A 121,896-nucleotide genomic window follows, 5' to 3' on the forward strand; every position below is an offset into this window, starting at 1 on the left:
CAGAGGCAGATGCTGCTGTTCCTACTTCCCAGCAGATGATCACAACTAAGCAGGCTGCAAAAGGGAAGGAAAAAAAGGACTTAGTTTTTTGTTGTTTGTTTGTTTTTGCCCCTTGAGGGTGAGGGGAGATACAAATCCAAACGATAGTTCTAAAGAAAAAAGAGGATGTGTGTATTTTTCACTCAGTTTCTCCCCTCCGTAACATTTTAAAGGTTGCTGAGAAGCAGTCCCTATAGATCAAAGCAGAGGACATGGCAAGACTGGCATTGCTGCTTGTGCTCTACCTGTTCTCCAGGTTAACAAAAGATTTCAGAATTCAACCCCTTTCAGAAGCACCAAAATCACTAGCCAGGCAAACTATAGATACTCCCATGCAAAGGAGGCTGTTCATTTCTATTTATAAATACTTACATGGCACTTATATATTTCTGTCATCTCAGTGCACAAGTCTCTAATCGTATTATAACATTTACACAAAATACAGGACAAAAATATTACATTTACAAAACCCTAAGCATTAAGAATAGAAGAGACTGGTTAAGGTAATTAACCTAAATATTCTATTACAGCTGACCACTTTGTGCTCTACTTGCTAGAAACCTTCTCATCTCTTTCAAAAGAGCTAACATCCAAAATTATAAAATGCCAGAGTATTGATAATGATATTTGATAGGGATTTGTTAAATCCCTCAGTTATTGTGATGTAAACAGAAACACTAATGATACATAATGCTAATAAATGTGTTGGTTTACAATGTTTTCAAAGTATCCAATGTATTTTGATCTATATCTACCTAAAGTTTCAAGCAGTAAAATCTTCTGAAAGAAAGTGTTATCTGTTCTAAAATATGTTTTAGAAAGTTACTTTTAGCCTCTTTGAATTCCCAGGCCACTGAATAAATTTGAACCTTATGAACCTTTACCCTGAGAGCAGGCAGTGTAATTTTGGTTATGCTCAACAGCTGCTTTCCTGCTTAACTACAAGAATGAAATCCCACTTTAATTGAAAATATGAATGCAACCTTAGCTGTTCAATATGATGTCACCAAAAATACCTACAGTATGTGTAAGAATTGCACACACAAACACAATTTAATAACAGTACATATAGGTGTGCCTATGTTTGACTTAGAAAACAAGGTCAAGTGAAAAAATACTATTCCTTGACATAAAGGAGCCTTCTTGGCTCACTTTCATTGAAATCACACAGTTGGTTCTAACTTCTTAAACTACTGTCTGTAATTCTGACCTCTTGATGCTAAGCAGTTTAAAAACTATTTCTCTGAGCCACTGAACTGGCATAAGCAAAAGGTCTTTGGAGTGATGGCTCTGAGCGTTAAATGGAGATCATTTCATTTCAAACTTCAGTAGACTTGCAGGGCGGCAGCAGTTTTCCCTTGGAATTTGCCTTGCTTTTGTTGATTTTGTTTCAACGGTAATGTTATTTTAACATGGATTTGAGTGTTTAGTTTCATTACAATGATATCTATAGTACTGCACCACAAACGGCACAACATTCCTCGAATATTTTATAGAATGCATCAGCTCAATTTGGAACAAAAGCAGTTGTTTTGGATGCATCAATGCAGACTATCCACTGATCCAAGTTGTCTGCTTCTTAGTGCCATTCCTAAACAGAATTGGCTGGGCTTTTCAGTTGTTGTTTTCCTTCTATTAGATTTGGCATCAGACACAAACCTGAAAATTATACCCGTGGGCCAAATTTTGCCCGTTACACTATCATATTCATCTCCCAGCCAAGTGTGTATATATATTCTTATATTTATCCTTAAAATAATCAGCTCCTGCATTTACATAGTGTCTTTCAAACCAAAGGATCCCAAAACACAATAGAAACTTAATCTTATATACAAACTATATATAGGGGTGACTTCACCAACCACTAAATCAGATTGCATACAGTTACCACTACTCTGGGTGTTGTCAGGGTACTGGTGAATGCTAATTAGGGACACAAATATGTGCAGATTGTGTGCACACAACTCTATGCATGCAGTTTTGAAATTTTGTGCTGCACTGTTTTTAAAACTCCAATCTGGACATTCCATATATGCTAGATGGTCACAACCCTTACTCTGCGGTGCAGGGCGTGATGTCCCCCACACACGCTTTCTCTTTCCCCAGCTCAGATTGTGACTCTGGCTTTACTGGGCAGAGGAAGGGCTACTATGCAGACAAAACTCCCCACTGTAAGCAAGTGGGCTGGGTGGAGTCAAGAGGGCAAAGGAGGAATGGCAGTAGCCCTAGCTCCACCCTCTGTACACACTGGTCAGAGTAGTTGCATGGGCACACAGAAGGGAAAATAAATTGTTCCACAAAAAAGGGTGGAACAACTCACTCTTTCCCCAAAGCAAGGGGCAAGCAGAGGAGGAATGGTGAAATGGTGACTCTGAATCACAGTTAGTCTTCTGGTCTTTGGTGCTTTGTTAACTTCAGTTATCCATACCTGACTTAATTCTTCTTGAGTTAGCTGAGCTCAGTGTAAAGCAGCCACACTGTAGAACAACATTAGAGATGCACAGAGTGGTTGTGCTAGCAGCTGAGGAGCTGTGCAAACTGGAGCTGTAGCCTGTGCCCCCTGGTGAGCTAGCCAACTCAAGTTAAAAGCACACTCACAACTTGAATTTAAAGGGGTTTGTGTGTGGCCATGACTCAAGTTACAGACAATTCTCAAGTTATAACTTGAAGTTAACTGTGCAGTGAAAACAAAGAAAAACTAAGATGCAATGTACAATCAGGTGCCTTTTCTAGCCTACTGTAAAATAAAACAAAACTGTCCGATTGTGAAGGATAACAGATAAAGAGATCCTTCATCTCCTTCCGGTCCAGCATATTCCCCAAAACCTCCATCTCTATCACTTCCACCTCCCTCATATACTGTTGAGGAACAACTGAGTGTCTCAGCGGCAGCATAACCCATTTACTCCTTTCCATGAAAAGCCAACATCTGCTGACTGGATGAGGGGTTTCAGGGAAACACTGCTAGACTGTTACACAGTATGGTAACTTGGGCGGAGAGGGGAGAAGGGAGCAGAGAGGTTGTTTTGTTTTTTGAAGATGACAAATGCACTGCACTGCACTAAGTGGAGACAAGGTCTTGCAACAAACCAAAAGATTTAACATTTAAGTGCTATAACAAAGCATGTTTTCTGGCTGTTCCGTATTTCACTTAACTTCACAGCCATATGATTCTAAAAGTTTCAATGGGAGAAAAAAAATCCTTCAATCCTTTGGGAAAAGTCACAGTTTATCGCTAGAAAGCATGAAGCCACAAATCTGAAAATAGGCCAGAATTGACAACTGCCCACCACATTTTATTGAAGCCTCCTCCTGGGCCCCACCTCCCCTTAAACTCTTTCTTCCCATTCCCAGGCCAGACTTGAGCTTGGAAGTCACTCAATGAATTCCACAAGTACTACAGTTTGTACTTTCACAGACTGCTTAAAAGCTGAAGTATCAGATTTCACAGCACCATGAAGAGGCTGGAACAACTTCAAAGCACTTCTATTACTTTATTATTGAGAGACAATAGTCTCTCCATAGTTCAGGTTGAAAGAATCCTTCCACTTGCAGGCTGATTTAGACATACTCTGCCTTAACTTCGTCAGCATGAAACCAAGCCATCTGAAATTTCACAGGCAAGCACTTACGCCAAGGCAGAATTTATCTGGAAAGTTTGAAACAAAGTGTTTGGGAGATATCAAAGTTTTTAAAAAGATGTGATCTTTAGCATGTCATAACTCAAAAACGGCTTGGACTATGAAATCCAAGTTTGATTTAAGATGTTAGTCCTGGCAAGGAGTGGGTGCTTTTGACTAGTTTGGGGAGAGGTTATTATTTAGATATTAGAAGTGATTTCCCATTATATTATCAACTCCATATAGTTTTTTAACTCTGCCTTGTCACACATACCTAATGTCGAATTTATGAAACCTGATTTCATGAAGTCTGCATAACTTGCATTAACAGATTGTTTTTAAAAGATGTAATTTCCCTTCCTAGCTACCACTGACATCAGCCACCACTGAAATAGTCAATCATAATCTGTATCTCTATACTCAACATTGGCATTAGCAATCTATATATGTATGATAATATAAAGCAGTGTACTCTACTTCTCCTTGATTGCTTCACAAGTTCTACAGGCTACAATCTCAAGATTTGCTGCTGTGAACCTCATCTCCTTTAAGAGCAAGGGCAACATAAAAACCACTTTTCTAGGAATAGCAAACAGAAAGGAGTAATTGGCATCAAAACCAAATGTAAGTAAATTAAGATCTGCAAAACTAACTAAGCAAATATTGAACAGAGAAAGCACTAGGTCAGCTGTAATTTACAACTGAACTCTGTAACAGAGCTCTTACTACTTTAAATATAACTGAGGGATATAGGGCATTTCCCATGTTTTTATGCCCTACAGATATTGCAGGACAAGCTCAAAAATGGCAACATACAGACTAGTGAGAACAGAGCTATTGAAAGGATATTCAAAGTTTGTTAAAGTGTGACAGGAACGATAGCAAGAAAGGGGAAAAAAAGGCAGCACGTGTGCTCTGAAAAACAGAGCTGCAGGATAGATTCTGAGAAAGGATAAAATGAAACCCTGGGTGCATTCTTAAGGAGAATAGAGTATGGATTTGGGAGATCCTGGATGAAAGAGTTTAGGTGAAAGAAAGGAGGAAAAGGCTTCTCTGAGTGAAAGAAAATGATAAAATCTCTAACAAAGTTAGGCTATTTCTCTATTAGGGCCTAGTCTCCGCAGGAGTCATTCACATAGGGGAGAGAAGACTCAGTTCCAACTTCATTAGGGAATGGGGAGGGAGATATGATTCCTCTTGTCCCAACATTGAAGGTGAAATCCTAGCCCCACTGAAGTAAATGACAAAACTCCTATTGATTTCAGCAAGGCCAGAATATCACCCTGGGAATTTAAGTTCCTTATCCTGTGGATTCCGCCCCTTGCATCTATTCCACTGCCCGCTCAGTGACTCCTCTGGTCCCACCAGGAAGCCACTGTGAACAGTGTCAACCAATCACCACTTCTCTCAGATCCACTATCTAAAAGGGGGTGCCACCCAATGAAGAAATTGATTGTATTAATGTGCACTGGTTTCCTCTATGTAGGGGGACCAGGTGTCCCATTTTGGCTAGGACAGTCCCTTTAAGCCCTGGCCGTCCTGACTTTTTTGGTAAAACTGGGCATTTGTCCCATTTGCTGCATTGGAAAGAACAAATAGGACAAATGCAGTTTTGCTAAAAAAAAAAAAAAAAAAAAAAAAAAAAAAAAGTGGAGTGCGACCCCTAGAGGGCACAGAAGAACATGCGGGAGAGGGGGGTGGAGCAGAGACGAGCAGCAATGCCAGCCCTGTGCAGGAGGGAGGGCTTGGGAGAGCAGCTGGGGCTGGGTCAGCCCTGGACAGGTGGGAGATGGGGGTCTTGGGCCAGTCCTGTATGCAGGAGATAGAAGGGGGCCTTGGGACAGCCCCACATGGGTGGGCAGGAGACAGGGAGCCTCAGGCCGGTCCTGCACATGGGCAGGCTGCAGGGGGGCTCGGGCTGGCCCCCGGCAGTATCCTGTTTTCCCTTTGGGAAAATATGGTCACCCTACCTCTACAGGTTCGAGAGGGGGAGGATGTGAAGGAGTCCAGCCTGCTCTCCTGTCGCAACCCCTGCAAATTCCTGAAGTCAGAAACCCAGTAGTTAGCTACCAAGAGGTTTGTGTTAGGTCCTGGGGAAGTGGGGCAAGTGCCACAGTAGAGCAGTGACCTCCTCTCATGGGCACAGGCAATGGTCCATTCACAGATGGGTGCAGGGGACCCATAGTTCTTTAACTGCTGTTAAAGTTTGGGAAGGCTCACTCTCAAGGTTGATAGACCCCAAATTAGCTTACCTACCATCTTTCCTCCTCCCCCTAACAGCCTCTTCATGTAATATTCTGTGTATGTGGGTTTTCTTTCTAATACTTTAAATGCTTTAATGTTTCTTAAAAATAAAACCCAAATACAACACAATGCCAAAAGGAGCTCAAATCTCACTATATATGCTACAAAACTAGCATGTACAATGGAGGGAGAATCTTCTGCCAGGAAATAGATTTCGATCTGAAGTCTCTAAGGAGTTACTATAAATAGCAATGAGGAAAAAATATTTTATAAATTACAACAATTATCTTGAGATAATCCTTTAAAAATAGTCTAGAAATGGTGGGACTATGATAAATCATTGGTGAGTAACAGGGATTAGCAAACCCAGAGATGTGGAAATTCAGCTGTAGCCCATAACATTGACCCAAAGTTTGAATTTGCAAAACAAAGTCTGCTTTCTGTTGCTCCAGGAATGGGGTCTCTGAGTCTGTGTCTTCTTGAGCAGCCTCTTCTCCCTGGAGCCAGTCCTATCCTATCAGAGACAGAAGTCAAGGCTGAGGAAAATTTCCAGTGATCATGTTTGGTTTGGCAAACTTAAGTGTGGTTAGCATGGCAGGTTGGTATTTCAATACATACCATTTATTTAATCCTAGTACATTCCAAATTATTTTGATGAAGGACAAAATGTGTCACTGAGGGAAAAGCCAAAGCTGATATGTCACCCAGAGGAACACATAAAGTTAGGCACTGAAGGACTTGCTGTGCCAGAGTTTCAAAACTGGACTGCCAATCTGCTACAGATCCTAAAGGAGAAACAAGTAGAACCTAGAAAGAATGCAACAGTTCCAATAGGAAATATTATACAAGGCACAAAGAATAATAATTGGCCTAGAAGTGATCAGCACTAGGGAATAGAAGCTTAAATGATCATAACTCTCAAGGACAATTAACATTCAGACCTCCACCATTTCATAAAGTTACTGGCTCAGTCCAGACTATATACAAATCATTTTTAAAAAGATCTCTAGATAACTTAAAGGTGCCAGTTCTTACCAAGCAATAATTTGTACCTCCTGGATGGAGGGAAACCATCTGATTATCAGCACCATCTTTTAAAAGAAAAAAAGGCAGCATTATACTATGCAATCTATAAACAATAATAAGTTACAAAATGATTCACCATACTTCATTCAAACAGCACTATTTTTCAGAGGTTGGTTGAGTATGTAGACAGTGTTGTTATTATTTTAGTTATTTACTGAGCACCCAGAAGTGTGTTAAGTATCTCACAAGACCAGGAATGCATATAAATCACCAATTTCAAACCTGAGTACCTAAAGTTAGGCTGATTTACAGAGATGCTGGCCAACTACAGGTCCCAGTGAAGACAATGGGAACTGCACTGCTCAGCACCTTTGAAAATCAGGCCACTCACTTCTGAAAGTGGGAAATAAATAACCAAGGTACTCTGTATCCTACAGTAATTCACAACTCAAAAAAACCCCTAAATGGTTTCTGTTTGTGTTAACGTGCTCATGAAGTGATACTCGGTAGATAGTAAAAAGAACAGGAGTACTTGTAGCACTTTAGAGACTAACAAATTTATTTCAGCATGAGCTTTCGTGAGCTACAGCTCACTTCTTCGGATGCACAGAATGGAACACAGACAGGAGCTATTTATACATACAGAGAACATGAACATTTTGGAAAAATCTCAATTGATTAGACTCTTCCTGTTGGTATGCATACTTCCACCTTTTCATGTTCTCTGTATGTATAAATATCTCCTGTCTGTGTGTTCCATTCTATGCATCCGAAGAAGTGAGCTGTAGCTCACGAAAGCTCATGCTGAAATAAATTTGTTAGCCTCTAAGGTGCCACAAGACTCCTGTTCTTTTTGCGGATACAGACTAACATGGCTGCTACTCTGAAATCGGTAGATAGTGGCAATGCTCAAATGGGAAGAGAAAGGGACGTAATGTTATGTTTTCATTTTTTCAGCATGCATCATTGAGAAGTATGAGTATAAAATAGCTACATTTATTCCCTTCCAATCCAAATACTGGTTGCTAAAGAGCAAAAGATGCGTAGGCACACGCTGGATGAGAATTAGAGGAAGGGCAACATTTAAAAAAGTTAGATCCCACATGCAGAGCTCTATCAGAATTAGGGTGGCCAGATGTCCCGATAAAATCAGGATTGTCCTGATCTTAGAGGCTTTGTCCCCTGTCCTGATCAAAGAACTGTTGGGACATCATTTGTCCTGATTTTTCAAGGGGCTGAAGGAGCTCAAGTCTCAGTTGCATGGCGCTCATGCTCCTTCAGCCTTGCACTGCAAGGCTCGGACTCTTTCAAGAAGCCCTACTGTACAAGGTAGGCCTATGTGCACATTCCGTTTTTAATTTTTTTTAATCTTATATACACAACTATCCCTCCCCCTTCTATCCCGTGAAAAAAAAGAAGTGTCTTGATTTGACACACTTCCTATCTGGTCACCCTAATCGGAATTTATGGTTTTGCTTTATAGCACAGTAGTAAGTAATATGCTGTGTACAGTGTTACTGAACATGTTGGAGATGTACAAGACGTGGGGGCAAAGTGTCAGAGAAAGCAGTCAAAAGGGATTGTTGTGGGTGTGGCTGCCCTTTAGCGCCCCTTGCTGATCTAATGTGGTCTTCCAGGCACATGCTTGCTCTGTGTCCCTTCTCTCAGGGCATAGTTTCAAGTCCAAAAAGGTTTCAGCCAAAATTCCCCCACTGCAATTCTACCATTAAATCCCAAAATAAACTTGCAATAAAGGCTCTCCCTTTGCACTCGTGGGTTTCACAACCGTCCTCTTTGGGGATTATGGTCACTAGGATTTCTGCTTTCTTAGGAGAGTTCTTTCTCTCTCTCTCTCTCTCTCAGCACCTCCAAGCAGCTGAGCTCTGAAGACCTTTTATAAGGCCCGGGTGCTGATTGTTCAATTAACTACCTAGATGGCCTCCTTAAATTAGTTCATCAAGGGTAGCTTGGGCCTAGACACTCTTAAATGGGTCAGCAACCCTGTGACAGGGATGATTGGAGGTTAAAGTATGTTAACCAGTTTCACCCAGAACAGCTTTTGTGCAGTGAAACTATTTATATGAAGATTAGGCAGACTTCTATCTCTGTTAAATCAATGTAAATTTGGAATAAACTGCTGAAATTGATTTATTCTGGATTTACGCCAGATCAAGTGAGATCAAAATCTGCCTCCCTCCCCATAGAAAGCTGCCAAGTAGATAATCCCTTGGCACTGGTGTTTGAAATGAAGAAAAATGTGCAGATAAATCTGCCTACCTGTTAGTATCACATTTGAAGTATTTCTAGGAAAAATCCTTAATACTGTATTTCAAATACATTTACAACACAAAAGACTTGCACAGAAATTCTAAAGTAATAAATCAAGTGTTTACATTTAACTGTAGGCATTTATTTTTAATTTTTATCACATATTCATAATACCAAGCGTAACAAAAAGGATTATAATGAAGTTTTACACAGATGTGCATCAGGTTTCAGTAGCCTTGTAACAGAACATTTCCCCATGCAAACAGTCCCATGTCACAAAGTTCACTAGTATGGAAATATCTAACAGGCATATATGCTAATGTTCCTGAGATATCACCACAGCAGACAGAGTTCTTCAAGAAGGATTTGAACAAGGAACGCATTCCAGCAGACCAAGTAGGTTTTGGTATTCCAGTGCATGTATTACACTCACACCCCATTGAATTATACAAACATATCATCATCAAGACTTGGCCCTACTTACTTATTTGTTTTTACCTTTTCCTCCTACCATATCTCTCTTTGACTGTTAATTTTTCCTTTTTAAAGCTCTTGAAAACACCCAGTACATTTTGAGTGCTACCAGAAACAAATGAAATAAAAGTAATAGGTATGTATTTATGAGTGGTTAAACTACATCATGATTGGCTTAATCTTGTCTTTCAAAACGGTCAATTTCTTTATATAAATTGCACTGTACTAGAAAACTGAGCAGATGTGTCCCAGAAACAAATCAATTTATTTCCTAGAAGTTATAGCTTGTCATGTCTGTAGGCAGACTGTATTGCTACAGCTTTCTTTCTAGCTTTTTTCTCCGTCATCTTAGCAATGCAACTGATCAAAGTCAATTGACTGTTCACTGGGCATTGATTCGCTAATGCTTTTGGCACAACCCCCTCGAAATGTATTATTTGATGTGATAGATTACAGCAGCAAAGCTATAGACCACAGAGTCCCAAAATTATTTGAAAGATATTTGCACAATAGGTGCTAAGATGCCAAAATTTCAAATTGTATGCTGTTCACAACAAAGCTGTTTGGTACCTTGGTAGTTCACGTGGATCTATACTGGTGTTTATATGTAAAACCTTCATAGCTCTTTGTACAAGGCATGGTTCACTATGTGCATTAAGAGTGCTATATACTGACCACAGAAATGGTCACTGGGAGCAATTCAAAATGTTTTACAAGAATGCTTTGATGATATCAAGAGCAGCGCTACTGGCCAGTAGCAAAACTGTAATTATGTTAACTGGATCTGAGAGTAAGAATTGAGTTGCCAGAATTCCTCTCTAATCTTACTCCCAATCCAGAACCTTCCCCAAAGTACATAGGCCTTGATAAAGTTCAGTTTCAATGCAAATGAAAGCATGCAGCTGGAAATCCTTTTGTTTGTGTTGTTTTAAATTAAGGACACATCATTTCATTTACAAAGGTAGGATTATCTGTGCAGATGCAGAGTCATTTTGGGCTTTTGCAGCAGAAACTTTGCAGAAATGAAGAAATCATTGAGAACATTTACAAAAGTATAATTATATTTGAAAAGTCATGCAATCTTGTATCAGATTCATGGCTGGCTTCATTAGGACCTGATTCTGTTCCTTGAAAGCAATAGGAATGTTGTCATTTACTAGAATGGGCACAAGATCTGACCCTAAAGGTTGTCTAGATTGTATAGGCACAGCGTCTGACCACCTCAGAACAATGCATGTCCAAACCATGAAGAGTTGCTCCATTATTTGCAGCTTGTTCAGTCAGCAGTTCAGTTACTTAATCGGTTGAGTCATCATTACATCTGCCTACCATTTTTCAACTGCCTGAACTCTAAAATCTTTTCTCAAACCCTTCTTCTGGCCTTCAAACAGCCCCCAACCTCTTCCATCTCATAATCAGAAGCAAATTCCCTACAGACCAGGACCCACCAACTCAAGTGGCACCAGACCCTGGCAAAACAACAGATGCAAAACCTGCGGAAATATCTCCACTGCTACAATGACCAACACCCAGTACTCTTCTCGTACCACACCTTTCAAGATCCATTGGTCCTACACGTGCATATGACAACATGTGGTGTACCTCATCCAGCACACTAAAAGCTCCACTAGCAACTATGAGGGGGAAACCAGACAACCACTATTCTCTCAAATAAACTCAACTAGGAAAATGAGAAAAGACAAACACTCCATATCACCTGTGGGTGAACACTTTTCCTGAAGTGGTCATTCTATATCTGACCTACCAGTCCTGACCCTCAAATGAAACCTGCACAACGGTTTCAAAAGATGAGCCTGGCAGCTTAAATTCATAACTTTGCTAGATACTATAATCACAGACTGAACAGACACACTGGATTTATGGTTTATTACAACAATCTATATCCAACTAATAACCCTCTCCAGTTGCTTTCCCCTCTTCCTTTCCTCTCCATGATTGGAGGGGTGCTAATGGGCCATGTCAGCTTTAATGTGTGTTAACTACTTACGCTAAACGATATTTTCCATTTTGTATTTAGCTGTGACACTCCAAGACCTTGTCTCACTACTGCAGTAGCTCTCAACCTTTCCAGACTACTGTATCCTGTTCAGGAGTCTTATTTGTCTTATATATCCCCAAGTTACACCTCACTTACAAAATCAGACATAATAATACAAAAGTGTCACAGTACCTATTACTGAAAAATGGTGTACTTTCTCATTTTTTAAACACAATTATAAAAAAAATCAACTGGAATATAAATACTGCACTTACATTTTAGCGTATAGTATATGGAGCAGTATAAACAAGTTACTGTCTGCATGAAATATTAGTTTTTACTGACTTCACTAGCACTTTTTTTTAGCTTATTTTAAAACTAGGCAAATATCTAGATGAGTTGACGTACACCCTAGAAGACTTCTGTGTCCCCCAGTGGTACACGTAGCCCTGGTTGAGAACCACTGCACTACAGGTTACTTCAATATAACTTACGTTGCTCAGGAGTGTGACATATGCACACCCTTGAGCAACGTAAATTATACTGACCTGTGCACCAGTGTTGGCAGTGCTATGTCGGTGGGAGAGCTTCCCCATCGACAGTTACCGCCTCTCACAGAGGCAGGAGTTATTAAGCCTACAGGAGAGCTCTCCCCCATCAACTTAGAGTATCTTTACCACAAGCGCTGCAGCTGCATCGCTGTAAGTGCTGTAATGTAGATGTAGTCTGAGTATGTTTCCCATACCTGAAGAAGAGCTCTGTGTAAGCTCAAAAGCTTGTCTCTCTCACCAACAGATGTTGGTCCAATAAAAGATATTACCTCTCCCATGGTGTCTCTGACTCTAAAATGGCACACTGATTTCAGTTATGACTATTTTATTTACAACCTTAAGGGCCATTAGACTTCTAGCTCCTGCTCCTTTAGCCCACTGTGTTTCCAGATTTGCACACAACCCATCATTTAAGGCTCTCATCATTGCATCTGAAGTAGTCAGCCTCATGTTGAACATCCCCATTTAAAAAAAGACTAACCATCGTAAAGCTTTATGTTTCTGCTGTTAAAAGTATTTTCAAAATGTATCCACGGCCCCTCCCTTTAATTCCTTTTTTAAAATTAGACCCACTCATTAGTATTTTAAGAAGATGTGACAGATGCTACTGTATTTGGTTTCTTTCTGTTGTACGTTGTCCAGATTGCTTTGGTGGTGGCAGAGGTGTAAGAATAAATTATTGAAATTCTGATCATATGGAAATACTGAATTTTGCTGCACCAAAATCAGAGTCCATATTTTTAACTCTCCTGACCTTTCTTTTCTCTGCGGAAGATTGAAGTATTAATGGACGTTCAGATCTATTTCTCAAACCATGGCCTTAAATGTTTCCAACAATTTTGTTTTTGAGCATTTGCCAGTATAATAAAGATGAACAGAGCGATTTGACTTAGGAGACATAATGTAGCTGTGGAAGCTGGCTGTTCCTCCCTTTATTCCCATCATATCTATCAGATAGGTATAGTAAGAGTTACATTACGAAGTTATATTCAGTTGTATAGATAAAGGAAAGACAGAAACTTTCTCCTTAGATATAATGGGAAAGAAACCAAAGGGTGTAGTTTATCTACTGCATTAAGGCCACTGCTTGGGTAAATTTTGGCTTTGAGAAAGAGCTGTGAGGAAATAATGTAAGCCTTTCAACAGCTACCCAAAATGATAAAGGACAGATTAGAGGCTTTTAATTTAATGTTTTGATTGAGTCTCAATTCTTGTATCCTTCTTATTATAGCACAGCCATTGAAACACTTTTTTTTTAAAGTAGCATTATTTTATTAAAGTTATGCATAGTTTAACTCCCATATTTAGGAACTGATCATGGATTTAGAAAAAAAAATCAGCTATATAGTCACTGCGTTTTCCTAATAGAGCATTTCAGCACCCTAATCAATCACTCCAGATGGGGCTGTAATAACTGTAACCTTCTTGACAAGACCTCCTTAGCAATGTCTACCCAAAATCAGATGTGAATACAGTAAAGTCCACCTAATCAACTAATTATTACAATGTGAATAACCAGAGATTCTTCATTGACAATAAGATTTTTTAAATGATTATCCACATGAACAGGAAGAAACTTATTAAGTGGCTAAAAAGCCAAACAACGAATGCTGAAACATGCTGATCATGGCGCGTCTTAAAAGATTTAGTCTATTCAGCATCAGCTTATATTAATGTTAAGTGTGAGAAACATCTTGCTTAAATAACACTTAAGACAATGGATTAACACCACAGCTGTTATTGTGAGGTTATTTACTTTACAAGGATTTGTGACTATTTTACAGATTGATGGGGGGTTTATTAAGAAACAGTTACATGGCACTATAAGATAGCAAGGTGTTTAACAAAACAGAAACCAGAGAGTGTCCGTATGCCACAGAATTTACAACAAAGGGCTCAGTTCAGCTCTCACTGATGTCTGAGGGAAACTCCCTTTGCCTTCAGTCACGCAGCTTTTGTTGCAAAGGTCCTGATGCTACAAAGCCCCAAACAAGTTCCATTCTTGTTAAAGTCAATGAGAGAGTTTTGAGGTGCTCAGTGCTTCACAGAATGCGATCATAACATACAAGACAAAACACAGGATAAAACAGTTCTAGGAGGGGGAGATGTGGAATGATCACTGGTAAGGTGTCTAACAAAGTTCGCAGAAGAAGTGGGTTTGTAAAGAGGGGAGGGTGCTATATTAGTTTAAGTGGAACTCGCTTTAATTTTGGCTGCATACAAAGTCAAAACATGAAGACTAAGAACAGTGCCATCTTTTCAAGGAGGTTTTGAAGATTGAAAGTTTGAAGCTCTTTAGTTGACAGAGCACAGAGCTCACTTATTCCCCTAGCTCAGGTTATTCCTAAAAAGAAGGAAAAGCAGCAACCAGAAGCCGTCATTCAGAAAAGTACTTAATCATGTGCTTAAATCTATACCTATTCAGAATTGGGTTGCCTTAAGCACTTGCTTAAAATCTCTGGACTTAGTGTAGTAAAGATCAGCGCAATGGAACTTAAGCAGCCTCCTTTCCTTACAAGGATTTTTTAAAAAGGAGCTTTAGAGACAGCTTGCAGAACCCGATTGAAGTGCTACAGTTCCCTGGCAGTCTCACTTCTGCTATGAAGGAACAAACGAGGTGAGGAGAAGGGTGATACCAACATTCTTGGATTAATAACCTCAAGGGCAGAGGATTGAACTTTCAGGTAACTGAGGGTGCTGGCCCAGGACAAGACCACATTAAAGGGGCACAAATCATAGGAGACTAGAACAGTTGGACAAAAGCACTGTTGTTAAAGAAACTTTGCTTTTTGTTTATAGGTTTTTCTACAGCACTTGTCACTGCTGTATCTGATCCCCTCACACACCTTAATTAATGTATCCTCACAGACCACCCAATGGGGTCGGGAAAGTATTATTGTCTTTTCACTGTAGAGAATGAGGCAGAGAGATTCAATGAATAGACCAAGATCACAAAGACATTTATGGTCGAGTCAGGAGCGGAAGGCAGAGGTCTCGAGTCCCAGTTTAGTACTCTAATGTAAAATGCTCTGCATGCAGGTAGCTATAAGAGGTATGGGAACAGAGTCTGTCACATTTGAGGCATTTTTCTCCCTAATACTGATCTTTTACCACAGATTACAGCCATTTGGTTTGTCTACAAGGACTGAGGCTGGTGGTCTGACCTACCAGAACATTCTGCATTACTCTTGGAAGAACCGCTGATGTGCTCAACAAGGCAGCAGTCTAAGCTAGGCTCCTCTAACACACACACGGGAACTGAGGAGAAATAAAATTCTAGCTTACCTGTTCCTGCAGGATCCCTCTATCTGGGTGGCAGAAAGGCTGGCGTTAGGGGATAGACCACTATGCTGAATTACTGAGAGAAGCCAGCGGAAGGAGAGCGAAACGGCAGGCTGGAGGACACTCAAACATTCGGAGGGAGCTGGAATGAATGCAGGAGGTCTACTGGCACAGGCAGGCTGGCAGGCTGAGCTAGACTGTTCTGTTGTGCAGCTGAGGAAAGCCAGAAGATGATGTAGTAAATGGCAGGCTGGGCTGGGCTGCACTGATCCACCCACTCCGAGGGAGCTGGAAGGAACACAAACTCAGCACAGAGTCTTCGGGCTGGCCTAAAAGGAAAATAGATTTGTTATTGAAAATCTAATACACCTGAAGCCTCACAGTTTGAGAAGAAATTTTCATTCTCTACAGCTCTGCGTTATGGAGAACAGTCAGCCTAACATCGGAATTCAAAAAGGGAAAGAAGAAAATCCTAGCTGCTTTGCGGTGGAGTGAGCTTCCACGTCAAACACCACATATACCAGTGAGTGCCCAAGTATAAGAAACTGTGATGGCAAAGAAATAAGTTGCTAATATGATCACTGCCAGGACAGTCTTGATTTTAAGGAGTTTAATATTCAATACTAAGCAAAAAACCAAGCTAGAAATGCTGAAAATCTGCAATCCATTTTAAATACATTTGATATAATCTCCCCTGCTAACCCCATGATATATTCACTGAGACACATGTTCAAAGGGCTTAATAATTAACACAAACACTGCTGTACATGCACAAACATGACGACTTGAAAATACTGGTCCATGATGAGATTAAGATGATCTAGGGCTCTATTCACACCACACCTGGAGCTCCCCATGGCCTTGCGCCTGTGCCTTGGGAGCACAAGCCCTCACCCTTAGGTGGCTCTGCTCACTCACAGAGGGCATCCATCACCACTCTTCTTTGGGAAAGCTGGGCCTTCTCCTTCCTTCCAAGCGGGTTAGGGTCTGTCCTACATACAGTAAGTTGGATTCAGCCACCACCCACCTAAGCCAAAAAGACTCTGCTGTGTTGGGGTCTCTGCTTGACACCAGCCCAGAAGAGCTGGAAAGCAGCCCCCACCCAAGCATCCTATGCTGAGGCGATAGTAGCAGGACCTCCCTGAGAACAACCCATTTAAGATGGATGGGGCAACTCATACCTCTCAAAATCATTGCTTCATGCTGTTTGCAGACTCAGACAGGCATCACTGTGTCATATTCTGGTCCTGTTTTCAAGGTGTTTTCCACAACCACGAGAGCAAGAAACTTGCCTTTGGTTTTGGGGCTTTTTTAAAATGAAAGCTGAAATCCTAACCCGACCACGGAACTCCAGGAGTTAGGGCCTGTGGGACAGTGTGTTGTACTGTACCGTACTATGTGTACTGATTTCAAAATAAAGAATAAGGCATATTTTGTTGGCAGTCTCCATCCACTTCTTTCCCAAAATTCTAAGAATAAAAAACTCAAAACATTAAACTGAAATGGCCAAAATTCAGTCACATACACTAAAATGGTACAATATATTAATATTAGCTTATAAATATTGTGCCTTTTTCCTTCAGTTTTACTGTTCAAAACAAAATGACAAGTGGACAAAGAGGAGAGCAGTTTTGATTAGGAAACTTACTGAAGGGAATGCCACAAGCACAAGGTAAAGCTGGGGGAGTTAGATATTCCCAATACTTGACCTTTGATGTTATTTCAATTATAAAACATTAACTGTAAATCATTTAGAAATTTATTGATATTGAGTCCAAAGTGTAAATAATTTATTATTTTGAAAAGAAGGTCCTGAAAAGAATATGGAAGTAGAATCACTGATTCCTGAATGAAACACTGATGTTAGGAAGGCCCCAAAAGAGGAACTTTCACACTCAGCTTTAGTATATCACGAGGAACTATATACATTCATCTTTCATCACTGTTTCCTTACCTGTCTTTACACACCTACAGTGACATCAGAACACAGAATTTGTGATATTAGTATATTGCAATAGATTGTGATGTCACAAAACTATAGTTTTCACTCATTTCACATTCAAGCAGAAGCTGGAGTGTAAGGAAAAGACTTCCTGTTCAAAGATAAGTATCTGCAAAAATAGTGAAGGCAATATAACAAATATTTGTAGTTTTTAATGTTTACTACTTTTAAGTTTTTCACCTGGCACAAGTCAACTCTTCCCATACATCAGTTACAAACCAATTCTATATAAATAAAACTAGATTAAAAAAAATCTGTAGAAGCATTGTGCAAGAGACCAGTTGGAAATGCATCATTTTCTGCAGGTCATGATACTGGTTAGCCCCCCTTCCTTCAATTTGGATGCAACACCCTTTAGCTGCCTACAAATAATGTACAGTAGAACCTCATCGTTACCAACACCAGAGTTACGAACTGACCGGTTAACCACACACTTCATTTGGATTTGACAAGGTAAAGAAACTGTTTCTGTGCTTATTTCATTTGAATTAAGATGGTTAAAAGCAGCATTTTTTTCTGAATAGCAAAGTTTCAAAGCTGTATTAAGTCAATGTTAATTTGTACATTTTTGAAAGAACAACTATAGTGTTTTGTTCCGAGTCGTGTACATTTCAGAGTTACAAATAACCTCCATTCCCAAGATGTTCGTAACTCTGATGTTCTATTGTAGTTTCTTTTATACGACTGGTTTCACCTGTCTAATCTCAAGAGGGCATAAAGCTTTTTGCTTTCAATCTCAGAGTTTTTAATATAACATCAGAGATGACAGATGCTGGTGTAGCCCTGGTGTAAGAGGCATCTTCAGGCAGCAGGCTCTTTATGTTTGTGTAGTATTATGGGAATTCCCAAGCAGCATTACCCCTAGGTCATGGAACAGTCTCATGGCTTGTGTGCTTCAAGAACCATTTTTACAACAGACATCATCAATTCAAACAGAGTTGAGAATGGGACAGGCTCACTTATATATTTCCTAGTCAGAACCATGAAGCAAATTTTTTTTTTTTTAAAAGACGAGGTTAAGCTAGGTTACTTCAATCTCTCTAAAAACACACAAACACACACCTGGTTGGTTACATTTATTGGATTGGTATTCTTATGCAGCTTGAAGAGTCTGATCCTGCTCCCACTGAAACCAAAGGGAGAGTTTTGTCACTGATGTCAGTAAGAACTGATCAGGTCCATGTTTACGAAGTAACTAGCTGTGACATTTTTCTTTCTGAATACAGTGTATTAGTATGTAAGGAGACCACTTTGGGGCTCTCATACTTTTGATATGCTGAGAATGTGGCTGTATTTATCTTTGCACACACATTTTTGGACTTGATGAAGCAAATATAAAATTGGAAGAGCTATTTCAATTAAAACTCAGACCAGCCTGCTAAATCAACATGGAGTTTAAATTGTCGAGACTCAAACTGGAATTGCACATTTTGCTATGAATTGACAAAAGGAAATGGCTTTGAGGAGAACACATTGTGGCACTCCGTACCACAGAGCAACACCCTGGGACTCCCATATTCATCACTTCCATATAATTATTTTTTGTAAAAACTATGCCTTGTGAGGTATCATTTTTAAAGGTCTGATCTGTTGAACATTAATATACTGTTGGATTGCATGAGCTATCATTGTATGTGACGTTATGAAGTTTTGCTACCTGTGTGTTACTAAAATATATTGTGAGGTTGGGAACACCCACAACTAGCTTTTCAAGTATAAACAGTGGAGTAGCCATATGTGCTGATGGTCCATTAAAGAGAATCCACTATCCCAGGAAATGTATACAATGGAGATTTCTCAGAGAGCACATAGACAAAGGAGAATGCTTGACCAATGGGGCTGGACCCCAATGTCAAAAGCATAGATCTTTCTAACAAGCTGGAAGAAAGTATAAAGAGGGGAAGCAACATGAAATTGTATGGCTATCTGCCAGATGGCTTATAAAATGGTAACGGGACAAGAGGCACCTGCTCAGAGACCCCATCCAAGAAGCTGTGGTTTCCAAGTGATGAGCTGAGGTTAGATTTTCAGCCTGATTGCATCAACTTTGCTCAACAAAACTCAGTTGAGAATCATACCTTTCTGGACCAGTACAGGTCAGTTATGATTATTGAACATCTTTCAATCCTAGGCTTTGCTAAGGCCTTTGCTACCAGAAGGGATGGTAGAAAGGCATACAGAAGTCTCCTTCATCAGTGGATTGAGAAGGCAGCCCTTACTACCACAACCTCCTTTTGATAGCTTTCTGCTTAAGTGAGATGGGAACAGAGTCTCACACTGTAGGAAAATCTGGTCCCTCATGTTCTGATCCAGAAACTTCTTATAAGGATTGGTTTTACAAACCAATTGTCTGCAACTGTGTTCCTCCTGCCAGGCACATTTCTAGCTACAGATTGTTCCTAAAGTGCATTCGTGAGCAGCCAAGATTAAAATAATCTATTACCCAATAGCGTGAGAGTCTCTATATTACTTGCTTCCATTTTCTTAGTCCACAAAACTGCCTCATATGCAAACATGTCAAGTGTGGAAGCAGAGAAAAGAATAAAAGGAATTTGAATGCAGATATCTTAACTTTTAGGAATAAAGTAGGAGTCAGGCTAACACTAGCTCTAATAATGTGAGATTTCAGGCAGGGCCTGGGCAAGTGGAAAGTGAGTGGAACAAAAAACTGTGAGATATACTGGTTTTTGTCCTTGTGTTAGATAAGAATGGAATGTAGACTGTGGCAGAAATTAATGAGAAAAAGTGAGATATCAGGAAGGAATATGTATAAACAAGACACGGTTGTTGATCATTATTGTCTGTAACAAAAAGGTACAAATGCTTGCCCTAATTGTTTATCTAACGGAGGCCTGCCTGGGATGGGGGGAACCCCGGCCTGTGTGTACTCTCTCCTTACAAGTGTCAGGAAAATAAACTCTCTGACTGATTGCAATCAACCTGAGAGTGAAGACTATTTTCTTCCACACAAGCAAACTATAAACACAATACAGAAATGAGTTTCAATCCCAAAAATAGGCAAGCACTAAAATCTCACAGAGATGCACCAAAAGCAAAGGGCTCAGATTTAGAACTACTGAAACATACCTGGGCTGAAAAGCAGGACTGGAAGGAACCAAGAAAGGATACCTGATGAGTATTTCTGGGATGTGAAAGACAGCTGGAACAACAGCCTGTTGTAGCACTAGATCTTGCAGGAACCTCCTTTGATGACTATAGTCAAAAAGGAACCAACTGAAACATTTGGACAGCATTTATACTCAACAGGTGAGTGCAGCAGGAGACTTGATCTGTGCTTTACCTTACTACTACTGACTTCAGGAATCAAAAAGCTTGACAGCTACAGGAGCTCCACCAGGCTATAACGAAGTAGACAAGATTGAGGCTATCCTGCACAAGTTGTAGTGTTAGAGAACATTATGTCCCTTGCTACATTACATAAAATCACTGGCTTCAATATCATTCCTCTGTAGGAAGTGGTTAAAACACTAGTGACACTTTATGGTAAATTATTAATGCCTAAAACTAAACGTAAGTATTTTAATTAGGTTTTCTTGATTTGAAATTAGTCCGCTGAAAAAACTAAACATTTCAAAAGCAAACTAGGGTGGTCAAGTGATTAAAAAAATTAATTGCACAATTAATCGCACCATTTAACAATAATAGAATACCATTTATTTAAATATTTTAGGATGTTTTCTACATTTTCAAATATATTGATTTCAATTACAACACAGAATACAAAGTGCACTATGCTCACATTATATTTACATTTTATTACAAATATTTGTCCTGTAAAAAACAAAATAGTATATTTCAATTCACCTAATACAAGTACTGTAGTGCAATCTCTTTATAATGAAAGTTCAACTCAAAAAAGTAGAATTATGTATAAAAAATAACTGCATTCAAAAATAAAATAATATAAAACTTTAGAACCTACAAGTCCACTCAATCCTACTTCTTATTCAGCTAATTGCTCAGACAAACAAGTTTGGTTACAATTTGCAGGATATAATGCTGCCCCCATCTTGTTTACAATGTCACCTGAAAGTGAGAACTGGCATTTGCAAGGCACTGTTGTAGACAACATTGCAAGATTTTACGTGCCAGATGCGCTAAAGATTCATATGTCCCTTCATGCTTCAACTACCACTCCAGAATACATGCATATATGCTGATGATGGGTTCTGCTCGATACCAATCCAAAGCAGAGCAGACCAACACATGTTCATTTTCATCATCTGAGTCAGATGCCACCAGCAGAAGGCTGATTTTCTTTTTTGGTGGTTCAGGTTCTGTAGTTTCTGTATTGGAGTGTTGCTCTTTTAAGACTTCTGAAAGCATGCTCCATATCTCATCCCACTCAGATTTTGGAAGGCACTTCAGATTCTTAAACTTTGGGTCGAGTGCTGTATCTATCCTTAGAAATCTCACATTGGTATCTTCTTTTCTTTTTGTCAAATCTGCAGTGAAAGTGTTCTTAAAATGAACATGTGAAGGGTCATCAGCCGAGACTACTATAACATGAAATATATGGCAAAATGTGGGTAAAACAGAACAGGAGACATACAATCATCCCCCAAGGAGTTCAGTCACAATTTAATTAACGCATTTAAAAAAAACCCAAAACATTATCAACATGGAAGCATGTCTTCTGGAATGGTGGCCAAAGCATGAAAGGGGCATGTGAAAGTTTAGCATATCTGGCACATAAATACCTTGCAACACTGGCTACAAAAGTGCCATGCGAACACCTGTTCTCACTTTCTGGTCACATTGTAAATAAGAAGCAGTCAGCATTATCTCCTGTAAACGTAAACAAAACTTGTTTGTCGGAGCGATTGGCCGAACAAAAATTAGGACTAAGTGGAATTGTTGGGTCTAAAGTTTTACATGGTTTTGTTTTTGAGTTCAGTTATGTAACAAAAAATAATCTGCATTTGTAAATTACACTTTCACAATAAAGAGATTGCACTACAGTATTTGTATGAGGTGAACTGAAAAATACTGTTTCTTTTATTATTTTTATAGTGCAAATATTTGTAATAAAAATATAAAATTACTACTGTGCACTTTGTATTCTGTGTTGTAACAGAAATAAATATATTTGAAAATGTAGAAAAAGATCAAAAATATTTAATACATTTCAATTGATATTCTATTGTATTCTACAGGATGTCAATTAGGAAAAAGACTGAACTATCTCTTCAGACAAAATTGAACTGAAAGCAAGATTCTCCAATAGTCTATTATTTAAATACGCAACAGACAGAAGACAGCATTAGAAGTTGCCCATAACATGGACATAACTTCCTTTCTGTTCCTGAGTGTGCCTTTATTGGAAAATGTTTAATATTTGAGACACAAACATTATTTGAGACATCTGACATTTAAAATTCTAGCAAACCAGGTTAATGTCAAAAACTAAAAGGATCAGGATTTGTTTACAGTTCGGTGGTACATGTGCCAGCTCAGCAGCAAATTGAGCTTGACTACAGCAATCCTCAGAACATAAGGTGTAAATGCTGCTAATACCACAGGAGACTGGGTCAATCTTTCTCCAGCTTCTGTTCCATTCATTCTCTAATGGTGGTGTGAAACTATTGCTAAAGCCACATATGAATGGACTCAGGGCTGCCCAGAGGATTCAGGGGGCCTGGGGCAAAGCAATTTCAGGGGCCACTTCAATAAAAAAAAATTGCAATATTATAGAATATTATATTCTTGTGGGGGGCCCAGCAGGGCCTGGGGCAAATTGCCCCACCTGCCCAACCCCCCGGACGGCCCTGAACAGACTTCTGAATTGTAATTGTCCCAGTCAGATAAAACTTTAGATACAAGCAGCTTTCCTTTGAAAAGGATTGAAGGCAAAACTAAGCCAAAACCAATCAGGGAAAATAAACGATGTAAAACTGATCCCAACTGTACAGTTTAGTAACTTAAGAAATGAACAGAACAAGAGAATGCATAATCCAACCAGATAATACTATATTTCTTGAAAAGGTTTACAAGCTTTAATATAATAGGGTTTCCTTCATGATGTCAGAATGTTTTTTTTTTTAAGTAAGTTGTGGAAAAGTGTAAAAAACAAGGAGAAAAAATATTACGAGATTTAAGTTTGTTATGAATGCATTTTGCTTCATGAGACTTTTCAATAAATGTTTGCTGAAATAGGCATTTTTATTTTTACTAAGAAAAAATAAGCACCAACATAAAAAGAGTTAGAGTAAATTAAAGTTAGCAATACGTATAACAGTGTTAACTGCAACAGGAATGGAAAGGTGCTCTCACTCAACACATTCCCTTCCACCCAATATGATGGCAAACGCTGATTTTTAAATTAAATTGAATAAAAAGTGAATACCCTTACACAAGTTTTGTTCATAGATATGTAATAGAAAGGGTATTCAATACTTCATTTAAAAAAAAACAATTCATTGTAGCTTACGGTAGCTACAACCTATTTATTTGAATAATTGCTAGAACATGCAAATTATCTGAAACAATGCAGAGTGCTTTGGCCACGAAATACTCAGGCATCAAGGTTAATTTAACAGCAGCACTGGCCAATATTCAGCAACTGAATGAAATGCAGTGAACACTCACATCATAATAATTTGTTAAAACAGACAAAGTTGTGTGCCAGATATTTACTTTAAAACACATGCAAGTTTTAATTGCAATTTAAATCTGTAAAGAAAAGCTGAAGGATTCCAAGGTGCAACGCAAATGAAGAAAGGTAACATAGGTTTACAAGTGTTGGTCTGACATTTATGTGCTTTATGGTGTAGCCATTAATGTTTCTTTAGTAAAAACCATGTCAATGCCCTTCAAGAATAAATGGACCAAATCCATGGGACTAGATTGGTGTTTTCTATAGGAGAGGGGCAAAGAAAAGGGTTCGAGCCTTCTTCTGGCATCAACTTCTTTGGAGAGAGGCTTTCTGTGGGCAAAGGCAAGAATTTCGAAGGCAGCACACTCTAACTCTGCCTATCTTGAAGGAGGATGAGGAAAGAAACCCATCCCCTGCAGCTCAAGGGTCATACTGCAGAGATAGGTACTGTTCCAATGGCCTGTCTCTCCTTGGGAATGCAGCTCCTGAACTGACAGTGGCCTAGAGCTGCTAAACATAAGCAGCAGAAAGGACATAGGATGAACCACTACAGCTTCAAGTTATATTATTGCTTGACCATCTTTTCACATGGGAATCCAGAAGCAGAGCCTGACCTCTGTTGCTCCACCCCACATCAAAATAGTGAAGCCCTGCAGGTGCTATTCATAGAAATTCTCCGAATCAGAGAAGGGCACAGAATAGTGCCACAGAAGCAGCACTGCCTCTTTCGCACACAGTGAACTCCAAAAAATTGTCTAGGCCACTTTTTTTAAACTAAACATGGAAGTCCACACACTGCTTCCAATGAAGCCTGTGTGAAATTTTTCATTGACTTCAGTGGAATGAGGAGGAGTGATAATTTCCTGGAAACATGAAAAGAGTATGAGTGAAGTAACACAGAGACGTGTGCTCCCTATTAATACAGTGTATTACCTAACTATGCTTGAAATTTGAACTCAGAAGTAGCAAGGTCTATGGTAACCTGCCACCATTCATGGTAGCACAAAAAGAAAATGTCAGTAGAATGTCTGAGTGCATGGGTAGACAATTGAGACAATTTACCAGGAAAAAAATAAGCAGATAAAACAGTATCTAGTTTATTATGTATAGAAAGATTTCCAGAATTTACAAACACCCACATTTTTCATTCCAGGAAGTTTTGATTTGAAGACTTCACCCATGGTTCTTTTTTTTCCTTTTTTCTCCTAACAATATATACAATGGAAGACTTTGATTTCTTTTTTCTGCTTTTTGTAAGTTTCTGTGCAACAGATGAGTTCAAGTTGATACTTGTAAATACCATCTACAGTAAGTTTATCTTCATTTGAGTTAATACAGCCTATTTTACAAGAGGAGTATAAAATTATTATTTTTTTCTTTTGGAAAGAATTTAGCTCAACATCAGGGTTATCTTACAACTGATAGTATCAGTAAATATGACTGTACAATCAAGGCCCAGGGGCCAATGATTCATATTATATTATTTCTGAATTACAATCTTAAAACAAGAATAGTACCCTATTCTATTCTTATTAGCCTTGTTTTAAGCAGGTTCCCCACTCTGTTTACAACAGAATATAGTATACCTCAGTTCCACATCAAAAAAAGATGTGCTGTAGGAAAAGTTACATTTTAATTAAAAAAAGTACATGTATAAATCAAAACCTATGTTAAATATTTAATACTCTTCAACCAACATTAACAGTTTTGTATGTAATAATTTACAAGGATGATTTGTCATACAGGTTTTCAGCAGCAAATGAAATGTAATGTATCATGTAAATGTGCTAGTAAAATATCCATTCTCACCATGACATAGTGGTGGGCACATCAGTTCATTGTGTCCAGCTAAGTCCTTATGGTAGAGGATGAAGTAAGAGAGACTCATTGTCCAGGTGTCACAGTGCTTTTGCTTGGCACAACATAGAATGTGCAGTTCAGTCAACTAACTCCTGAGGTTTGTGTAAAGTAAAGTAAACAAACTGAACTGATGCATCGTACCCATCTATGGACGAGGAGGAGGATGTGAGGTCCTAGTTGTGATTCATGTAACATTTATAGTCTGGATACCCATGAGTTAAAAGAAGGATTTGCTGAGGTTGTATAGGTCATCATTCTGAAATTGAAAGAGAAAAAAAGTAACCATCTTAGGCTCGTAAACACACTGCTTATAATACTGCTTTGAACAACAAAAATGACATGTGCCATTCAAACTTCAGTCTTTAGCACCTTAGAAAAGAGTAACATATATAAACAGTACTAAAACATGTAATAATTACTAAAGTATCAAAGATGTTGAAAACCAGAAATATATTTTAAATGTCTTTGAGAGAGTCACATGTGGAAAAAAAGAAAACAATTAAAAGTGTTTATACTGATTAGATTCCTTGACACTAGTTTCTATATCAAAGAAAAAAGTCCAGACCATTATACTTCTGGGGTGTTTTGTACTCTCTGCAAGGAAGTTTTTGGTTACATTTCTGACCCCACTTTCCAGCCTACCGATGTGCACAATTTCTTGTATGAGAAGGTGCCAGGCATCACTCAACATGCCCACCACTGACCATTAGTAAGTTATAAAAAGCTATAAAAATGCAAATTTTGAATATTCTCATGGAGCCAGAAGTCAGGACATATTGGTGATATTCACTGACATCTTTTTAAAAATGTAGTTCATATCAATGACAGAATATCGATGCCTCATCCACGCGGTGTGTTAGTCTGTACTAGTAGGGTATAAATTCTAGTATAACCCAGCATGTCATGCATCAACTGGCCCATGTTGACCCTAGTGGCATGCACTAGAAGTTCCCTAGAGCATCAGGACTACTAGACTAGAATTTACATCCCACTGATGCGGACTAATGCATCATACAGGCAATCCTCACAGGATGTTGCAGCCATAATTCTGCTTCTGAGCCTACTCTTAGTAGGGAAGTTATGACATCATTAAAACTAGGACTTTGACGAAGTGACCCACCCACCAGTGAAAAATACTCCATGACACCACTATTTTCTGTTTTACTTCTGGCCTAAATAGAATTTATAAGCTAAGATTCAGATTTTATTAAATGTGTATTTTTTCATAACATATACTATGTCCTAAAAAGATAGAGTAACAGTATATTTCCCCCCTGCAAATAAAGACTTCTCATAGGGACACAAGTCAAAACTGAAAAGGCCTCCTGTCCTATACTCTCTCATTTCCCAAGAAACAGAACTTACTTTGCATGGTCCTCCAAGTGAAAGGAAAATCTATCCTTGCAAATGATGTGCGGTATGCTGTGAAAACTCCCTGGAGAATTCTCTCACAGATCTCTCATTTACTTTCAACTTTCTCCTGAACTCATATTGCAATCTACTGGAATGTTCCTACCAGAATATATATATACAGCTTAACATAGCTTCACAGCTTTCAACTATGTTGGACCTATAAATAGACAGTAATGCCACACTTTATTAAAGGAGGAGTGACAAAGAAAGAAATTGCCCAATTTAAACTGAGAAGTAGTGAAATGTGCATGATTTGCTTTTCATTTAATATCTGGCTCTAATCCAGCATAGCTGAATGAATTTAGTGCAAGAACAAACTGTACTCAGTAGTATGGTCACATGCTCCAACCTGCACAGTGGAAGAAACACGGAGGGAAATGTACAGTTTTTCTACTTATGTCAAGCTTGTTGTTTTGAGATATTTTCAATAAATAAAAACAATTTTCAGCGTCAAAGCAATATATAATATCTATTATCTAATGTTTCTGTAATCTACCTCAACTCCCAAATCTGTCATGCATTACTTATAAAAATCCTCTCTTGCTTCCGTCAACACAACCAGTACCATCAAGATTCTTTTGTAAATAAACCTGGTGCAATCTCTGGGCGTTACTCTCCAGTCTTCTGTACACAGAAACTAATACAAGAGAAAAAGCATTTACTGGAGACAGGGAAATATTACCTAGTGAAACCATTCAGAAACTTCAGCAGTTCTGAAGAAAATAGTAATTATGGAAGACTAGGTGCATAAGCTACCAAAACCTTTGGGAAAGTGAAACAGGGTGACGGCTGGAGAAGGTTGTGTATCTAGGAATTTCTGTGACTCAGGATGACTGGTCAAAAATATATGGAGCAGTAACTGCAGCACGCTTTCAATACATGTAAGCTGGCTCTCAGTAGTTCCTTAGAAAAGCACCATGAAAAGGATATTTGTAGTAGTAGTAGTAACAACATGGGTCAGTTTCAGATCTATTACCACACCTTCTACATCTGCAAGGTTACAACAGGATACGATACTCTTGTATAGATTTCCTGAAAATTCTCCTGACACACTACTGTGAAGTCATATAAGCAACTTCAGTTTCCTTGTAAAATAGTTTGGAGCAAGGAAAGCTGATAACCCATACTATAACTACACAACTGTAGTGCGTGGTGTGACTGATTCCACACACAACAAAAACAAAGATAACATCCATAATGAAAGCAGACCTGCTTCCTCAAGGTCACTGTAATATCGCCATAACTATATAGCATAAATAGGGCCTTAGATCTGTGGAGTCTGTGTGTGTGTACATAAATGAGAACTTATGAAGTGCTTCACCACTAAGACTTAAAAACCTTACAGTATTTCTTGACTTCTGTGACAAAATAACTGAATTTATTGTGGAAATGATTCTCATCTTGTGAGGACGCCCTTGTCTGAATTAAATGGACAATACTGGGTCTCATCAGTAAGAGCTCCCAACATTAGAGATTAGAGGGGTAGCTGTGTTAGTCTAAATCCGTAAAAGCAACAAAGAGACCTGTGGTACCTTACAGACTAACAGACGTATTGGAGCATAAGCTTTCGTGGGTGTCTGATGCATGTCATATGACAACGTGGGTATTCACACACGAAAGCTTATGCTCCAATACATCTGTTAGTCTGTAAGGTGCCACAGGACTCTTCGTTGCTTTTTACAACATCAGACACACACCTGGTGGAGGTAGTAGCTATTGAGAAGACTACTTTTATAGACAGGGAATATAAAAACACTTCTCACAGGAGTTCAATCAAGTTAGCACCATAAGAACCAGAATTGAAAATTGTGCTCTACAACCTTGTAGGGTGAAATCTGAGTAGCCTTCATAGAGAGCCACTTAACACTGGGATGGGCAGAAAACCTCCTTTTACTTAACATAACAACACAATGTAGTGAACAGACCTTTTAACTTGGACATTTATGTGTCCCATTTAAAAGGTCCTCCTGGATGAACTCCAGGCTACCTCTAACCGACTCCAACATCACATTTAGCCCATGGACTTAAGTTAATTTTATAGACTTCTTTCTAGGGGCTATTACTGCTAATAATCTGTGTTAATTTTTGTTTTTGTCACCTCTTTCAAAACACAAGACAGTTAGGATAAGCCTCTCTGGCCCTGGATGGAGGACTGGCCCTTGCGATAGTTCTCTGAGTCAGTGGCATCAGGCGATACTATGCTAGGTTGATTTTTCTTTTTTAAATAGGATTTCCAGTGTTCCTCTGTTGAGGGAACAAACAAAACCATGGGACCTTCACCTCAGCCAATGGACAGGACAGGGTGAAATACTGACAGGATAAACAGGAATTAATGGATTTCTCTCACATGAGTTCTTGTCAGGGAAGCTTATCTGTACATGAAATCAGTATTCCCAATAGGTTTCAATAGGGACTGGACTTTTGTTAAGGCACAATTTGTTTTTTTGTCATGGGTGCCTCCATTTTTGTTTAATATTCCTACAAGACAAGACTTTGTACCTTACAGTACCTATTATATCCTAAGATGCTTCAGAAACTATCATTCTGTATCTGATTTCTCTAAACACAATGCCCTGATTAACAGAACTGTCCAGGAAGTGATATGAGATCATTTCCTGTTTCTTTATTCATTATTATAACTACCATGATCCTGGAAGAGATCCTGAAGCACTTTGCCAGACCAAACACTAATGATCAGAGTGGAAAAAGATGGCATCTATGTGCCAAGTAGGATTATTATCTGTAAGATCATACAATGAGAATATGAAGACAAGTCTCCTTCAGATCCATGGAAGACAGAAAAGGTCTCTGTAGACAGTTGTCAAGTAGACTTGAGAACATCTGATCATAGGCTCCTGTAGACACTTATTCGGATGTTCAGGCAGAGCCCAGTCCTCTGTCCCTAATTCTCCCCGTTTAGAAATATAGTAGGATGAGGAACTGCCCCTGAGTTTCCTCTGCCAGGGAATGGGTTGTATTACTCCAATCTGTAATAAATGATGGAGGATTGCCTTCATGTCCTGCCATTTCCATAGTTGGCTTAAGACAAAACCATGCATTTGATTCTTCCATAGCTCAGAATCCCCCTGCTCTGGATAATGTTTAGGAACTTAATATTGACCAATGGTGAATACCTATTAGTTCCCAAATTTAAAGAGCCTGGCACCAATCGGGAGAGGAGGGGGGTTATTTGGGGGTGGAGAGGTCTACTCAAAGACACAGCTGGCAGGAAGTCATGAAGATTGCTCTGAAAATATTCATCATCACTTTAACTCCTTTCACCCCAAACTTGTTCCAACCACCAATGCAAAATGGTATTTTCTCCTGTTGTACTTCAGGGGCTACTTCAACTTGCCATATGATCTGTACTCCTTTGCATTGTGTTTGGCAGGTGCCCGGATTATAAACTGACTTTTCTGATGAAACCTGCCACTTCAGAGCCTCGGCTGCAGAAGCAAGAGTCATGGAGAAAGAGTCCCCAAAAGGCAAGTACAGTCTGGGGGCCGAACTGATATTAAGATGGCCAAATTATTGACCCAAATTGTTATCCAGCAATTTGAAATAAAATTTTGGAGTTTTCCTCAGAAAATATCCGTAACAGTGGATCCTCATCTGTGAAAGATGAAAATAAAATCAAAATAGAATATAGTTAGAGACAGTTTATTACAAATTGATCTACAGATTATCCCAGCAGGCTAAACATTAAGAGGTTTTATTTGTACATTAAATTACTCTAGTCCAGGATTTCATACTCAATGCTGAAATACAAAAACTTAACAGCTATATACTACCTCTTCTTGAACAGGCTGTTTATTATTCCCTAGTTTTCACCTTTGTCAAATAAAAATCCAGTCCTCTCTCAATTTTGGCCATTTGGGACCAAAATTAAATTTTTACTTCATTGTTTTGTCCAGTAAATTAAACTGCAAAATAGATTTCTGAATAAACCTCAAGTTAAGTGAGTACCAGAGCATTAGGAATATATGATCTCACTAATGCACCATACTGACATTTAACACAATACTTCAGGTGCAAATGCAGAAAACCAAAAAGGAGAGGGAATTTTTCATTAAAGTTATGACTCGGATATACATGGCACAATTAAATATGGAACCGTATATCATTTTATACATATATATTTTATACAAGGTTCCTGAATTAAACCGTTAATTAAGTAATGCCCAACTGTATTGCCTATCCTGAAAAAGATAAATCTGCTTCACTAATTTGCATGTGTTAGACTGTGCAACCTGGACTCACACTGACAAACGTTACATGACGAGTAGTATGCTTTTCAATGGCAGAAGTGTGGTGTCTCCTTTAAAATTATTCGATGGCAAATGCAGAGATTATTCTTTTATTATGGTGTTTTTGCATCATGTTCTAATTTTAGGTACTGAACTTGCTGTCCAGAGTTTATGCCACATATTTTACTTGAAATTTTCTACAACAGTGAAACAGCAGGAATAATATACTATGATTCCAGTAGCACATGTTCAACATCTGATTTACAGACTCAAAACAGCCTAAACAGAACATAACAAATTTTAGTTTGCAATCCATTGGTAGTACATTTAAAAATACATTTCATATTTTCCAAAATTTTACTAAATTAAAAAGGACTCAAAATGTTTAAGTATTTAAAGTTTTTCTCTCAAAACAGTAAGAGCATTTTATTTGTCCTCTCCCCAGTGTACTAAGGTGAAAACATTATTTAAATTGTTTCAATGGGGAAAGCGCCTGATATAGATTTAAGTCATCATCTGGGTGTCCTATTGTTTCTTATCAACAAGCACCAGTGTTTCCTTAACAACATACAAAACAGCACACAAAAGACAAATGTTCTAATAGATGGTGCTAGGACTGGAGCGAGCTGAGGTAAGGATCATTAACATTACTGACATCATTGCTGGCAGCTTAACAAAAGGGAAAACCTGTGTTTAATCTACTCACCACAGGCTGCAGCTGAGTCCCCAATAATATGGTTTGTGGTTAACTTTATGGAAGAAGTTGGTAATGCAAGAAAAATGTACTGAAACAACAAGCATCTTTAAAAGTTACTACATGGTATGTTTGACAAGTGATCTCTACTCATCATCTCTTAAAAGATACAGTTAACACTAATGTATGATCCAGTTGGCAGAACTTTCTTTTCACTGGATTTTTAGGCCAGACTGGATACAAGACAGCTCAACTGTAGTTCCCAATACTATTAAAGTCTATTTTAAGATTTCATATTAGAAACATATGATTTACATCTCCTGGAGAAAGCAACTGAAGACTTTCTGAAATTCACTTATTTCCCTTTAGGGGTAAATAAAAAGGGGGGGAGGGGCATTTAAGTCTTTAACTATTGTAAAACAGTAAATAGTCTAGACAAAAAGATTTTTTTTTCCTGAAGTCAACTGACACCTCATGCATACAAGGGAAGTGTGCTTAAAAAGTATTCAATTTATCATCCTCATTCTTTCCTCCTCAAGCAATTCTCATTGAAAACACACAAGACTAAAATATCTCCAAGCTATGAAAATGAAAAATAGGGCTGTGTTAAAGCAAAAGAAACATTCCAGTCTTCCATTTAAATTTCTTATTCTGATTTATTGGGTGCCAACATTGTGTTTGGTGCTGTATAAGGCATACGTAAAACAGTCCCATGCAAACTACATGATTATCCTGTTTAAAAGAAGAAATGCAAGTATGTACTTTTCTTCACAATAATTTGATTCAGCTGAAACTGTTCTCAGTTCAGCAAATAGGTGCAACTAGTTTACTGCTGCTCAACATGCCAGGCAAATAGGGCAAAATGCATCTCCAATAATACTGGATCTACTTGGTATACTGTGACATTACATTGTAATTTCAACTGAACGTCAACACAATAAAAAAAGCACAGATAGAAATGGGGGAACAACTAGAAGAGCACAGACAGAAATGGGGGGCAACAGCTAGAAGGTGATTAAGGTAGGGATGTCTCTCCCCTCCTTCACAAAGGTAGCAACAAGGAAATTTAAAAAACAAAACAAAAACAAAAAAACACACCCTTACTGTATCAGTTTAACAACTGTTTTGTTTGTTTTGGGGGGAGAAGTGGGTCACCATACATGACAATATTCCTGGACAGACTGAAAAACTGTCAATTATGGGGTGGTGCTAGAATACTGATTACCGTAACAATAAACCGGGCTACCATTCTACCTTCCTGTATTGTAGGCAGGAAAAAACCCACACACACTTTGGATGAAGTTAATCTAAGCAAAATAGTGCCTGTCTAATGTACAGCCTGGATTTTTCAGACTGCTGTCATAGTTTTTCGCTACCCCTAATTCAGAAACCTGCTCCGCAAGACCTGGACAGATGCATCTCTGCTGAACATGGACAGTCTGCTCTGCAACTGCTAAGCTCTTGGTCAGGCAGCTACCTTGGAGGTTTGGAAAAGGAAAACACTCAAGACCTCTATTCAATACAGATAGCATTTCAAACTGGGAATTGTGTGAAGAGGTTCACTTTATTTCAAACCCCACATTTTTCTTTGTCCTCTCCCAATCCCTACAACAGATATGCAGAAATCAAGCTCTTCCTAGCTTCAAGACTCTTTTCATTTGGTGGGAAGAATCTCTCTCCAGAATTTTACAGACAAGGCAGGACTAATTATGGGGGAGAAGGAATTTAATTTTTTTTAAATTTCTTCCCCATCCCTTGCTTTTCCTCTTTTTATTCTTCCTACCTCCCCCTGTGGGTCCAGAGAGAATAGGCTCACTGCTCCTCCATGCATGTCAAAAGAAGCAACTAAAAGGGGGCTGCCTGGACAGGGATGGGCTCCGCCAGGTTAGAAAATTGCCCAAGACACACTGTATGATGAGCAAGTCAACAATGTCCATACCGGATTGGTTGCAGCCTGGGTTAATAATGACCACACCATCCGTCTCCAACCAGGATGGATGCAACAAGTATACTACTGGTGTAACCCCAACAAGAAGGATCCGTGAAACAGATGATATCACTATAGCCACACGGAGTGCAAGGACATTGAGACAAATGGGAGGTGAAAGAACTCACGTACAAAATGGAACAATACACTTGGCACCTCCTACTAATCTCTGAGGTCAGATGGAAGAATTTGGAGAGGCGCTAATGGAATAAGGCTATGTACTCTATTACAATGAAGAGGACAAACGTCAATGATGTAGGATTTCTTGTGTATAAAAAGATGTCAAGAATTCAATATTAGCATGCCACCCAACATCCAGCAGTCTTATTTCCCTCTGTCTAAAGGCAGTACCGTTTAATATCACAGTGGTACAAGTCTACGCCCCCACAACAGACTATAATGATGAGCAAACTGAAGATTTTACAATCAGCTCCAAGACATCATCGATGAGGTACACAAGAAATATATCCTGATTGTAGAGGGAGATTGGAATGCTAAAGTGGGTACTGACGCACAGGCAGATTGGCGAGATTATTGTGGCCCGTTCTGTAATGCGGTAACGAATGAGAGAGGATTGAGAGACTTTTGGAGTTTGCCAGCTGTAACAATCTGGTTCTTGCAAACACATTAGAAGCACATAAAGCATCCAGATGATCAACATGGCATGCACCTGATGGTCTACATCACAGTTAGATGGACTACATCATAGTGCAAAACCAATTTCGTTCTGGGATTAACAGAGCTAAAACAAGGAGCTTTCTCCAGTGCTGATATTGGAAGTGATCACGATCTTGTGATGCTAAACTTTTGGCTGTGGCTAAGGAAAACCGTTTACCAGAACCAAGGTTGACTTAGAAAGACTCAGACCAAAACATTGCAGAGTCATTCCAAGCAATGATTGGTGGAAAATTTGCCCCACTGCTTGCTCGAAAGGAAGATGTAGAAACAATGACCAACAATTTCAACACTGTAACGAATGAGGCAGCAATAGACATCCTTGGGAAACACCGAAGACAACAAAACCATAGGTCACAAATGAAATACTACAGATGTGTGACATCAGAAGAGAACTTAAGAGAGACAAGAACAGCAGTGAGGGAGCTGATAAATACAGAGTGATTAGCAGAAAGATCAAGAAAGGAATGAAGGTGACCAAGGAGATATGGATTGAAAAACAATGCTCTAAAATTGAAGAGAATATCAATAATAAAAATAGCGAATGAGCCTTCCAGGTTGTAAAAGATCTGATGAAGGAAAGATGGACCAAAGCTAATGCAATTCAAGACAAAGAAGGGAACACAGTCTTACAGAAGAAAGGGACATCACCAATAGGTGGACAAACTACTGCTCTGATCTATACAACCACCAGACAAATGGAGATCCTGGTGTCCTAGAAGCCCAGATTCAACACAGGAGGATGACTTTCCAATACTGCATGAAGAAGTGGAGACAGCTGAGAAATCATTCAAAAATGGAAAGGCTACAGGTATTGACAACATCCCAGCTGAACGGAGAAGAAATAGTAATAAATGTACTCACGAAGATCTGCAACAAGATCTGGCAGACCAGTGAGTGGCCCTCCACGTGGACAGAGTCACTAATCATCACTCTGCCAAAGAAAGGCAACATGCAATTATGTCAAAATTACCGTACCATAAACTTAATTAGCCATCCCACCAAAGTGATGTTGAAAGTCACACTGAACAGATTGAAGCCACAAGCGGAGAATATCATCGCTACCGAAGAGGCTGGCTTTCATACTGGAAGAAGTACCACAGAACAGATTTTCAACCTTCGTGTTCTACGTGAGAAGTACTTACAACACCAGCAGGACATCTACCATGTCTTTGTTGACTTCAAGAAGGCGTATGACGGAGTACAGCATGAAGCTCTCTGGGAAGAAGTATAATGTTGTTCATAAGCTTATTCTTTCCATTAAACAACTGTACGCCAAGGCCAGCAGTGCAGTTCTCGTCAATTGAATAGTGGTTTCGCACCACTGTTGGAGCCTGGCAAGGCTACCTTCTTTCGCCCACACTGTTCAACATCTACTTGGACTGCATAATGACTAATGCCCTGGAAGATCACATATGCAGAGTCGGCATTGGGGGGGGGTGAACAATCTCAAATCTTTGGTATGCTGATGGCCTGGCAGGCAGCAAAGATGAACTTGCCAACCTCGTGAAACAATTGAATGAAACCTCCGCAAAATACGGCATGGAAATGAGTACAGAGAAAACCAAGCTAATGACAAACAAATGTGACAGGATCAGCTCACATATCACTGTCAATAGACGAAAGCTGGAGAAAGTGAAACAGTTCAAGTATTTGGGGGCAAACATCATTGATGAAGGATCAAAGGTAGAAATACTGGCAAGAACTGTGCAAACAGCAGCGGCAAAGCTAAAGCCAATTGGAGGAACAACAACATCTCCCTGGAATCCAAACAAACTGCTGCATGCACTGGTCATCTCCATTTCTCTGTATGAGTGAGAGACACGGATCCTTACAACAGAACTTGAATGGAAAATACAGGTAGAAGAGATGAGATGCTTCCGTAAAATCCTGGGCCTCTCCTACTTCGACTATGTTACTAATAAAAAAGGTCCACAACATCATCACCCAACGCGCGGCTCATATGAAGACCTCCTGACGACCGTGAAAAAGCGCAAACTGAAGTGGTACAGCCATGTAACAAGATCACCCTCCAAGGGACAGAGGAAGAGAAGAAGAGAGAGATTGGCAACATAAAAGAGTGGACAAGAATGGATTTCACAGAGACTCAAGCACTCACACACAATCGTCATGGGTGGAGACAACTGGTAGATTGCTCATCAGTGATGGTACCTCAATGACCAATGCAGTTATGGGAGTGGTGATGACGACGACGACGACGGACAACTCTTCCTTACTTCATATAGTGTTCTTCCCCCTCCTATTATTTCACTCTTTCAGCTAAATTCCCCCATTTCATCTCACATGCAGTTTCTTCATTCTGCCAGTGGGAAATGCAGGACTCTCTCTACCCTATATGCTGGAAGCCTAATCTCTACCTTCTACACTAACAAATCAGAAGGTATTCTGCTGAGCAGTTTTCAAGTAGACGTTGCCTGGCAGACCTTGTCTTCAGAAGTTCAAAAAAGCTGTGTACTTAACTTGAGTTACTTAGACTATGGCCTTACTTTGACCATGTGAGAGCTACAAACCATCTTGTAATCACTAAGATTTTTACCTCAAGTTTGCTAACTCAAGTTAAGAACAGACCTTTCTTCCTAGTGAAGAAAGCTGCAGATAATAGTCTTAAACAAAATGAAAGCTATCGTTTTAGCCTTTCAGGGGAAGGGAAATGGTGTAGAAGACGAGATGAAAACGGTTGTGAGGGGGGAGGAGGAGGAAATTTAAGGAGTGCAAGATGTACAAGAGAAGGCAAAGGATGGGGTGTGAAATGGAGTAGCAGATGGCTACATGAAAGAAGATAAATGGGGCAGTGGGCATTGTGATAGAGTGGAATTTATCTGTATCGAATTGTGAACTTTTTTTTTACACTATGATCTCCATTTTGTATTATGTGCTGATCACGTCTCAACTTGCTCAAGAAAAACAAGGTGGGTAAGGCAACATTTTTTTTTGGATCAACTTCTGTTGGTGAAAAGGACAAGACCTGAAAAAGAGCTCTGCATAGCTCAAAAGTTTGTCTCTATCACCAACAGAAGTTGATCCAATAAATGGACCACCTCACTCACTTTGTCACTCCAATACCTAGGATCAACACAGCTAGGACACTATTGCAAACCTGTGCAAGTCAAGCCTACTAAGGTACATTACAGATAGCCATCCTGCCCATGAAAGGGGCTTGACATCCCACTGAAGGATCACTGACTATCAATCAAGACATTAGTGTGGGGCTATCAACTTTGAAAGTCTCAACTACTGGCTCACCCCCTGGAACAATCCTTTTTTCTATACAGGTGAGGCAAGACTGACTGGGGAGGGGACTGGAGCCTTGCAGTTGAGCACGTACAGTGGCTGCTCTAGCTGAAAGCAAACTATGCAGTTGTTTATGGTGGCAGATTTAGCCCAGTCACCCTCCATGAGTGGCACTGCATCTCATGTACCAGGTCACAATGTCACTCCGCCACCTCCCATCATGTCAGAGGGGTGGCAGCACTAAATCTGCCACCCTAGGCTTATAGGAGTGGGGAGGGGGGCGTACATTGAAGTTTCAGCTAGGGTCGCATATCGTCTTGTACAACCTCTGAGTGTATGGCATAAGGAGACAGACTTTACCTAAGAAGGGGAGTTGCTCTGAAGCAGGATGCCAACCATTGCCATGTAAGCAGAACATGCAGGAGAGAGGGCAGGAGGGACTGCCAAGAATAAATGCTGATTAACTTCAGCCTTACAGACACAGTGAGACCCCTGGGGAGGGTGCATCTCAGGACTTGTTATTTTTCAAGTTTCAGAGTGGTAGCCGTGTTAGTCTGTATCAGCAAAAAGAACGCGGAGTACTTGTGGCACTTTAGAGACTAAAATTTATTTGGGCATAAGTTTTCGTGGGCGAAAACTCATTTCATGGGATGCATGCAGTAGAAAATACAGTAGGAAGATATATATACACACAGAGAACATGAAAAAAAATGGGTGTTGCCATACTAACTCTAACAAGACTAATCAATTAAGGTGGGCTATTATCAGCAGGAGAAAAAAAAACCTTTTGTAGTGATAATCAGGACGGCCCATTTCAAAGAGTTGACAAGAAGGTGAGAGTAACAGTAGGGGAAAAATTAGCACGGGGAAACAGTTTTTACTTTGTTCAATGACCCATCCACTCCAAGTGTTTATGCAAGCCTAATTTAATGGGGTCCAGTTTGCAAAATTAATTCCAATTCTGCAGTTTCTCGTTGGGAGTCTGATTTTAAAGTCTTTTTGTTGCAGAATTGCGACTTTGAGGTCTGTAATTGAGTGACCAGGGAGGCTGAAGTGTTCTCCCACTGGTTTTTGAATGTTATGATTCTTGACATATGATCTGTGCCCATTTATTCTTTTGCATAGAGACTGTCTGGTTTGACCAATGTACATGGCAGAGGGGCACCACAAACACTGTTCACAAAACAATCACTCCATTACCTGACTTCTAAGCCCTTATCCTCAAAGGGAATTTACAAAACAACATCTTCAAGAGACAAGCCTGGGAACTTACATTCATAACTTTGCTAGACAATAAAAATCCTGGTCTAAGCTATGTCTATACCAGTGGCTCTCAAACTATTGTACTAGTGACTCCTCTCACACAGCAAGCCTCTGAGTGCGACCCCGCCTTCTTATAAATTAAAAATTTTTTTAAATATATTTAACACCATTATAGATGCTGGAGGCAAAGCGGGATTTGGGGTGGAGGCTGACAGCTCGTGACCTCCCATGTAATAACCTTGCGACCCCCTGAAGGGTCCCAACCCCCAGTTTGAGAACCCCTGGTTTTACAGCTTAGGTTGGCAGAATTTATGTCACTCAGGGATGTAAATAAACCACCACCCCCTTGAGCAACATAAAATTACACCAACAAAAGCACTGGTGTGGACAAGCTTCTCCTGCTGACATAGCTTCTGCCACTGGCGGAGGTGGTTTTATTATGCTGATGGGAGAACTCTCTCCCATCGGCATAGAGCATCTTCACCAGATGTGCTGCATCAATGGAGCTGCAGTGCTGTACGTGCAGATATGCCCTTAATAAAGGCAGTGACTTTACTGCTTATTACAACTGTTTGCAACCCACTAACTCCTCCTTTTTTGTCCTTTTCTGTTGCGGTGTTAACAAGTCACTTCACCTTGAATAGTCTTATAGAACCTGTGAACTACTTATTCTAAACAATCTGTTCGACTTTGTATTTAGCTATGGCCTTTCCCATACCTAAAGAGCAGCTCTGTGTAGCTCATAAGCTTCTCTTTTACCAACACAAACTGGCCCAATAAAAGGTGTTACATCACCAACCTTGTCTCTAATAGCATGGGAGCAACATGGCTATAGCACTAATGCAAAAGGAACACTTAAGAATTAACCAGTTTCAACTCAGCCTTAGAGCCTGTCTACTCAGTGAAATAATCAGCACAAAATCCCAACCAATCAGTTCAGTCAGCAAGAGAGGGCTAAGACAGGCTAGCAATAGGAAAGTGGGGGGGGGGGGGGGGGGGAGCAGCCAGCAAACATCAGTATAGGAGGGAATGACAACTACAGGTCATGTGTGTATGCTTCATCTATAAGGAGCAGAAAACAAGTCAGTTTTCTGGGCTGTTGTAGAAAGATGTTTTTAAAAAATGCAATTAATCAGGTTGCAAATGGAAAGTGATGCTGCAGGAAACCTCTTCTTACTTTATCATGGAAGTTCAACAGACAGAAGATTGAACACAGCTGACTCAGCTCAAAAACTGCATTTCTAGTTTATCATTTTTACCTTTCTAATTCTGAAAAAGAAATTATTGTCCATCAATGGGTTGAGTAACAGGAAAGTGAGTTGCAGCCTGCAGACTGTAGGTTTCTTTTTCTTATAAAATGGGAACCACAGGAGAGAGTGTATCCCTGTGGAAAAATGTTACATTTTTAGTGAAGTTCTTGTTGGCTTTTTGCCCCTGTTTAATAAAAACACAATGTGTTTTGGATCCCTTTGCCCTCTCTACAGACTTTTTTAATAATAATCCAGGCTGAGCGTTCAACTAAAGCACCATTCCAACCAAAATGAAGGGAATAGTCTTTTCTTCCTGGGGGGGAAAAAAAAATGGTAATAAAGGCTCCCATAAAGCAAGAGAATTCAGACTTCGACTAGATTTGGTTCATCCAGCTCACCTTGAAACCTTTTATAATGCTGCTCTAATACTCCCGGCAACTTAGACCACCTCTGGTGTTCCTTACATAAGAATAGCGATGGTACTCATCCTCTTTTTCCTTCCCCAAAAATCACAACTTGCAGCATAGAGTACAAATATCTGATACCAAATGTGTATCATCATGTTAATAATTTCAATATTCATTGCATAAAATGTTTGCTGCTGCTCTAAAACTCTCACAGAAATTGATCAAGACAGCCAAAGCAGTAACTGGTTATTGCAGAAGTTGCACTGTTTGCTGAAACTGAGGGACATGAGAGATGCTAGGCATCCTCAGTTCCCACAGAAGATCAAGATATCTACTCTCAAGTTGATAGAAGTTAAGGACGCTGAGTGCCTTCCGGGACTGGGCCCACAATCCAGAGAATCCAAAGTAGTAAACCTGCTAGTAACAATCCCTTTTTACTCTCTTCCTTTTAAACTGAATGTTGAATGTTAACTTTGAAGAGCAAAAGTTGGATCAGTGTTTATTTTCATCATCTTACTCAATGTAAACTACTCCTCATCCCAGTCGCCTTTACTTTTTTTTTTAAATTATGACACATTGGGTGGGATTTTAAAAAGCACTTAGCAATGTCCTAATTGTCCCCAATAAAAATGGTAGCATTGGTAAAAATTGGTAAAATTGCTATTAATGTCAATGAGAGCAGTTAGCCAAATGCTGAGCTTTCTGAAAAATCCCATCATTTATTTTTATGCCTAAGGTTTTTACAAATCTTAAATGCATTATAAAAATATTTATTTTGGGAACTACTATAAATCTGACCCTATTATACATCTCCAAACATAGAGAACAGAAAAAAGAGTACTACATTTTTTTTTAAATACACTACCAACTGAACATATTTTGCATCCTGATTTTTTTAATGAAAAAAACACAAGGATGTCAAGTCTTTTCTTAAAAAAAAATCTTATTTAAAACTACACAATTTGATTGTTAAAATACTGCAGTTAAGTTTTAAGTGGTCTGTCAAAATAAGTGCCATTTACAGTTGAAAGTGCAAAATTACCAATAATTGGAAGACATTACCTTGCATGGTCTTCATGATGCAATTCATTTCTCAAAAGGAATTTCTTACAAAAGAATATTGCTTCATTTCTTTTAACGTAGTTAGGAGCTGAACAATCCCATCAATACTACTAACAATTGGAACTGCTATCTTTCCGGGGGGAAAAAGTAGGTAACCTACCTGCCTCTTGATATATTAACACAAACTCAAAATTGTAGCTAGTTTGAACACACAATTAACACTGACTGAACTTACAAAGATGCATTGAGGCTTCCCGTATACTGGTATGACCGCCATAGCAAAGATAAAAGGTTTTCTAGCATTCAATATGACTATCACAGAGCTTAATTTTCAGTGGTCATTTGTGCCATCTTTCTACAACTCTGTTAACAATTCATACGCTGTTTACAAAGTGAAGGCATTCTCTTCACTGGAAGAAGAGTGGGACCTATATATAAAACTGATGTCTCAGCACCAGTTTTATTAGTATGAAGCATCTCCAGGGCCAGTGTAAGGGAGAGGCAAAATTCACAGATATCAAAGATAACTTTTATTAAGTAATATTATTGTTTCCTAACATAAAATGAATGCTAGACAACTTAGGAGGAATTTTAAAAACACAAAAAGTGTAGTTACACCTACCAAGTCTTATTTGTCCAAGGATAAGTGAATTGGTAGGCATTACAGTGAGACAGAAATGTTTTCCTAACAGCACCTTGAAGAACTATGTGCCTACAGCCACATCTACAGAAGCCTTGTGGTGACCACTCTGGATTTTTGTATGTATAACGGTTCATGCATGTCCACCATAAAACTAAGCCTGCAAAATTCTGCTTAGCTGTGGCCATTTCTATTGATGAACATGTATGAGGAGTGCAGAACCTGACTGTGGTGGAGAGAGACTGGGTATGTCTACAAGGCAAAAACAAAACAAAACAAAAAAAAAACGTCAGCTGGCCTACTGCCAGCTGATCTGGGCTAGCGGGGCTCAGGCTGCGATGCTGTTTCACTGCTGTTCAGACTTCTGGGATCAGGCTGCCTCTAGGACCCTGCCGGGTAAGAGGGTCCCAGGCTCCAGTCTGAGCCTTGAAGTCTACACAGCAGTGAAATAGTCCCACCAACCAAGCCTGAGTCAGCGGGCATGGGCCAGCCACGGGTTTCTCTTTGCTCTGTGAAAGGAAAAATACAGCAATCTCTGGAGTGGGTAACCTAGCCACTGGACCACAGCACCATTCTTCCTGGTCCTACTGGTGTTTTGCCTGTCCAAATGAAGTGGTTAGCCTATACAGCACTACTTGAAGTGCTGACGGAACAAGTGCTTTACTGACTGTAGAAGGAACACTTTCTCTAGTGTCCAACAAGAGGACACTAAGGATCAACAATGATAATGAAGGAGCAACTGGGAGGCAGAACAAAAGAATGAACAGACAGCCAGGAAAGCAGGAAAAAAAATTGCACAAAATAGATTAGAACCAACCAGAAAAAACAAAGTTGCCAAAAAATGGGGGGGAGGGGGAGAAATTGAGACACAAGAAGTAGACAAAACATCCATTCAGCCAATTACCACATTATGCTGTATATCTAGTACAACACATTACATTTCTGTTAAAAGAGCTCACTGTGCCTTACAGCAAGTGGTTCTGCCCAGCAGAAAAAATGTAATTCAAGTAAATACAGAATTAAAAGGAGAGAGTGAGAAGTCCTCCTTGAAAAAACTGCAAAAGAGAGATGAGATACTAGCTCAGACTAGCCTATAAAAGAAAATAAAGCAGTCATTTGACCATAAACCAGAGTCCTCCTAAGACTGACTCCATTAAAGAGGCGAGTTTAGCTGATTGATTAAAAGATCATCTTGATGTCAAGAAAACACAGACCACATGCAAATGATGTATTTGGAGCACTTAAAATAAATCTATGCCACTTAAACCCATAAAATTGTTTTTGATACAAATATTCTTGATGCATTCCTGACATATGCTTCCAGTAATCTGCACTCAGTTTGCCCTTCCCTGAAGACCTAGCAGTGCTTAGTGTTAGTAATTCTCATGTACTCAATCATCAAGATCCACATACATTTTGCACAATTTGTACAATAAGAAGTTACAATTATGCACATGAAAGAATATATTAACTGATTTTTCACAGGTGATCATTTGTGTATTCTCCATTTGACACCTGGGACCTGATTCTCAGAAGGGCTGGGCACTCATAACTGCACTAAGCCCATGGAAGTTATGGAAATTTTGATAATAAGGCAATGCGGTCTGGAGGTATAAGCACAGTATTCAAAGTCAGGTGATCCTTAAATCTAATCTTGGGTCTTTTACTGATTTCTTGTTGGTCTTACACGTCACTTATCCCTTCTGTCTCAGGTTCCCTCATCTGTAAAATAGATATTATACTACTTCACACCTACCTTCCAAGGTGGTAGTGAGGTTTACTCAATCAATGTCTGAACAGTGCTCTGAACATATGAAATATTATAAAAATGCTAAGTGTTCTGAAAAAAAATGAGGCTCTGGATGTCTCAAGTTAGGACAGTCACTACAGTACTTCTAATTAGCAGAAACTTTTGCAAGTTTCAGCTTTTATTTCCCTATGCCTCGGTTTCTTGAGTGTAACAGGAGTACAACAGTCTATCTCACAGGGGAGTTTGACTATAAATTCATTAATATTTGTGAGGTTCAGATACTACAGTGATGAGTACCACGGAAAAGTTTGTATGGCCATTAATAATTCCATATTCAGTGCAGGCTTTGGATGGTATGCAATAAATAAGACAAAGGCATAAATTGACCCTTGAGGACAAAAGAGAAAAAAATAAATAACCGCTTCATTCCCTAAAAGCAGCAAAGAATCCTGTGGCACCTTATAGACTAACAGACATTTTGGAGCATGAGCTTTCATGGGTGAATATCCACTTCGTCAGATGCATGTAGTGGAAATTTCCAGGGGCAGGTATATATATGCAAGCAAGAAGCAAGCTAGAGATAACAAGGTTAGTTCAATCAGGGAGGATGAGGCCCTGTTCTAGCAGTTGAGGTGTGAAAACCAAGGGAGGAGAAACTGATTTTGTAGTTGGCTAGCCACTCACAGTCTTTGTTTAATCCTGAGCTGATGGTGTCAAATTTGCAGTGGAACTGAAGCTCAGCAGTTTCTCTTTGAAGTCTGGGCCTGAGGGGTTAGAGCAGATGCGGTTGTACCTCAATGCTTGGTTGTAAACAATGGATCATGTGGTGTGCCCAGGATGGAAGCTGGAGGCATGAAGGTAGGCATAGCGGTCGGTAGGTTTTCGGTATAGGGTGGACCTACCGACCACTACTCATATCCAATCTATTTGGAATATTAAGCTTAGTTTGCATTTTTTATTTAATTTATTAGGTAATCTGCTTTGATTAGTTTGATATCATTTATAATCACTTAAAATCTATCTTTTGTGGTTAATAAACTTGTTTTTGTTTTAATCTATACCATTGAGCTTTGACTGGAGTGCTTGCGGTAAATCTCTGCTTGGTTACCACAAGTGTGCATTGTTCTCTTCACATGAGGGAGAGGTGGACTAGGTATTAAACTCATATACTGGCCAGATTTGACCAGGGCAAGACGGTACTGTTCTGGGGTCCCAGACTGGGAAGCTGGTGGTTAGATAGCCTGCGTGTAACAGCAGCTGTGTGTGTCCCTACCTGTATGTATGCTGGTGAAAGTGTAGGCTGGAGGGCTTTGTAGCTTGTCACAGCAGTACAGTTTGAGAGGAAGCCCAAGCTGGTGGGTCAGGGGGCTCAGAGACACTCCAGTTCCAGGTGGCACCCCAGGGGGAACGCTTCACACAGAGTTTCCATTAGGTCAGTTCTCAAATTTCACTGCACCACGACCTGCTTCTGACAACAAAAATTACTACATGACCCCAAGCCGGGGGGCAAAGCCTGAGCATCACCACCCCAGAGTGAAGCCCTCAGGCTTCAGTCCCAGGAGGTGGGGGGTCGGTCTTCAGCCCTGGGCCCCAGAAAGTCTAACGCCAGCACTGGTGACCCCATTAAAATGGGGTTGTGACCCTCTTTGGGATCCCGATCCACAGTCTGAGAACTGTTATACTAGGTAGACCCAGAAAGAAGCATCTAGCGTGATCCGGGGTGCTGATTTGGATACAGCTGTGAATAAAATTAAGACTAATTATGAAAGATAGATTAAATAAAAAACAGCCTTCTGTTTCTGTTTCTTTACAATTTCATTCAGTGAAAATACAAAAGCCTGAAATACTGCTATAATTAGGGCCCTACCAAATTCATGGTCCATTTTGGTCAATTTCATTGTTACAGGATTTTAAAAAATAGTAAATTCCATGATTTCACTTATTTAAATCTGAAATTCCATGGTGCTGCAATGGTAGGGGTCCTGACCCAAAAAGTTGGGCGGGTGGGGGGGAGAAATGGGAGGCGGGGGTGGTCGCAAGAATACGCTAGGGAGGGTTGCAGTACTGCTATCCTTACTTCTGCTCTGCTGCTAGTCGGCTGCTACCTTCAGAGCTGGATGCTTCGCCAACAGTCGCATCTCTCTGGCCACTCAGCTCTGAAGGGAGCACAGATAACCTTGCAACTTCCCTGCAACTCCCTTTTGGATCAGGATCCCCAATTTGAGAAACACTGGTCTCCCCCGTAAAATCTGCATAGTATCGGGTAAAAGTCCATTAAAGATTTCATGGGAGGAGACCAGATTTCATGGACTGTGATGAGTTTTTCATAGCCATGAATTTGGTAGGGCCCTCGCTATTATGTAAAGGCACTAACATAATAAATGGACGTATGTTCACTGAACTAATACTTAGTTTTAATGCCTCTAAGATTTTAAGTGAAAAAATTGTTGAACAGCTACATTAATAACCTTTTATAATTTTAACAAATCTAATGATGTGAGAATAATATTTTGTTTGCATAATTGTACCTAAAATAACTGAAGCTGATACTCAAACTGGATTTTGAGAATAAGATATTTTAATTCAGTAATTAAAGGATTCTGTAATTATTTTTAACTTATAGTAAGTTAAAGCCATTTGATACACAAAATGGAAATGGCTTAAAATAACTTCACTAAATATGTAAGTAAATAACCAATATCATGTTGTAGTAGCCAATTATGTAAGACACTGATCTTTTTGGTCACACTTAACATTAAGCATATATTAATAGTTTATAGAGGCTTAATAAATGGATTAGTAGAGGTTATCAGCATGTTACAGGCACGCTTATAAGTAGGGCCCTACCAAATTCCCGGCCATGAAAAATGCGTAACGGACCATGAAAACTGGTCTTTTGTGTGCTTTTACTCTATACTATAGAGATTTCACGGGGGAGACCTGCGTTTCTCAAACAGAGGGTCTTGACCCAAAAGGGAGTTTCAGGGGGATCACAAGGTTATTTTAAGCGGTTACAGTATTGCCACGGTTACTTCTGCACTGCCTTCTCAACCAGCAGCCACTGCTTTCCAGCTGCCCTACTCTGAAGGCAGCACCAACAGCAGCAGCAGTGCAGAAGAAAGCAACTCCCTTATAATAACCTTGCGACCCCCCCCACAACTCCTTTTTTGGGTCATGACCCCTACAATTACAACACTGAAGTTTCAGATTTAAACAGCTGAAATCATAAATTTACGATTTTTAAAATCCTATGACCGTGAAATTGACCAAAATGGACTGTTAATTTATTGCCCTACTTGTAAAGATTTATAAGCACATCAGTAGCAAGTGTTACAGATGACTAAGTCATGAATATAAGCAACCCATTTTCTTATTTGATTCTATAACAATTACACTAGAAGTTCCATAGTGCACATTGACATACTACAGCAAGTCAGTGCATGGTAAGATAATGCAGTGCAGACATATACCCTGGCTTGTTATGTACCAAGTGACTCTGTATACAATCCCCCAATGATTAAATAGATATCATTGAGGCCATACCTAAGCCTCTCTAGAAAGCAATTCATTTACATTAGCCATTATCCTTGATATATAGATTAATTCAAAATTACTCAAAATAAACATTGTAGCAGAAACAAAGATAACCTTTCTGCAATGTTTATATTTTTAAATATTTGCTTGACTAGCATAAGAATATCAACAGTTTCCCAAAGCAGTGACACAAAATAATAGGATAAAACTACTAGTAACTCACACCAGTATTAAAAAAATAAATTCCATTTACAGTTATCACTATGTACTTATAAAGAATAAGGAGGGAGATTTATGGAATTGAGATTACAAAAAAATCCACGAAAGTAGCGTATTAGTTTTTCCCCCCAACTAAATAACAGGATCTGCAACTCAGATTCACACTTACGAACTTACATGTTACTACTCATCACAGAAGATGTAGTTTCGTAGCAGCAGACACCAACACCAAGTCAAGATTTCAGGGCAGCCACAGATTATTTAATTTCTTTTAAATTCCTTTTGACTTAAGAATTCTACCTAGGTGCAACAGGAGAGCAGTAGGGACCTGCAAATCATACTCTCACAATGATGAGAAAGCTAAAGTACAGTCTGAAAAATAGCGAGACCCCAGACTGACTGAGCCAAGCCTCTGAAATCACATTTAAAAAAAAAAAAGGTCCAGACTAATGGGGTTTCATCTATAGTAATGCACAAAGGGTCATAGGGGAACACGCTACATTTTAAAACACACACTAACAAACATTTGGCAAAAAGAGCTGCATCAACAAACTGTATATATCTAATACAGAGGGCCAATGCTGGCCACACTGAAATGAATGTCTGAACTTTTATTAACTTCAGTAGGAGCAGGATTCTAGTCCATAGAGCAGGAGGTCGGCAACCTTTCAGAAGTGGTGTGCCAAGCCTTCATTTATTCACTCTAAATTAAGATTGTGTGTGCCAGTAATACATTTTAACATTTTTAGAAGGTTTCTTTCTATAAATCTATAATATATAACTAAATTATTGTTGTATGTAAAGTAAATAAGGTTTTTAAAGTGTTTAAGAAGCTTCATTTAAATTAAAATTAAAATGCAGAGCCCCCCCCCCGCCCCCAAGCAGTGTGAGTGCCACTGAAAATCAGCTCATGTGTCGCCTTCGGCACATGTGCCATAGGTTGCCATAGAGTAAGTCAATGAAGTTGCAGATTGGTTTCTAAATGGGACCATTACAAATTATTCACAGGAAAAAAATGCACTTCTTCACTTCCTCCAAGACGACAGTTTGTGCTCTAGAACGATCAGTCCTGACCTTCCATCTAGATATTTATACCAGGGATAAGCATGGAATCTCATCTTGTGAGAGAAAAGAATTTCTTAAGCCTTATTGTAACAATTAGTTTCATTTTGTTCTAGTAATATACAGGACTGCAATACTGCATGTCTGCTCTCAGAAATACAGCAAGAGACTACCAACTCATTTCTGCAGTTTTGCTGGTAATTCTTGGTTTCCCTATCAACGATGGATGTGCATTGTTCTGTAAGTGAAATCCTGGCTCTACTGAAGTCAATGAGACCATAATTTCACACAATATATCTAAATGGAAATTGCACCTATGTTGCATTTTACAATGTCAATACACTGTGCAGTCATTAGCTAATTAAGCCAAATTACAATCCCATGAAGTACCCAGGCATTATCACTAGGCTACTTAAGGTGAAACTGTGGCAGAAATGTGCAGTGACCTGCCCAGAACTACACAACACGTCATTGGCAAGACTGGGATTAGAATTTAGGATTTTGTGATTGCCAACTCTACACTCATTCCTCCTTTGCTTTCCAACTTTTGGTTGTGCCCCTCTCCCCAACCCAGACAGGTTGGGTGGTCTGCTGCAATGAGTCAGCGGGTGGAGGTGGCACTCCCTCTCCAAGCCCTTCCACACAGGACCATTCATCTCCGGGCATCCCCAAATCCCATCTAGCTCATTGCAGCACTAAGAACACAAAAGTGAGAATGATTTTCATTACTTTGTGCTAAGATTCCCCTACAAATTTCTCTAATGACTTCCTCTCACCAGCTACATTAAATTCAGGTTTCTTATTTTCATTTTCAAGGCTCTTCACAAACTTTCCTCACACTTGTTTTTCTGTTCTTGCTTATCACAGTCCATGCTTTACTCTACCTAAGAGATGCTCACTCATCTCCATGTTTCTTTCTCTGTGCCTTCCTTTTATGATGCAACATATGCCTGGGGCATCCTCTCTACCCTTAGGTGTCAGGCATACAACAAATTCTTCTTTTAGACTCACTTTTTCTGAAAGATCTATGAATGCAAACTCATCTTAAAATTCCTCTATGAGTACATAAACTATGATTAAAGGACCCTAGCGTCAACAAGGCAAGCTGAATTAATGTGTTATAACTGTTTGTATGACTATAGCTAAGGGACCATCTCAACCAAGTAACACATTAAAATACAACTTACCCTGTCTTTATTAGTATTTTAAAACATTTTAAACACAACAAAACAAAGAACGTTTTATTTTAGTCTGGATATATCCTACTTTAGCACCATTCTCTGAATCTATCAGTCTTGTGTGTGTCTGCATTTCAATTATACACTCTTTGGGGCATGGTTTCCTTCATGCCCAGGACAAGGCACACAGTTAGTTTTTAACAAGCCAAAATACTCTTCAGTTCTGTAACAGCTATGTATATGCAAACAGTGGGTGGGGGAATATGAGGAGGAGGATAAACACTATTATCTGTTTCTAATATTTAAGGAAACTTTTCTCAAGTCAAACTGTTATAAAATCTTGTTACCTTGTGCTTCAAGAAACCCACATATTATCTAACGATCATAAACTTCTGTTTCAGATTTATTTTTTACCTACAATTTAACACAGTATTAACATTTGTAATATATTTGAAGACTCAAAATTCCTGTTGGCTAATCTACCGGAGAGTTATTTTCAGAACATCACTTTCCCCCCCCCCCCCACCAGTGTTTGTCAAATGGATTACCCAACTGGCAGCTGACAATGTATTAGTCAACAGGCAAGGATGGCTGTTGGCACCACAGCAGAACTGCAGTACGCCAGCATTTTCTTTAAAAAAAGAGTTTAAGCAGAGCAGGAGGTGCATGGTAGACAAGGGGGAGAGAAGATACACACACACTGCTGAACTCAGTAAATCTTACACAGTTTTCATATAAATGATGAAAGTGTTTTCTTAGTATAGTACTATGCTGCTACTATTACTACTGTGTTACTTCTCTACAAAGAGCATATTAAATTAAATACTGGGTAACGTTCTATGGCCTGTGTTACGCTGAAGGTCAGACTAGATGTTCACAATGGCCCATTCCAGACTTTAAAAAAAATTAAAAAAAAAAATCTATGAATCTGTAATATACTACAAAAGAACGCAAGGAACAAATAGTTCATTGTATGTTTGAGATTGGAGAAGTAGTGGAAGTGGGGGGGAACCATGGGACAGATACCAGCACCTGCAACAAAACACACAAATGGTGCGGTTTTAAATCAGGTCAGGAGTGGCAACGACCAGTTAAAAAAGTTTTTAAACAATGTGAACAACATTAATAAGACACCTGCGAATCAGCATGTCTCTCAATCCTATTTATTAGGCAGCTAGTTACAAGGCCAAGGCTGAGTTTTACACTCAATGAAATTTTAACGCAAGTCATATCCCTTAAGTATCTGACATTTGATTACATTAGGTCCCCTTCTCTTTATTATTACCCTAGAGCTGTTATTTCCTTGTGACAGAAAAGTGGCAAGAACAAATATTTATGACTTTAGGAAAGGGAATAATAAGGAGATTTGGGTTCACCAAAGACTGAATAGAAAAACCAGCCATCACCAACGGTTCTGTAACTCAAACAGAGGGCCTATTACACAAAGAAAAATGTCATATTAAAAAGGCATTTTAAAATGAATTGAATTTCAAACTGTGTTATATCTTCAAAAAATGCACTAACTACTGGGCACTATCTGTAGGCTACATAATAAGAGTTGTCACACAAAAAAAATCAGAGACTACTTGTGTCATCCCAGCAAAAATCCTACACTTGCTCTCTTAACACCAAAAGTCAAGTTTACCAGTTATCCCATGGTCAATGACAGGAAATGTACTACTCTCCTAAAGGCAATACATATTGTTTAAATAGTACTTTTAACTTCCAAAATGTATGTTTTTTAAGGCCACCAAATTAGCCGTACATGACCTATTTATTCAAAACCAACAGTGTCAAATGAACTGGCTACTTCCTGAGATGTTTTTTTTTAAAAATGTTTTTTCCCCCAATGTATTGAATATTTTTCATTGGTTTGCACTCCACAGATGCATGTAGTGGGCAGTCCGTGTTCTCCTGAGCGGAGGCACTATGAATGTTCCCCCCAGTCCTTATGGCGGGAAAGGAGGAACGTGAAGGAGGATGGCAGAAAGTACCTTGCACCTCTCCTCCACCTGTACGCTCACGTACGGGGGCCAGGGACACAATGGCTCCAAGTGGCCTCACATAACAATACTGTACTGCTGTTAAGATAGAATCAGCACTTTCATTACAAACCTTCATATAACGAACTAAAATTAACATACTGCAGAAGTATCCAAGTGCCCTCAGATGAACTAATTATGGGGGTCAAAGTAAGCTGCAGTTGCTTGCAAGAGTGGGTCAGCGCTATTACTACCAACAAACAAGATAGGTTATTCTTTAGCTCAGTTAAGTAACCACACTACTTTCAGAAACAAAGATCCCCAGGTTAATTTCTTATTAAAACAGATTTCTCAAAAATATGAATAATCTTGTCATTTTAACTTATTAGGGTTACCAAACCATACTCTATACATTCAGGTTTGAAAACTGTTAAGTGTTCTAGCATATTAGCTGACTTTTTGGGAAAATTGTTCCTAGTTTAATATTTACACAATACTATCACTATTTTACCAGTTAGTAAGAGAGTGGTGGTTGTTCCTTGGAAAAACATGATTAGTATCAAACACCATGATGAGGAAAAAATTTTAAGATCTACAGATAACTCCACGGTGATAAAGAGTTAGAATTTTCAGAAAATGACCAAGACGATAACAAATTCTACTGCATATGCCCAAGTGACCATTTTCAGTGGTCTAGACCTCTAACACATTTAGGCAGATATTCACTGGGACAGTGTAAAGCAGTACTAAAAGTCTGAGAGAAATCTTCCTGCCAAAATTTCAAGGTCCTACTCAAAAACCTTTAAGACACTAGAAATGTTCAAAATATAGTTTGGACAAAAAAATTACATATAGTTAGAACTACCCATTTTCCTATTGACCATATCCCTGAAAATGGCTGGATTCTTCTGGATCAAGCTTTCTAATAAACTTCAATATGAGGTAGACACTAAATTTCACCTGGCAAGTAAAAATCTGTCAAAGGGAGCTCCAAAATAAAGGTATGAGGATGGAAGTTAATTAACTCTATAACATACAAAACCCTTCCACTTCCATTTTCTCATTCAGTCTCACATTGGCTTGTTGCTCTGATTTCAAAAACTGAAATCCTTGCAAGCACATCTTAATTTTTTTCTCTTCATGGCTGTATTTTGGCTTTCTAAATAAACAGTATATTTATAAAATTATAATTCACACACTATAATAAGTAAACAAGTACCCTGATACATTAGAGGTCACAGAAGGGCACAAGATTAAAAAGTAATAGAAAACAGCTGTACTTCCCTTTCCAACTGTTTACATTTCTAAGGCATCCACTCTTTAAAATATTCCCTATGCAGATCAAAATACACTGTGCCTGAATGAGAGCTAAATAATGACACTAGTTTTAAAACACTGCACAGTTTATGATAACTTAAGCTAAATTTAAACTTATGCTTATGACCTCTCGACACTAATTATTGCTTTATCCTTAAGATATACCAAATATATTATCATTGTCTGCAGAAAATATAAAAACCATAATCTTAAAAAAGAAAATCATTCATGTCATTGGACTGTCCCACATATTCTCCTATCTAGGAAGTAACCTGGGTTTTGTTCATTTTTGGAATCACAAAGAACATCCCACATTCCTATTCTGCTGATACAGGTTAGCCTGAATCCCAGAGTTACACCTCTACCCCAAAATAACGCGACCCGATATAACACGAATTCGGATATAACGTGGTAAAGCAGCGCTCTGGAGGGGCAGAGCTGTGCGCTCTGGCGGATCAAAGCGAGTTCGATATAACGCAGTTTCACCTATAACGCGGTAAGATTTTTTGGCTCCCGAGGACAGCGTTATATCAGGGTAGAGGTGCATTTTATTATTTCCTTCAAGTGGCACAAAGCCAAGACATATTCATGTCAGAACTAACTATAGGGATGTTTGATATACACACATTTATTTGCAATTAGATAGAAACTATTACATTTAACTAAAAGAGTCAAACTCCCAAAGCTTAGGCTGACACTTGTCCTTAAAATATGTGAGTTTGTTAAAATATTTGGTCTAATATGATAAAGACAGAGAATTCAAATTGAAAACTACAGTTTATTCTTTTTGTAAATGATACAGTTAAGCCAAAAATAAACGAACATTCTCCTCTCTCTTTTTTTTCCTGCAGAGCCCCACATAGAAAAGTCAGGATTGGAACCTGAAACAACCTTTTAAATCCCAAGACATGTATACGATTTTAGAAACAATTATACCCATATTTTATAGCTAATATGTTGTAAGAGTTTGGTGAGGAACATGATAATACTAAACTTGTGGGAAAAGAAATCCTAGAAAGCATTGTTTCAGCCACTGAAATATTGGTCATAAATTGATATTGTGAGCAGTATCAACTACATAGGATGTAAATCTAGGGGTATCTATAGAGACTTTAGGGTGGATTTTTCAAAAGAACCAAGTGCTGGGCTAACTCTGCTCCCATTGCACACTAAAATGCATGAGTGTATACAACCACAAAAATCACAATTATGCTATTTTGTTACAGGAGGAATAGTGCTAATGATAGTAGTGTTAGCATTACATTTGTAATAAAATACTTTCTTAGCACACTTTTCTTGATCCCAAATGATTATTGGGTATTTTTCATTTATTTTAAGTTTGTAGCAAACCGAAGCTTATACAAAAGCTTAATTGGGGGCGGGGGGAAGGGGAAGTAACTAGAATTTTAGTCATTTCATTTTAAACATTACCTGGGAGCAAAGTGATTTGTTCTATTTATAAGAGTACTTGTTGCACAATGTTAAAAAGCACTAAGGCACATTTTATCGAAACATTTACCCTCATACAGACCTTTTCAAATGTCTTTTATAATTGGTGCCTGTGGTGCCTGTTAGGATTAGCGAATAATTTTAAGATGTATTTTTGCTACATGGAAGGAGTGAAGTTGTGAGAAGATGGAAGGCCACTTAGGAAATAAACTACTTTTTTATTCTTTCAAGAAAAAGTATGTTTAAAATAAATTCTAGTTCTCTTTTCCTCACAGAAAGCTGTTATGCAGGACTGTACTCAATGTCAGTAAAAACAAAAATATATGACAAATATCCAAGAATCACCTGAGGTCAATAAAACTACTATGAAAGCATTTATTATAAAAACAAACCTAATATTTTTAGCAGTTAATGATACCATCTCTCAAAATTTTACACATGCTCAATTCCAACACTGTTTATAGAAGTCTCCTTCCTTGCAAAGAACGTGGTGGGAATGCAGTTAACAGGCTGGGCACGTTTGCTTCAGAACTCTATCCAAAGATCCTCCACTGAATAAAATATACTCATATGTATAACAAAGCTTAACATGCTAGGTAAAATAAAAATTAGTGCAAGTGACTTAGTGAAACTTATTTTCTTTAAAACAACTATGTTAGTCCTTCTCCTCTTGTACCACTCACACCTTTTACACCTAATAAGGAAGCCATAATCATCATATAAGCCATTTATAACTTGGTATAACATGTGTATATCAGGAGAGAACTCATTACTTGCTTTGACTTTGAAAAGAATTTATCTGTTCCTTGGATAAAGTTACACTGAAGAGGCCAAGCCAGAACCTCCTCAAGTTCTGTTGATCTGGCCCCTTGCCAACTTGGGAAACTGATTCACTACACTACCAACTCCATAACATACAGCACTGCATAATACAACTACTTCATTTTTAAACTGGTGTGCTGGGTGGTGAAAACCAGAAATATTGAAATGGATTACTGTAAAAATTTTTAACTATACTTTAGAATTTGAGACATTTAATACTTAACAGCAAGAACAGCACAGATTTCTTTAAGAGCTACAAAACATAAAAGCTGCTATAAGCTACAGTACCTGCAGCACATGCAAGTTTTTCTGAGATTTTGAAAGATTCCTTATGTTATCTTTTAACTTGAATACTTTAAAAAAAAAGAGAGCTTTGTAATATATCCAAGAAGATTATGTACATTTATGAACATTTAGACATAAGCACTGACATATCAGTCCAAACTACTAGGCTTTATACACCATCTGGTAAGTAAAAAGCACACAATGAAATACTGTCTTATCTTTTCAGTATAACCAAGAGGGCCATATTGTCCCTCATCTGTGCCCAATGTCAAAAAGCAGCTCCAGTACAGACAAACTTGAACATTACTGGAAACAGGAATCACAAAGTGTTATTAAATAACAGATAAGGTATTATTCAATCAGATTTTGACTTGGTTGTCATCAATGGCTCTGCAACACAGGTACACGTACCATATTCTACATAATGTTAAACGATGACTAAGAAAACAAAACCACTGTGCCTGAATTTGACGAATAATGGAGGCTCAATTAAAAAAAATCCCAATACCTAAACTACACTGAACAAGGATTATAGAGATTCAGACTACTCTTGAAACTATTTAAATTATTGGTTCTTGCAGCATATTACCAAAAAAAATAAAAAAAAAAATAATCATGAGAAGAAAGCTATATTTTATGCCTGAAATGTATTTTGATGGAGAATACAAAGCAGTTACTTAAAAACAAGGCATTACAAGAGTGACTATAATATTTCTTTCTTTCTGGGTTTGGTTTTTGTTTTGTTCCTACCTTTTTGTAGGGGGAAAAATATTAATATGAATCACAAGCACTAAGCCCAAAATTACAAGTTAAACACACACACACACACACCCCCCTATCCTCCCTACTTTTAGGAGTTTGTTAATGGCATCTGAAACATCTGCACCTCCTGTACTACTATATAATTTGGTACGCACTGTCATTGAATGAAGATTGCATAAACAGATACCAATTAAGCCAGATACATGTCTTTCAAAGACATGCAAGAGATTATTAAATGAATGGAAAAATAAGAACACAGAACAATTTGTTTCCAATGCAGTGCACGTAACCAATCAGAACTATTTTCTATCACTACAGGAGAGAGAGAATTACAAGTTTTTGTTTGGCAAAACATTTACAGTAACAGGAATACCACAGAAATGGTTACTAATCTTCCGTAACTGTTGTTGTTTGAGATGTGCTGCTCATGTCCATTCCAACGTAGGTGCGCTGCCCCAAGCACAGTCACCGGAAACCTTTTCTCTCGGTGGTAATCATCAGGTCAGTTCTGGTGCCCCCTGGAGTTGCACTCTCATAGCACCAATATAAAGGGTCCTGCTGACCTGCCACCCTCTCAGTTTCTTCTTGACTGCTAACTCCGAATGGTAGGAGGGTGGGTTTTGGAATGGACATGAGCAACATATCTCAAAGAACAACAGTTACGGAAGGTTAGTAACCATTTTTTCTTAGGTGACTCCCAAGCAGGTGTAGGCAGAGGGTTCGGAGTTCACTGACAAGACGACTGTAGCACCGCTCTGCCAAACCCAGCATCATCTATCGCCTGCTGAATTATGGCACAGTGAGATGAAAAAGCGTGGACTGAAGACCACGCTGCTGCTTTACAGATGTCCTGGATAGAGACCTGAGCCACGAATTCAGCTGAAGATGCCTGTGCCCGGACAGGTGGAATATGCCGTCAGGGCCAGAGCAGGGACCTTCCCTAAGTTGTAGCAAGTGCAGATACAGGAGGTGATCCATAATGAAAATCTCTGGGTTGACTGGAGAACCTTTCATCCTAACCACAATTGCTACAAACAGTTTGGTAGTTTTCCAAAACGATTTAGTCCTTTCTACGTAGAAAGCCAGAGCATGAGCTAATTCAGTTCAAACTAAATGGAAGGATAAACAAAAATAGATATGCGACTAGGGTTTTTTATTCCAAAAGGGCTAACTTTAAAATATTAAGGAAATTAGTTAGGGAAGTGGATTGGACTGAAGAACTTGTGGATCTAAAAGGAGGAGGAGGCCTGGATTTACTTCAAGTCAAGGTTGCAGAAATCATCAGAAGCCTGCATCCCAACAAAGGGAAAAACTCATAGGCAGGAGTTGCAGACCAGGATGGATGCACAGGCATCTCAGAGAAGTGATTACGAAAAAGCAGAAAGCCTACAAGGAGTGGAAGATGGGAAGGATCAGCAAGGAAAGCTACCTTATTGAGGTCAGAACATGTAGGGATAAAGTGAGAAAGGCCAAAGCCATGCAGAGTTGGACCTTGCAAAGGGAATTAAAACCAATAGTAAAAAGGTTCTATAGACATATAAGTAAGAAGAAAACAAAGAAAGGAGAAGTGGAACCGCTAAACACTGAGACTGGAGTGGAGGTTAAGGATAATTTAGGCATGGCTCAATATCTAAACAAATACTTTGCCTCAGTCTTTAATGAGGAGCTTAGGGACAATGGTAGGATGACAAATTGGAATGAGGATATGGAGGTCGATATTACCACATCTGAGGTAGAAGCCAAACTCAAACAGCTTAATGGGACTAAATCAGGGAGCCCAGATAATCTTCATCCAAGAATATTAAAGGAACTGGCACATGAAATTGCAAGCCCATTAGCAAGAATTTTTAATGAATCTGTAAACTCAGGGGTTGTACCGTACGACTGGAGAATTGCTAATAAAGTTCCTATCTTTAAGAAAGGGAAAAAAAGTGATCCAAATAACTATAGGCCTGTTAGTTTGACATCTGTAGTATGTAAGGTCTTGGAAAAAATTTTGAAGGAGAAAGTAGTTAAGGACATTGAGGTCAAGGGTAATTGGAACAAGTTATAACATGGCTTTACTAAAGGTAAATCATGCCAAACCAACCTGATCTCCTTCCTTGAGAAGGTGACAGATTATTTAGACAAAGGAAATGCAGTAGATCTAATTTATCTCAATTTCAGTAAGGCATTTTGTTATACCAATTATATTAGACCAGTAAAAACCAGCAGGATCTCCTTAAAGGGGACAAGACAAAGATGCCACATTTATTATAACAATTTGATTTATGACTAATAACTAATATCTTAATTCTTATACACACACACTCACGCTATACCTAATACCTATACACACACACACACACACTATACCTAATACCTATACACACACACACACACTATACCTAATACCTACACACACACACACACTCACATTATACCTAATACCTATACACACACACACACACACACACACACACACTCACACTCATCAGGTGTTCTGCAGCTGCTGCATAATTACCAGTCCTGAAGATAGCTTAAATTCATGGCTTGATTTTGCAGCTTGGGTTCGTAGCTTGTGGCGGCTAACTGGCCAGGAAAGCCGGGCACAAGGCCGAGCTGGATCTCTGTTGGGAAGGCACCGATGTTCTTCCACATTGGCAGCAGCATGTTACCCAGAGTCTCTCATCTCACCCTTCTTTTTTATAGGCTTTTAGTTTGGATTCAAAGTCTATAGGTCTTGCTGTGTCACGCTGCCTCTGGGTTTAGACTGATCACCCATCAATTGCAGGCATGACTTTCAGCCTTGAACCTGGCTTTGATCTTCCTTCTGTTGTCCTTTTCTTTTTAGGGTGGATGCTTCTTACATTGTTTAGGGCTGTTGTCTAGGTCTTCAGCCGTTGGTATTTGAACTTTATCTCATCAGGACAGGCTGGGGCTGGAGGTTGATTCCGTCATTCATACATACCTCATTCACACATCTAAACTAAACTAATAAGATTACAGCAGGGTTTGCAAAAATGAAGGTTGGAGGAAGCTTTTACAAAATGGAGTGTTTTAAAATGGGCTTTCAATTACGATATGGAACAGAAGTTACAGTGTAGACAAGTGTAGTGAATGGTGAACAGAAGTTACATTAATAAAGTGAACAATTAAAAACAATTTCATTTATCAGTTCTACAACTTGACACGGTTCCACATGGGGAATTATTAGTTAAATTGGAAAAGATGAGGATCAATATGAAAACTGAAAGGTGGATAAGGAACTGGTTAAAGGGGAGACTCCAACGGGTTGTACTGAAGGGTGAACTGTCAGGCTGGAAGGAGGTTACTAGTGGAGTTCCTCAAGGATCGGTTTTGGGACCAATCTTATTTAACCTTTTTATTACTGACCTTGGCACAAAAAGCGGGAATGTGCTAATAAAGTTTGCGGATGACACAAAGCTGGGAGGTGTTGCTAACACAGAGAAGGACCGGGATATCATACAGGAAGATCTGGATGACCGTGTAAACTGGAGTAATAGTAATAGGATGAAATTTAATAGTGAAAAGTGCAAGGTCATGCACTTAGGGATTAATAATAAGAATTTTAGATATACATTGGGGACACATCAGTTGGAAGCAACAGAGGAGGAGAAGGACCTTGGAGTATTGGTTGATCACAGGATGACTATGAGCCGCCAATGTGATATGGCCGTTAAAAAAGCGAATGCAATTTTAGGATGCATCAGGCGAGGTATTTCCAGCAAAGATAAGGAGGTGTTAGTACCGTTATATAAGGCACTGGTGAGACCTCATCTGGAATACTGTGTGCAGTTCTGGTCTCCCATGTTTAAGAAGGATGAATTCAAACTGGAACAGGTTCAGAGACAGGCTATCAGGATGATCCGAGGAATGGAAAACCTGCCTTATGAAAAGAAACTCAAAGAGCTTGGCTTGTTTAGCCTAACCAAAAGAAGGCTGAGGAGGGATATGCTTGCTCTTTATAAATATATCAGAGGGATTAATATTAAGGAGGGAGAGGAATTATTTAAGCTTAGTACCAATGTAGACACAAGAACAAATGGGTATAAACTGGACACTAGGAAGTTTAGACTTGAAATTAGATGAAGGTTTCTAACCATTAGAGGAGTGAAGTTCTGGAACAGCCTTCCAAGAGGAGTAGTGGGGGCAAAAGACATATCTGACTTTAAGACTAAGCTTGATAAGTTTATGGAAGGGATGGTATGACGGGATAGTTTAATTTTGGCTATTGATCTTTGATTATCAGCAGATAAGTATGCCCAGTGGTCTGTGATGGGATGTTGGATGGGATGGGATCTGAGTTACTGCAGAGAATTCTTTCCTGAGTGCTGCCTGGTGAGTCTTGCCCACATGCTCAGGGTTTAGCTGATCGCCATATTTGGGGTCGGGAAGGAATTTTCCTCTGGGGCAGATTGGCAGAAGCCCTGGAGGTTTTTCGCCTTCCTCTGCAGCGTGGGGCATGGGTCACTTGCTGGTGGATTCTCTGCAGCTTGAGGTCTTCAAACTACAATTTGAAGACTTCAATAACTCAGACATAGGTTAGGGGTTTGTTATAGAAGTGGATGGGTAGGGTTCTGTGGCCTGCCTTGTGCAGGAGGTCAGACTAGATGATCATATTGGTCCCTTCTGACCCTAAAGTCTATAAGGTCAATGGTAATTGGGACAAAATACAACATCGTTTTACAAAAGGAAGATCATGCCAAACCAGCCTGATCTCCTCCTTTGAGAAGGTAACAGATTTTTTAGACAAAGGAAAAACAGTGGATCTAATTTATTTCAATTTCAGTAAGGCATTTGATACAGTTCCACATGGGGAATTGGAAAAAAAGATGGGGGATCAATATGAAAATTGAAAGGTGGATAAGGAACTGGTTAAAGGGGAGACTACAACGGGTCATACTGGAAGGTGAACTGTCAAGCTGGAAGGAAGTTACTAGAGAAGTTCCTCAGGGATTGGTTTGGGGACCAATCTTTTTATTACTGACCTTGGCACAAAAAGTGGGAATGTGCTAATAAAGTTTGCGGATGACACGAAGCTGGGAGGTGTTGCCAATACAGAGAGGGACCGGGATATCCTACAGGAAGATCTGGATGACCTTGTAAACTGGAGTAATAGTAATAGGATGAAATTTAATAGTGAAAGTGCAAGGTCATGCATTTAGGGATTAATAATAATTTCTGTTATAAAACTGGGGACACATCAGTTGGAAGTAACAGAGGAGCAGAAGGACCTCGGAGTATTGGTTGATCACAGGATGTCTATGAGACACCAATGTGATATGACTGTGAAAAAAGCTAATGTGGTCTTGGGATGCATCAGGCAAGGTATTTCCAGTAGAGATCAGGAGGCGTTAGTACCGTTCTACAAGGCACTGGTGAGATCTCATCTGGAGTACTGTGTGCAGTTCTGGTCTCCATGTTTAAGAAGGATGAATTCAAACTGTTAGAAGGGTAGTTGTGTCAGTCTGGACCTGTAATATGCGTCTCACCAAGGGAGGATTCACCCACGAAAGTATATAGACTAACAGACCTATTGGAGCATAAGGTGCTACAGGACTCTGTCTCGAATTCTGTACATGCCAGTTTGAGAAGGGCTACTAGGATGATCTGAGAAATGGAAAACCTGTCTTATGAAAGGAGTCTCAAAGAGCTTGGCTTGTTTAGCCTAACCAAAAGAAGGCTGAGGGGAGATATGATTGCTCTCTATAAATATATCAGAGGAATAAATATCAGGGAGGAAGAGGAATTATTTACGCTCAGTACTACTGGGGACACAAGAACAAATGGATATAAACTGGCCATCAGGAAGTTTAGACTTGAAATTATAGATTCATAGACTCTAGGACTGGAAGGGACCTCGAGAGGTCATTGAGTCCAGTCCCCTGCCCTCATGGCAGGACCAAATACTGTCTAGACCATCCCTGACAGACATTTATCTAACCTACTCTTAAATATCTCCAGAGATGGAGATTCCACAACCTCCCTAGACAATTTATTCCAGTGTTTAACTACCATGACAGTTAGGAACTTTTTCCTAATGTCCAACCTAAATCTCCCTTGCTGCAGTTTAAGCCCATTGCTGCTTCTTCTATCACTGGAGGCGAAGGTGAACAAGTTTTCTCCCTTCTCCTGATGACACCCTTTTAGATACCTGAAAACTGCTATCCTGTCCCCTCTCAGTCTTCTCTTTTCCAAACTAAATAAACCCAATTCTTTCAGCCTTCCTTCATAGGTCATGTTCTTAAGACCTTTAATCATTCTTGTTGCTCTTCTCTGGACCCTCTCCAATTTCTCCACATCTTTCTTGAAATGCGGTGCCCAGAACTGGACACAATACTCCAGTTGAGGCCTAACCAGCGCAGAGTAGAACGGAAGAATGACTTCTCGTGTCTTGTTTACAACACACCTCTTAATGCATCCCAGAATCACGTCTGCTTTTTTTGCAACAGTATCACACTGTTGACTCATATTAAGCTTGTGGTCCACTATGACCCCTAGATCTCTTTCTGCCATACTCCTTCCTAGACAGTCTCTTCCCATTCTGTATGTGTGAAACTGATTGTTCCTTCCTAAGTGGAGCACTTTGCATTTATCTTTATTGAACTTCATCCTGTTTATCTCAGACCATTTCTCCAATTTGTCCAGATCATTTTGAATTTTGACCCTGTCCTCCAAAGCAGTTGAATCCCTCCCAGTTTGTATCGTCTGCAAACTTAATAAGCGTACTTTCTATGCCAACATCTAAGTCGTTGATGAAGATATTGAACAGAGCCGGTCCCAAAACAGACCCCTGCGGAACCCCACTTGTTATACCTTTCCAGCAGGATTGGGAGCCATTAATAACTACTCTCCGAGTACGGTTATCCAGCCAGTTATGCACCCACCTTATAGTAGCCCCATCTAAATTGTATTTGCCTAGTTTATCGATAAGGATATCATGCGAGACCGTATCAAATGCCTTATTTAAGTCTAGGTATACCACATCCACCGCTTCTCCCTTATCCACAAGGCTCGTTATCCTATCAAAGAAAGCTATCTGATTGGTTTGACACGATTTGTTCTTTACAAATCCATGCTGACTATTCCCTATCACCTTACCACCTTCCAAGTGTTTGCAGATGATTTTTTTAATTACTTGCTCCATTATCTTCCCTGGCACAGAAGTTAAACTAACTGGTCTGTAGTTTCCTGGGTTGTTTTTATTTCCCTTTTTATAGATGGGCACTATATTTGCCCTTTTCCAGTCTTCTGGAATCTCTCCCCTCTCCCATAACTTTCCAAAGATAATAGCTAGAGGCTCAGATACCTCCTCTATTAACTCCTTGAGTATTCTAGGATGCATTTCATCAGGCCCTGGTGACTTGCAGGCATCTAACTTTTCTAAGTGATTTTTAACTTGCTCTTTTTTTATTTTATCTTCTAAACCTACCCCCTTCCCATAAGCATTCACTATGTTAGACATTCCTTCAGACTTCTCAGTGAAGACCGAAACAAAGAAGCCATTAAGCATCTCTGCCATTTCCAAGTTTCCTGTTACTGTTTCTCCCTCCTCACTGAGCAGTGGGCCTACCCTGTCCTTGGTCTTCCTCTTGCTTCTAATGTATTGATAAAAAGTCCTCGTTTCCCTTTATTCCCATAGCTAGTTTGAGCTCATTTTATGCCTTTGCCTTTCTAATCTTGCCCCTGCACTCCTGTGTTATTTGCCTATATTCATCCTTTGTAATCTGACCTAGTTTCCATTTTTTATATGACTCCTTTTTATTTTGTAGGTCATGCAAGATCTCATGGTTAAGCCAACGTGGTCTTTTGCCACATTTTCTATCTTTCCTACCCATCGGAATAGCTTGCTTTTGGGCCTTTAATAGCGTCCCTTTGAAAAACTGCCAACTCTCCTCAGTTGTTTTTCCCCTCAGTCTTGATTCTCATGGGACCTTACCTATCAGCTCTCTGAGCTTACCAAAATCAGCCTTCCTGAAATCCATTGTCTCTATTTTGCTGTACTCCCTTCTACCCTTCCTTAGAACTGCAAACTCTAGGATTTCGTGATCACTTTCACCCAAGCTTCCTTCTACTTTCAAATTCTCAACGAGTTGAGATGAAGGTTTCTAACCATCAGAGGAGTGAAGTTCTGGAATAGCCTTCCAATGGGAGCAGTGGAGACAAAAGACTTATCCGGCTTCAAGACTAAGCTTGATGTTTATGGAAGGGATGGTATGATGGGATAGCCTAATTTTGGCAATTAATTGATCTTTGACTATTAGCAGTAAATATGCCCAATGACCTGTGATGGGACACTAGATAGGGTGGGATGTGAGTTACTACAGAGAATTCTTTCCTGGGTGTCTGGCTTGTGAGTCTTGTCCACATGATAAGGGTTTAGCTGATCGCCATATTTGGGGTCGGGAAGGAATTTTCCTCCAGGGCAGATTGGCAGAGGCCCTGGGGGTTTTACGCCTTCCTCTGCAGCATGGGGCACAGGTCACTTGCTGGAGGATTCTCTGCACTTGTAAGTCTTTAAACGAGAAGTTGAGGACTTCAGTAGCTCAGACATACATCAAGGACTTGTTACAGGTGTGGGTGGGTGAGTTTCTGTGGCCTGCTTTGAGCAGGAGGTCAGATTAGAAGATCATAATGTTCCCGTCTGAACTTAAAAAGTCTATGAGCACATCTGACATCTAGTGAGCAACATCTCTGCTCCTGGTTGTTGGCATATGGTTTTGGATAGAAGACCAGAAGGAATATGGAATTGTGAAACTACCTGTGGAAGGAAGGCTGGATGAGGATGCAACTAGCCCTTGTCCTTGAAGAATACCGTGTATAGAGGTTCTGAAGCAAGGGCCCTGATCTCCGAGATCCTTCTGGCCAAAATAACGGCCCCCAGGAAGACCACCTTCCGGGACAAGAATAAGTAGAGAACATATTACGAAGGGCTCAAATGGGGGACCCATGCGTCTTGACAACACCAGGTTGAGGTCCCAGGATGGGACTGGTTTTCATACCTGGGATACAGTCTGTCCAACCCTTGAGAAAAACGACAGATGGACCATTCACCTATGGGTGGAACACTGAAATTGCAGCCAGGCGGACTCTAATTGATGCCACTGATAGCCCTTGCTGCTTCAGGTGTAGCAAGTAGTCCAAAATGAATGGTACTGACAAAAGTGTGGGCAAGACACCTTTCTGCACTGACCAGATCGAGAAACTTTTCCATTTTGCCAGGTACGTCGCTTTACTGGACAGCTTTCTGTTCCTTCAAAGAACTTCTCGAACCAGTCCGGACCATGCTAGCTCCAATGGGTTCAGCCATGGAGCTTCCAGGCTGTGAAATGAAGGGACTTGAGGTTCACTTGACGCAGGCAGCTATGGTCCTGAGATATCAGATCAGAAATCTGATGTAGCCAAACTGGTGTACCCACCGACAGGTTCATGAACGTAGTAAACCAGTTCTGTCATGGCCACACTGGGACTATCAAGATGACTTGTGCTCTGTCCCATCCGATACTCAGCAAAACCTTGTGTATGAGAGGAATGGGTGGAAATGCATAGAACAGATGACCTGCCCAAGGCAAGAGGAAGGCATCTGTTAGAGATCCTGGACTGTGGCCCAGGAAGGAGCAGAACTGGAGACACTTCCTGTTGTGCTCTGTTGCAAACAGATGTACTTGAGGAGTTCCCCTCTTCTGGAAAGGACTTGTAGGGCCTCGGGGTAAATGGACCACTCATGGTGGTTGGAGAAGACCCTGCTGAGGTGATCTGCCAACTCGTTCTGACAACCCAGAAGATAGGATTCTTCGAGGAGAGTCGAGTGGGCTACACAAAATTCCCATAAGCGAAGTGCCTCCTGGCACAGGTGAGAGGATGTGCTCTACCCTGTCTGTTGATATAAAACATGGCTGTTGAGTTGCCTGTGAGGACTGACATGCATCTGCCCGCTATATGGGGATAGAACACCCGACAGGCCAGGCGAACTGCCCTGAGCTCTCTGATATTGATGTGTAACCAGAGCTCTTCCAGAGACCAGAGGCCCACAGTTCTCAGGGACTCCAAGTGAACTCTCCCATCCCATTGTGGATGCATCTGTGTGATGATGGTTTGGGTCTCAAGAAAGGGACTCCTGCACACACTGCTATAGGGTCCATCATTTGAGGGAAGGGATCACCCTTGGGGGAACCGCATTGACTGAGTCTAGCTAATGTCAGCTTGGCAAGTATACCGATCCAGCCATTCCTGGAGGGGTCTGAGCTGAGGAGTATCATGTACTGAACAACACAGGTACAAGATGCGATGGGGTCCATGAGTTGTAAACAATTCCTTGCTGTAGTGACAGGGTAATTCTTGAGGCTTTCTGTAAGCTTCTTTGTTTGGACGTATGCTTCTGGGAGAGAAGCCACGGCCTGCAGAAATGCCCCAATGAATTACATCCTTTGGACTTGGGAGACTGTGTATTTCTTCACATTTTTGAGCAGACCCAAGTCCTGGAAGGTTGACTGTATTAGTCTCACATCTGCCTCTACCTGATCTCTGACCAGCCAGTCATTTAGGTACAGATAAATCTGAACCCCTTACCTTCCTCAGAAAGGCTGCAACAACCGCTATTCACTTTGCAAAAGCCCAAGGGACCATTGAGCACCAAATGCTAGCACTGTAAATTGGTAGTGCACATGGTTCACGACAAACATAATAAACCTTCTGTGTCCCCGAAACATGGCAATGTAGAAATAAACATCCTTTATGTCAAGAATGATGTACCAGACCCCGGCATCCAGGGAGGCAATGATGGAGGCCAAGGAGACCATGTAGAACTTCAGCTTCTTTGTGAATTTGTTGAGGTTTCGCAAGTCCACAATCAGTCTGAGACTATTGCTGGCTTTTGGGATTAGGAAATAGCAAGAGTAGAACACCCAGCACTTTAGCTCTGGCACAACCTCCTCCACTGCTCCTATTCTTAGGAGCAACTGCACCTCTAGGGCTAGAAGCTGTTTGTGAAAAGGATCCCTAAAGAGGGACAGGAAGGGAGGGTGGGAAGGAGGTAGTACAACAAAACTGAAGAGTGTATCCCAATGCTATTGTGTGTAGCACTCATCAGTCCAAGGTACTACAGGACCACACCTGATAGAAGTGGAATAGCCAGTCCACAAAAACTGGGGAATCTGGATCCATGAACTGTCCTGGCATATCGTCCCTAATGTCCCATCAAAGCACCTGCTTTAACCCCACTGAATGTCTCAACAGGTACAGATGAAGACTGTGGCTGAGGTCTCCTCCGCTAGCTCCTGCTCCTTCTCCTGCTATAGTCCTATCAAGCAGGCAGGGGGAACAAGTGAGCTGCCTGCTGTGGCCTATGGTGCTTCCTCACTGGGGCTGGAGTAAAAAGGCCCAAGGACTTAAGTGTGGCCTTTGAGTTCTTCAAACTGCATAATTTGGAGTCTGCTCAGAAAAGAGCGATGTAACCTCAAAGGGGAAGTCATGAAAAGTCAGTGCAGCTAGCCCGAGGAGGTGGAGCCATGAACTCTTGCATGTAGTGACCACCAAGGCCATGGAAAGAGACACCAAGTCTACTACATCTAGGGCTGCCTGCACGGACACCTTTGCTATGGCTTTGCCTTCCTCTATAGCAGCCATGAACTCTCATCTTGACTCCTGAGGTAGTAAGTCCTTAAGCTTTTGTATTGAGTCCCAGGTCTTGAAATCGTACCTGCTCAGGAGCGCCTACTGATTGGTGATCCTGAGCTGGAGAACCCCTGTCAAATAGACCTTTCTCCCAAAAAGATCCTTGGCCTGGGGTGTCAGTCTCTGTTGACCTTGCCTTTCTCGTCCGTTGGCTGGGTGCACGTACAGGAACACAAATACCTTTGCCGGGACAAAATATTTTCTGTCTTTTTCGCTGTGGGGATGCTGAGGTCTAACACAATGCACTGATGGGGTCATTCAGAGGCAACGCCACTGTCACAGGGCCTTTTGCCACTAAGATGTTCACAGCAGAGTGGGAGGACTCTATAATTTCCTCCACCTGGATCCCCAGGTTCTGAGCTATCCTCCTTAGAAACTCTTAATGTGCCTTATAATCCTCTAGTGGGGGCGCAACATCAGTTTCTCCCACTACCCCATTTGGGGAAGAGGAGGAGGATGCTTGGACCAGCACTGGGCCCTGTTCTTCACCCTAGGCACTGGCCAGATCCTGCGGTGCAGTCTCCTGGTACATGGCACCAGCCTCAGTACTGGTGCCTGGGTCATGTTCTGGTGGCGGAGGCAGTCTAGGATCTGAAGCTACCGAATATGACCTCCTGGAGTGGGACCCTGGTTGGGCTGGAAATGCCCATGGGTTCCAGAAAGGCCTCTGCATGCGGAACTGCCACTGCTTGGGTAGCCACGCCATCGGTGGCACACCATGTCTCGGGCCTATAGCGGGATAGTGCCTAGACTGGCTCCTCCTTGACACACAAGACTCTGCCTCAGAGGATCCCTCTGGAAACCAGGGTGGAGCAGTGCCAACCAGCACCAGGAGGGAGGGTACCAGGACTGTGCCATCATGGCCAGTTTCCCTTTTCAAACTATCTGCAACCTCGAGCCTGCAGAGGTCCTTCCCGTCAGTGCCATCCTTGACAGTTCCCATACAGCCTGGGATGTCTGCGCTGGTAGCACTAGTAGTCCCTCACTGCGGCAAAGGCCTCCGTTGTCGACAACACCAGTAGGTTTGTGGGGTTCCAGAGCCTCTCTCGCGGCACAGAGTCTGTCAGCGCCAGACTCAATGGCACAGCATAGGTTGTCAGCACCACAGGGTGGCCTGAACTAGGTCGCATCCTGGCAGTATCCACTTTTGTCCTGCCAATCTCAGTGTTGGTGATCAGTTTCTCTTGGTCTTAATTTGTTTCCTCCTAGGCACCAGAGATAGTGAACAGTGCTTAGTGTCTCTCACCAGCATATCTTTCTTTGGCACTGGATCTGATTGACGGTGCCGGGGTTCCTTAGATGAAGATGAAGTGTCTCAACTCGGTGCTGGAGTCAGGGAACAGCACCAGGGGTCTCAAAGCAAGGCCAGGGACTCCTTATGAAGGCCAAAGTATTCCATGCTAAGTCCGGGTGGCCCAGTTCCAATGGAGGATGGAGCGCTGCCTCCAGGAGGCTACAGCGAAGTCTAGCATCTCTATCCTTAATGTGGGGCTTCAATTCCCTACAGATCTTGCACTGCTTCCACACAGGAGCTTCCTCTAGACATTTAAGGCAGCTGGAATGGGGGTCACTCACAGGCATAGGCTTGCGACAAGATTCACAAGGAATAAAACCCAGAGACTCAGGCATGCCCCAGTGCTGGAACAGGGTGTGTTAAACCACTTAACAGGCTTGCTAACTAATTAAGCAGCTAGTAACTGAAACTTGCTGCTAAACACAATAAGCTATATGCAACAAGAGTAGAGAAAGTCTACTGAGGAGTACTTGCAGGAGCAAGAACAACATGGGCGGTAAGAAGGAACTGAGGTGGTGGAGGATCAGCAAGACCTTCTATACTGGCACTAGGAGAGCGCAACTCCAGGGTGCACCAGAGCCAACCCAACGGATACCAATGAGGGGGAAAAAAACTTTCCGGTGGCAGTACTTGGGGAAAGCACACACATACATTGGAATGGACATGAGCAAGCACTCGAAAAAGAAAAAGCAAGTATATAAAAAAGAGTACCATGTGATACTAAAACATGACAGCATTATTTTACAGGTTTTAGATACTACAAAAATACTGGAACACCTGCATATACAGAGTTTACCATACTGCAAAGAATAAACAATGGTTTAATGTTAAGAAGTAATGCATCAAATTAACACTGTTCTTATCTGATGAAAATTTGATACCCATGTCTCAATTTTCTAGATAAATATTAGAAATACTTTTTAAGGAAGACTGCTTGTAAACGTGACACCACACAGTAGAACTTCATTAAATAAAAATAATTACCATTCAAGTTTTATATAATTTACACATTTCAATTAAACTTTCATTTTATGTTGATATCACACTCTTCATAAGTAAGTTTTTAAATAGTCATTAACACTCCATTACTTCTATTACAACAGCACAGACGTGTAAATCAGGATTAGGGCCCCAACTGCACTGGCTACTGTAAATACACAAGAAGATACAAGGAATGTTTAAGTGTCAATAAAAAAGATCATAGTTAACAATTGTTATGACATCCTACTTACATTTCACAAATAGTTATAGCCATTTAAGAAAAAAATTCAACATAGGTTTAATAAACAAAGTCTGCATGCGTAACTTGTTTTCAAAAAGACATTCCAGATGGATAGGAGTAACATTAGAGACAGAAGACGTCAACAAGCTTCTGTAAGAGTACAAGTACAGCTGGTTCAGATTTTATTCAGTACATATGTACACACTAAAAACAAAGAATTAATCGCTAAAACGAAAGAAATCTACAGAATTTCAGAAAATGTACCAGATTTAAACACTGTCCAATAAAAATTTTATTAACCAAGTGTTAACAGCAAGACTACAACTGACTTCAGCAAGCCCAAGACTAAAAACTGCTGTTACATATGAACTCTGCAGCATAACAATCAACTTCAGAAATAAATCAACTACTCATTATCCAGTATCAGTCATTTAAATTGCTTTTAAGAAGTCAAAACCAAGTAACTACGTAGAAAGTTTTCTTTCACAGTTACAAAAAGATCAGTAATCAATATGCATATGTTGAGGAAAATCTTTTAAAGTTATCATAGTGCAACACAATACTGCTATACTACACTGTACCATACAGTTATACGTATCCATTTCAGCAGAGCTACAAGAGTTGCTGAAGTTTCCCTCAGTCCTTCAATGAAAACCAATGCATCTACATTTCATTGGCTGTTTATGTGAAACTAAAGGTAGAAGCCAAACTGAGCATCAAGAAAAATCAAGACAAATGTGTAAGTATGTATGAATATACTTAAGAGAGCCCAATCGTGAGTTAAGTCAGGAAAGATTTCTACTGACGTAAACAGGAGTTCTGCCTGAGTAATGACAACAATACTGGACCTATAATTTTATGTGGAAAAAAACATCTTCTGAAAATAAAATGGCATGCATGTTTATTAGTAATAAGAAACAATGGAATGAAAATAGGCACTTTTTCTGCATTTGTTTGAAAATTCTCTCTCCCCTAGTAAAGATTCACACATCCTTTACAACTGGATGTTTCACTGCTCCCAGTTTGAGAGGCAGACATACACTGGTCAGTGACAAGGACGGTCTCATCCAGTCCCTGAAGACGCAGCGAGTTTGAGGTACCTTCTATAAATAAAGTATTTCTATGACAGCAGATAACTTTGAAACGAATAACAATGACTTCAGTACGTTATAGCAGAACATCTACTGCAGCCAGGGAGGAATAACCATAAACACCAAACTAGCATCTGATCCATCTGACAGCTTGGAGCAGAGACTGAAAAGGTTTCCACATCTAGTTTGTATAATTGTGTTAAAAAGTATGAACAGAAGATGACCAAGGTTTACACGTTTCTTCATCTGAAACAAAGGATCTTTCTGTCCATTTAGTTACCATTACACTTAAGGAATGAGCTCTAGGATGAAATCATGGCCCCAGTGAAGTCAACAGCAAGACTACCACTGACTTCAGCAAGCCCAAAATTTCACCCCTAATATGTAAAGGAGGAGCAAGTCTCCTAGATTTGTAGGCTACAGGACTTTGTCTACCTACATATATGTGGATAAACTTTGGGACAGTCCAGGCTATTGCTGATAGACAGGAGAGAGTGAAGCAATCAAGAGTTTCTGAAAGCCTCTGAACAGCCTATGCAGATTTTAAATGCTCTACTAATTCACAGTGCCCACCACAGATTTCATAATGGGTGCTTGGGATATCACTTGTGATCTGTGGAGCACAGTATTCAATTTGGAAATAAAAGCAAAGTTTGTCCACAGTATTACATTATCCTTATGAAAAGTACAATAGATTATGCACAGAGTTCTGACAACTCTGATGCTGAAGTAGTGGCAATAAGAAAGAGACTGAACACAGCAAGCCAGGTGGCTATCAAAGTCTACAGTTCTATGCACTGACAATGTTTGCTAAAGGAACTCCAGGATCTTCTTAGTTTTGGCCCTGATGAGTACAGTGATGTTGCTGCACCAAAGACAGTCTCAACCATCTTCTGGAATATGAGTTATTGGACAACCTTTGGTTGTATAAGCTTAGAATAATTCCCCCTTCTTTAATTAGTTTATTTAAAATACCATACAGCTAAGCAAACCTTGTCTAGTTCTTGGTGGGACATAGTAGTCTGCATCAGCAGCAGGGAATGGTAACCCTGTTAGCTTTTTCCAGTTGGCTTGGAGCTACATGTCTTCTGCTGGCTTTCCTATAACTGTGGGGATGCAGCTGCCTGCAAGGCTTTCCCAGATATACTGTAAAGGGAACTGCTATAGTAAGTTACCTCTTTATTAGGTGTTTCCAGAAACCTATCTTCCAATATCCCAAAGCAAAATAATAACCCAGCAAAGCTTAGAATCCAACAGTCAAATAATAGGAATTTTAAAAAATCCCTTTTTAGAGATTTCAGTTTGGGTTCAATTTCTGCTCTGCAGCAAGGAGGGCCTGAAAAAGCTTGCCTGCAACAGAGGAAGCGGAGTGGGTCTTCAAGTATTGAACAGTTCTAGTTCTTCCTCCTGAGCTGGGAACAGGCTGAAGATCCATTATACAGATTTTATGGGCCTCCTTGTGCAAAAGAGTATTACGTAAGCTTTGCAGTAACACAGACCATCGGAAAGGGTTTTAGGTATACTGAATTCATGTGACCTGGTGCAAAGTTTCAAATTTTAAGACTTGCTTTCTCAGCAGCAGACTCCAGGCATCATCTTTATGTGCCTGTTTGCTCCTCATTCTCTAAAATGTCAAATAAAACCAAAATAGTTATACAAAGAAAAATAAATAAATGTCATGCTTATTATTTATATTTTAAATTTATTTTCCATCTCTTTGCTTACTAGAGAGTGAATTTCACACATATGTGGATGGCGATCCCAATATGGTTACATGTTTGTATAGGGACATGGGAGATTACAAGGAAAGCAACTATACAATGCTACAGAAGATGACTCCATGTCAGCTCCATACAAATCAACAAGAGGGAAGCCATGAATCAGGCCCGGTGCAAGAGGTCTTTTACACAGAACAAGTTGTACTAATACGCTACTCAAACAGGAGAGAGGGACTGCAGCTGTTAATCCAGCCCATAGGCTGGAGTAGCAGCTACTGGGGGACTGCACTGTACTCTCCGGTTCCGAGACCAGATTTGGGAAAGAATTTATCTCCCAACCTTCCACCCACATAAAGCTGAATTATTCAGGCTTTATGCAGGTGAACCAAATTTCACTCAATAAATGGTCTCCTGATCTGCTACAGGAGTCATCTACTTCCAAAATCAGCCATGAGGGCTTTATCTAGATTAAATTTACCAGTGAACACTGCTAAACACCACACTGTCTCTAGTTCTACTATGAAAAAGCTTAGAAAACACTGCAGTATAAACACTTGTGGGCAATCTACACTAGCATTATCACCATTGCTAGTGCCATAGTGGGGGATTTCCCTAAAATTGCATTGCAGATGCTCTTAGAAGGCAGTGTAAGGCAATGCCTATTTTCTTCTTTAGTGTGTTTTCCACATACTTTACCTCCAGTCACAGGAATCTTACAAGCAGAAATTCTAGAAACATTTGTTTCTAAACCCAGGTTTCCCATGTTACAATGCATTACTTTACTAACCAATCTGTCACTCTGCCTGTAGTGCATATTTTCCAATAGCTGCCTATAAAAGGTATAATTTAATAAATCAGAAAAGGCTAATTAGAATTTCATGTCTAAATTCTAGGATCTAAATTTAAGTTTATTTTAGGTGAAACAAATCAATTGTTTTAGTCCCTTGTGTGTGTGTATTGTTAATTGCTAGTTAATAAAAACAAACTCTGAAAGATAAGTAATCTTTAGCTGTCTCCTATAGGCAGTGACTGCTGCTCATAGCATCAGTCTGATCATTTGCCGACTACAAATCCCAGCCAGGAATCAACACAATTTTCATGCAAGGTGGCAAGTTAACAAAGCATGGCAGAGTGCTACACAGAAAAACACAGTACTGGTGTTCATTGTCCAAATGTTGCCTCAAAGTTTCCCTGATTCTAATAGACCCCCACTGTGCCTCACTAATAGTCCTGGTATCTGGCTGATCAAATTCAGCAGCCAGGCGATCTGCCTGCACACTCCACCCTGGGGGAAACTTCACCATTAGCCTCACAATTATTATGGAGCATGCAACAGGCTTAATTTTTCTCATGTAGATTTAACCTACCATTTAGGCAGCACTAGTGTACTTTTTAATCTGCCAAAGGCACATTCTACAGTCATTTTACACCTGCGTGGCCTGTTGTTGAAGCACTCCTTGTTATTGTCCAGGTTTCCCATGTAAGGCTTTATGAGTCATAGGAATAAGGGGTATGCTGGGCCTCCCATGATCACTATGAGTATTTCAGCATTCCCCACTAGAATCTCCTGGTCTGGAAAGAAAATCCCTGCTTGGAACTTTCTGTACAGGCCAGTGTTCCTGAAGACGTGTGCGTCATGCACCTTCCTGGACCACCCCACATTGATGTCAGTGAAACGCTCATGGTGATCAACAAGCACCTTCAATGTCATAAAGAAGTACCCCTTTCTATTGATGAACTCCGCTGCAAGATGATCCGGGCCCAAAATTGGAATGTGTGTGCCATCTATTGCCCTGCCGTGGTTAGGGAATCCCATTGCTGCAAAACCATTCACTATTTCACGCACATTGCCAAGAGTCAGTTCTTTTGTAGCAGAATGAAATTAATGGTCCTACGCATTTGCGTTACTGCAGCCCCAAGAGTTGACTTCCCAACTCCAAACTGATTCGCAATCAACCAGTAGCAGTCTGGAGTCACCAGCTTCCACACAATGATCACCATGCGCTTCTGCACTGAGAGGGCAGCTCTCATTTTGGTGTCCTTGCACCACAGTACTGGGGTGAACTCCACATAATTCCTGGAAGGAGGCTTTCTGCATTGGAAAGTTCTGCAGCCACTGCTCGTTATCCCAGACCTGCATAACAATGCAATCCCACCACTCAGTGCTCGTTTCCCAAGCTAGTCCACCGTGTTCAGCTGCTCCATGAATGCCAAAAGTAATCTGGTGTTGTTTCTTTCTATGGCACACAGTAGGTCAGGCAACTCTGATTCTTGTTTCGACTTGGAGCTCATGATTAAGGCTGTGATTTAGTCACAAAGGTCGTGGAATCTGTGACTTTCAAAGGCCTCCATGACTTCTGTCAACACTGGTTCGGAGCTGCAGGATCCCCTGTCACCTGTGGAGGCAGGGTGCTGTGTGGGGGAGCCCCACAGCTCCCAGCCAGCACAGGTGGCAGGGAGGGATCCACCGCTCCCAACCACGTGGGGGGTGGACCTGGTGGTGGGGGGGAATCCCTGCCGCTCCCATGCACCACATGCAATGGGAGGGGGAGAATTCACTGAGCTCCCAGCTGCCACGGATAGCAAGAGGGACTCCGGATCTCCCAGCCACTGCAGGGAGGTGAGGGTGATAACCCCAGTGCTCCCAGCCGCCCCTCCCCGCAGTTGCCCAGGCTAGCCATTTTGTCATGAGTATTTTAGCAAAAGTCAAGGAAAGGTCACGGACATCTGTGAATTTTTCATTATTGCCCGTGACCTGTCCGTGACTTTTACTAAATATATCTGAGACAAAAACTTAGCCTTATGACCATCCCTGATGTGTTCATAACAGTGACCACAACAGAAGAGCAGTGTGGGATCTATCCTTTCAGACAGAGATGGCAGATACACAGTAAACAAGGGCTGCTGAAAAATGCCACATAATGCAGTTGGAAACCCATGAGATGCTGAATCCACATCCACAATTGCACTGTGATCCACTCCACCTTCCCACAACTCCTAGCTGCAAAAGGTGGTGAGTAGCACAGGGGGACAGTACCCACAATGCACTGCTCTCACTGTTGATGCTAGAGCACCACATAGTTTCCTATGCAGAAATCCTGGTGCCTATTATAACAAAAGTGCTCAACAAGAACCTGCTGCATTTGTCCAAGAACAGAATGAAGTACAGAACATTTCCCAGTACTCCAGTTTGGACTAGATGGTGGATTGGGACCTGCATAGTTTTCATTTTCTGGTGATTTTTTTTGTTTTTTGCTAAAGATGAAATTGTGTTTGTGGATTTGCAGTTCTGCAGAAGTCACCACTCTCGACAATATCCAGTACTAAAATCTACCTAGTTGCCGGCTATCTTTTATTGAAGAGATGAGAGTGTATGTCTCTGCTGCAATCCAGAAGCGTGACCGCAGCACAAGTACACCTAGTTGAGTTAGTTTTGATCTGGCTAGAGTAACAGCAGCAATGAAGCCACAGCCAGCAGGCAGCACAGGCTAGCCTTACCCTCCTGGGACCCTGGCTACATACCAAGTGACTAACCCATTCCACCACCCATGCTGCCAGGAGCTTTACTGCTATTGTTACAGGAGCTAACTAGATTAAAGCCAGCTCAGGTAGTCTACAGGTGCTGCAATAACATTTCCCTATTGCAATGTACATATATTGTGAGATAATCATCCTCTTCAGACTAGCACTGATGAGTCATGCACTTTGATTTAAGATTAGTGAGACCCATTCGGTAAATTTTCCCTCTACTGTAGCCTCCCAGACTTATTCCATTCATTCTCACAGAACTGGTTACCCTTTCTGCTCTGTTTTGCAAAGGGGAACACACACTGCCTGTTTCTGTACAAAAGCTTGTACACTTTCTTGTACTGCCTTGTGGATGAAAGTATCCTCTTGCAAGTCAACATGCCACAAGTGAAATCACATGTACTTACAGTACACCATTTTTGTAATCTATGGCTCTAGCTGATGGATCCAATATAAACAGGGTATCCAATCCCACAGGCCTTCTTTGTTCTGAATGATAATACCACATCTAATACCCATCTGTCCATACCAGAACTATTCAGTGAAGCATGTATAAAGGTAAAGTTAGTCTTCTGAACTGCAAGTTTATCATCTCTAAAGAAGACGTTTCATGCTCTGTTAAATAAATTGCTGTGATTTCCTGCACATGTCTCTCATCACATAGTAAGGTTTTTTTAAAAAGAAGCTCCTGCATGATCTCTGTACTGAGGTATACAGGAAACATTAAATGTTTATCCTCTAGTAGTTGACCACAACACAATGCCCTCCTAGGGCTCTCCCTTCAATTTGCACTCAGGAGTTGTTGTCTTGGTTCTCCCCTCTCCCTCCAGTATAGCAGCAGTGCTTTTCTGAGGAAGCTGATAATTGGTTCTGCATTTCCCAGACGGAGGAAAGGACACTCCACGCTCTGGGGGGGGGAGGGGGGGAAGAGTAAGAGACTCCTAGGACAGGATAATTAGGTTGAGAGAATTTGTACAAAAAGCTTAAGTTGAGTAATGAAGTGGTTACTTTCCTAAGAATAGTCATGCACTGACAGCTTGGAAGCAGAGCACTTTGGAGCAGGAAGTCATTAGGTGGTTCTTTCATCCCAATCCCATAGAATGACCGCTCAAGCTTCCTGCAATCAGGGTCATGGAGGAACCTCAATCTAGATCAGATCAACAGATATCACTTTGAGAGAACTGCAATATAACCTCTTGAAGTTATTTCTGACCTTGTAACTGGAAACAAAGGATATACTGTTTGTCTCTTAAAAGTAGCTAAAGGTAACTTTTATCTCAAACAATTTAATGAAGTGCTACAATTCTTTCTGGGTTTTTTTTTTCAAAATTACACATCCACACTTAACTACAACTTTAATACTTTTTCTAATAAAACAAGAAGGGGTTGTTTAATCATTTTAAACAAAATCTTTAACAATTAATTATGTACCTGGTTGATCTGCTAGGAAAGCTGTTTCCAGATGTACTGTCTACTTCGATCACAGAAAACATAAGGCAACCTTAAAACCAACTTCATTAACATTTGAAGAAAACATTAAAATTCCACTACTTCCTCTATATGCTCTCAGCTTTGGTCTTCGTCTTGTGGACACTGAAAGTCTTAAGTGACACTTCATTAGCTTTATGACCTTTTAGCATGTCGTGTTAATTTCAGCTCTTGGGAGATTTATATCTTTACACAGGTCTAGTGTTTTTAAAATAGATTTTGTCCACATTCCCCAATGCACATATACAAAGAAAACCTGCTAAATATAGTAAAAAAAGTATACAGTTGTGATATTTTATTAGATCTAAACCTGAACTACAAAAAATAAAATTTGATTATTAATATATGTTTTACACCACAGATTTGTTTTATCTATTATAGGGAGAGAAAAAAAAGCAACGCCAATAAACAGGAGCAAGGCCTATCAAATTTATCATGGCCACCATGCATACCAACTTATTTCCTATACTAAAAAGAAATCCATTCTGCTCAAATATAAGTCCATAAATAACACCATCTTAAAATCTAATAATGACAGGCAATGACTGCATGTCAAATATTATAGCTGACATTTCCTCTATATCTCTAATCCTTTCATTAGGTTTACACTTCTGAATGAACTTGCCAGAAGAAAAAAGACAAAAATGCCCTATTACCTGTGGGCAAATGTGACACAAAACAATCACTCCATACCTGACCTCTCAGTTCTTGTCCTAAAAGGAAACCTTCAGAACACCTTCGAAAGATGAGCCTGGGAGCTTAAATTCCTAATTTTGTTAGACTTTATAAATTAATGGATTTATTAAAGACACTGAATTTATGGCTTATTACAACAATCTACACTCAGTAAGACTGTAGAGGTGTTAACTGCCACTTCACCTTGAATCATCTCTTGCAAAATATTAACTCCAGTTTATTCCACCTTGTATCTAGCTGCGAGTACCTTTCCCAGATCTGAAGAAGAGCTCTTTGTAAGATTAAAAGCTAGTCTGTTTCAACCTCAGAAGCTGGTCCAATAAAAGATATTTCCTCACCCACCTTGTCTCTCTGAATCATAAATGTATTCCAAAAAAACTAGTTTAAAAGTCATGGTATTTTGCAGAAGAAAACTTGTCAAGATTATCATATGTGCAGTTGAAAGATACTTTATTAAAAGTGTTTTCACTTGTAATCTTACATTTGCTTTATAACCCATTGCAAGAGTGGAGATTTGCTGGAGAATGAAAGGCATTCTTACTCTTACTTCTAGGGTATGAACTCTGATGCAAGTGGCAGGGATATGTCATTTGAAATTCCCTTCCTTTGGTGGCCAGAGTGAGTCAGAGTGCAGCATAAAACAAAATGCCCCCATTTATTAACTGCAGTTGACTAGTTTTGTTTAGGCATATTTTGATTCATGTTTATTCTATTGTGCTTGTTTTAATTATGAATATGAATTGTTTTTGACTAACATTTGGTATATTAAGGTACAGTATTAAGTTATTAACACAGACAATCATGATAGTGGCAGTTTAGCAAACGGAGGAAGATTTATCTAATATGTTTTTTAAATCTTTTCAAATTGATTTGCCATGTTGATCAGTGCTGTATAGATTGCTAAACAAAAGCAGCCGCACCCAACAATTGTCAGCAAGGTCAAAACATCTTGTTTGCTTAGCTGTAGTAATAACTGCTTACGATATAAACAGTGATGTTGCTTGTAACTGAAAAACATATGTAAATTCTGGTCATAAGACAAAAACAAATACCTAAAAAGTTATCTCAGGAAACCTGAAACAAAATTCTTATATTAAAATCCTTGAACAGTTGCAATATAAATACATAACGAGGATGTCTGGCAAACATGCTGAAAGGTGCTTCTGTACTGAAATAGTACCAAACCTCAGCATACTAGGATGAGTGGCATAACTAGGATTAAAAATTCAAGTGCCCGGTGGCATAGATCCTGCAAGGAGCTCTGAGTTTCTGCAGCTGCCCCGTCCTCTTTGACTCTGAACAACCTAATTGCTTGCTCTAGTAAAAATTGTCATGTGACTCATGCACAAGGAACCTAACAAGAGTTGCTGGTCTAAGGAAAGTAGTACTGAGTAGCAAGACACAGATGGTGTAGAAAATTTAACGGCAGCTAGAAAAGGTTGAGGAAAAAACAAGATTAACATTTCAAATTGTAATTATTTTCATATTACAGAAGAGCGTTTGGCATATTTTGCAAAAGAATTACAAATTTTACATGATTACACACACTTTTTAAAGAAAAGTTTTTAAAGTGCTTCAAGCACTGAAAGTCCTTGTAAAATGTTCTGTGTTTACTCTTTGGAGAATAAAACCTCTATTTATATGGAAACCAGGTTCTCAACAAACTGAAGTTGAGCAAGTTTCTCCATATTTGCCACAAGTTTTTCTGGAGCCTTCTGAGCTCTCTGATAAGAATACCAAAGTTGCCAGGTGTAGCGCAGCTTGAAAAGTATGGATGTGTGTCTTATGGAGGAATTCAATTGCTACCATCATGCACCTTAGTAATTAAGTAATAAAACATAGGGCTAGTTCTCGTGAGTAGGAAAAATAAGGACTCTGGGGAATGCAGGGGTTACATCTGGAACACTTCTCCACCTCGGGTTCATGTAGGTGAGGAGTAAGCACAGCCATGGTTCCAAGGGTGCATTTGCCAGCCAGCTGAGGGGGAGAGGGCATGCTGCACCTCATTTACTGAATTTACAGGTCATTTCCAGTCCCTAAATTAGTGGAATTTGAAGGGAAAAAAAAACAAACACCCCACCACAAATCCCAACATTTGCTGTTTTAGACTTTTCAAAGCTATCAGAGCTAAGCAACCAACTTGCAACAGTGCACAGAGAGGATGAAATGAAGAGGAAAAAACTCTGTATTCCTTATGTCAAAAGGATAAAAGGAAAAGGAATCAGGTATGAGAGATTTCCTCTCTCTTTCCTCTTATTTCTTTTCTACCTTCTACACAGATACTGGGCAAAAGGCTTTCCTTTTCAATGAAGGTGGTTTGGGCTTGCAAAGCCTATAATTACTCTCCTATCCACTCCTTACAGGCCTACACTCTTTCAATGCCCTCTTCCTTCTACCTAAACAGTACATGAGGGAGAGCTCTTTAACTAGTTCCCAAATGACTACTACCCAGCCCCTTTTCTAGGGAAGAAGCTGGGATATGAAAAGAAAAGGTGTTTTCTCTTTGAAGTCTCATTTTTACCATTTCTACTGTTTGTTTTACATAGCTCTCCTTCATGCACTCCTGTAGAGAGCATGCTGTGCATTTTCTGGCCTTTGGCTCTATAATGCATATTGCCTGGTGCTGCCTCTGAAAGAAGAGCCTCCCAATCTGTTTGGTTCATCATTTCTGGGATCATGACAGATTAAAGTATACAGGAACTGTGAGTAAAATCAGTCAGATCACCTTTCTATGGCTCAGAAAAGAACACAAAGAGGTATAACAAGCTGGAGCTTCCTATGGAGGTTGGGGCTTATCCTTCAGTCCAAATTTGGTTCTGCCAGCTGCTTGCACTGAGAAGGCAGCACATTTGCATCAGACAAAATCGTAAGAGAATATTTATTTAATACGTTAAACAATCTGACTCTAAGATGCTGACAACTTGGGATGTGTCTTGACAATGTCCAGCATGCTGCAAACATTACTGTGATAAGTAACAGGTAATAGTCACCATTATTTGTATTGTGGTATCCCAGTCATCAACTAGTACCTCACAGTGGTAGGCCCTGTACAAACACAGAACCAAAAAAAAGCTTACATGTTAAAGTATAAGACAAGTAGACAGGGGAGCATAAGGAAGCAATGCGACAGTATGTAGTGCTCATCATCATCTCCTATGAGTCTCTGCATGGGCGGCTGGGGAGGAAGAGCTATTCATCTCTATTTGGTGAATGTACAGCCATGTCCACATAATTATTCAAAACCATTTTACAACAATATTAGAGAATGTATATGTTCCAAAACAATGAACTTTCTTGTTCTTAAGGCTGCTAATTATAATTCAAGAGACCACATACCATTACAATACATTGACTGAAGAAATCATTCACTCACTTTCCCAGGTAAGTGCCATCAGCCTCTGCAGAAAAACTTTCCTTTCAAAATACTAAATTTTGAACTTTCATGATTATGAATGTAACCTTCCAAACAGGAACCCAGTGTAAACAATGCAACTGTTGGCTCCAGAGATACAGCCACCTCTGTTCTGCCAAGATTGTGGCCACAAGACACACACCCCTCCCCAAAGAGCCCTCCACTAGGGTGATAGGAGTGTCCTTACTCCCTACCCAGAGAACCAACTGCTGAGATGGCAGTAGAACTGTTTGGAAGACAAATTTTTCTTGCAGAAAATTTTGTGGGGAAAGTCTCCTTTCGAAAATTTTCAACCAAAAACATTTTCAAGAATTTTTGCTTCACATAAAAATGATAAAATTCAAACAAAATGAAAAATAAGTGACATTTTGAAATAAAACGGTCTCATTTCAAAATGATTAAAAAAATTGGTCTTATTTAGACTAAAATGTTTCATTCTGTTTTTTAGAAGCCAAAAAACTCCTGTCTTCTGATTTTTGTGGTTTTTCCTCTTCCATCTTTTAAAAAAAAAAAAATGAAGAAGGGAAAAACATTATAGTGTGAGAAAAACAGCTGGGGGGAGGAGGGGAGGCTAACTTCTCTATGGTGAGATATTTAATTCCAAAATCCCAAGTGAAATTTAAAAATAAACTAAACATAATACATTTTTGTTCACTTCCTCCAAGCTAATGGCCCAAACCAAAATATTTATTTACAGTTCCCATTATGAATAAAAAATTGAAAGGCTAAACATTCAATTTTGGCTTAATAGGAAAAGGAGGTCTTCTTGCACTTCGCAGTAAAGAGTAAATTACTAATCTACACTTCTACTCTACAGTTCTAAACAATGGATCAACCTAAACCTCCCTCACCTCCATCAAGATTATATTTATGGTAGCCACCCAGGCATTCAAACTTTGAATTTTGCATTAGGTGTTTTCCATATACTGTAGGCCTGTCAGTAAAGCACCAATAATAGAGGAGAACTGTTCATCCAAGCTCCTCAAACATTAAATCTGGTTCACCAACTACTTGAAGAAAATTTTGTATCTGAAGATTTTTCAGATTAAGAGGTCTTCCAGCCTAAGCTTTTCCAGTCCCTTTACAGTCAAGAAAGCCAAATAACCTCCTTTAAAAATAGACACACAAGATAAAATTTAGCTCAGTGGAGTTGCACCAACTTACTTTAAATAGGTTTAAGTTTGTCATAATATTTCCACATTGAGCTGGAGATATGAAAAACATGCCTTGGATAATGCTCTTTACATCAAAGTTGGGTGTTGCAGCCGTCACAGTAAATTCTTCAAAGACTTCTTTATGGGATTCATTTCTCAACCAAAACAGTGATGGATAATGGCTAAATACTCTGTGAACCAGAGGCCCAATTCTGCACTACCTCACACCTTGTGCAGTCATTTACACCTGAAACCTATGCTAAGCAAACAACAACAAAGTAAATTAACCAACTCTAGTTAAACTGTTTACAATTGGTGTAATCTTAGAGACTGTTTGTGTGTGTCCCTTCAAAGATTTAGTTTCATAAACATCTGTTTAATCTGTGGTCTGTCAAATGCAACCCTTGGTTTGATGCTTGGTTTACACACAAACTTGTACTAAAATAACTAAACTAGTTTTAATTCACATCTTTTATTATTGTGGTACAAGTTTGTACATAGATTAGTCCTTAGTTTCATTACAAAACTTGCCCCATACTTAATCAAAGCCTTGTGTTTGAAAACACTGACACATGACCAGGTTACTTTCCAGCCAAATTAGATTTATGGTTAAGATAAAATTAGGATACCATATATTCAGCAAACAAAAAACTAGCAGAATCTGGGAATTAATGATTGGTATGTTTCAAGATTTCTGAATATAGAACAATAGTTTGCTATTTCAAATTAGTGATCCCCACTTCTCCTGAAAATATAATCATAGAAATGTAGGGCTGGAAGGAACCTCGAGAGGTTATCTAGTCCAGCCCTCTGTGAAGAGGCAGGGCCAAGTAAACCCCTAGACCATCAGTGACAGGTGTCTAAGCTATTCTTAAAAACCTTCAACAAGAGGAATTCCATAACCGCCCTTGGTAAATTAGGGTCCTTAACTGTGCCTAGTGTTAGAAAATCTTTCATAATATTTAACTTAAAATCTCTTTACCTTCTGTGGACATGGAGAAGAACTGATCACAATCTTATTTACAACATCCCGTAACATATTTGAGGACTATTATCTGATCAACCCGCAGTCTTCTTTTCTCAAGACTAAACACACACAATTCTTTTCATCTTTCCTCTCAGCTCAGGTTCTCTTATCATTTTGGGTGCTCTTCTTTAGACTCTCTCAAATTTGTTCACCTTTTTCCTAAAGTGGGGTGCCTGGAACTCGACACAGTACTCCAGCCTTTTCTGCAACTGTAGCACGTTGTTGACTCATTCAATTCACCATTTACTATAGCTCCCAGCTCCTTTTCAGCAGTACTACCACCTAGCCAGTTATTCCCCAGTTTGTAGTTGTGCATTCAATTTTTCATTCCTAAGTGAAGTATTTTGCACACACCTTTACTGAATTTCATTTTGTTGGTTTCAGACCAATTCTTCCAATTTGTCAAGGTCGTTTGAATTCTACTCCTGTCCTTCTAAATACAAGCAACCGCACCCAGTTTGTCCTTATCTGCAAATTTTATAAGCACATTCTCCTCTCCATCATCCAAGTAACTAATGAAAATATCAGTACCAGACCCAAGACAGACCACTGACGGATCCCATTAGACACGCTCTCCCAGCCTGACAGAAAGTTGTTTCAACCAGTTTTGCACCCACTTTATAGTAATTTCATCCAAACTACACTTTCCTACTTGGCTTATGAGAATGCCACATGGAACTGTGTCAAAAGACTTACTTAAACAAAAATCACATCTACAGCTTCTCCCTATCCACTAGGCCAGTAACCCTATCAAAGAAGGAAATTAAGTTGGTTTGGCAGGATTTGTTCTTGACTAACCTATGCCAGCTATTACTTATAACTCTATTATCCTCTGGGTGCTTAATAATTGGAATAAATTATCTTTCCAGTTATTGAAATTTGGATGACTGATCGATAAATTCCTGGGTCTTCTATACAGGATTTTTGCTTTACGCGCTGACAGCGGAATGTAACTCCAGCGTAAGAGGAGACTTGCCTGTACTCTCACTCCTTTCTTTCTGTAGGATCATGAAATCAAACACTTTGTGATCATTCTTATTTAAAAACAGCACACTGCTTGCAATTCCTGCTGTACTGACATGTATACCACTTTAGGAGAATATAAGTAAGTTATGAAAAGGAAGTCAATAAGTATTGCCAATGATTTTCATATATGGACTAGAAATATATAAAAAAAGATAATTCCGAGAATTTAGTCAGTCACTCTCCAGCAGTTCTGAAAAGAGCAGTAAGTAGGGTGACACAAACCTCAATTATTGTCATCTATTCCTGCCTGTTTTGCTAAGGACACATTGGGTGCAATCCTACCCCCCTGAAGTTAATGGGAGTCTTGTTACTGACTTCAATGGGGACAGAATTTCACCCACAACATGCAGGTCTATAAGTAATGTCATCTCCTCATGCAACAGAAGGCATGGAGGAGTGCAAGTGGCAAGCTGGCTTAGAAGTATGCTGGTAGCAGCACAGAACTCAAAACTGAGCTTAGTTCCCTGAGCTGGGGAGGCTCCAACAGCCTTCTGAGCTCCAGAAAAAAATAAGGGGAGGAAGGAGCACACTGAAGACTCCAACTTTTCTTGTGGTATTGTAAGTTTCTTCTAGTTCTAAAGGACTTTGAATTGGACACCAACGAAAGGAGATTCCACCAAGCAGTACAAATGGGCTAAGCTTGTAGTGGCAGGCTAAAGCAGTATGTGGAGCATTTTGGTCCTGCTTTTCTTATTTCTGATTTCCATACCATCACTAATAATGAACTGCCAGATGGCAAATAAAAGGAAGTGTGTGCTGCGTGACCTTCACTTGCTGAGGCAGAATGAACTTGGAGGAATCCTGCCAGAGAGAGAGAGACAGACACAGACTGACAGACACCTCCCCTACGTTGACTAGAAGGTGCCAAAATATCTGACACTGCCAGAATCACTTAAGGTAGAAGAAAACTATCCCGCAGCATGGCCTGGTAGATTCAATTTAGCGTCTTTTATCCCATTATAAAGACAAAGTGTATAACCTAAACTAGTAAGTCAAGTTAATTTTAAATTTAGTTTTCATAATCTCCTATAGGCAAGATTCCTCCAAAAGACACAAGATCTTTGTGTCCCTCTCCTAGTCTCTGGAGACACCCATGAAATCCCTTTAAAATGATTGGTAAAGTTCAGTTATTACTTTCACTTCCTCAGGTCAGAAGAAACACTAATTGTCTGGATGAGCCATTAGTGTCATTTCAGTTGATAAGAAAATTGCTAGTTAAAAAATAAAACAGTCTGAACTTTAACAGGGGAACAATGATATTGTTTTTTCCAACAAAAAAGAAGTTATGCAGAAGGATTAGTTAACAGAAAATGCAAACAACTTTTCTTAACATATACAATGGAAAAAGAACCTGAAATCAGAAAAAAATTATATCAAACTACAGATTCCTAGTGGTTCCCAGAGCATCTTGATTCCCCCTGGACTGACTCAAGCCACCACTGGAGTTCCTGAACATTTGCAGAGTGAAGCTGTCTTTTAAAGGTGACTTCCGGAATTTGGCCACAGTTTCTTCTACACTAAAATTTAATCCTTGTTCTTCCATTTACATACCACTTGTGTAATTTGCCTTGAGCATTTACACCAGATGAGGATCAATATTCCACAGAACGTAATCTTAATACAAAAACAGGTTCAAAGTTTATCTATCACCAACTGACATCTGATCTATCGCTATCTTGCCAAGCAGAAGGAAACACGTCTGAGGGAAGTAGAGATTGAGTAACTAAAATCAGATTTGAGATTTTCCATGGTCACTAAGTCTAACTCAACAGTGGGGGCTGGTAGATATGGGTGCTCTTATTTTTGACCTCACCTCTTCAGTATCTATATTTGGAGATGTAGAAGACACTGTCTAGTCCATTAGATTTGTGCTGTTTTGTTTGTGAAAAGGATTTTACAGGCAAAATGTCAGACTTCAAGGATTCTCCCAAATGTGAGTTCTGCTCTCCACAAGAAAAGTTACACCAGTAAAGTACACCCTCACTATAACTAACCCTGTCATAAACATTTAAGTAAGAGTTAATAGAACAGAAGTACTTCATATCTCTTTTGCCTATAAAGGGTTAACAAAATCAGTGAGCCTGGCTGTCACTTGACCAGAGGACGAATCAGGGGACAGGATACTTTCAAATCTTGAGGGAGGGAAGTTTGTGTGTGTGCTGTTAGTGTTCGGTGGTTGTTCTCTCTGGGTTCTGAGAAGGATCAGACGTACAACCAGGTTTCTCTCCAATCTCTCCGATATAGGCTCTTATAAGTTCAGAATAGTGAGTACTAGGTAGATAAGGCGAGTTAGGCTTATGGTTGTTTTCTTTATTTGCAAATGTGTATTTGGCTGGAAGGAGTTCAAATGTGTATTTGGCTGGAAGGATTTTAATTTGTACTTGAATACTTAGGCTGGGAGGGTATTCCCAGTGTCTATAGCTGAAAGACCCTGTAACATATTCCACCTTAAATTTACAAAGATAATTTTTACTGTTTTTTCTTTCTTTAATTAAAATCTTATCTTGTTTAAAAACCTGATTGTTTTTTTATTCTGGTGAGACCCCAGGGGACTGGGTCTGGATTCACCAGGGAATTGGTGGGGAGAAAGGAGGGAAGGGGGAGAGAGAGAGGTTAATTTTCTCTCTATGTTAGGATTACTTTCTCTCTCAGGGAGAGTCTGGGAGGGGGAGAGAGAAGGGCGGAAGGTGGATTTTCCTCTGTTTTAAGATTCAAGGAGTTTGAATCACAGTAATCTTCCAAGGTAACCCAGGGAGGGGAAGCCTGGGAGAGGCAATGGTGAGGGAAAGGGTTTACTTCCCTTGTGTTAAGATCCAGAGGGACTGGGTCTTGGGGGTCCCCGGGCAAGGTTTTGGGGGGACCAGAGTGTACCAGGCACTGGAATTCCTGGTTGGTGGCAGTGCTACAAGTTCTAAGCTGGTAATTAAGCTTAGAGGAATACAAGCTGGTACCCCATCTTTTGGACGCTAAGGTTCAGAGTAGGGGTTTATACCATGACAAACCCATTGGGATTCAAGCCATTTGGTAGTTTTAGCGAAAGAGCCCAATCACAGCAGCAGGGCTAGAGAGATGGGATCCGAGGACCAGATTCATTATAGCCGAAGATTAGTCATTATGAAGGGTGTTACAGCAAGGGTTTACCGTGTAACTACGGTAGTTAGGCTTTCTTTAAAATAAATACATACTAGTGTGGATGTAGTTATAAAAGTACAAAGAAGCCTTATACCAGCGTAGCTTATTTTGCTTTCTAGAGCAGAATAAAATCAAGTCTGTACTAGATATTTTGCCACTAGGCACTCTTTTGCCAGTATAAGCTGCATGTACGTTACAAGGGTTTGCCACTATAACTATACCAGCAAACCTTTCCTAGTGTACAGAGGGCTTAAACTATACTGGTATAAGCACTTTGTACCAATCTAACTGTGCTCTCACTTGGGGGGAGGGAGGGGAGAAGGAAAAGGAGAGACAGCTGGCAGTTGCTGATTTAACACCAGTAGTATAGTTAAAGTGGCAAAGTTTCCTAGTGTACACAAGCCCTTAGTAAAGCAAGGGGTTAAGAACTATTGGTGGGAGAGCATGAGGGAATTCAGCTCTTCAGAGGTACTTCCAGACTGAAGAAACACGGAGAAGATTGAGTTGTGGCCCTAACGATTTGTCTACAAGTGAGACAAGGTTACCTCTAGCAAAAAGGCAAACTCTCCTGGAAACGGAACAGTCAGCTTGATGCAGGGGTGTCTCTGGCATTGGCAAGAAGAGGTACCCAGATCAGAAGAAGAAAGTAATAGTAAGTTGTAGAAAATGTTCCATCTGATCTCAAAGAAAGTATGGTACAAGACGTTCCTTCTTTTAAAAGGTGGTACTTAAATGTTCAGTAAGATACTGACTCAGGAAAAAACAAACCCATTCAGGACAGCACTTAAATATGTGCTTAAATGGAGGAATTACTCAGTGAAGTTCTACAGCCTATGTTATGCAGAAAATCATAATCCCTTCTGGCCTTAAAATCTATGACATACCATCCTGAAATGAGATAAACTATGCTTAAAATATTTTCCTGAACCAGGATCAGAGACAGCAGTCAGTCACAAAATTAAGCTAAATGATAAAAGTTTCTACCAACCATAGATTTAAAACAAGATTTTTATAGACCTGGAAATAAGACTCCAGAGCATAAACTCTACTATTAATGAGCTTGTAAAGGCTTTTTTTGGGGGGGGCGGGTAACAGTCAATGAATCACCAAAAAGAAAAATCTCTGATTGAAAAGCTATTCAAAGCAAAATTATGAGTTCAGCACAAAAGCTATTATTTAATTAGTGTTTTAACAGTTACTGATAAACAATAAGTGTACAGCAATACTACTAATAATCATGTTTTGCTCTTGATTTTTTAAACCTAAATGTAAATGCTAGGATATGACCTGAATCAGTAAAAGGCAATTAGCATCACAAGATCTATCTGCTAGTACTAGAGAATAAAAACCTGACATGTTACTGTAGCAAGCATAGAAGTAAACAAACTTGCATCAAAACAAAGCAAATAGCTTGTCAATCTTCAAGAGAACAGTTTTCTGAAAACATAAAATACCCAAGGCTATGAGAGCAGCAAAGAATCCTGTGGCACCTTATAGACTAACAGACGTTTTGGAGCATGAGCTTTCGTGGGTGAATACCCACTTCTTCAGATGCATGTGATGGAAATATCCAGGGGCAGGTATATATATGCTAGCAAGCAAGCTAGAGATAACGAGGTCAGTTCAATCAGGGAGGATGAGGCCCTGTTCTAGTAGTTGAAGTGTGAAAACCAAGAGAGGAGAAACTGGTTCTGTAGTTGGCAAGCCATTCACAGTCTTTGTTCAATCCTGAGCTGATGGTGTCAAATTTGCAGATGAACTGAAGCTCAGCAGTTTCTCTTTGAAGTCTGGTCCTGAAGTTTTTTTGCTGCAGGATGGCCACCTTAAGGTCTGCTATAGTGTGGCCAGGGAGGTTGAAGTGCTCTCCTACAGGTTTTTGTATATTGCCATTCCTAATGTCTGATTTGTGTCCATTTATCCTTTTCCGTAGAGACTGTCCAGTTTGGCCGATGTACATAGCAGAGGGGCATTGCTGGCATATGATGGCGTATATTACATTGGTGGATGTGCAGGTGAATGAACCAGTGATGGTGTGGCTGATCTGGTTAGGTCCTGTGATGGTGTCGCTGGTGTAGATGTGGGCAGAGTTGGCATCGAGGTTTGTTGCATGGATTGGTTCCTGAGCTAGAGTTATTATGGTGCGGTGTGCAGTTACTGGTAAGAATATGTTTCAGGTTGGCAGGCTGTCTGTGGGCAAGGACTGGCCTGCCACCCAAGGCCTGTGAAAGTGCGGGATCGTTGTCCAGGATGGGTTGTAGATCCTTAATGATGCGTTGGAGGGGTTTTAGCTGGGGGCTGTATGTGATGGCCAGTGGAGTCCTGTTGGTTTCTTTCTTGGGTTTATCTTGCAGTAGGAGGCTTCTGGGTACACGTCTGGCTCTGTTGATCTGTTTCCTTATTTCCTCATGCGGGTATTGTAGTTTTGAGAATGCTTGGTGGAGATTTTGTAGGTGTTGGTCTCTGTCTGAGGGGTTAGAGCAGATGCGGTTGTACCTCAGTGCTTGGCTGTAGACAATGGATCGTGTGATGTGTCCGGGATGGAAGCTGGAGGCATGAAGGTAGGCATAGCGGTCGGTAGGTTTTCGATATAGGGTGGTGTTAATGTGACCATCACTTATTTGCACCGTGGTGTCAAGAAAGTGGACCTCCCGTGTAGATTGGTCCAGGCTGAGGTTGATGGTGGGGTGGAAGCTGTTGAAATCATGGTGGAATTTTTCCAGAGTCTACCCACGAAAGCTCATGCTACAAAACGTCTGTTAGTCTATAAGGTGCCACAGGATTCTTTGCTGCTTTTACAGTTCCAGACTAACACGGCTACCCCTCTGATACAAGGCTATGAGATAAATTTAACACTGAATCAGATCATTTTGTAACATTAATGATATAGTTGCAATTAAATTCAACTGGGACTTAATATTAATTCAAACAGAATGCTTTAGTAATGGCTTACTGAAAGCAAATGATGGAAAACTATAAGTTTAAAGGGACAGATCCTGGGTGGTGAAAGTTGTCCTAGCTCCACTGACTTCAATTGGGCTATGATGAGTCACGCAAGTTCAACATCTGGCCCAAGATGAGCAATTTTTTTTTATAGCCCTAAGTGGCCTACACAGAGCGGAAACTGTTTATGGCTCTCTCCAAAGAAATATTTTCTCAGAAAGGTTAAGATTTAAGGACCACCAGGATTTCTGATTGCATAACTGCAGTACAGTTTTCTTCTTTAACTATTCTTTACACATTAATTCCTTTCACTATTCCATTTCCTAAAATATTATCTCCACGTACTCCATTTATTTCTACTTTTAATGTAGAATGTAATGTTATGTTTAATCTAAACCATTAATACTATTTGCATCCACTGAAAATAGAAGCTCCTAGGCCCAAAATTCCTCTGCTAACTCTCTGCTTGGATTCCTTTTATCCTTGCTTCTGTCCTTTCCACTCCTCCTGTACACCATCCTCCCTTGGTTTACCCAGTCCTGTCCAGTCTTGGTTCCTCTATTTTCCCTTCCAACCATTTTTGGTATTTCTCATAGTGGCACTTTCTCATTCCCATTCCTTTTGCCACTTGCTTTCCATAGAGCTAGGTCCTTGACTTGTACCTTTTCACTTTCTTACCTTATCCCTAGAGGACTGCATCTAGTTCACATGGATTCAACTATCATCTCTCTGCCAATGATTCCCAAATCTACTTCTCCATACCTAGCCTGCCCCCTTCAACTCAGCCCACCTTGTACTATGGCCATCTCAAGCTAAACAGGGACAAAAGACAGAGTTTCATATTTTTCCTTTTAAATCTCATCCTCCTCTGGAAGTGACAAGCCGAGAAAAGAACCTTTATTCCAGAATAAGAGTGTCTATGCAGGGAGTTATATCTGTATAGCTATAGCAATATAACTATTTGGAGAAATTTATCCATATAGACAAAACCTTAGTTCTGAAGGATTTTTCCTAATAAACAGATCAACTGAAATCCATTTATTGCTGTACCCTAGCTTACAGGGCCCTTAAGTGCATGTAATTTCTGAACATCACCAACCGGTTAAGTGACACTGGGTGGTTCAATGTTTTACTGTTGTGTTCTTGATAATACAAAGCTGTAGCCAAAATCTTACTTATGCAAAACAGGCTTTGAAGGAACAATAACATGCCTCATGTTTTTCAAGCCCTGAGGCTAAAGGCAGCAAACAACCATTCATTCTTCCATCTTGAAACACGTTCCTAACTTAGTTCAAAGGCCTGAAAAACAACATGCCCTAGCTACTTGTCTGCACACCTTCTGAAAGGCTTTTCCCTTGTAACAACTTGCTGTGTGATCAAGTTGCATGATGAAAAATATTTAAGGTGTTTGGGAGTTCTTGGGTTTGTGTGGCTTTAAAAAAAAAAAGAAACAAAACACAAAAAACAGAACTGTTAAATTGCTTCAAATTATAATCAAAATGAAATATTAAGAACACCAACACCAATATTAACCCATTTAAGATTGAAATATTTAATTATTTGCATGTGTAAGTCACAACTTAGAACTGCATATGCTGATTATTACAGAGGATGTGTTCTTAACTTTTGTTCATTAAATCGGGGATGGGGGTAGGCGAAGCAGCTGTAAGGAGGAGGACAGAAGGGTTGGCATGTATTTTCATCTCTTTCTTCCTCCTCAGTTTTCATTTAATATAAAATTAATAAATTATTAATTGCCCATTACTTATCTACAAACCTAAACAATGAAAGTTAAAAATACTATTTTTCATAAATAATGACGGTTGGAATAAATAGAAACTTTAAAATGTTGCTCGTTAAAGTTTATAACAAGTTGCTTGCTAACAAAGTAGTTTTTTTTATAGCCTTCTTCAATTTGCTTTTCTGCTAAGTTTGAATATTGTTGTGAAGTCAGGAAAAAACCCACAAATTTATTAAAAAGAAAATAAGCCTACTCAAAATAACTTTGCACTTATGGAACAAGACTGCTTAAGACACTTGACTACTAAAGGTGGTCTACTAGAGGTTTACTGTTTTTGAACTGTAATAACAGAAGTGATAACATTTCTCTCTATTTGTTAGGAGTCTAGGGGATTTTTAATCTCATTTTTTTCCACAATATGTGCTTTTAAAAGTTGGAAAATGTCCCCTTACCTATATTTAAAAAAAATTATCGCTTTGATATATACATATGCTAGCAATTAAATACACACACATCCTATTATTTCTAAGAAAAGCAGATATTCACCAGCCTAGTTTAATTAATAGTTGTAGAATTATAACTCGGCTTTGTTAATTATCCACATCATGAAACAATAAATGGAGCATTCGATAAAATAGGTAATAGAGCATACAGGAATACAAAGGAAAGAATTTAACTCCGCCCAGACTTTGTAGGGGAAAAGTGAACTAGGCAGAGAGAAAAAGTTCTATTTATATATCAGAGGATGAAGATAAAATTCTCATTTCAACAAAGCAGTTCCTAAGCAAAATGAAAATCAAGATACAGAGATTGAAAGTAAAGTGAGTTGTGCCTTTACCAGATGGTTCCATTTCACAGTCTGTAGCTATGTCTTCACTACAAAAAAAAGGAGGGAGGAGGGTGTATTTTTACATTGTTAGCCATCTCCGTGCAAAAAAATCTTAGTAGAGACAAGGTTCAGAAAGCGAACCCACTTCCCTCCCTCCCTACCCCATCTCAAAGAAAACAAAAACAAAACTCACTCAACTGTAAGATTTGTTTTCTTCTAATGACAAGCTGAAGAACACGTCTATGCTATTCAACTACTGAAGCAGCTGGGCCAATCACTGTTACCTACTTCCATAAATTCTGACCACAGTATGAAAGGAAACCCTCAGAGTTAAATTACAAAACTAAAAACAGAACAATCAGTTTAAACTAACCTAAGATAGGGTGCTCTGCACTGGTGGAAGCTAACAGAGAAAAAGGTTCAGATAAGAAAAGACTTCATTTTTCCATAAAATGTCACGCTATCAGTCCAAAGGACGTTGCGGTGAAGTAGCAAACAATTAATCCATACTTTAAAGGCTAGACAGACACATACATGGGAAGGAGAGAATTAAGATAGTACCAAATTATTCCACCCTTGTTTTCATTTTCTTTTCTTTTTTTTTTTTTTCCTCCCCAAAAACCTGTAATATTCTATGGACACTGCAGCCTGTAAAATACTAATGTGAAAGTCTACATTGAAAGGCATAAATGGACTGGGAGAATGGCCTCTATTTCAGGGGGATGGTTTAGGTTTCCCAGATGTGTTGTGCTATCTTGGAGCAGGCTGAGTTGCATGAAAAGAGTTGCTGAAGTATTTCTGCATACCTGAATAGGTAATTTCCAGGACCCCCTAACTGGACATCACATGTGCCTACACATGAATTACTTTTCTTGGCCTCCCTCTGATTGTGCAGCTCTGCACAATCGCCTTCTGACCTTCAGGCACCTGCTTAAAACCTAAGGGGGCTCCCTGTGGCTTATTTCCTGTTGTCTAGGGATGAAAGGAACTAAAATCAGTTGAAGATTATTCTCTCATTCGGCAGGTTTTGATTCCTTTTGCCAGGATAGTAGGCCGGAGACAACAGGGTTCCCTTACAGCAGGCTCTGGTTCGAGCCATTTAAATAAATAGAAATGATAAGGTTCTTCTCCATAGAGTAGCCTCTTTTAAAGGAAAGGCAACTAAAAAAAGCTCTAAGATTGGTCTGTTGTATATTGTTTTAGCCATAAGAATCCCCTCTCTGACAAAAATGAGGCCATGGCCCTGGATGTAATTTGTATTATTCTGAACGTAGAATCAGAGATGAACAAAAGAGTACATAAACTCCATGTGCAGATGGGTCACAGCCCTCATTCTTGGCCTCTGAAGATCATTTAAATGTCTGTAGACACCTACATACAGCACAAGAGGCATGAGTGGAATAAACTGAAGCTTGAACAAACAGAATCAAACACTCCAATCTTTTCAGGAATGCCTCAAACTTTCCTACCGAGAAGGCTTTTTGGTTCTTCCCCCTCTTCTACCAGGATGTTTGTCCTTTCTGCAACTCCTGAGATGGCACCATCCACCCTTGAATGCTTCATGAATGTCTCTAAGTTCAATAGCTTGTGAAGAAACGTGGGAACCTCTTAAAAAAAACAAAAAAAACAACCAATGATTGTGTGAAAAAAAGGCCAGAAGAAACTATTATAATAATCTAATCTGATCTTATATATAACAGTCCATGCTGTGCTCTGTGTGGTAAAGCCATGGCTTTTTTTTTTTTTTTTTTTTTTTTAAAACACAGAATTATTTTAATCTATTATAAAAATGTAGTTAGAAAAAATATATTTAAACACAAAATAATTAAAATGTAAACAGAAAACCTTAATTTTATAAAATAAGTGGATAAAAATCCATCCTTAAATAAAATTCATATTTTTCTTTTTAAAAATAAAAATGTTGAAAAATCAATTTGAAATTGACAATCTATGTTCAAGCCTAACCTTATCATAATCTGTTACAGCCATTAAATAAAACATGTTCAAGAAGTATGTGTTTGCTATCAACGTTAGATCAGTAAACTGGTTGAAGTCACTGGCTATCCATCTGGATCCAGAGTTTTTTAAAGTCCTAAACCAGCTTTAGACTCTCTCTCCTGCAGGTGCGGACAGTATTTTCTTTCTTTTACTGTATTCAGCAAGTTCAATTCAATCACTGGTTCATTCAAATATTTGAGAAACTAACTGGAGAGCTAAAAGAGCAGGAAGGCTTGTTTTCTGCTTCCAAGCTATGAATAAAAATAAGGAGTGTGAGGATGAGATCTACTAGTACTAAAATCTTGAAGGATATGATAACCAAAAACAATCCGTTCCATTCATTAATAACAGACAATACTTACTTTGTTTAAGGAATCAGTTTTAAATACAAGTGTGTTTTGATAAATGTACCATTTATAAATTTATTCAGTACGTTTGAGACAAGGTGGGTGAGTAGTAGTATCATTTACTGGACCAGCTTCTTTTGGTTAGAGAGAGCTTCTGAGCCACAGAGCTTCCGCTTCCATTCAGAGACGCTGGATTGATGGCTTATTACAACTACCTGTAACCTACTAATTCCCTCTTTTTGTCTTATGACTGCTGAGATGCTATCAGGCCACTCTGCCTTAAATGGTCCTGTGCAACGTGTGCTAACTACTTACGCTAAGAAATCTGTTCTGCCTTGCATTTTGGTGCGACACTGGAAGTACCTTTTCCAGATGTAAAGAAGAACTCTCTGTCAACAGGGAGGATAATATTCAATGATTTAAATAAATAAATAAAATAAATACATAAAGTAAAAAAAATCTGATTTTATTTAAATCTGATTTTTGTCATAGAAAAAATCTTTGAGAGGAAAAAACCTATCTAAATATAGTTTTAATTAAGATATATCTTTGAGCTATAATGTCTCATCATGGAGTAGGGATTAGAAAGTCTAATTCTACAGTATGAGACAATATATTCATATAATGTTTACGAAAAGTTTTGTAAATGAGTTCCAATAGTTCATGGATTACGGAGCCAACTTTATAGGGTTCCATGGGCTTCTGTATAGATTATTTAGGTGAATCTTTCTATCTATCCAATGGTACTCGGTGCTTAGTCTAGAAGATACCATCAGAGATGATTAGTTTTGCAGTTCTCAAACTGTGGATTTGTGTCTCCAGAGATAACATGCTTGTTAACAGCAAAAATGTTTTTAAATAAATAATCTATAGAGGTGAGAAATAACAGACCTCACCCGTATTGTCTTTCTGCACATTTGTGTACACAGAGTCAATCCTTTACCTCTCTCTAAAAGTGAAAAGTTTCAAAAATAGAATAGAAGATTGTTGGGGGAGGAATAGATCTGCACAAGGAGAAGTCTGGAGATAAAATGTGAAAAGGGAGGGACAGGCAGTAGAAACAAAAGCAAAACTGTTTGAGCAGCATATTCCAGACATCTTGAGGTCTTTCTGAGTGTAGCCTTCATTGATTTGAGATCTACCATACCATTCTCTCAGTAGAAAGGAAAACCTAAAATGGCATAGGCTGTAAAAGACACCCAGTTTGGGAATAAGAACCATTCAAGAAATATGTTTACTGATGATGTTTTAAAGAAAGTCACACCAGTGAACCGGTGGAAGTCACTTAAGCATCTGGATTCAGAGACTGTTGTAGTGATAATCTCACTTTTAACAGCAGTAGCTTCTTCTGGCAATGTGGAAAGAATATTTTCTTCCTTTGGACTAATTCATTCAAAACTGAGAAATCATTTGGGACCTGAAAAAGCAGAAAAGCTTCTTTTTCTTTTCCAGATTATGAACAAAACAGGAAAATGAAGGGGAAGACGAATGAGTTAGCTGCAGAAGCCAATATTTTAAGTTTCTCATGTTGACCTGGCTGATATAGCCGATTTAATTTTTGAATTTTTTAAAAAAAATATTTCATGTAACTATTTTAGTTTAAAACAATTTTAACAAAAGCAAACCTGATTTTAAAAAAATTTGAATGTTTAACTAAATTCAAAAATTCATATCTTGTTTTGTTAAAATGTTATATGTTTGCTGTTAAAGAAAAACCCAGAATACATAACATTGCTGTTTTATTTAACTAAAACAATTTAAATGTCTGTCTGGTGATGTTCTTCTCCTAATATAGCATGGCAAGAAAATCCTCCAAATATTAATGATTAACCTGTTGAATTGGAGATATTTACGAAATCATTGGAAGGTAAACTATCTGCTTCAATTACCTGTGGTAAATGAAATAAACTAAACAAACAATCATTCATCTTCTGATATAGCTGTAAAACTAATCTGAAGTTTTCAAAATAAATCACTTTAAAAGTGTATAGTATGTACCTTCTAAAAGTGAAACCTACATTTATCTCTGAGTTGTGAAGAATATGTATTAAGGTTATAACAACCAACAAGAATGCACTTTTATGCAGAAATCCATGATTAAAGAAAGTCTTCCTGACTAGTGATTTAAATTAAATCCACCCCGTAGCTAAGAAAACTTGTGTCTCTCACCAACAGAAGTTGGTCCAATAAAAGATATTCCCTCACCCATCTTGTCTCTCTAATACCCTGGGACTAACACAGCTACAACTACCCTGTATCCAGAACATTTAACATTGTTTACTAGTTAAATAAGGCTATTTAAAAATGCTATTTTTAGTGCATTTTTAATAGAATTAAAATTTACATCCAAATGCAGCGTGACACAAATCGAAAGTAAAAAGTTATTGTAGTAAGAAATCCATCATTCACCATTTCTAACATAATGAACAGGTAAGTCACAAATATGAATACATATTTTTAAGCTATATAACTGCTGAGATGCATATAGATACAGTGTATCCCCTTTGTGAGCAAGTAGTACCAAAATTGGTGCAGAGGTAAATGCTTAATTGCAAATCAATATGTTTTAATGGTTACCAACCAATGAGAAATCAACTGCCCTTACGGAATATGACTGAAACACAAATGCAAAACCGATTATTTAAATCAAGGTTACCTACTTGCTGATTTAAAAAGAAAAAAAAAAGTGATCAATTCATCCCAATTCTACCACAGAACAAAAGATATCATTTTCTCATATTCTCTAGAGAGAGCTTGACTTGAGAATTATTACTGATGAGTCACTCATTGTATCCCTTTGAAACAAACAAAACCTAGGTAAGTATTACCAATACTTACCCACAACCACTGAGACACTCCCCTATCAGATTTAATTTCTAAAGAGGCAGAGGCAGAAGAGAGGGAGAGTGCATGCAAAAATCTTTTTTCAGATGACACCAACTGTCATTAAGGGCCCAATCCAACTTCCACTGACTTCAATGGAAAGACTCCAAGAGACTTCAGAGCAAGTCAGATCAAGCCCTAGCAGAACAACAAAAGATAAGGAACCTTTTTACTGAAGAAGGAAAAAACAAAACAAAACAAAACACAAAATAAAAACAAGAAACAGAGCAGAGGACTATTTCATTCCCTGAATAGAGAAGGTTGTGGAGGTTAAGTTTGCGTTGAAACAGACTATGGATCTTTAAAATAAAAAAAAAAATAAATAAAAAAATGCTCAATAGTATGCAGGACTCCTTTTTATTATTGACTAAAAAAGGAGACTCTCCAAAAACACATGCCATAGATGCTAAAACTGCTGATTTGCAAAGCTGTTTCTGGACATGTCTCTTACAGAGCTAGAAACAAAATACTGTATATACTCATTCAAAAGCCGAATATTTTTGGTAAAAAAAATTACACAACAAAGAGCAGGGGTTGGCTGACAAACAGATCTACACCAAAATTTGATGATTTTAAACTTTATGGAAACATTGAATTGAATATTTAATACATTGTCGTTTTGTTTACTGAAGTATCTGCAAGCATGGAGCCCCTTGGCTCCCTGTGGCCACAGTTCGCCGTTCCCAGCCAATAGGAGTTGCGGGAAGCACCACTTCCCGCATCTCCCATTGGCTGGGAAAGGCAAGCCATGAACACTGGGAGCCATGGGGCTCCATGCCTGTGAATGCTCCAGGTAAACAAAATGTCAAGGCCCGCTAGCAGCTTAGGCCTTGGCTACACTGGCGCTTTACAGCGCTGCAACTTTCTCGCTCAAGGGTGTGAAAAAACACACCCCTGAGCACAGCAAGTTACAGCGCTGCAAAGCGCCAGTGTAAACAGTGCCTCAGCGTTGGAAGCACGGCTCCCAACGCTGCAAGCTAATCTCCATGGGGAGGTGGAGTACCTGCAGTCCTGGCAGAGCACTCTCCCAGCACCAGCACCGCGACCACACTCGCACTTCAAAGTGCTGCCACAGAAGCGCTCCCGCGGCAGCGCTTTGGAGTTTTGGGTGTAGCCAAGCCCTTACCCTAATGGGCCAGGAGCCAAGTTTATCAACTCCTGAAATATAGGGTCGGCTTATGAAAGGGTCATACAGGTTTTGCTATTTTTACCTAACCATCTTGGGGGGTTGGCTTATAAACGAACGGGCTAATGAACGAGTATATATAGTAAGTCTGTCAACAGACTTTAAAAAAAATCCTAAATTAATATTAGTATTTCTGATGATGCAGGTGCCTCTCTCAATTCCCCTCCCCTTTGCTTTGGGAGAAAGGATTATTAGAACTTCTAATTGCTACCTCATTTTTTGGTTCATTTTTTTTACCTCCCATGCTGCAAGAAGCAGTTGAGTTAAACAGAGCAGCTCTCTTGTTGAGTATGTGTGATCAGGCTTCTAACTGGAGTCCAAGAGGATGTCTGAGGTTGAGGGAGTAGCTAGCTTTTTTCTCCTTCTTTTCCTGAAATTCACTGTTTCAAAGAAACCAATGGTGATGCTGATTGCATATTTCAGAATTCCTATGACTTAGAAACATCCACCCACACAGCAATTGAAAAAAAAAAATCTAGATAAAAGCAAACAAGACATAAATCAAATTGGAGGTGCCATCTTAAGAGCTCACAGATTGTATCTTTCCAGCTTCTGACATATGCGCAGACAGTCATCAGGAATAGATTTCTGAAACCAATAGAAATATTTGGAGTTTGGTTGCAAAGACTGAGACATTTCTACAATACCTCTGCAATGAGAGGTGTTTCCATTCTTGTATTAAGCAGATCAGTTTTTGCGTGCAGAGTTTGTGTGCCTAATTTCTGAATGAGGGATATTATCTCACCCCTGTGCCTCTCTGGAACCGACAAAGCTACAACTACACTGCATACAACAATAGAATTTTAAAAGGTATCTGACAATATTTATTGAACAGCAAACCTATTACGTATACTAGCAAGAAGATTTAATTAATATGACAATTCAGATACTTAAATATTAGGTTTTTAGTCAAATATCATATTACGATTAACAGTTCCATATACACACACAAACTTTTCACTATCCTCCCAACCCTGTAGTGTATTATTGTGAAGAAAACAGCACTTTCCAATTACTCTTGTTTAAATCTCTAATGACAGTCTTCAAAGAATGTGACATAGATATATCAAGCATAATCAGAGAGAATACATATCAAGTCATCTTTAATTAAGAGTGCCAGAATTATTTAAATCTCCTTTATCTATTCACACCTGTTTTTGTTCAATTTCCCACCATATTTAAATAGATCAAAAGAGGTGTTACACAAGACTCTCCTCTTCTCCACTATTTTGTAATATTCAAACTGCTATAATTGTTTATAATCCAAATCTTTCATTTACCAAAACATGGAACAAGTAAAAACAGAATTAATGCTATACAGTTTACTGAAGATGTACACTTTCATACTATATTTCAGAGACCAAGTTCCAGTTTTCAGCATTCTGACAACCTGGAATTGTAGACATAGTTATTTGTATTTTAACTCTTGCCATAAAATGTAAGAGAAGATTTATTCTAATAGTAAGTCACAATCATTTTGCAATTTGAGCTTTTCTTTGTATGAACTACCCTTTAAATTAAATAGTTTAGAGGGGATTTAATTATAAATGCAGGATATGAATAATTAAATTAGCATGTATGCAGATTTTTCATCTAGCAGGTTTATTATAGTAGTCCCAGCAGTAGCACAGTGTAAAGAAAAAAAAAGGGTAAAATGAAAAACTGGAAGAAGAAAAAAAGCAATTTAAAAATCAGTGTGAATATCATTCTCTTTTTACTATGAGAATGTTTACATGACAACGAGATCCTTATTGCTTAAGGAGTTATTCATTCATGCTTATTCTGTACTTAAAGTCCAATGTTAACAAACAGGGTTCTGTGTATTATATAATCACAGCATTCAACTGCAATGACAAAGAGTACAGCACAAAAAAGAGCAAGTGGAAAAATCCTGCTCCCTTCACTCAGGACAACAGGATGCACAACAATGTGAATGGGATTCTGTGATAAATAGACAGCAGGAACTCTAAGGAAGAGAGCCTGTTTTCCAAAATAAGCTATCCTAAGAAATGAAGGAGAAGGAAAGAAAAATATAAATGAATGAATTTACAAAAGTGTAATGATTTCTACTGTGAACATTTTTCAAAATTATCCATGGCATCTAAAGCTTACAGACTGCCAGTTTTCCTATTTTGAGCTCTACTTTTCTTGAATTCCAAATTCAAATACGAAAGATCTGTTCTAGGATGAAACTTGGTACACAAAATCTAAGTCCAAAAGCTAATTAGTTTTGAAAAAAAAAATTTCACCTGAATGTCATGAAAAAACAGACATTTGAATTTAAGACTGTTCCCTTGAGACTTCATTTTTAAAAATAGTTTCTACAATCAATACCGAACTTAATCCGTTTTGAAAACTAAAAAAATAATTCCTTTCCTTTACATGTGCATGCACATACACACACAAAGTCACAGCAACTTTATCAAAAAGATAATCAGATGTGAATTCAATTAGCCTCCATTGTTGTATTCAAATTTTTGCAAAACCATCATAAAACTGTATGTTCCTAATTGAAATTTTCAAATTCAGCTGTTCACCAGGCTACATCCCTTAAGTTATACAAGTAACAGAATACACTGAAGAGTCTGGTCAGATTACATTCCAACTCCACAGGTGTTGGTCTCTCATGTTCTTTAGGGCTCTACATTCCAGCTGTTAAATATTTAAAACCAATCCAGAATACATATGTTCTTTTTAGAATCATCAGCTAAAAAAGGAGTGTCATCCTTAACTTTGAATTTCTTGTTTTTCTAATTTAAACATGATCCTAAATATGATTTTAATACTAACTGAATATAAAACATGTGCATCATGGGATGCTATTTTATCGCCTACTTGGTCTCTGATTACATAGCCTCAATTTATAGGACTCTATAAACCAAAGAGAAAAATTTGAAAGCAATTTTCCTAAAACTGCCATGTAAGTCAGAAGTCCAAACTAGCAGTTACATGTATCTACAGTAACTACATTAAACAAATAGGTCTGCAGTTTGAATAATGAAAAAAATATTTAAGGAGTGCAGAATATACTAATAATGTAACAAACTGCAAGCACACGGTGATACACAGGCTAGGTTTTAGCAGATGATTAGTTGAGGGGGGAAACAATGTGCACATTCAGTATGAAACACCCTGCTCAGTCTATAATAATCCTGTACCATGTATAACTTGTATCTTGCTGATGTTCAAGTTACTGCTTCCCCAGAGGTACAGAGGCTTTTGAACCTTTTGTCTTTGGAAGTGCTTCCGTTTTTTTAATTGCATGTAGATAAATGTGTTACATTTTTAAAGTAACTCCTTAAGTCCACAAACTTTTTTAAAATTATGAATTATACTTAGAAGAAAGCTATAAAAGTATTTTTAATTGCAAGTTGGAGAAAAAAAGGAGGTATTTGAAAATTTCTTAATATATTACACAAGAATTTCAAGATGGCTTCATACTTCAAATGTTTTGTGACTCAGTACTCAGAACATCAACTATCAATTGCTCATCTTCGTACTGTTGCCAACTGTGAGAGGCTCCTCAATACCACACACGAAGCACAGGAAGAAGAAGTTGCCTCAGATAATTCTGCACAGAGAAATCCCAGGAGGAAAGAAGTGAAATTTACAATAATCTTGTCAGTTTCACTATACTTGCCTTTACAGCTTCCAGAAGAGGCAAGACACAGAAAAAAGAGAAAAACTAAGAGTGGTACATATACAAGTAGATTACTGTTCCTTACCAAGAGCACAGAGAGAGAGCGAGAACTCTCTTTTCCCACAATCCAGGAAGAGAAGAGGAAAGACGGGGGTGGGGTGGGGGAGGAGATGCAGTTGTCTGGCACAGGTCTTAAAAACTGTGTCAGCTCACCAAAGTTGCTAGTAAGTGCAACCACAGAGCTACAGGCTCCTTCTCTAGAAAGAAGGTAGGGGGGGCGGGAGTAGCCAGAGCACTAGACGTTCTTTCTGAGGAAGGAAGGAAGGATTAGAGCAGCTGGAACCACTGTAAAGGAACTCAAGGAACAGGGTGGCATTTAAACTGCTGATCCTTTAACAGGCTGGGAGAGGAGCAAAAAGCAGAGGACCCCGGTATTGAGAAACAGCTAGAAGTTTGAGCCCCCCTGTAAACTTAGGAAAGCTGCAGGGCTTGGGACAGCAGCAGCAAAGATGTATGGGGACAAGAATATGGATGGGGGCAAGAAGGACAGAGAAACAGAATAGATTTGGACACAAGTGATTTGTTCTGGAAGAAATCTATTAGAGCGGGCATAACTGATTTTTGAGGGAGATGCACAATGGAAGATGTTTCAATGTAGTTAAATGTGTATAACATGGATGGCTTGGGGGGAGAGAAGTTGTGGCAAAGTGGCACACGTTTATTCACCTGCTAATGAGAAGCTGGAAAATGCTCAAAGTCCTGATCTGACAACCTGGGACAACAAAATATTTTGGTCTGGATAAATAAAATCTGTCCAAGTAGTTAAAACCTTTTGGGGACAAAAGCTGTCCTATGAAATAAATATATTTTATAGAATGGGATCATATGTATATCTCCTTGCCAAATTTTGGGCTTAAAGATTTAATCATAATGCATATGAACAAGGGAGCCAAATAAAGGTTGCATAAACTTGTCTCTATCCTCCTCTGCTCCTACTCACTTCTATCTCCTGCCCTGATTCCTGCCCCTTTCCTCCTCCCTGAGCCACACCCAGGTATATCTCTTCCAGTCTAGCCCCCACACCTCTTCTCACCGATCTGATCCTCTCTCTGAATTCTCATCAGGTTGCTTCCTCCTTCTCCTTCACAGCGCCTGGGGCACCAGCAAAGGGAGCACTGAAAGCACAGGAGAGTCTCCTGCCTTCGATTCTTTCTAGTGCCAGATCAGGGCAGCCCTAGCAGCCAGAAGAAGGAATTTCAGGGGAAGTCCAGCTTAGTTCTAGGATGGAGCATACTCCCTTGGCTCTGTGGAAACGGTGCATACACAACCAGATCACCCACAGAATCTGTGTGGCAAAGGAGTATGCGCCATGCAGATGGAATCTGCAGAGAAGTCATTTAGCTACCAGCCTCTACAACTCTACTACGTGTGTAGTAAACGGATTTTTCAGGAACCTATAACATAGCCAATGTTGAGCAGATTTTTTCAGGGAATGCAAAAGGCACACACCTCTTGACACTGCGGCAATACCCTGGCCAAATTTTAAGTCCTGCCCAAAGGCATGACTAGTCTAGCATATACCGATGAGATAAAGTAAGACTACCGTAATAATACATTTGCAATTTTCAATTATTTGAACAATGTTAAAGTAACAAATATGGGAAAGGGTTTTTCTTCCAGGTATTTGCAATTCACACTTTGACGCTAGGCTCACCAGTTCAGGTAAAAGGAAAATCCTACATACGATTGTTAAACCTTCTATCACATCCACTCCAAGTGGTGTTAGTACTTACACCAAGTAAAGTAGCAATAAAAATATACACTGAATAAGTGTGTAACCACAGTTACAGTCAAATAAATTATTATGAATTTATCCAATTATGTTGTAAATGTTCACTGTACAGTGATTGCTCTGAGTTAAATACATGAAAAACTGCAGAGATCAGCAAGGGTGTTAACATTTAGATTGGAGTTGTCTATTCATATCAGAGACCTTGAAGAAAAACTCAGTGGTATAAAATATCAATATTATACAGGAATATATACTTAGAGGAGAAAATGTTTTATTAAAAAAAAAAACACTTTGTATTTCTTCAGTGTATACTCTGTATTCAGTTTCTATTTGGCAGATCCATCACATTGGTTGCAAAAGTACTGTATTCTTTGTCCTAGGCAAACCTTGTAATGCTGCCTTAATACAACAGGCTGACAAATTTTGCATACATTTTTAACTTGTTCATTTTTAAACATTTTAAGTTTATAATCACAGAGTCCATTCTACACGATTTGCTTCTTCTGCAGTTTGCAGATACTTATAAAATCGTCCTTTGCTAAATTATATTGTATCAATATCAGTCTAAAAACACAAGTTGTTGGGGTTTTTTTTTGGGGGGGGGGTGTTTTTTGTTTTCTTTACACACGATCATCGAGTCCCTTTAAAGCACTTTGCAAACATTATCTAATTAATCCTCACAGCAACCCTGTGAGGCAGATACCCACATTTTACACATGGGCAAAATGAGTTAGAAAGGTTAATTCATTTGCCTATGGATACAGGAGTCATAACTGGCCACAACTAAACTTAGAATGTAGGAGCTTCTGAATCTGATCCCCACTCCCACATTCCTCCCCCGCCCCCCGCACCCTCTCCCTCCACTTACTGGGTCATTTGAACTATGTATTCTTAAAGATTAAAGGAGTGAGGTAAAAGTGCCACTAAAAAGCACTTTAGTCTCAGCAACAATATTCAAGCAGATTTCACAGAGTGAACCACCTCACCATAAATGTTCACAACACATGAGACCCCAGTCCCAGTTGCTTAGACAAGCTTGCAGTGTGTCAAGTTTGAAAAGCATCCATGACTCAAGGAGGCAGTGTCAAATGCTAATTTTACTACTGGAAGCAACAGCATATTTAAAATCAAAATGAACCAAAACGTTCAAACACTTCTGAGTTAAGACTTAAAGTGGCTGCATTATTTTCCAAAACACTTCCCACGTGGAAAAAATATTTTCAGATCTAAGAACATACCATCTAGCTTACAAAAATCACCACACCAATCTAATTACAGAAACCTCCTCCATAAGAAATAAGCTTCAACGGATTAATCACTGTTCCAGAGTTTATCCAATCTATTTTTGTTATCAGGTAAGCAGGGACCACGCTTAGGTCTATTTTTCCACCACAGACCCTTAACTGTGCAATATTTGCAACTGCAGCTATCAAAAGATTAACTCAGTGAGTGAACCTGGATCTTCTTCCCACGCCTCAACAAGCACTCCACACACTTTAAGGGCTCTATTTGAGAGCAGGATGTGAACGTGCAAAGAAACAAGAGAAAAAGAACGTTCCAATAAAACAAGAGAACAGTACAGACCGCACCTTAAGCCATCCCTTTAGGACACAGTTCAGTGGTCTGAACAACCTCCAAAACCTAGGTGCCTGATTTTTCCTGGTCTTTCGGGATCAGTTTTAAGTGGGCGTTTCTACTCGTTTAAACGCCTTTTCCCCCTCCCCTCTCTCTCTGCACTCACCTTCTCTCTGGCTCTTGCCCAGCTATTAGACGTCCTCCCGTCGCTGGAAGCTGATGCTAGCATATGCACTCAAATCGTCGCTAGAGTGGCTACTCCCACAAGGCTGATTCGGGGCTTTGGGCGGAGGCTGCCTCCCCCCAAGCACAGAGGTGCCCTCCTGGGGGTGGTGGGGATGTTGGCGACGCTGATTAAAATCCTTCACTAAGTCCAGGTCGATGTAGTTGAGTCCGTTCTCAAAGCCACCCCCGGCGCCGAGGGGCTGCTGCTCCCTCCTGGCGGCCGCCCCCAACTCCCCCGAGGCAGGCCGGAGCCAGACGTTCTCGAAGGAGGCCGAGCTGTGGCGTTTCACCTCCTCGGAGCCCCCCGCCCCGTAGAGCAAGGGCGCGTTGAGGCCGCCGCTGCCCGCCGTGCCGCGGGCGTTGCTGGGGGTGGAGGAGAAGGTCTCGGAGCTGTGCCGCCGGCGGCCCCCTTGCGGGTCGGCGCGGATCACTTTGGCGCTCTGATTGCGGCCGGGCCCGGGGCTGAGGCTGACGCGGGTGAAGGCGCTGTTCACCCCCGGGCCTCCCATCAGGGAGGAGGAGCGCGGTGGCGCCTCGGCCGGCGGCTGCGCCTGGGCGGAGGCAGGGGCAGCTGTGGGGTTCTCCGGCACAGCGCGGCCCGTCCGCCTGTCGGCGAACTTGAGCAAGAGAGCGGGGGACGGGGGATCGGCGCAGCCCGGGCAGGGCCCCCCGACACCGCCCCCCTGTTCCATAGTCACATAGTCCCGGCTGCTGAGGGCAGCAGCTCCTCGGCCTGGCCGGGCCGCAGCTGCCGCCCGTACGGCTGCGAAGCCGCTTTGGCAGGCTGCCCGCGGCGGCCCCAGCTCCATGTTCATGTACTCGGAGCCTTCGTCCCCTCGGGGCCGCGCGGCCGCCGGCCTGTCACTGGCCCCGAACTCAATGTTCACGTACTCGCCGGGACTCTTGGGCTCCGGCGGCAGCAGCAGCGGGGGCTGCTCCCGCGCCCGCGGCAAGGTGCTGGCCTTGGGGCCATCCAGAGACAAACGGGTGGGTCTGGTCAGGCGGCTCCTGCTCTGCGCGGCCGCCTGACGGGTAGGCTGCTGCTGTGGCGGGGGCTGCGCCTGGTAGCCACCTCCGGCGCCCTCCTGGCCCCCGCCTCCCCCGAGGCTGTCGCTGCTGGTGGAAGAGGACGAGTCCTCCGCGGCGTAGAGCAAGCGGCCGGAGCTGAGGGAGATGCGCAGCTGGGGGCCGCTCTCCTCGGCCGCCCTGCGCTGCACGTGTTTGAAGGAGCGCGGCAGGGAGAAGTAGGAGTAGATGGGCTTGTGGGGGGGCTCGGCCGGGCCCTGCGCCGAGGCCTCCTCCGGACCCGGCGGCCCCGAGCTGGCGAAGTAGCAGTCCGGGGGGGTGCTGGTGGCGGAGCCGCTGGCTGGGGACATGTTGATGTAGTCACCGCCGCTGCAGGGGAGCTTCCCTTCGCTGCTCTCTACGGAAAGCTTTAGGTGGTGGGCAGCCCCATTAGTCCACATTTTTCCGTAGCCGGTGGGACCACCGTCAGGCGAACAGCTGCCACTAGGGGACATCATCATGTACCCATTGGAGTCCACCATGGCTTGGGCGTGGCGACCCCCCCTGCCAGGGTTGATGATCTGCTGTGGGGCTGACACGCTCTTGGGGCTCATGGGCATATAGTCACCACCTTTGGGAGTGCCACCAGTGCTGGGCACAGGGGCCACCCCAGGTGACATTGGCATGTAGCCATCATCCGTGTGTGGGGTGGAGTTGGTCCGGTGGTGGCTGCCCTCCAAGTGGTGCATCTCCAAATGCTCCTCAGGGTAGGAGTGAGTGGGCACAAAGGCAGAGTGCCGGTAGGAGAGCAGCCGGTTGCCACCACAAGGGTAGGAAGGCAGCATTTCTGTGTACTCCTCAATGGAGGCCACTGAAGACTGTGAGGGTGTCTTCTGGTGGGAGATGGTGGGTGAGGTTCCTGCAGAGTGAGTCCGCTTCCTGAAGCCCTTCTCCAGGTCAGTTACCTCCTCTCCACCACTCCGGGGGCAGCATGGGGTGCCAGGATAGCGGCACTGCTGATGCTGTGGGTGGCAACTGCGAGGGATGAAGTGGCCATTGGGAGCTGCCAAGCTGCAGGACGAGGCAGCCTTGCCCCCCATACAGATGTAGTTGTTGAGCTCCTCATCCCCCCGTGCTGGCGGGGTGTGACCAAGAGAGTCTGGAGTCACACTGCGAAAAGAGCTACGGAAATCGCAGGGGCTGGAGCCATATTCATCGGAGGAGATGAAACCACCATCACTGGGGGAGCCTGATACCGAAGCACTCGACCTGCGTGGGAAGAGGCAGTCTGAGGTGGAGCCATGGCCACTGGTGCTGCTGGATGACAGGCTGACTGGGCTGGTGGCTGAAGGGGAACAGCGTGAAGAAGGCATTGGGATGGAGCGACTGTGGTTGAGAGGAGGGTGAAGCCTGGAGTTGCCACGGTGCCGATGTGAGTGGGTCCGGTTGGCACTGGGACTTACTGGACTGCCATCCACAGAGGCAGGCCTGGACATAGTCCCTTCTCCATCACTAGATGCTCGGACTCGGAAAGAGCTGGGTTTGCCCCCGGTTCCTGTTCCACCACCACCACCCCCAGCAGGGGAAGTAGCAGTCACGCTCTCAGTCCTGGACCTGCGACTGAGCCCCACCTGGCTGGGTGGGGGGTTGTTGACATGGTGTCTGCTGCGGAGGGGCACAGAGATGGGATTGGAGCAGTTGGAAGAGGACTGGCTCTTGCTACGGGGCCGGAATTCCTCACTCATGGCCCGCATGGCTTCCAGGATGGTCTCATGCATGTTCTGTGCCACCACTGAATCATCCACCTGCATCCAGAACTCACCAGGCCCAGTCACCGCTGAACGCCCAACCTCTATGAAAAAGAAGTTCTCTGAGTGGCCACAGCGGCGGATGTTGAGCAGCTGCAGTACCACAGCAGCTGCATCCGAGTTCAGCTTCACAAAGCTGATGGTTTTGTTGGTCAGGCACAGGCGGTAGATGCCGATCAGGTTCTTGGTCTGGCCCAGACCCTTAGGTTTCAGGATCACTTGCCAAACCTCCTTGAAAGCCGGGCCAGGGACCACTTCACCATAGCTATCGTCACCTGCCTCCCCCAGCCCTGCACTGCCACCCCCAAAGGAGACATCGCTGTGGTGGTGGTGGTGACGGTGATGGAGGTGGTGGTGGCCCTTGGCCCGATTGTGCAACTGCAGCAAGGCTTGGTACCAGCTCTCCTGCTCAGGCTCGCTGTCAGCTGCAATGGCAAAGTGCTCATCCTTGGTATAGAGGGCCACCAGGTGCTTGTTCTTGGAGTCTGCCCGTTTGTTGATGTTGAAGCAGCTCTCCAGTGGGATGGAACGCTTGGGGGCTCCTGACTTATGTCTCCATTTCTTCTCATTCTCATAGTACTCCAGCCGGGCAGGTCCTGACTCGCTGGCTGCCCTCAGCACGAAGAAGCGTTTATGCATGCTCTTGGGTTTGCGCAAGTAACCCACCTTCCTGACATCCGAGAAAAAGCCCTCATTATTATCCGTGGGGCTAGCCATGGTGGAAGGAGAGGTGGTGGTGTTTTTACTGCAACTATCAGCCCACGGGCCCCCAAAACTGCCAAGCAAGGCAGGGAAAAAAAAACACCTCTAAAAATACAATTCATGCAACAACAATCATAATAAAAAAAGCAAACTAACTCGGAATTCCCTCTCCAAAACGGGATGGGGGGGAGGGGATACTGGCAGGGTGAGAGCAGCTGTTCAGTGGCAGAGGCAGCTTCCAGCACCACAGCAGCGTTTATATGGCTGTTTATGCCCAAATCACCCTCAGGAGGGTCAATATATCCGTAAAGAGTCCAGTCTCAGTCAGTCCAGATGAAAGTCTAGTTCTCCCAGCAGCCGCCGCCGGGGAGGAGAAGAAACGCATCTTTCAGTCGTATGGGTCGGATTCCTCTGTAGAGAGGAGCAGGAAGGGGTCCCCCTTGCTTCGCTCGAAAACACCCCTCCCCTTCACAACTTCGCCTCAGCGAGCGCAATCTCTGGAGCAGATTAAAGATCCTCTGGGTAGCAGTTTGTTTTGCAAAGTCCGGGGCTTACACCCCAAAACACACGCCTCTTCTCCCCCCCGCCAAAAACACAGCCCAGCCCCAAAATCAGCGCCGAAGCTGCTGCTTCTGCTTATGCGTGAGGAGGCTGGCGACCCCATTCAGTCCCATCTCGTTAGGAAGAGAAAGTGCCATTTCAACACAAAATACAACCAGACAGCAGCAGGAGGGAAAGCAGCCCAAGTGGGGAAGGAACATCCTCTCTTCCTCCTCCTCCTCCTCCTCATTCCAGTCGGGAAAGGCGCCGAGGCCAACAGCAAAGCCCCCTCCCGTGCCCCAGGCTGAAGGCGGGTCTGGGGCTGCCTGGCTGACTTCTCCTCCTCCGGCTGCTTCTCGGAGTTTCGGAGCGCCCCAAACCCAAACAAGCGGCGGTGTCTGTGTTTATGAGTCCAGCCCCCTCCAGCCGCCACCGAGACTCAGTCTCACTCCAAGGAGAGAAACACGTGACGGCGCCAGTGCGTGGACCATCCCAGCAGCAGCCGAGGGAGGCTCCAACCTAGCCTGGTGCCGCGGCATTCCAATCCGCCCCCTCCTCCCCGCCCGCCGTTCCTTTCATTCAGTGCCGCTGCGGCTGCAATTACCTTCGGGCCCTGAGCCGCTCGGCGCCCTGGGGGGCCGCCTTCCTATTGGCAACGCGGTCTGTCCCTCAACTCCTCCACGGGGGGAGGTGCCCAGGCTAGGTTGAGGAGTGGAGCGTAGTAAAAAGGCGTAGACGCCATTCACTGGCGTGTTATTTATAAACTAGGGGCTTGTGAGTGAATCTCTGCAGTGTGGCAACTTTGATCGAGGCGCTGCTGCTGCGTTGTAACCACGAGGCTCCCCCCCACACACATTCAAGCTGCGTCTGAACTCCAGTGCTGCCTCTGCCTGATCTGCAATATAGACATAAGGGTGCTGAAAATCATCTCCCCCCGCATCCATCTCAGCTCTCCACCATATTAGTGCAATTGAGGCTTCCCTTTCAGAGAGGGTAAAGATCGAAAGAAGTTAATGCAACCGCTGAATTCAAAACAAAAAAGTCCTCCAACCCTCCCTCCCTTTTTCCAACTCCTTCCCACTCAAACAAATAAAATCCAGCCGCAAACCGTTCACGAATGTCTGTGGCATTGGAGATTTCTGTAACAACACAGAGTGACTCTCCTCTGCCGAAGTAAGATTATTGTCCTCTGGGCGGCTCAGAACATTAAGCTGAGACTATCCCCGTGAGCAAAAAATTAAAATAAATAACGCAACTTTATGTTGCATAATGTTTTCCATATAAATTGGATCCGAACTTTCGGTACCGTTTTAAATAGTATAAGCCCAAAGAAGACCAGTAATAGCAAAAGGGCATGAGAAATTAAAAGAAGAGACACGTTTGGGGCTGGGAATTGAAAACAGAATAAGCATACACAAGCATGCATAGTTTTGAGACCTATTTTGACTGCAACATTGACAATAGAAGATTTTTGTGTGATTTTCATTTTTGGGGATGTTCAAACTCAGCAATGACTGATTTTATTTTTGTTTCCTGTTAGCATGGAGCCACAAATCACAGATTTTATCTTTTGTCGACGCAGTTGGGCCCTGAATAAAGACTTTTATTGATGAGTGGAGATTTATCATTGTTGGAAATGCAAAGCTTTGCTATCATTATATTGTACAGAAGGATTGTGTAGTAGAGATTCCCTGTAGAATGTCTCCAATGTGGTGTCAAGCAGTTAAATATATTTCCCGAAATCATTATATGCTAGATTAAACTGAATATTCAACATGATTTTCCGTTTACAGTACTGAAATGTGCTGTATGCGTAACTTTTATTTCACTGTAAGGTGAAAGACGATACGAGAAGTGTTGCAAGCCAATTCTAAAAAAATTAATTACTCAATGCTGCCATCTCCAGGACAGTTCATTAAAACATCTTTGAACATCTTTTCTCTTTTCCACTCCAAATATAGAGTGCATATTTATAGGTTCCAGATTGGGTTGGGTTTTTTTAATAGTCTCTGTACATTTATTGGAACATGAATTAATCTACATATTCTATACAGTTTAAAAGTTCTTTAATATGCATGTTGCTGGCAATATATTTAGTGAACAGATTGTTATTGATAGGATACTTTTAGTTTGATAATCTATATGAGAAAATGCAATAACAATGTTCATAACTACTTTCAATATTGAATTACAATGCAGAATTTTAATTTTATTTGCATTTATGTGGGGCCAAACATTGAATAACTAATGTAAAATCGTTAGGTAATGTTAATCTACTGCAAGGAATATTATCAAATGATCATTAGTTGTAAAATAATTTTAAATAATGAATAATCTAAACAAAAAATGAAATGTTCTTATTGAAATATTTTCAGCAAAATTTGGAGAGCTTAGAGATGACAAGAGGCATCATTGCAGCCTTAATGTCTTTTCCTCTTAGAGTTAATAATCTAGATAAATTGCCAGTTACATAACTATTATATTATTATTTATATTGTGCAATACCTAGGATCAGAGTCAAATTGTTAAGAAGTGGTCAGGAATGCACCTATATGGCTTTCTCTTTCCCACTGTCAGTGCCCTAAATACGCACCGTTTGCAAAATAGTTAAGCAAAGAAGCAAGAAGTTAAACCAAAAATAAATCAGCTTCTTGTACACTGGATTTCAGCACATTATGGACCAAATCTTACCTTATGCTGTATATGGAGAGGGTCAGGAGCTTCCTCACCTTCATCCTCAAACTTCATGAAACTTCTCCTTGGCAGAATTTTAGCCTTAAATATCTGTTGAGAACAGTGATTATCTACCGCGCCAGGCAGTCAATGAAGAATTCCAAGGGGGTATGGCTTATTGACCATAGGGCAAGGCCAGACCCCAAAGCCAGCTAGTGTACATCCTGCATATCACAGCCTGTGCTAGTGGGTGGTGCACACTGCTGCTTTTCAAACTGGTGCAGCTGTCTATGACAGTATGACTTCCGTACCCCTTCTCCCTGCCCCCAGAGACACATGCAGCTGTGTAGACACCCAACATAGATTTGGATATTGTTGTTGAGTGGATAAGTTTTGAAGATGTGTTATGTTTCTGGTAATATATAACAATGTATTACGTTTACTGTATACAGTGCTTTTCTTTCCAAATGATCCCATTGTATTTCATAAGTGATATTGGGATATACAACACTGAAATACAGTCACTTTTAGGTGGACAGACATCTGGCATGCAGCATGCTGCACAAGAATGATCGAGAGGAGATTTGGAACAAGAATAATGGGTAAACTTTTACACTTTAAAAAAGAGTCATGAGATCATTAATGTCCACACTCAGCAGGCAGGATTGTCCACTCATTTATCACCAACAAAAAACTTACTTTGCAGATATCAAGACTTTGTATTCTATTTCTGATTTTCAAATTGAGTGTTTCCATAAATGTCCTCAAACATTTCTATACAGATCTGAGCCTTTCATTTGATACATTATAAAAGGGAACATCTTAGACTTTTATCAGGCTTTCAAAGCTACAACTTTAGTGGACAGTTTACATCCCAGCAGACACCATCTTGGAGGAGTTTCCTAGCTGTTTTAACTTGGATCTGTAGCATATTAAACTCTGAAATATTCAATTTTTTTATAATCTCACAATATTCAAGTGTGCAGGACAGCAAACCAAACAAGCAGGATTTGTCTGTACCCTTTCTATCCTCTTTCTGTGGGGCTAGGTCTGTTTTAGCACACATGGATGATGCAGAGGTCCATTTTGGTGGTTGTGGCAGGATCCTTAAACCAACACAATGATATTTCTCAAACACCTTCACCCTGCACGGAGGTTACACATATTTAAATATGCCAGAACTAACTATTGTTATAGAGACAATAAATGTATTCATTATGGAGAAATGAAGGAAATATAATAATGTACCAGATTCTGGCCCATGCTAAAGTTTCATTGTATCATTCTGTGAGCACAAAGGGTCTACAAGGCTGCCCTAATAGGTAGCTGAGGATTAATGTGGCATGGGGTGATTTATGCCATCAACTCCTACCAATCCCCACCAAACCCAATATAGTGGGCATGCTGAGGAGAGGGTCATGGGCCAGAGGAACCTAGTGTGTTGGTGGTCCTGGGCTGGTAGAACAATCTATTAGAGGGCCATTGCAAGCCAGCAGAATTTAGAGAAGCTGTAGTGTAAATTACTGTGGGGACTAGTTTGGCCTAAATCCACGTCTGTCCACACACACACTCACCAGCAGCACCAAGCAGAGCTCTGACATACATGAGTTTCTAGCCTAATATGTTTAATTTTTGCATTTGAAATATTGACAGGTCAATCAGTAGTTCAAAGTCTACATATACCCTCAGTGCAGTGAAAGCCCATTTCATATTTATCTTTATTTATTTATATTTATTCAGGTGAATTTCAGTTTGCTTTTTGTCCCCCAGCTTTCACAAGTTTCTTTTGCTCTCTCTTTTCTCAACTCATTTTCACTCCCTTGACACTTCTTACATACTTTGCTCTCTTTTCTATTGACCTTTCCTAAGTGACTGTTCCCTGTTTTCGCCTTATAAAAAGGATCCTGCTCCTGTCAATTTTTTTTCAGACTTCTAGGGCTGATTCAGACTCACTTACAGGGGCATAAATCAGGAGTAGCTTCACTGAAATCAACAGAGTTACACAGTTGTAAACTAGTGTGAGATAAGAATCAGGTCTTCTCTCATCAGCTATCCCAATTCTAAATATAGCAGGATCTTCTGGTCCCAACTGCTATTCCCAACTGCAAAGAGACCTTCGGATCCCAACTGTCATGGTAGCTTCTAATTCCACCTGCTACTCCTAACTTTTTCAGGACTGTCCTATACCAGCTGCTGCTCCCAACTCTCTGTCCTGTTTCTCCTGTTGAAGAGACTCACAAAATTCCAACCCTAAATGGCACCACTGGAGGAAAAAAAATGTAGATCAGGAAAGCCACATTTTCTGGGCATTTTTTTCACCTCATGTCCTAATGGCTTGATCCAACCCCCATTGATCATATGATCATATGAACACTGCTACCAATCAGTTCACAAACTGACTCATAGCAAATCTGAGGGCAAGGGCTATACAAACTATGAAGTTTCCTATTTAAATATTTAACCATGCATTTCTTTTCTTCATCAGACTTTTCATAATAAACAGGGTTTTAAAACTGGAAGCCATGTGTTTGCCACTGACATCCCACTTTTTTGGCACGGACTCCAGCTTCATTCTGTGACATTTTAATTCTCGGATGAAGATGTATTTTGTGGAGCATATTTAAGTTGTTTTCCTATTATTATTTTCTAAAAATTAAATTTAAAAAATATGTTGACAAAATAGTTAAATTTTCAAAAGTACTCAAGTCCAGCTGAAAGTCAATGTTCTTATGCACTTGAACCACTTAAATGGTTTTGAAAAATTTAAATGTTATGTACATTTTTATACTAAGCAGGTTTTACTCTCTTACATTTGTTGTTTATGGTAGTAGCCCCTTGCACATGGGCACCTTCCCTGGTGTCCTTCAGTTCTCGGTATAAGGCTGTTCAGGAACTCTTTTTCCAACATGCCATTCTGGAGCTGGCCTTTAACATTTGGCAGGACTAAGCACTGACCATTTTTGATCTCATTGCTGCATCATCTTCTTTTGCAGCTTGTAAATATTCTTAGCTCCTTTATATTCCCCCCCTGATTTTCCCTTTCCTATTCCTGAGAATTGCACAGGCTCACACTTATACAGTGTTGTAAAACAATTTGACCATAAAACCACTACTTGCTAAATATTATTTGATGGCATATGTACGCATTATTATAGTCTTTGTTTCAAAGTTGATTTGATTACATCTTTTATTTGTTCTAAGTTGACTGATAGTATTGACTTTTCCATGTCCTACAGCATAGATGATACTTGCCTAGCTCCTTCCCTAAGATCAGAATCGTTACATTCCTGAAGTAGCTTTATTCTACATGATAAATAAGTAATTACTTCTTTATGCAAACAGGTTGTTTTTCCTATCAGAGGAATGCTACAAATGCAATGTTTGTAGCACAAATACAAAGCACATAGAAAAATTGTGCTGGATCCTGCATTCCTTCTACACCTACAACTTCCACTGAGGCAGAAACATATTGTATATAAGGAACACGTAGAATAACTAATGAGACTCTTCAGATCTATTACATAAAGCTTTAATGCTTTATCCAGTTGTTAGCAGTTATAGTTCACAGAATCACAGACATTAGAATTGCAAGAGTCCTATTAAATTATCTTGTCCATGCTTCTGTTTATTCAGATGGTTTCTCCTGTATATTCTCTTGTGTTTTGTCCAGTTAATTTGTAAAACAATTATGTAAGAGTAATCAATTAACTCATCTTTTCTCTTCAGAACTGTGTATTAATAACGTTGCCTAGTTATAGTAATTTTTGTATTTTTCCTATCTCACTCCCACCTCCCTAACTAAAGAGAGAGAGAGAAAGATGGATCCCTGCTCCCATTTCTTCCTACTAAGTAACAAGGAATTTCCAGTGCTGCACTATGAACCTAAGAGCAAACTAAAGAATATGATGGGTTAATTCCCAAATTAGACTGTTCAACCTGGAATCCCTAGATCTATTACCTTTAGATTTCTCTGTAATAAGTTAAAAAAGGGCCTCCACACTTCATAGAAACTTTTTCACTTCTAATTCTTGGTGGTTTTTACCCTCTCTAGGAACAATATTCCCAGGGACACTGATTTCCAAAGTGAGATACTGATGGTGCAGTTTTTAATTCAGTTTATAAGTATTTTTATTTCTGTATAACAAAAAGTGACAGTCTCAAGCAGTTCTTGATTGAAGAAGGAATCACATATCTACATAGATGTTTTACAATAAAAGTATGATGAAATCAATAGGGACATGAAAAACCAAAGTACTCAAGATGGTCTTGCCCCAGGATGGTAGCGTATGGGGAAGATATCTTGTCATAGGGTAGGCATCTATAAGAACCTGAAGGGTATTAATGCCATAAAGAAGAGTGGAATTGTTAAGTATTGTTCAAAGGGATGTAACTAGGAGTAATAGAGTGAAATAAAGAGAAAGTGACTCACCTTGTGCAGTAACAGAAGTTTTTCAAGATGTGTCCCCCAGTGGGTGCTCCACTTTAGGTGGTCATTGCATCTTTGCGATCGTAGCCAGAGATTTATGGTAGTAATGCCCCAGTTGGGTCTCACATGCACAGTCCCCATCTCGCGCCTCTTCAGGCGGTTAACCAGTGCTGTGCGACCAACCCCTCCCATCCGCCATTCCTTCTCTACTGCAGAGTCTGTATTTGATAGAACTCCAAAGCACAGGGGAGTAGGGAGGGTAGTGGAGCACCCACAGGGGGACACATCTCAAAGAACCTCTGTCACTGCACAAGGTGAGTAACTTTCTTTCTTCAAGTGGTGTCCCTGTGGGTGTTCCACTTTAGATGACTTCAGAGCAGTGCCCTCTAGTGGAAGAAGGGGGCTTCAGAGGTGAAGTCGTAGCAGATAAAAGCACTGTGTTACCAAACAGGGCATCAGAAGATGCGTGTTGTTGCAATGCATATTGTTGTGTAAAAGTGTGCGGTGAGGTCCAGGTTGCGGTCCTACAGAGTTCCGCAATAAGGATGTTGTTGAGAAATGCTATGAAGGTTGAGAGACTCCTAGTAGAATGTGTACAGATCCCTGTAGGGGGTTGTCGTTCATGCTGGAGATAACAGAGCTTGGTACAGTCTGATATCCATTTGGATAGGTGTTGTTTGGAAATGGCAGAAAGATTTTTTTCTATCGATATAAAAAGCAAGAGCCCTGCAGATGTCCAAGGAGCGTAGTCTGGATTCTACTGTCTATATGTGGTTTCGGAAAAAATGTAGGTAAGTCTATAGGTTGGTTAAGGTGGAATGATGAAGCCACCTTAGGCAAAAACTTAGGATGGTGTCTGAGAAATACTTTATCTTTAAAAAAGATCGTATAGGGTGGGTCCGTCATGAAAGCAGCTAGTTCTCCCACCCACCTGGCAGATGTAATGGTCACTAGAAATGCAACCTTCATAGAGAGGTGTAATAACAAGTTTGTGGCTATGGGTTTGAAAGGGGGCCTGGTGAGCGCGTGGAGGACTAGGCTGAGGTCCCATGGCAGGGCAGGATTTCTCACTGCCAGATAGGAGTTGGAGATACCCTTTAGGAAGTGTTTAGTAATGGGATGTGTGGAAACAGAGAATCCATCAACTTTATGATAAAATGTTGTGATGGCCAACAGGTGTACGTGGATGGAACTCATGGAAAATCCCGTTTGTTTAGGTTCCAGTAGATAGTCTAAAATAAGAGGTAAGGAGGCTGACACAGTTGCAGTCTGTTTACATTGGCACCATGATTCAAATCGTTTCCACTTATGTCCATATGTGTGTCGGGTAGTTGCCCTACAGCTGTTTAATAATATGTTCTGAACTTCTGTGGAACATGTCATTGCAGATCCTAAGAGCCATGTTGTAACTAGGCTTTGAGATGAAGTTTTTTGGAATCTGGATGGAGGATGCGACCTGCATCCTGTGATAGAAGCCTAGGCAGAAGCAGGAACATGCGTGGGGGACAGACCAACATGTGGAGAAGGTAAAGGTACGACATCTGACATGTCCATGTGGGGGCTATTAGGATCACTCTGGATCCATCTTGCTTTATCTTGTGGAGTACGCGAACAAGGAGGAGGGTGGGAGGTAGACGTACAGGAGGAGGGCACTCCAACTTGATGAGGAAGGTGTTGCCCAGAGAGTGTCAACCGAATCCTGCTCCTGAGCAGAACTGGGAGCATTTGGAGTTTTTTGTGGTTGCAAAAAGAGGTCTATTGTTGGGAACCTCCCACATATGGAAAATATCTTGGATGACCCAATGTGTTCAGCTCCCATTCGTGGTCTTGATAAAACTTCCTGCTATGAGCCTCTGTTGTGTTGTTCTGGCAGCCAGGTAGGTACGAAGCT

The 121,896-nt window shown here is 40.4% G+C and overlaps 1 protein-coding gene across 1 annotated transcript; it reads right to left on the reverse strand.

The window, feature by feature from the left end:
• Window positions 1-24,590: 24,590 nt before the first annotated feature.
• IRS1 (insulin receptor substrate 1) lies at window positions 24,591-113,416 on the reverse strand. Its single transcript, XM_050963997.1, has 2 exons — window positions 108,793-113,416; window positions 24,591-26,237 (listed from the first exon to the last, which is right to left on the reverse strand). Exon 1 carries the CDS (start codon window positions 112,379-112,381, stop codon window positions 108,818-108,820), a length of 3,564 nt encoding a protein of 1,187 aa, XP_050819954.1. The 5' UTR covers window positions 112,382-113,416; the 3' UTR covers window positions 24,591-26,237; window positions 108,793-108,817.
• Window positions 113,417-121,896: the final 8,480 nt, after the last annotated feature.

Source organism: Gopherus flavomarginatus, chromosome 8, assembly GCF_025201925.1.
Source record: "Gopherus flavomarginatus isolate rGopFla2 chromosome 8, rGopFla2.mat.asm, whole genome shotgun sequence".
Classification (NCBI taxonomy): domain Eukaryota; kingdom Metazoa; phylum Chordata; order Testudines; family Testudinidae; genus Gopherus; species Gopherus flavomarginatus.

Coding starts and splice junctions, on each gene's coding strand:
- IRS1 (XM_050963997.1), bottom strand. CDS start 112,381: ATGGCTAGCCCCACGGATAATAATGAGGGCTTTTTCTCGGATGTCAGG.